The 144,179-nt window shown below is 42.6% G+C and overlaps 1 protein-coding gene and 3 long non-coding RNA genes across 11 annotated transcripts; 1 reads left to right on the top strand and 3 right to left on the bottom strand.

Moving 5' to 3' along the window:
* Nucleotides 1-13,735: 13,735 nt before the first annotated feature.
* Nucleotides 13,736-75,291, bottom strand: GRHL2 (grainyhead like transcription factor 2). Of its 7 annotated transcripts, none has more exons than XM_068183744.1 (17): nt 74,989-75,289; nt 64,444-64,569; nt 62,083-62,272; nt 59,129-59,196; nt 57,154-57,538; nt 54,606-54,658; nt 51,215-51,371; nt 48,819-48,930; nt 43,714-43,808; nt 34,967-35,125; nt 29,324-29,411; nt 29,098-29,237; nt 27,067-27,098; nt 25,871-25,965; nt 20,896-20,981; nt 15,595-15,659; nt 13,736-14,393 (listed from the first exon to the last, which is right to left on the bottom strand). In XM_068183744.1, exons 3-17 carry the CDS (start codon nt 62,146-62,148, stop codon nt 14,279-14,281), a joined length of 1,716 nt encoding a protein of 571 aa, XP_068039845.1. In that variant the 5' UTR covers nt 62,149-62,272; nt 64,444-64,569; nt 74,989-75,289; the 3' UTR covers nt 13,736-14,278. The 7 variants fall into 7 exon arrangements, with proteins under 7 accessions (XP_068039845.1, XP_068039841.1, XP_068039831.1 ...); XM_068183740.1 differs by lacking the exons at nt 64,444-64,569; nt 74,989-75,289 and adding exons at nt 72,753-72,903; nt 73,782-73,888; XM_068183730.1 differs by lacking the exon at nt 74,989-75,289 and adding an exon at nt 72,753-72,950.
* Nucleotides 75,292-75,851: 560 nt separating this feature from the next.
* On the top strand, nt 75,852-79,106 carry LOC137470427 (uncharacterized). The gene is made up of 2 exons (XR_010997058.1): nt 75,852-75,958; nt 76,047-79,106. It is a non-coding gene; the product is annotated as an uncharacterized lncRNA (long non-coding RNA).
* Nucleotides 79,107-97,628: 18,522 nt separating this feature from the next.
* LOC137470434 (uncharacterized) lies at nt 97,629-98,752 on the bottom strand. The gene is made up of 2 exons (XR_010997061.1): nt 97,916-98,752; nt 97,629-97,823 (listed from the first exon to the last, which is right to left on the bottom strand). It is a non-coding gene; the product is annotated as an uncharacterized lncRNA (long non-coding RNA).
* A 32,963-nt stretch (nt 98,753-131,715) lies between these two features.
* On the bottom strand, nt 131,716-133,409 carry LOC137470437 (uncharacterized). 2 transcript variants are annotated; one of them, XR_010997062.1, is made up of 3 exons: nt 132,863-133,409; nt 132,667-132,759; nt 131,716-132,142 (listed from the first exon to the last, which is right to left on the bottom strand). It is a non-coding gene; the product is annotated as an uncharacterized lncRNA (long non-coding RNA). The 2 variants fall into 2 exon arrangements; XR_010997063.1 differs by having other exon boundaries at nt 131,716-132,100; nt 132,863-133,406.
* Between the last annotated feature and the right edge of the window lie 10,770 nt (nt 133,410-144,179).

Genomic DNA, 144,179 nt, shown 5'->3' on the forward strand with positions numbered 1-144,179 from the left:
CACCTCTTCCATTTTACAAGACGCTTCTGGCTCAGAACCTAATCTCTCAGTTTGTTTTTGCTCAGTAGTTTTGGGGTGTTGGGGCCAGGCTCACCTCCTGTGTTAACTCCCATACAACACGTGTTTGAAAGCACAACCTGTGCTGTGACCCCAGCAGAGACGTAATTCTTCCCTCAGTTCACCACGTTTGGAATAATAAGAATTAGCTTACAGCTGCAGAGGACATAGCTGCAGATAAGGCTATTGTATAAACATTTACAGAGTGAGCTAGGGTTATTCTTTTACCTGACTGCCGCTGATGATTGGTATTATTTTAAATTATTAACTATCCCTTTCTTTCTCTGCCTCTGCATGTACTTAAAGCTGAAGTTGTGATAGGAACATCTGCAGATCTCAAATCAGCAGGACAGCAGTGGTGTGCTGTGCCTCAGGTTGAAATTTTCTGCTTTGCTGCCATTAGCATTTGTAATAATAATTGCCTTCATAAAGCTTTTGAAGGCGAAGTGGCGTATCCTGTATAAAATAGTAAGTAGCACAGTAAGTCAGACTTCTGAGTGATTTATTAGCAGTATTTCCACACAGGAAGGATGGAGACAGCACATACTATTTCATATCACTTCTCAGTTTTGTAGATGCATTCTCTAGTTTTACTTGCATGTGCAAGAGGCAGCCTTCACTCCTCAAATGAAGTTTAAAATCTAAGAGGATTTTCTCAGGTGGGTTTGCTAATCACCATCATCCTGTGATGATCACCCATCATCATCAACACTCCTGTGTTGTCCAAGGAATTAATGAGTATATCTCATGGAAAATGCCAGTCCCATTTATCTGGCATTCTCAGTCGGCTTGTCAAACTCTGGGCCAGAAGGTGTGAAGTGAGGACTATGACTTGTGAGTTTTGCAATGCTCTCTTTGTTTTAGGATGCTTTGGGAAGGGAGAAGGGAACACAACCCTCTTAAAACCAGCACAAGTGTTCTTGTGAGCACTTAGAGTTTGAGAGGGACTGAAGAATATTTATGTTTCAACATTATTTGAAGCTATGTCAGTTCACAGTTCAATGATGTTTCTGAGGTACCTAGAGCTATGCTGTTGCCTTGCAGTTCTTAGGAGCTTGTAGGATTTTTATCTTCTTCCTGGGGCATTCTTCGTTGTTCTGTGTTACAAGGCATGACCTCCACATTTTCTGCTGCTTAAAACAGTAAGTCAGAAGTGTGTAAATTTCATAGCTGGATGAGGTCTGTGTGCAGAAATATTGCACACCAGCCCAGGAAGTAGTCACACATGTCACACAAAGTCCCTGTGGTTTGAACACTGCACCCGGGGGATGAGCCCCAGGACTTCACTGATGTGCAGTAATGTGGCTTAGCTTGATTTTCTTTCACTGCAGATCAGGTTAAGTCGCATTACCTTGCATTTGCTGTAGGCAGAACCTTGTCTCAGCTGACTCATGGAAACTTGGTGAACTGTGGTAACTTGGTGTTGAGCCCTAATCTGCAGACTAAGCTAAGATGAGAAGATGGCCTTGGCCACATGTCTCAGTACATGTGAACCAGAGAACACGGTGACAACTGGCAGGTCACTGGGGACATGTGGCAGTGAGAAGGGAATCTCCTGCCTCAGAACACATGCTGTGAGCTGAGCTGCCTCCTTCTTTTAAAACTCTCCCCTTTTTCAGCACCACTGGTGTATGATGCAACATGATAGCAATACAGCAGGTCAGGATTGAAGAGGCGTCCTACAAGAGTTTCCTTTTAGAGTTTAGCCTGCAAGTGCCAAGTGAAACAATCAGACTAGTCTGACTGTTGGCTGGACAAGTCTTCCTGAACACTCAGTACACCAGCACCTCCTTTCATCTTTCTCATGGTGCTCCCTCTGTTTCCAGGCATGGCAGTCCTTGGGCTCAGCAGCTAGATGTCAGGTACCTGGTGCAAGACTGGTGGAGAAGAATATTCCACCTGCCCTTTGCAGAAATATTTGGATGCATTCTTTGCTCTGTGTCTTACGAAGCGGGTTGTCATGTAGGAGTCGGAAGGTGGGGAAAGTTGGTTTTCTTGGTATCACAAGCAGAACTTGTGCTTAGAAATGCAGAGAAACTTGTCATGTGCCAGAGAGCTGAGCAGTGCTCAGAGCTGCATGCAGAGTTTTCCACTGATTGTTCAGTAGGCAGATAAGATAAACAGCAGTGATAGGTCAGGCACATGTTGTGATGTGTTTTGAGATAGGGCTTGACTAGGAATGGCACCTTCTGTGTGAGCAGCTCTGTCTGCTGCATATTCTGTCAGAGGTGCTGACAAAATACACTCTAAGCAGCAGAGCTGTTCACCATACCCTGGCAGGTATTGAACAAACAGCTCCCAGGATGAGCATAAGGTTTTCCCTAAGTGCAGCTGAGGCCAAAGCATTGCCTATGGGAGTTAATTTCCAGTTGTGGTAGAAAAAAAGAAGGGAAAGCTCCATTGATTCTCAAAGCCCAGGTGTCATTTTGCAGGCTAGGGATAGTGGAATGAACATCTGTGTTTTAAGCACATAGAAAAGACAGCAGGGATTGGAAACTGGCATGGAAATCAGTGACATTAGAGAACAGGACCACTGCTGAGGGCCTGCAGAAGCCATTAGGTGCCTCTGGCCTTCAGAGAAGTAGAACCATTAATTGGATGCACAGTCAATCTCCTTGCCCCTTGCAGAAACTATCCCTGTATACTATGGGTATCTAAACATCATCCCTTAGTCCATCCTGGCTTTTGCTGCTGTTGTTTCCAAATTATCCATACTGAGAAGCTGTTTCTGAGGTGAGGATTTTCTCAGGACAAGGTATAAAGCTTTCCAGATGTACTGTCCATATCTTAACAAGCTGGAAAGGCCAGATGCAAGGGGTTTCTCATTGTTTCACACAGGTTGTGTTATTTCAATGTGTAGCTGGGATTAAGCTAACACCTGTAAAATGCTGACTAATAAGTAAAGCAAAAAAAGAGCTTGAGTTGCAGTGAACAATGTGAAAAGACTAGAGAAATGAAAAACTGTAAGGACATCCCTGCCTGTAGCCCAGGGTCTGAATTTGCACAGTGAAACCCCCATAGTAGAAGCCAGCACAGAACATCTCCTCTACTCCAGCCCAGTCAATGGTACCTCCTGGGCTGCTTCAGCCCTGTGTGGTGAGGCTGGGGACTCTGGGTCCTGCCACAGACATAGTCATCTGAAGTTATTAGGCATGCTGAGGGCTTCCTGGATCTTGAGGCACACAACAGCCATCAGCTCTGCTTAGTATTCACTTACTGTGCACCTGAGATATTTTAGATCTTCCCCTCTTGCCCTGACCTTACACCAAAGATATTCTCACCTTCCCAGGGCATGTGCTCAGGGAGTCCAGCTCTCCAAGTCTTTGCAGCCACCTCCCAGTTGCCATCCCCAGCCTCTGTGTGAGCAAATAACAAACACCAGCCCTTGACATGTGAAGGAGCCAAGCTTGATGCACTTAAATGGAACAGCTTCTAATTTGGTTTCCCATCTTTGGCCCACCTGTGAGTACCACACTATTTATTTCTTAATAATAAGTAATGGCAGTATCAAATATTTTAAGGGCACACTGAACCTCTGAAACAACTTGGTTTTCATTATCATGTATGTGCTTGTTGAGGCACTGCAGACTGAATGTGCCTGGTGCTCGCTCTCCGCTGCCCTGTTTACTCCACAGAGAGCTGGTTTCTTCCAGGCTGCTTCCAGCAGCACCTTCCTATGCATCCCCGTGCAGAGTGCAGGTGCCCCAGGCCTGCAGGAGCACCCAGGTGCTGTGGACCAGGAGATAATTTTGGCATAGTTATATCAGGCAGAAACTGTTCCTGCTCTCTGTCAAAAACAAGTGCTGGGGGTGTGACCTCTGGTTTTCTCCTCCCTGGGGACAGGGGTTTCAGCGGTGTTCAGGGCTGGCCTCACGTTTCCCCACCAAATGGGACGGCAGGATGAGGGTGATTAGCAAACCCACCTGAGAAAATCCCCTTAGATTTTAAACTTCATTTGTGCTGCTCATTGGCTGCAGAGGGAAGATTAATGGGTCCAGTGTGGTAGTTCGGGGGAGAACCTGCAGTTTCTTGCCACCACCACCTTTTTATTTCCTGTCATTATTCCCATTTCCAGGGCAACCAAATAGTTTTTTATTAGTATCTGGAAGAAAAAGAAAAATCAAATCCAGGGTTTCAATCCAATAAGGATCTAAAGAAGGTTAGATGTGGACATCTAACCTTCAACTAACCATCCATATGACTAACATGCTCGATGTTAGTCATATGAATGTTTCACAAAATGATGTTTCTTTGGTATTTTGTGTTTAATTTTCTTATTCATGTTTCAGGCATGTTTGTGATTTATTTCATTATTTTGGATCCTCTTAGTTTCAGCCCTGCTGGTCCTTCAGTTCTTATGCACAAGTCCCAAAGACCCTGAGAGCAGAAGTGACTGAGCAATTATTAGCAAGGTGGGCACACGGTGCCTGGTAAAAATGAAGAGCTTAATTACCTTAGGGATTTTTTTTTTCTGCACACTTGCTTCAAGGAGACAAATTGAGCTGCATTTCAATATGTTTAGCTCTTCAATTTGCTCACTTCAGTTCCAAGCAGTCTTGTAGTTAATATTTGTATATTCAGCATTATTTTGCTCTTGAACCTGAAGTGACCAATATTGTCTTCTTCTGATAGGAATACTTAATACCTTTTGATTTTTAAATATTGCTGAGTGAGTGAGGTGATGGATGCAAAAGTTGTTACAAATTTGTGTGCTGGCTTTGGCTGTGATAGAGTTAATTTTCCTCACAGTAGCTAGAATGAGGGTCAGTTTTGGATTTGTGCTGGAAATAGTGTTGATAACAGAGGGATGTTTTCATTACTGCTGAGCAGTGCTCACATGGTGTCAAGGAATTTTCTGCTTCCCACCCCATCAGCAAGGGAGCTTAGGGTGCCCAAGGGAGATGGGGTGGGACACAGCCAGGACAGCTGATGCCAACTGACCCCAGGGATACCCCAGACCATGGCATCATGCTCAGCATATAAAGAGGTAGGGGAAAGAAGGAGGAAGAGGGTGACAAGTTCAGAGTGATGTCATTTGTCTTCCCAAGTCACCATTACCTGTGATGGAACCCTATTTTTCTGGGGATGACTGAACACCTGCCTGCCCCTGGGAATTGGTGAATGAATGCTTTGTTTTGCTTGTGCATGGGACTTTTGCATGCCCTATTAAATTGTCTTTATCTCAACCCATGGGTTTTCTCACTTTTTCCCATCCAGTTCTCTTCTCCATCCTACTAGAAGGGAGCAAATGAGTGGCTTTGTGGGACTTAGTTGCTGGTTGGGATTAAATCACAACAATTTGTTTAAATTTGGGCAGATATTTTTGAGGCTGTAGAAACTAATAAATTGAGATGAAACATGGCCAAGAGCTGAATGGATCAAAGCGTCCAGTTCCTATTTAAGTCCATGACCATTCCACAGGGAGAGCTTCCTCTGTTCCCTCAGGCTGTTGCCTCATTGCAGCACAGAGTAGACATAACAAATCAAACTTAAAATTATCTACTACAAGCAGACTCACTGCAGCAGCATGGAGTTCAGTATATCCTGTGTCTTGGCAAAATTAGATACCTCTATAGATGAATGCTTTGTAAGCAAACCTACATATCCTAAGGAAGACTTTTACTATTCAGAAAGGAGAGAGACAATTATGAATTAAATTAATTTGGTCCACATATTTTTCTTACAGCTGTCTAGAATTGCAAGTGTCCTGTGTGTTGTTGCCTATAGCTGTTGTGATGTGTTAATTTCCCCCCTGGTTCTGTTGTAAGCTCATCCGGTGGTATCCTGAGTCTCCAGCTGGTTCTCTGCCCGGCAAAGCCCATGAGAAGGACATGTAGAGACGAGTGGCTTTCAGGCATACCAGGGACAGCTTTTGGGGATGTGGCCCTGTGCTGTTCTGTGCTTTGGGAGTCTGTACCCACAGAGCAACATGTTAAACCTACTGGATAAAATGAAAGTAGATGATCAGGCCACCAAAGGAGATGGAGAACTTGGCGGAGGGTTGTGTATGTTTTGTGCCCCCCAGCACGTGCACTGTTTCCCCAGCTATTAACTTCCAGTTAGGACTTTCCTGAGCTCTTAGTGTTAGAATAGAGTTTTCTTCTGCTGATAATGTCTTTGTATTATGCAATGTACTCAGAAAACAGAAGATTATCTCTCTATGACTGTCCTCTCCTCTCGAGAAGCTCTTCTCCTCTGTACATATGATATGCAGAATGTATGGGAGTCTTACCAGCGTTGGTTTGCATTTTTAAGACTGTACTAATTAATGTGTGATACTATTGTGTTTTTGTAGTGGCATCTTTGATGTAAGATGTAAAAACTATTTAAAAATTTTTTTGTTATTGTTCAGCTTTTAGAGATAGCACCGAGGACTGCATGTTCACTAGAATCAGCCTTTTTCAGGGGCTGTCATAGCTGCACGCAGGCACTGGTGTTTCACCCGGCACGTAGCACCTGCGTTCCACTTTTAATAGGGGTCAGTTTTGAGTGGAAACGAATTCTTCCTGAAAAGTCTACTTTTGTCTTTCCCTCTCTTATGCTCCCCCCTCCCATGCTGTGTGCCAGCCCTGGCCCCAGGAGGAGACCTGGGAGGAATGTCTTCTGACCCGGGGCACCCCCTTGGCATCAGGCACCCTCACCCCGTAGCTCACCCAATGTATGCTCCTTGGAATTTGGTTTTCCTTGGAACTGCTGGCTGTGCCAGCACAACAACGGTGGGCTCACATTGCAAGACAATTTGTGCAAGTGACTTTAAAATGAATTAACTAAAATGGAGGGGAATTAAGGAAAAGAAGAGCCTGAGCAGCAATTTTAGGGTCAGAATCTTATTGGGGTGCTTAATATAGCAAGAACTTGGGGTCAGTTCCTAAAAGACAGGACCATTTGAATGGCTTAGGTCTACATTTTCTGTCAGGTTTGGAGAGTGAAGTGGGGCTCAGATCCAGCCTTTCAGGCAGGGTTGACTTACTAGATATACTGAGTCTGAGATGCTTCTCCAGATTGTGTCATGGGCCAAAAGACAAGACATGCTGCAGCTTAGGAGTTACTTTTCTTTCAGCTTTCTTTTGTTTGTTTGTTTTTTTTTAATGGAGAAAGCAGTTCAAACTGCACCTGGCAAAATGACTGACTTCAAAAGCATGTATTTCCTTGTTATATAGACACTCACAAAACAGCATTGTGTGGCTAAAAAGGCACATATGTGACAGTTTCTTTCTGAGTGCCAAAATATATAAGCAGTATTGTTTGAAGGGAAATAATTTTTTTTTACTGTATTGTTATTACTGTTGAACAAATATATTGTTTTTAAATGTTAGATTTTTGAAGACTTTTGTATTGTAAATTGTTTTGTGACATGGTGCTTTTTCATACTGGAATTACTGATTGCACCTAAATATTAATTATTGCTTTCTTATATAAATATGTGACCTTGAACAATCTTGATGAAAACCAATGTGTGGTGGACACCAACAGTTCAAAAATATTCACCTACTGAAATCCCCTAAATGTTCTTTCCTACTAATAAACATTCTGCTGCAGCTAGTGATGGTGTGCATGCGCTTTACTCCCTTCACAGTGGAGCCTTAAAGCCTCACATAGCTCCATGGTCTGGGGAGAAAACCCCAGAGAAGCCTTTGCCTGCTGCCTTCACAGCTCCTGTCCCGCTCACTGCTGTGGGCACAGTCAGCAGCTGTGAAAGCCAATTTGGAGGGCTCAGCCAGGGCTTAAGCTGTGCACGGGTGCTGGGCTGGCACATCGCAGCCAGCTGGGACTCCACTGCTAACACAGTTTTTACTCCAGCAGCTAAAGCCAGCAGCTGGGCAAGGAGGAGGATATCATGAAGTGGGTTATAAAAGCAAAGGAAGGACAGCACAAGGCTGAGAGCCCTGGTCCTCTGAAGCTGGAAAGAGCAGCTTAGCTGACTGACAGCAACTTTCCCTGTGATAGATAAATCCCTCTGCAGGTTTAGGGGACTTTTTGACCTCCTAATGACTATCACACCATCAAGGGAGCAGGATGTGGCAAGGGAGCATGGGCAGGGTGGTAGCTGTGGTTAGTTGCTCTGAGACGTGGCTGATGAGGCAGCAGCAGAGCTTGTCACAGTAGGGACTCCTGCCAGCCTAGACAGGCTCTGGAGAGGGCTGGCTGATGCTTCTGTGCATGCTCCTTAAGCTCCTCCAATTTCTACCTAGGTTAAATTTGGAGCTGGGATTAGCTGAGTGCAAAAAGTAGTTTAAAGCACACTGTAGGTAACAGAAACCAGTGCCTATTTCCTTTTGAGATTAAATAAAAATGCCTATTTGTGGAACTGCACATTAATCTGAGCTTGAGACAGGTTGGAGCCGGAATGAAGCATCAGTTGCAGTATTCAGGTATGTCCTGTGCTCAGTGCAAACAAGATTTATTACACAAGCTTCCAGTGTGCCAGACTCCTTGTGATGTACATTCTCCTCACCCTCCCCTTAGGGCCATCATACGATTTAGCATAAAGAGACTGCGTGTAAGGAGATGTTTATTTGTATAGGGGTGCTAAAATCCTCCACTTACTACTCTTGCTGTCCCTCCTCTCCCTGTGCAAAGGCATCTGCATGTTGCAGGCAGTGGAGCATGTTGCACTCCCTCACTCCCGGAGTGGACCTCCCACCACCTCAGAGAGGAGGGAACCTGTGATCCTGTAGCTCGTGGCCCCATCTGGGGAGTAGCGTGCTCCAGAATCTATATCAGTGTGTTCTGCAGCACAAATTGAGCCAAGAGATTGGGAAGGTGCCAAAAACAACAGATTTGCTGCTCCAGTAAGTCCCCTAAAGTTTTGGTCAGGAGCTAGAGGTGGAGTGTTTTGCCCCCTGCTCCTAAAAAAGGGTCAGTTCTTCTTAATGACCTTGAATCAAGGTGACCCGAGTCACCTTGCTAAAGCCTGGCTCAGCCATGCCAGACACAGTCCAAGCCTTGAGCACGCAGTGGGTGCAGTGGTTCCCATCAGCCACCACACTTCTCCTCACCCCTCCATGGCCTCGCAGATGGAGCACTGCCAGCCACGCAGCTTTAAAGCATTTGCATTTTAAGAGCCACTCAGTAAAACCACTTCCCATAAAACATAATTAAACATCTATCACAGGCAGTGCCCAGGAAATGTGATTACCTTAATGGGCTCCATGGGAGCTGATCCTGGCTCATCCTGCACTGCTCATCCAGAGCACTGAACTCCTCCACCCTACTGTACGACAGGGCTGTCCTGCTACTGCTTGGGGAATCAACCTTTGCTGAGGCAGATGCTTTCCCAAGCAATTTCCCACCTACTAAGATGTCCTCACCTCCTGAATCTTGTGTGAAAAGTCAGACTCAACTGGTGGAGAATAAAATGTTTGGTGAAAATGTTTTACTGCAAGGTAAGTGGCCAGGTATGCTTCAGTGCTTTTGGAGTAGATGTGGGTAAGGATCTCAACTCAGGTGCCCAGGAGTCACAAAGATGTTAGTGTCAGTGCTTCCAGCCAGGTTCCCAGGACACTCCAACAAGTCACAGAATCACAGAATAGTTGGGCTTGGAAGAAATTTCTGTAGTTCATCTGGTCCAATCCCCCTGCTCAAGTAGGGCAAATGAGAGTTGGTTGTCCAGGACCGTGTCAAGGCAGCTTTTAAAAATCTACAGGGATAGAGACTCCACAGCCTCTCTGGGCAACCTACTCCAGTGCTTGGTCACACAGTAAAAAGCATTCCCTGATTTCAGAGGGAACCTCCTGTGTTTTAGTGTGTGTCCACTTGCCTCAGGTCCTGTCATAGGCACCATTTACAAGAGCCTGACTCCATCCTCTCTGCACCCTCTTCAAGTACTGGTACATACTGATACTGTCTCTCCTGGAGAGATGTAGTAATACACACCACAACAACAGAAATATCTCATACATAGGAATATTTATTTTTTTTTCCTTCTTAAAAATGTACAAAAAATAAAATAACTGTATTTACAGCTTATCAAACCCCTCTCCCAGTTGCAACACTATTAAGTTACATGAGCTATATTCTTAATATAAAAGCACACTATTTATACATTAAGTTTCCTTGTTTGCCAGAAAGACGGCTTGTCACAATCTTTGGCACAAACATTCTTGTTTGTATCTTGTCTCAATTAATAGGAAATGGAAGAGCATATAAACATTTAATAAGCTTTACATTTTATAAGTCATAAGATACTCCTTTCCAGTTCCACTTCAATCAATATACAGCATCTCTGACAGCTAGAGAGTTTAGATTTTACTAATTGTTTGAATTAATTTACATTTAAACAATTCATAGAATGAAAGAGAAAAATATATAAGAAAGACATTTGATCTCTGAATTCCATTGACCAAAAACTTTGTGAGAGAGGACACACATGAAAAAAAACATTCTTTTCTTTGTAGTTTACATTCAGTGTTAGAAATCCTCCAAAATGTCTTGATGGAGTTATCATCGTACATCCACAAAGCTTCACTCAAGGGATGCACTTTATTTTGGAAATATCAGCAGATGACTGTAAGAAAGAACTAGAATTTGAGAATTTGAATGGGATTTCATAATAAAACATCAAGTGGACGGATTAAGTGCCAAATCTGCAGCAGGAACCAAAATTAGAAGACTGTTCTCCTTTTGTACATCTCTATCTAGAGTCTTTCAAAACATAACATCTACAGACACAGCACTGCTATGGGAAAATGCACTGAACAGCAAGCCACTCTCAGGCTGCACTAGTCAAGATTCAAGATTGCTGTCTTGAAGAAGAGAAGGAAATGAGAATTTTGTTCCTTTAAATAAACAACCACAGCAGTGCCACAAAGAGACAAAAGGAGGCAAGGCAGATATTCCTGTCCTGTACTGAACAGTAGCCAAATCTTACTTCCATTTAACTCATAATATTTGGAAGATCGAGCATTAATCAATATTTTTTATCAAACAAAAGCAACACGCATATTTTAAACAATATGCATGTAAGCACTCCTTACACGTGTACTCCTCAGGATATCTGAGTCAAGCAGGGCACAAGGCAGCCACTGCTTCAGAAGTTTGCATTACTCATACCACTCTTGCCCCTTTCCCAGCACTCTGATGGGCTGATTTGGACAAACAAGGTGAACCCTGAGAGCTTGCAGCTGGCCACAACCAGCATCCAAGGTTCAGTGCTCCTCCAGCAGCTGATGCTATAACTACAACTGAAGGGGTGCAGCATGGATACTCAGCCTTAGTGCTTGTGATGCACCTGTATCTGGAGCAGAGAAACAAAGCCCTCAGACCCTGGCAGATAAAGTTAAGGGTGATCGTCCTTACCAAGCTCTAGCTGTTTTAAAATAATCTTACCACCAATGTAGTCACCTTCCTGATAACTTCATTGAGACTGTAAGAAGGAACTAAAGGCAGAAGTATTAGCTTTCTACTATCAGGAATTTGCACACTTTAAGATGTATTTAGAATAGCTTTCAGTTAATCTTGGAAGCAACTTTCCTTTTCTGGACAGTGGCAGACTGAAAGCTCCTCAAATGACAATGGAAAGATAACTCCTTAAGCCCTAGTATTCCTGGAGCACTGCACTTCTCACTGATCCTACACTGTTCCTCATCACAGAATGCTGCACCCAAGAGATCTCAGCTCATCTCAACCCAAATGTAAGACAAAACCATCCCATTAACCTGAGTGCTGGTGCTGCCAGGACTACCTGTCCTGCTCTGTGAACTCTAAATTCTCTCCTGGCCTTTCTTAATGCAGCACATTCCAACCCAGGCCAGCCCCAGGTATTCCCTTGGACAGCAGGTTTGTTGGGGGCAGAACTAGGGCTCAATTCCTGCATACATTTACTCCTTTGCTTCACCTGCAGCTTCTGCCCAGACATCTTGACCAGCTGAGAGATCCCAGATGATATTCTGAGGATTCCAGACACCAACAGAGAAATACAAGAACTAACAGTATTGCTCACCAGTCCTGTGTGCTGATCCCAGTTCCTAATGCCTCCTGTCCAAACTGTCCTCTTTTTTTTTCTTTAAGAAAAAAATATCTGGGATAAGTCAGCACAGACTTTTTATCTCTGTCTGAGCCAAAGAAAAACAAACTGAATCATCATAAATCTCTTATATTCCCATATTGTTTGCTCTTGAGCAGGGCAGCAAGAGCATTGTTGCTGGAGTGCATTTTTATATAAAATTAAGGAAATTACAACAGAACTCTGCATCAGACGGGGAAAGAGTGTAAGACAAAATAAAAGGGCAGGAGAAACACAGAATACACACTTTGCTTTACAGGCATATGTGAATTCTGGGTATGTTAGTGCTGATGCTACCAGCCTGAACCTTTAATAGTTTCTGGTCCCACAGAAACCTTGACATGTACTTAACATTTCTTTAAAGGAAGAGATTTTAATGGGATGCTGCTGCTAATGAAGTTAAGAAAGTGTGCACGAACTTACAGGACAATTCATGCAGGTATGGCCAAATCAGACTGATCAGTTATCCCAGCTACTTTGCTTGAATGTAAATAGCTCCACACAGCTCAAAACACTACTACCTGAACCCTGTTAAACATGGCAGTGTTTCTCTCTGCCATTAACCACCAAATAATAAAGGTTGTGTGACTAAATTAGAGAAAGTTTTAGAAGGAAAATAATTAACTCTAAAGGCTGCATGTAGGAAAGCACCCACACTTCTGTCAGTCACACAGGATCCATGTACAGTGCATAGAGAATAAAATGCAACTGAAACTCATGGAATTATATGCTAAGTGAGGAGCTCTTTACAACAGCCAGAGGAGCTGGAATGGAGAGAGAGAGATGGGGGTTTGGATATTTTAGGGACATTCAGCCCTTGAACCCTTTTCCTGGTATGATTTCAGCCTGCACGACTTTTATCTCTTCACAGAATTCGTAAGGCAGGTGTGGAATTTGATGGAATAACCATGTAGTTCAACTTGGGTTCAGATGCAGCCCTTGAGAGACCAATCTCCACTCCTCAGTTGTGGGATACTCAGTCTCCATTGGAAAAATTGTTCCAGTTTTGATTAAATATTTACATCAAGCCCAGGCTTATACATCACCCAAGTGTCCTAGGAATCACAACAGAATCATTCAATGGAAATACAAGAGCAAATACACTTAAAAGGAAGAGTTTGAAGTCCTGTTTCTTACAGTCTAGAGGAATGCTTTGATGCACAGGTTGCTGCAGAAAGAACCTTTTCACCACAGGTTTGAGAAAAGACCACTTTAGGAGCCTCTGCGTCATCAAAGGCAGACGACCAGGAAGAAGTCCCTTCTGTATCTCTTGGCAAACCAGGCAGCAGACACGTGGTGTCTCTTGGATTTTGTTACAGCTGGATGGGAGACTCGGGTACCTACAGATGGGACTTGGGCACCTAAGGTGGGCCCCCTTGTGCCAGAGCATCCAGGACCCATGAGAGAGCCTGAGCCTGCTCTAATATTTCAATGTATAATTGTGTGAGCAAGGATGGAGCATATGAGTACAGATTCAGTTATCAGCTTCTTAGTACACACTCTTGAACAGATTGCAGCAATTTAATCCTCTAGGAAAGATTCTATTAAACCCTAAACCAAATACATACAAAAACATAGTGGCAATAAACATGCCCACATACAGTAGTTAAAATATATTATTGCATATTATAAACATTATATACAAGGTTAAAATGGTTTCTTTTCCATTTACTTACAAGTCCTCATTGCTACGTGCTGAGAACTACCAGAGGTATTTGGCAAGACTATATGGTATAGAGAGATATAGATCAGTCTGAGCAAGTGAACTGTCAGCCACTTTGCCCATTTTTAGCACTGCAACAGATTTTTAGCATTGACAGAGGCAACTACTGATAAAGTGATTTATACCAGATTTCTGAAGTTAGACCAGCATAGTTACCGAAGGTGTTTTAGAATGAGCTTATCCACACTGAAGTATGGATTAAAATGCTGCATTTCACATTTGCAGTGGGTCATCTGGTTACAAATCTGGGGGCTGGTAACTGCTTGTACACTAAAGAGTGAGGAACAATAAATAAGGGACCAGGTTAATGTGAATGGCCTTGTGCTTGACAAACCCAAGTCTATCTACAGTGGGTGCACTTGTGCAGAATGGACAGTATTTTCAATGCAGTCTTGTAACAGTTTCTCTGATCAATGTCTGTCAAGTTAATGGGGAATCTGCTTTCCAAGAAGGATGAAATGCTGTGGTTCCTTACAAAAAGGCTCTGCCTGAGGCTAGATCTCTGTCAGTGTGATCTTGAAGCCTTCAACCATGCTCTCCATGTTCAGGATGAATGTGTCCTCGTTGGAGTAGTGCTCAATAATGTTGTCATCCATGTTTACCAGGATGCTGGTGACAAAGGCAGAAATCAATGTTTTTATGTACCAGGACAATGAAAGGAAAAGCTATACACTCTGCCACATGTATTTGCTTCTCTACAACACAAAACCAGACTATAGCACATGCCAGTACAGGCTCTCTAGTAGGAATTATCCTCAAGATCTGCCCCATAGTCCCTTATAGTCTTTGGATTAGAGGCTGCTCCTTGCCAGAGCAGTTAAGGGAAATGCCAGTGCTGGGATGTTAACGCACTTAGGCTACCCACAGATGAGCTGCACTTCAGATCCCAGGCTTCCCATGCCTGGTGGTGGCCCCCACAGGGCAAAATCCATGCTACTCCTCGGGCACACCGTGAGAGCTGCTGCACCTCTGTGGTGTGAGCTGCTAACATAGGGAAGCAGTGTAGTTTGTGCTTTGCACACAGCTCACAGACTTAGAACTCAGCTTGGATGTGAGACTATCAACAATGACTATCACAACTGTATATGAGTGTTCTCCTCGCTCTTTACCTCCAACTGTTTCTTCTGTCACTTAGAAAGAAGCAAAACTTGAGAAGTTTCTCCTGTCTTCTCAAAAGCTAAAGAAATCTCCGGACAACAATGCCCTAAGTTAGTTACAGCTGAAAATAAATGACTGGTTTAAAATTATATTGCTACAATATTGTGGTTAAATAGAACTTTAAAAAACAGTTGAAGTGGAGAGATTTAGTTTTATGGCAAGGAGCAGAAGCCTAACTATTCTAAAAGTCCAGTTGTGATGTTCATGACTAAATTTATTCAGCTGAAACCCCTGCAGCAAACATTGCCTGCCTGTCTTTCAGAATAAGACAGTGGCTAACTTCCTCCTAACACTGCAGGAAGACTCCACACTGCATTCACAGCAAAGGCAGCACCTCCCATGCTGGCCCTCCACGATGTTATTAAGCTCATTGTCTACAAAACAAACTTTATCCACATATCTGATCCACAAACCCTTCCTTCACACTAAGCTTATGAATACTGGTCAGACACAGTTTGGAGATCCATGTTTCCTCTTCTGCCATCCCTTACAGTCTCCATAGACATGAAGATTTCAAGCACATGGGTATATCTCCTGAAGGAGTTTGTGCTGCCCATGGGCAGCATCATGAGGCCCCATGTATAATTGAGATCTCTGAATAATTCTAAAGGATCCTGAAATAGATCCTTAGTTAGTTAGGTAACTAACTTACCCCTTTTTACTCTTCTTATAAAGTTTTGCAATCTTTTCAACTGGCAGCCCATATTTCTCAGAGATCTGAAATAATAAAAATAAAAGAAATATCACTAAAGATGAATGAGAAATATAAAAACATCTTACCTTACATAAGACATTAAAACAAATCTCTGCAGACTTTGACAGGATAGCTATACAGAAGAGTCTGTCACAACCATATCATGCTCTCATTTAAGGATGACTTGGGGAGCAAGAATCCTGAACAGCTTAAACAAAATCCACAATTGTCTCCATCCAGAAACTCAGATACTATAGTTTTTTATAGGATGTGAGTCATCAGAACTGCCCCAGCATCTCCTAGTGCTCTGTTCAAGGAGTCAATGCTCTTTCCATCTTCAGATTTTACTAGGGAATTTCAATCTGATCTTTCTGTTGTTTCTTAATCTGATTTTTTGGGCTCATGGAAGCAAAGGCTTCTCCCACCAGGCAGAAGGCAGACACATGGCAACCCAACAGGAGCCAATGGACCAGTGGAACAACAAAAACATACACATTTCTATTTCTCAAAGACATTTCAAAGTTTAGTAAACTAACAGGATTCTCCATGGTGGTACTTTTGTCTGAAGAGTATCTTCAAGGTACCTGTTTTTGTGGGAGGGCTACCAACATCAAACACACGGGACTAAGAAGCTTCTGTATTACTGGGAAGGTAAGTCAGTCTAGTTACTACAGTAGCAAAATGAAAACACTATTTGGCTCACAAAACATCATCTGAGTGCATAGATAACAAGATGAGATGTCACAGAGAAGTGTGTTATCAAGGTAAAGGACTTGTAAAATAAACTTCTTACTAAAGCAACTAAAACAATAAAGCAGAAAATACAGTAAAACTTTAGAAGGAAGAACTGCTTAGCTGACAAATTACCCATGCCAACAAGTACTTCACTGGGATGCTTTGGCATTGCTTTGCAGCCCTGTACTAGTAACTTTGCTGTTCTGCAGCAACTCTCTGGTGTGCTTATGAAGATGGTGTCCCTGGGCCCTTCATCTGAGCCAGGTTTGCTTCCCAAATTATGATTCCTCTTTGAGGGAACAGGTCTCACAGTTCACACTTCAGAAGAAGATTGTCCCAAAAGGCAAAACAGTTACAGAAAAATGGACTTTTTTTTCTCCCCAGTGATTAGTGTTCTGTGGTGTTCTACTGCCAAGCAAAGTAAGTTTCCAGCTCTTCCCAAGTGAAATGAAGTTGCAGCTAAATAGCTGACTACTTATCTTCTGCATTAGAGAACTGAAATGTATAATTAAAAATCCATTTAAAGACTGGCAAACATCAGGCACTGTAAAATCCTTTCTTTGTGTTTGCATTCAGAGTTGTGTTGCGAAAAGGTATTTTAGGGAAGTACATTAAAGCAATTTTCACAAAAGAGAAAATGGAATGGATAAACTCAGCACTGAGGACAGATTCAAAGAGCTACATGTTGAACACCAAGCATGGCTCCCATCCAGACAGCCAAGATTCTCTGAAAGAGAGAATTAATTAGCCCATACTTTTCTATATCACCTATAATAGTATAATTATCATCTTAGCCCAGATGCAATTTTGTACTTAAAAACTATCCCTAATAATGCATAAAGGTATCAGCTTGACTGGCATTCTATAGCATAACTCCAAGATTCTGAAGAACCAATAAAACTTCTCTTACACTGAAAACAGTGTCCTCTGACTATTAGCATACATCAGTGGCTAACAGAAAGGGGAATGACTGATAAGGTGCAATAGACCCATCCACTCCCTAAGTTTTTCACCTAAAAAGCTGAATTCAGGTGGTATTTGCTACTTCAGTTTTGCTTGCACCAGCATATTTCACTGTTCTTTTACTCTTTATTATCCTCTGGCTTTGCTTATCATTAACAGAATGACATCAGATAAACAATCTGGTGTTGAATTTTTGTATCTGTATTTCTGTTGTACCCCTAACTTTAAGTTTTCATGTAAAGCAATAATAAAAATGGCTCCATTTCATCAGACAATTGAAAAAATCCTTTGTAACAGGCATTGGAGAAAAATGGGCAACCCAAAACTCCAGGAAGTGTCACAAGTGTGTGTGAACATGAGGAAATGATCTCCCTCTCTGCATTGTTAATGCTGAAGCCCAGTGATACTGTAAAGATCAGCACTTGAAGACACTTTTCACTGACTCCATGCAAATAAACAAGCAGAGGAAAACATTTCTTGCCAAGGAGGCTTAATAGCAGCTAATATACAGCATTCTGCACATTCCAGCATAAATCTTCCCTAGGATATTTGGCATGCCTAACACTCATGCATTCCAAATGTTACTCAAAGCAGCCTGGGACTCTGGGACATCACTTCCTACATAAACTATGAGAGGTTGGGCTGAGAAAGCCTTTCCTGTCACACTGCCTGTGACAGGTGTAGGATTTATATAACATGCAGGGATTAGTGAGCTTTGCAAAAGACTTCCAGCTGACTGAATAAGCACATTTCTCAGGAACCCCTGGGATTCAATCAATTATACCAAACAGCAAGCTGTGGAAGCAAGGCTTAAGGTGGGGGTATGGGAGAGCCTCCCCCTCATAGTCTCCAGTACAAATGTGCTAAGTCCTGCTGCAGAATTGGAGAAAGCATAGAGCAAGCATCTGCTAGGGCATCTCACTTAACACCCTCTTCTCAGAGTGTTTACTGCCAGCACAGGGGACCGCCACTTACTGCCAACTTCTATCCAAAACGACAGGATTTCTCACCTGAACCCAAACAGGCTACAATAAATTTTAAAAAGGTGTCTTTATTAGGAGGAATATTTTCCTTATCTCCATTGTCCATTTGTCCAATCTTCTGAGCAGAGACTTCTTTCTCTTAGAATGCCTGAAGCAGTGTGACAGCCTTCCAAGTGGCACTGAAATAGTTGTCTGGGTGTCCCTTTGGGCAGCAGTCCCCTGGCATGGTAAGTTTGATTGCACAAGCTGCCAGAAATGCTCTCTGCTGGAGTCAGGAAACCAGAAAGGGCACTATCTGGGTGGGTCCAGGCATGTAGGAGAACACCTTTGCCAGCTTATTTCTATTAAATGGTCTAGTCTGCCGCCCTACACTGGCTGGAAGATCACATATATAGGCAGGTATCTAATAGTCTACCTAGCTCTGTTGAACTCAGATGTTAGCTTTGAATTATTGAAAGACTTTGGGAAATGCTTGAATTTCCCAGTTTGAACTGCCTTTTGTAATTTGAATAAATATGTAATTTGCATAATGTAAGACTGAGGTACCTACTGAGATCCACAGTTATCCTAACTTTGGATCAGGCTGAAATCAGGATGTAGAGCTGGTCAGTCACCACATATGTGTGATGTTTACTATTTTCCCTTGAACAAGACTGATTAGTGAAAACCAAACATCTGAGTCGCTTCCTGAGACATGCTGCACTTCTGAAACCCAAAACCTCTAGATATTTGCCAGAAGAAAGATATCTGAAAAGGAATCTAATTGTTAATTTGGAATGAGGGTATATGTAAGAATAAAATAAACACATGATCTGAGAAAACCATATCATTAATAACAGAAAGTTAGGGAAAAAGCCAAAGATCAGGAATAGTGACTAACAAAAAAAACCCCATTAAAATCTATGAACAGAGAAGGAGAGTATGACTGAGTATCACTGGAGCTCCCTTTCAGATCTGGGGTTCTGTAATACTCAGAGGCTCAGTTCCTAAATTCTTAATACTGAGAATAGAATGAAGCATTCAGGATACACACAATTACAAAATTACATGATTTGCTGCAATGACTGTAGAGAGAATATCTAAGAATATGCAGTTTGACAGATTTTTGGCATTGTTTTATCCACAATATCCTACCAAAGAGAATTAAAATTTTCTGAATGTGTTCCTTCCAGTGAACTGAGATATTTTACAACAGATCAGATTTCTCTGGTGCCGAAAACATGCCAGTGAGTCAGCAGCTGCACTGACTGAAGTATGCAGAAACCCTTCCTGCTTCTGCACCAGCTTTGTTTTTGTTACATGGTGGCTGGAGAACAGGCATGGAGAGGCACAGACTACTGGAGATAAAATATTCATGCTAGCTTGAACAGTTATAGAAAGATTATAACATACTTTTACCTTCCATACAAAGACAAGATGAAATCGTGTTGCAGCTAACCATGAATCAGACTGCTGCCTCTTCAAGCAAAGCCTGGTTTTTGTTATCCGTGCGCTCTGCCTGACAGCTGAGCTGCAGTCACAGCTAACAAACAGCATCGGCAGAAGCACAGTTAGGACATCCTTAGCGTGCCACTGACTCTCCTCAGAGATACCCTCATCTAAAGAGGGGCTCTAAGCAACTTCACTAACCCACAAATCTTTTTCTGCCTTCTGCTACTGGCCAAATATTGACCAAATAACTCAATCCTTACTGCATTAAAAGCATTCAGTAAATGCAACAAGATACTGTGACAGTTTTAAGAGAGTATAAATATACACACTTCTAGCACTTGGCTGAGTTCTCTAGGGGCACTTTCATCCATTTCCGTCTTCTCCCCTACACATAAACAAGGCTGGAAATCAACTCAGCATCCCACATGTCAATCTCACATTCCTCCACTGAAGCAGAAAGACACATGATTATTTCTTAACTCTTCCCTTACCAAATTTCATAAGCCATCAGCTCATAAACAGGATTAAACATGGAAATAGCAACTCTTATGATGACAGCTAATGGGTAAAAAGCAAAAACTCAAGCAGCAAAGAAGCAACTGGTAGGTAGGTCACGCTGTAAGTGAGGACTAGAGAAGGAATTTGAGACAACATATGAATGACAAGTCTGCACTGGCTCAGCACCTGCCTCCTACATGCTGAATAGCAATTGCACAAAGGCCATATGAAATTCCCACAGAAACAGAGCATCCTTGGGCCCCTTCTTGGAAACCAGGCTGGGAATGTACTGACAAGCATTACAGGAAAAGATTCAACAGGCTCTGAACTATCTGTTCAGAAAGTTTCAGAAAATAAAGATTGCACTTCTCTCCTTCCCTGACACTGGTTAACTAGTGCTATTCCTCATAGTTCAAGTCTCCAATAATTAGCTCTGAGATGCTGTTTAAACCCAGTAACTTGCTGACAAGACTGAATTAGGAAAATGCCAGCATTTCAGAGCTGTGCTCCAGAAAGCCTTTAAGAAATGCTTTAAATGCACTTGAGAATAACTTCATCTTTATATTATGGTTTATCTCAATAATACATGGAAAGCCTCAAGATTTTCTTGCCAAGAAAGACAAAAAATGTGAGGACATTGGATACTTACAGCTTCCATTAGCCCCTTTACTGTGGGTGATTTCAGCATCAAAGCATCAAACACCTCATCTGTCTCCTTCCTCACATACAAAAGCACTGAAATAGAAAAAAAAATCAAACTCAGAGCAGGTTCAGTCAATTGCAGAGATTAAATACCCCACACTGAATAGAAAAACAAATATTAATCCATGACAGATAAAATTAAGATGGTTTGCACTTAAAGATGTACCTTTAATATCATCAGTGATCTAGACATGGACAATACACCACAGCTGCATTGAAAATTCAGCAAATTTAACCTAATGTGAAGAATCTCTATCTTCCAGAATCTAAATCTCCATTTACAGAAAGAAGCTAAAAAGCAGTGGGGTCTTGTCCCTTGGTTATAGGGCAAAACACACAATCTAGATCTTCTTAAACCTCTGTCTTGGCTTGTACCTCTCTAGGTTTCATCTAAAAGGCTGGGAAAGGACATTCAAAAAAGGCAAGTCTGGGCTGCCTTTAGCTGTGCCTTTGGGAGCAAAATCAAAGAAAAGGTAAAGAAATAGCTGTCTCTGACATTACCACGCAGATGACTACAAATGGCCTGACCAGCATAAAAATAAACACTGGGAAAAATGAGTTCAAAGTAATTTGAGACTTTACAGAGAAGCCATTCAAGAGCACAGCTGGCAGGCAGGCATTTACCAGTGTGCCCACCTGCTTAGGTACCCAAATGCCATTTGTGTTCCTCTTCCTCCCTCAGATGCTAGCTGCTAGCTTTTGTTTTCTTCACACTTGTACAGGTAAAAGGAGGAACCTTGCTATAACATGGCAGAAGCACAGCAGACAGGTGCAAAGCATATAAGCATAGACACTAGAAAAGTATTTTAGGCATCATCTCACATGACTGATAAGTAGCAGATTAAATAAGATGTTCTGCAATTTATTTTGTTTCCTAAATGAACTGCCTTTTCAAATAGCCCTGTTGCACATGAGGTTCAAACACACATGCACTGTGATGTCTGTGTGACAAATTACATTGAGGAACTTTTTTTTTTTTTTTTGGTAGATAGAAAAAGGCATCTTTTGAAACTACAAATTCTCATGGTCCAAGAGACATCTTCACCATGTAACTCAACAGAGGACACTCTCTCAATTGTGGAGAATTGTAGCTTCTTTGCCCAGGTTTTGAAGTGACTGGAAAGAAATAATAGGTAGTTCCGTCCCTTCACTTGGCCTACAAACCAAACATGCAGGACAATGTTGGGTTTTTTGCATCTTCAATTCAGAAATATGAGCCACAAAACTGCTACCACAGCATGCAGAGTCACACCCTTTTCACTTATATTTTGGCAACTCTTTGGGGCCTGGCCTGAGAACATCCTTTTAATGGAGCTAAAAGCCGAGACAACTTTGGGTCACAACGTAAACTATCAAAATGTAAAAGGAAAAAAAATCCCACACCAGGAGTTAAATTTTACCACGCCTGATATGTTTAATCGCATGAACAAGCACTCACTCAATGGGCTAATTTTACCAGGACTAACACTTATATTAATTTAGTAAACATTTTCCTTGTGACTAGAGGGTTGTCCTGTAACTCCTGGCTTTACAAACATCTGGAGCTCTGCCAGCCTTAACAATCACAAATATATCTGAAAGGAGAAAAAAAATCACTTGGTTCAAGCTTAAACTTGGGTACATTACACAATCCCAGTACTGAGCTTTACATCTCTGTTGTGCCTGGTGTGCCAGGCAACATTATACACAGAGAGAGACAGGATTCGTAAGCACATGGGGGGTTATTAGGTTTTTCTTTACCCTGACAGGTGTGAAACTCCTGGCTTTGATTCAGTAGAGCACTTTTCTACAAATGACTTGTGGTGACAGTGATGCCTTAGGAAGTCCCTGTCTCATCCCTGCCCTTACACCCTCTTATTCTGGATCATCTCAACAAATTTTCCTGGATGACAAACTCTCTCAAACAGCACATGTGAGTGAAAAAACAACCCTTTTTTGAGTTATTCTTCAGACAGATCAGATCCCTGCCTCAGTGTACAATGCAGCCCCACAAGCCTTCATGATGGCAGAGCAGCAGAGAGACGGCCGCAGCACGAGGCACAGGCAGAGGGGAGGGAAAAGGGCTGCAAAGGTTCCACTGGGCTCAGCAGCAGTATTGCCACTGCATGACTGTGACCATGTAACACAACTCATGTCCTCTGATCCTACTGTCATCACATTCACAGCATCTAGATGGGATCTCTCTAACAGTACAAATTACAAGATTTGGAGGGGAACAAGGGGGAAATCTTGTACAAGGTAATGAGCTATTTTTGCCTGAAAGTTACAAGATAAATCCAAATTTGTCTCATCAACTCCCTGGTCTTAGTCCTTAACCTTCTTGTCAGCACCAAAAACTACTGCAGACCTTAATATTCATTAGATGTTAAAAAGAATTGAAAAGATGGGGGGAGATAAATTTGTCTTTAGTTATTTAAGAAATAGCCCCAACAAACCAAATTGCAGAGGGGCAAGCAGCCTTTGCTCAAGGCAAGGGATGCTGTTGCACCAGTGAGACTTTTGGAAGCCAGGCCACCAAATTGAGGATTTATGTGTGACTGCAAAAGAACAATGTTAGATGCCTCTTCTAAAATTGTTAACAACAACATACACAAGGAAAAATGAAACTAAGGACACAATGAGTCAGTAAGACTTGGGGCATTAGGAAGGTCTGAGCCTGGGCACTACCAGTGCTGTGACTGACACCCTATGAACATGACTACAGTCTCTGTTAAGTAGTCTCTGGATAAAGATGTGGTACATCTTAGTCAAGGAAAGAAGGGCTGGTAGCTGTAATTTAGCTTTCCTTTCTCACATTTGGAGTTTTTGTTATTGCCCAGGCACAAATTCCCTTGGATGGCTCTCAACCCCCTGACTGTTATGAATCCAAAATGTTTCAGAGTAGTTTAACATGACTTTCCTAAGAGACAAAAGCTACACAAAAAATTACTTTCTTGAAACTGAGAACTACAGGACTGGAAATCCACCTGATCTATAATTCAGCTGCTGGATTTATAATTAATGGGAAACTCCCTATGAAATCTGAAAGGGAAAGTGATTTGAAAACTTACTGAGAACTCAAAACAGGAAAAAGCCAAGTCTAGCCAAGTAACAGCTGTGATGCACATTTGGTACAGATTAACATACTTCACATTTCTGTGTTGGGCACTTGGACTTCCCTAAGAGGTCAAGGAGATGAAAGAATAATTCAAAAAGAGGCAGCTACCTGAGTGAGAATATGAACCATGTTTGCAAATCCCTTCAGAGCTGTTCTCTTGAAGGCTGCCCCTTAATATTTTTACTTCCATCAGACAGTGTTACAAGTAGGTCCAGAAGGCAGGGGTGAGGTCACACACTTCCACTTCAGTCCTTCAGTGGAGCTTGGACACCTCACTGGCTGCTATTTACCTGCACTTCTCTGCTAATAAGACACCTTGGGATTACATTGCTTTTAATGTATATTTTAATGTATATTTTCACATATCAGACCTGCTCCCTCTCAAACATTACACCTGCACCCCATCTACACACCTGCTCTCTAGGAGTTATTGATTCTGCTATACCAAATAAATCTTGAGAAAAGAAGCTTCTAATATGGCAATGCTGGGGAAAAAAACCAAAACATTTTAATACCCAGTGAATTCTCTGGCAAAGACAGAGTTACCAAATGGGTAGATTCAGCTGAGCTGCACACCATCAGCATGATCCCAGATGCAAGGTTCCGGATGGCAGGAAGTTCACCAGGGCAAAGGCCATGCTGGAAAAGCCTTGGCCTCCAGCCAGCATAGTCCAAGATGAGAGAAACACTGAACAGGAAGGGGATGTGAAGAGAGCATCCTCCAGCTTCTCTGGTTCTGTGCCTCTTCTGGATTTAATCATTTTACATAGTTTTGCCACCAGCTAAATTTTTTTCTTTCTAATCTTACCCTTGAAATACTTGCAAGTCCTGCAAGATATCAAAACTAACAACAGCAAAAGACAGGAATAATCAAAGCAAACCAATACCTCCTTGCAGGCAACTTCCTAGGCTTCCAGCTGGGAAACCCAGGTGAAATTGTAGGAAATGACAGCTCTTTATGTAGCCCTCATGGCTGTCATCGGCTGCTTGATAGTGCCCTGATAATGCGAATTTGGCCAAGGTCTTGAGTCAACCAAATGCAAATCCATGGTCAGTGCTAACCTCACATATTACATTTAAGATTTAACTAAAGTACTCATATGTTCACATTTATTTAAAGAAGGTATCAGTCTCCATCCTATAATCTTCTATGCTTCCCCTGGTCAAAGCAGACCACCCTAACCAAACCAACAGAGAAATTTTGCAAATATGGGCTTGTGGGAAGTCATTTCTATAAAGTTCAACTGCAACTGTAATAATATCCACCTGGGCAGTAAAAACAGTTAAGGGAAACTAACCCTTAAGGAATTCAGTTATATCTGCTGGAAGATGTCTCTCCAAGTCTTATATTTCTAATAAGGTAAGACATTTCTGATTTTATTCCACCCAATCTAAGTCTGCAGTCAGCAGGAGCTTGCCTATTAAGGGTCCCTGTATTTAACCCAATGCATCTTGCATATTTGCTTGTGATCCCAGATAGAATGGAAAAGATGAGCAAAAGTTAAAAATAGACCATCACAGATTTGCTACTAGAACTTTCATAAACTTTGTAGCTTGGCCAAGAACCAAGAAACTTCCTGAGTTTTTTCTATACACTTGTGTCCTGATCCCTTCTTGAGAAAGCACAGTCCTTTTTTTTTCTTTTAAGTAATTTTTAGTATTTGTTAAAATGCCTCCTTATGCAGATGCAAAGATCTCTTCTTCCATCTACCCATATGTGCACTAGCATCCTACAACTGACTTTGTCCAAACCACACCTGCCCTTCCCACCTTGAGGGTTTGAGTCCCACAGAATGATTTTTAACTGCCAAGAATTGATTGTTACCTCTTTTCAGACCTTCTTCTTTGATTTGTTTCAAAGGGGAAGGACCAAACTCCTCCTCCACAGGCCGGAACATCCTTTTGACCAGGACACTGCTACTAGAATACACAAAACATGGACCATGTCACAGTAAAACTGTGCTCACAGCAGAAGAGGAGACAACAGCAATAGTCATGACTCACTTTGTACTCTGGCAAAAACACTCACTAGCTACTCAAGTAGCTCCAAAAGCAGAAACTGCAAGGACTTAGCTTTTGATGCTTATCTGAATTATCCAGGCCTCTTAAATTGCCAAGACTGACTGGCTAGGACAGGTGACAGGAAAATATGTTCTGATGTTGCACACTAATATGAAAACCCCAAAGGCCCTTAACTGTTTAAATATTGAGGGAAGGGGGGTGGTTATTGCTTGATGCAATAAACCCCTTGGTTTCTCAAATTCCACTGTGAGCCTTATGAAAAGCATTCGTTTCAAAAAGAAATAAAAAGGGCCTCATATTTTCAAGTCAGTGTTGACTGCAGGTGCTTGGCCAGTCCCTACCACAGGTCACTTTTTGCAGGTTTATGGGATTGTAGTTATGTAACTCCAGAATCTCAGACTTGAGGATGTTCACTTGGGGATTCAAGCAACTTACAAAAGTATGGGGCTGACACATAATGCAGGCTGAAGTTCAGCAGCCCATATTAAAACCCTCATTTCATGGCACCTCTAACTATTAGAGGGACTTTCATAAATTCTTGCAGTCCCTCCGAAGTCAGATAGGGGGGTACTCCCATTTCCAACCTTTGTCCTTCCCAGGTTCTCTCTTCTCTTTCTGCCTTTCTCTTCTTGGCCATTCTCTCTGCAGTTCCTGTATTTGTTGCATACACGTGTGTGCACAGCTAAACAGCTTTCAGGAATGTAGTAAAATTCAGTGCTTCAACAAAAAATTCCTGGTTTTTAAATTATTTGAGAACTCTCATGCTTACAGAGATGGTACTTCATTGTCAAATATATTGTTCTCTCCCTGTGTCAAACCTTAGGGCGCTTTTACTTGGAAATGTATTAAAATAAAGACATAAAAAGCAAACAGTTTACATGGGAGAACATGAGGGAAAGGGAAGAAAAGGGTCAGTTTTATCTGATTTTGTATTTTGTATCAACTTTCTATGAGTTTAAACTGTTAACTGCAAAGCTTGTGAAACAATAAATATCTTACCCTTCTCTCTCATCATCTGTATTATAGTAAACCTAGAAGAATGGAAATAAAAATCAATTATTCCCAAAACTCAGACACTTGCTTAACAGAATAACTTCAAAAGGGAGAAAAGACAAGTGTTTTGCAGTTTGTCATATGTTAAAAATCCTTTTCCTCCTATAAAACACAAACACCTCTAGTTCTAACTGTTACCTAGAAGAAGAGTGGCTTAGAGAAACTGCTGTTGAATATCATCTACTGGAAATATATCAAAGCTTATTTGAGAGATATTACCCTCTTCCCTGCTTTACATCATTTTCCCAATTATTTTACAATCCTCTAAATCAGATTGCTACTCACCTAAATAACCCCTAATAATGTTTAAGCCACAACACTCAAAAGCTTTTGTATGTATTTAATACTGACTGAAAATCTAATTAAACTATAAAGAACAAGATTAAACTACAGGCCTAATAGAAATACAATTACTAAAGTTACAGCTGAACATTTTTTGCACAGGCTGTGGGCAGAAGCCCAAGCCCGGTTTTGTGTAAATCCACATAGCTCAGAGTCACCGGGACTGAACTTAGAACAGCAGCAAATGCAGCTGACAGTAGCAGGGGAGGTATACAATCAGTCTGTTGTGCAACACTTTACAGAACAGCCAGCCAAACTCCTCACAATGTGCCCACACTGCACGTCTGCACCAACAAGTGCACCAGCCCTGCAGCTGCTGAGCTGCAGTGCAAATGCGGGCAGAGGCACGGGGCACCGCAGCCGCTCCTGCTGGGCAGGGCAGGGCAGGGCAGGCGGGTCTCCAGCACTGAGGCTTGCAAGACACTCAGAGCACACTCAACTCTCACTGGGAGCCTTCACTTCTGAATCTGTGCAATGAAAATAGCTCAGAGGTGTGTGTGTGTAAAGCTGAGGTCTGTAACAATAAGTTACAGCAATAAAAAACATGGCTGAACATTGCCTAAGAGCTAGGAAATGGGGATATCTTCCAGTTAGTTTAGAAAATTATTTACAGGATTATATATACGAAGGAATGTTTCCACCATCTCCTGTTTTGAAACAAATCCATATTTTGGTTTGAAAGCCATGAGGACAGAAGGTACCCTACACTGATATGTGAGTGGGCGTCTTTCCAATCTGGGAGAGTAAGCCAGTGACAGATGTGATTACAATGTCTGTGCTCTTTGTGCTTTGCTCAACCACAATTCTCACTGCTTCAAAATAATTGACAATTCCAACACTCAGTTTCATTTAATCTTCATATTTTAGTATTTTTCAGCAAGATGTATATTACATTTCCTAACCAACTATTTGTCTTTATAAACATAAGCATAATGGTCTCATTCTACTCCCTGAGATGTTCATATACATGTTCATAGTAAAAAAGTTGTCAGAGCTGACCCTCCAGTTCAGGTTTTCAACTTCCCAGCAGGAGATAAAATAGAAAAGAGCCAAGTCAGGAAAGACTTCCTTATGTTTACTAGTGATAATAGCTGCCAATACTGAGTATTTACATTAGCATGACGGAGTTTTACTTAGAAGAGTGAAAATATTTTTTTCAAGGAATTTCCATATCTCTAGGTGATGCCAACAGAAAATGGGTAGTGGTGTTTAGTGACCCTACTCTTGACGTTTCTACAAGTGTAAGAGCTTGGTATTTGTTTTCAGCTGTGACAGGGAGGGGGATCTCTGCTACCACAAGGTGGCACTTAATTTCACCAAGCCAAAGAGTGCACTCAAAATCAGATTGTGTTTCAGTCACAAATCCACATTATACTTAAAAGCAAAAGAATGACAGAACTGTAACAAAACCAAACTAGTCAGTTGTCAAAGAAGTATAAACTTCTTTGCACCCAGAACTCAGAAAGGTACTTGCCTCTTGTAAGGTTTTCTGTAAGTGATGCACCAAAACTGCATTTACCGAAATGAGAGCTGAAACAAGTGGCCTCCAGGAACTGATTTATTTCCCTAAAACCTGCCCCAGAGCAGAGGCAGCCAGGTGGCAAGTGGGCACCTGCTCATCTCATTATTTCCTACCTGTCCAGTTCTTTGTAGGTTTCCAAAGTGAACATCTGGTATGAAGAGAACTGGCTGGGAATCCAGGTCAGCCATTGTTTTGAAGAAGGTGATATCACTCTTTTTCTGCAGAGGGAGTGCACTCAACTTCCCTTCAGCTGCTAGGTGGATCACAAAGCACAGAGTTGTGAAAGGAGGCATGTTAAGCCTGACTTAGCCCCAGACCAGAAAGGCCCACTTCACTCACCATTATTACACGAGGCTTGGGATGCCTGGCCTTTGCCTTTCTTCCTGTTCTGCTTTCTCTCTTCATCTCGGATTTTCCTTTCTGCTCCCTGATGCAAAAAAGACAACCCACAGATATTACCCAAAGAGGAACCACTGTGAGCATTGTACTCTACAGTGCCTGGAAATACAGCATCAGACACACAGAAATGCTTAAAAGAGAAACTGGTTATTTCTTTGAAGACAGATCTGCCCGGTCTGTTGGGAAGGTACCAGGCTTTGCATGGATCATCTGTGCCTGAGACTCAGCTGGCACATCCAGTAGCTCCCAGGACTGCAGACAGCAAGGGGAACATATCCACATGTTGGTTTGGATGAGCCAGGACAAGGCAGTGTGCAGTCTGTAGCAGGACTGATGCCAGCACAACTTGTGCAAAAGGCATCCCCCCAGCCCAGTGTCTGCAATGGACAGAGTGCTCAGTCCAAACATTTTGTGTATGTAAGGGCATAAAACACCTGCAGGATTGATATCATTTTATATAATGTCTGCGCTGAGGTCTTCCATAAACTCTCCTCCACCCACTTTGTCTGGGGGTGGCATTGCTCCACTGTAGCCAGCTGTGCAGAGCCTTTGAGAACTGATAGTCCAAAAAGGCTGTGCTGACAGCTTGCCAACATTGCAAGGGTTCTTACAGAAAAATACAAGCATTTAAAACCAGGCGAAGTTCTCCAGAAATAGGAAAGCAATGTAGCACTGCCCTATTAGGCACCAGGAACTCCTGGGAAGTTGCAGGCTTCTGTTATGTAAATACACTCTCAGCAAGTTTAAAAAATAAAACTTGATATTGGCATAAAAAGCAGCAACACCTCCTTTGAAGTTCTCCTAATTTACTTTATATATAATACCTATGACATTGCGAAGGGTAATGAACATCCATATGCTCCCAGACAGTTGGCATGCAAGATTACAGAATTTTTTTCCAAATTAAAATTAGAAGTTTCTTGAATAGAAAGGGAGAGGAGACATGTAAGGCAAGCAAAAAACACCCACTCAAGATGGCAAAATTCACACATGAGTCAATGAACCGAGTTTAGAAAGAGTGCAAGGAAAGATGTACTCCTGGCTGTGATCTATCAGTAGATTTCCAGAGGCTGAAAGAGCTGGAGGAAGAAATAGCTCTTTAGGAAAACACAAATGTGTCAAACAGAAACACTGCCTCCAGACCAGGTCCCAGTCCAGTTGTCACTCACCAACCTCAACCACAGAAGCCAAGGGATTCCGAGTTGTGCACTTATCAAAATTGTTTCTAGAGGTACTTTTGTAACCTTTAATGCCACCTGTCCTTTCTAAGAAAGGAGCAAAAACACACATCACAGCCACTGTTCAGCAAAAAGCACATCCTGAGAAACCTGTGCTGCACAAAGAGCTCTGCCAGGTGGTCACAGCCCTACCTACCACTCAGTGCTGCCACTCTGCTGCTCACAGGGAAGTGGATGAACCACCAAAGTATTTCATACACAGCAGCAAGTGTGAATTTCCTGTCAGGAAAGCAGAAACTGAGGAGAACTCAGCCTTTTATACATAATTAAAAATATATAAGTTTTACTGATCTTCTGTAATATTCTTTGTAACCATGAACTTGGTGACGCTTCACAGCTTTCTCTTCATTCATTCATTCAAAGCAACACATCCCAAGATCTCTGGGGTGCAGGTAGTCCCTGAGCTGGGCAGTCATTCCCATCCACCAGTGTTTATTTGTGCCACAGCCATGTCACAAATGTGGCAACTGCAATACCTACAAAACTACCCACCAGCCCTTTTGAGCTTGGAGCAGTCCACACAGCACATGGAAGGGGCCAGCCAAGCCTACAGGATGAATGTCACAGTCACAGGGACGAGACCACAAAATGATTTTTGCATACTAGAGCATTTCTGCTGCATTGCTTTGACAGCTGGGCCATCTGACACATACCTAATAAACCACAGTTTGCACATCTCTTCGGGACAGAAGAAATTACTCTCCTACAGGGGACTATAAACTATGCTTTGACCAGTGAAATAATGAAATGAATTCATAATTTTTCCATTGATATCTGGGCTTTGTATAAATGCAAGGAGTACTTCTGCTACTAATCATTAACAAAATGCAGCCTACAAATTTCAGCTGATTCAAAGTATTTTCTTCCTAATCCTTTAACTCCTTTAAACTGAAGTCTTGCATTCTAGCTCCAGCCTGACAAAGCCCTTGCCCTCATAAGGACCACTCCCATCACCACTCTGATGCTCATGTGTACACTTGCTTCTAGTTCCAGGCTAAAGCATTCCACATCTCATTGGGCAGGCACATAGACATCAGCCTTCTTCTCTCTAAAGCTGAAGATTAATAGGCAATTAGAGTTGCTCAATACTCTATGACAGTCCATTTTCTCTATGATGTTCCACACCAAAAACAAGGATGCAAGAACTGCACATATTCCAAAGAACATGTATTTTTTCAGGCCAAACAAAACTGGATTAATTTATTTTATTGTGGATCAATGTTATGGTATTTGTCAAGTCAAGTTCTACTTTCTTTTCAGCAAAGATAATCACATATAGACAATCAAGTAGCTCTTTAGTCCCAGTTCTTTCATACACAGTGGCTAAAGCACTGTGCAATATATAAGTATAAATAGGCCTGGCAGCAAGTTTCCCTGACAACCTACTTAAGGAATAAAAATTATATATTCTTATAATGCAGCATCAGTGATCTGCACATGATAAAAAGACTGCAAGGCAGAGAGTTAGCACTGACAAAACAAGATGTGGACTGTAAAAAATGTTTTGAAGATTGCCTACTGAAAAACAAGCATGGACAAAAGATTGGAGGACAAATAGGGAATATGATAATGTTAGATTTGTTAAGTAACACTTACAGACTTTGCAGCATTTATCTCCATACATTTATGTCACAAAGCACATACTGGACGTGACTTGGTGTTGCTCTCAAGTTCATATGTAAACTAATATTAAAATCAAGGAATTGCCAAAATAAATACTAATACATTTCTAATATGTACCACTTAGCTAAATGCAGTTTTATTTCTTCAAAGATAACTCTTTCCACAACAGCTATGCTGTGTTGTAGCTATAAGACATTAATTTGTCAGCGAATGTTCTTCAAAACTGGACACCTCCACCTGTGATTTATCTAAGTGAATATACAAATACACCCACTGGTCCTAAAGAGCCACCACCATTACAGAAAGAAACATTTTTAATAACACTTCAGGCACAGAAACATTTTTTTCTGCCATGTTTTAGAATGAGAAACATTTCATACTTAGGGAGGAGGAATTTATTGTGCAGTTCCACTAGGCCAGGTGATTGTAATAAATCAGGTATACTTTTCTCATCAGCTTCTCTTTGAGGGTGTCAGATTGGGGCATTAACAGTGCAGTTCAGACTTTCAGAATATATAAAGATCATTATATGATTGCTGGGGTTTTTTTTTATGTTCCTATAGTGCCTCTTCAATTCATCATGACAAGGAGGTGAGCAATAAATAATAGTCTCAGGTTCGTAGCCCTTCCAAGGAGGCAGCAAGCTTTGTCCGTGTCACTGGGGGGAGAGTCATAGGCTAACAAGAGAAATTGAATTATTTAGCACCACCTTAACCAGAGCTAGGTGTTCATTTTGACATCTTGGAAAGACGATACCCAGCCACACCAGCCCAGAGCCACCTTCAAGTGGAAATTCTCCAAACATTTATTTACTTACAGAAGCACCCTCTGACAAAGGGATGTTGGTAAAGATCTGGCAGCATAAGTTTTGGGAGAAGCAAGAGTTCACCTCTTACCAAGTGCCAATTAGCACAAACTGTCATGTGCATTGACCTTGATAATTTTCACTTGCTCAAGTCATTTTCATGCCTGCATTAACTTAAAAAGTTCTACATGTTTGCATAAATTTATATTAAACACATATATAGCCTATTATCAATACCCTTGGGCCCTTCGGTTCCCACTTCCAATACATTTTTGATGTGTATAACACTTTAACTACCCCTGTGATCTTTCTTTCTACTTTGAGACAGTTTTGATTAATAGACTCAACATTCATTTCCTGCATTTTTCATCTGGATATTTGAAGCTCCAATTAAGCCAATAGATGTAATGAACATGTATTATTCAAAATCTCCACCAGTTGTATCTAGGGGTCACCCTTGATGAGTTTGTGCTCTGAATTTCCTTCCTTTTTTAAAATAATTCAAATTTTTCTCATTGCTCTTCAGAAATAGGTAGATGAAAACAACTTACTTTGATATTTACTGAGCTGTTAAGATCCAGCTGTAGCTTCAAATCTCTCAATATTTGACATTCAAAGTTACAATTAAAAGCATAAAATTTTGGCTGCAAGAAGACCTCAGTGCATACATTTACATTCATTACTTCCAAAGGTTTTCCTCCACTAACACAACTGACTGATCAGCCCTCAAGATGTCGTTGTCAAAACAGCAACAAGGGAATGAACTGAAAAGGGGGAAGGAGCAGCAACACAGAGACCTGAAACAGTTGAACTCTTACCCTTTCCATTAAAAAGTTAATGTTATGTTTTGCCTGGGGCATGGCCTTTTGTCTTTCTATTCCCACCTGTAGGATGGCAAGACTAATTTGGATAAATTTCCAAGTCACTTAAATAGATGTAGGCTCCTGAATCCCTGAACCTTGACTAGAATCCAGGCATCAGCTCCCCTATGAAAGATGTTTCTCAGCATGGAGAAAGTCATCAGCTGGCAGATGCTAAACAAAACTGAAAAGTGGTCACACTCTCTTTGAAGAATCATCACCGAAATTTCTAAGCAACTGTTTCTACGTGGTGATATACACTGCTGACCATGACACTGTCTAATTCATTCAGGCACGATCTATGTCTGGGTGCTGAAACATCTTACTAGCTTCCACACAGGAGCAGTCATACCTACAGCAAAAAAAAAATTTGCTAAAGAAGGTGTAAACACACACAAAAAATAGTTACTGAATTACAAAATGGGAATGGCTGATCTATTTTTTTATTTTACTTTTGATAAGAAAATCCTAGCAACAGAACAGCTTCTAAAATAACTGTAAGCAAAGCAGGGGGGAAAGCCATCAGCTGTATCACAGGAATTTGCTGGTTTCCACTGCTTAATAAAAGGGAGCTTAGCAGACCCTCACTGAAAAGTGCATTTTTCTGTCAGAGAAACTGACATGAAGTTTACCTGCTATCTATCCTGGCTGTCAGAGTTAGAAGGGATGACATCAGCAGACTGCCGCTTATGTGAGCCCGTTATCAGCACTGACCCTCCAAATAGAGATATTTGCATTTGCACTTTCTATTACTTTTTTGATATTCCAGAATCATGACCTATAACATGCTGTGCTTAAACAGTCCAACTATTGCTCACAAGCTGAGGAATCAGGGCCAAAAAGGCTGCAAAGCAGTAAAATAATTACATCATAATCAGTTAGATTTGTGATACAGCTGGTCTAAATGCTATGATGAAATACATACAACTCTTCATACAATTCTTGAATACTATTCTTTAAGGAAAGAAACAGCATTTAATTAGGTCTAAAATACAGCAACAATAAACTGCCTAACAAGATTTCTCCTTCATCCATGGTAGCTGTGCTTTGCACTTACCTTGTCACAAAACACCTTGATCTGGCAGTAGGCTCGGTGGATAGGTTTATTGCTGCGGTTGTTGTAGCTGTAAGTATCGATCTGAATCATCAAAGGAAGCCCTTTTACTCCTTTTTGTGAGGAGAAGTCTGTGCTCAAGCAATTCACTGTGATGAAAATCTGTGTGCCAGAGAGATTACTTTTTAAAATGTGGTGCAACAACAATTAAACTTCCAGAAATACATGACAAGAAATGGGAAAATAAAATAAAAAGGTTTTAATTCAGATATGATGCACACTCTGGCAATTCACACATTTATCCTCCACTTCTGTCCAGCAAAGACACTTTCATGCAGGGAAGAAGAGCAAACTGGAAAGCCATATATTGGTGCTTCACTTTGGATCAGAAGTTCATATTTGAGGTGAATAATTTGGTTCTCCCAACTTATCATGCTTTGGTTCACACCAGAGCTCAGAATACATGAACTGGATTTTTTTGGAGGAACCAGACCACAAAGATATGTTCCAGGACCACTCAGATCCTCCAGCTGCTCAGAGTTGCTAAATTCATGGGAACTGACTAATGATAATCTGAGATAAAACCTCCTAAAACATGCCTTATGTGGATGTCAGTATGTCAGCCCTTACTTGTTCCACTCTACAACCCTGCTCTGTATGTTTGCACTATTTGTTGATACAGATCATCTTGCTGCACCCTTTCCAGCTGCCTTAGGTATGGCTTGTTCATCTGACAGCTCATTCAAATTCAGTGGGACAAAGATAAACTCTACTCCTTTTTTTATTTTAAAAATGTTCTTCACACTCTCATCGACACTAGTGCTCTCTCCATCCCATCAATAGATACTCCTGTGTTTCCCTTTAAGGGTCCTTCACAGTCTTTCCTCAGTTTTCAAGATGCATCTCACCCTGTCTTTCAAACTGGGAAGGAATTTTTCAAATATTCATAAAACTACTCCCTACCTCTTCTCAGAAGTTCTCTTTGTTACACAGCATCCACATAACTTGACACTGCATTCAAAGAGTCACAGAATTGTCTGAGCTGGAAGGGACGCATCGGGCCCAGCTCCTAATGGCCCATCCAGAGATGGAACTCACAACCTTGGCATTAACCAACGGAGCTAGCAAGTCCCCTGCTTGCCTGCTTCAGAAATCCATGTCTTGCTCTCCTTCTACAACAAAAGCCTACAACTTGATATCCACTAATCATCTCCCTCTCCTTAACTCAGTTGGCACCATGGGACAAGGTGTGTGTCTTCTGTACAGAACCTGGGAGAAGGGTTTCTCACCACCAAAGTCTTCCAAGGACTATTCTGATGTAAAGCAAACATTATGAACTGAAATATCACCAATAGCTTTCAGTCAGGATGGCATGCATAAAACTCAAGAGAAGAAACTAGAGGAAAAATCTAATTTTCAACTCAGTGAGGAATACGTGCATCACATAATAATTTGGGGAAATTGTGTATTAATCTGATTCTACTTTTCACTTGCCCTTAGTTTAAAAAGCAACAACAAAACACCAAACAAAACAAAACCCCAAAAGTGTGAACCAAGGAAAAGAACTGAGAAAACGAGCAGTACATACTCCCGAACCAGGAGGATGTGAAATCTGCTCCAGAAGAATAAGGACACTCAGGAAAGAAGAGATCTCAAACTGGTCTCTCAAACACACCTGGATGCACACCTCACCAAGCAGAGCAGGGGGCAGCAGGCCCCTGGGATCTGGGAGGATTCCTGAAGGAAGAGCATGAAGAACATCCCCCCTCCATTCCACAAACGGGGAAAATAAACCAACAGCCTGAGTGACCAGAATGCAACATCCCAAAGAAGGGCTCCAGCAGGGCTGGTGGGGGATACTTGACCCTCCTGGCAGAAGTTAACATTATAGTTAGGGTCTTTATGATGGAGCCAGAGCAGCTTGTTTGCCTGACTGAGCTAATGGCCCCTCCTCTCTGCTTCTGATTGTATCACAGAGCTGCATTTACAAATGAAATAGTTGAACTTTAACTGCGGAGAGAGGAGGGAGGCAGGGAAAGGCCCTAGGTGAAACTCTGATTTTGAAGCTGATAGCGTTATTTCTGTTTCAAATTACAAGTTGATCTCCTCCAGCTCCTAAAGATAAGCGTAGACACAGGGAATACACCTTTTAAATATGACAGCCTGAATTTTCATTTGCCTTCAGAATCATTTATAGTGTCAGGGCAATGGTTTAAAGTGTGTGTGAACACACAGCAGTGGAGCGAAGTCCAGCATAAAACAGAATCTGGTCTCCCTATATTTTAGCTCATACTTCTGCACAGGGATTTTCCAAAACGTACCTTCAAATGTGAGAAGGCATGCAGGCTTTGCATCTACCTAGCAGTTTGTACTTCTTCCACCCTTGCTGCACACTCAGCTGAGAAGCAAAAAAGACCTTGTCCCACCTTAATCAACTACATACACTATCATCTTTCACTGCCTCCACAATCACAGAGCAGAGTAGGAACGGCTGGAGAACACAGACTTTATGGTTTCAAGAGTCCCCATACAGCAATAACAGATTATTCAGCATGAATAATAGACAGATGCTGTAAGACTCAGTATCTTGTCCTGACACTGTAATACATCAGGATCTCTCTGAGGAGCAACGACTATACATTCATGCACACGAAGTGTACTACGCTTTCTGTCATATCATCATTTGCACCTCACAGATAGACAGATGGATTCGAATTAACACAGGTCATTGATACTGGGGAAGTTTTCTGCCACCATGTAATGTTCTATTAGCTTTCCTGTAAAGCACCACACTGACTTTGAATTTGAAAAACATGGGGGTGTATAGAGGGAAAGGGAAGAGGACATAGGTTCTGTTATTTATTTTACAGGGTTTTTTTCTTTGCATGATTAAAGATTTGCACCAGTGCAGCAGGCTGCTATGGTGAAGAGGACCTGAAGAAACATCTGGACAGTCCCCTTCTCCCTCCCCTAGTCTGACCAGAAGCTACCTCCCCAAAGCGACCTGCTCTGAGCAGCACTGATTTCAGCCATTTGTCCAAACACATCCTGCTTTACCCTTTGCAGCTCTCACCTTCCCCCTGTTCTGAGCTCCTGTCCATAATGCATGAACTCCCACTCTCGATGAGACAAGGGCCAAAATGACTCCATGGGTAGCCACGAAAAGGAGTGCTGTTGTACTTTTCTTAGAAGATACCCAGATTTAAGATCTCCTTTGCAGTGGTATTTTGCAAGTAGAATTAACATGGTTAGAAAACGTAGAGTTAAGTAGAAATGACAGAGGCGGGAAGAGAAAACACTGTCTCCCTCCCAAGCCCTGTCTACACTTGTCTTAGAACTATATTAATAAAAGTTAGTATGATTGTACCCAAATTCAGATACAACTGTTTTGTTTTTTTTTCCTGTGCAAACTGGATTTTAGCAATGTTTTGCTATCTGGAACACACTGTATAATTGTCATTATAGTGATGTCTTTTTTTTTAATGTCAGCATATCTTAGATTAGAGCAATTAATGGCAGAGTTCCACCCATCTAGTCTCCAGCTCAGGCATGCCATTGGCAATTAAATACTAATTTAGAGAAACATTTGGTGCTGAGAAAGTTTCACAAGTGGTCCAAGACAACAACAGCTCTTCTATTTGTTATAGAGCACGTCTAGAAAAAGCACTCTGTCTTTTGGGGACTACTCCACGGTGTAGCTGCTACTATGAGAATTACTGTTTGTTAAATACTGCAGCATAATTAGGGATGTACAAGATACAAACACAGTAAGCTGCTTTAAGGGAAAGCAAGGCTCAGAAGTGCATTTCCCTTTTTATCATTTAATTCAGCCAACATGAGTCTTGCTGCGGTCTCTCAGCTTATGCACTAAAGGTCTACAGCTACAAAACTTCTAATATAAGCCTTTTATTATTATTAACATTTGTGACTCCCATTGTCTCAGAAACTGCCAAGGGCAGAAGGGAGGCACAAAATAAGAAACTTAAAGCAATTTCTCTACTGAATACTGGCAATACATAGAACCCGGGTGCCGGGTCTCTTAAAAGTCTGCTTTAAAAGGTTCCTCCCTCCGGGCCGTAACAACAAAGAGTTAACTGACTCGCCTCTCAAATGACTAACATCAATCCCATCATTCCTCATATACACAGAAAGTGTGGGTTTATAGTTTCTCCTACCAGCCGTTACCTTATAAATCCCACACAAAGGTAAGACCTTTGTTTTATTTCAATACAAATGTCTCCAGCAAATGTTTACATTACTCTTTTGAAGCTTCCTCAACCCACACCACACCCCGGCAACTACATAAAAATGCCATTTGCTTTGAATCCCAGATGCATACTTACCAAGCCATTTGTATACACTGAATTTCAACATAATGTGCTACCACAGGTTAACTCTTCTCTAATATATACACGTGTGTGTGCATGTCTCGCATCTATATATACACTCATATATATATATATATATGCACACTTGCACACACAGACATGGTTTATTAAAGTAGCTGCCAAATGTAATCCTACATAATTTCTGCTACTAACTCCCCAAAATGAAGCATCTTTTCCTTCAATCTTTACATTTTTGGAGTAGAGAAGATGTTAATTACCTTCCTAATTAAATTAAATTTGATGTAACTTGAGAAGGAAATTCACGATTAAGAAAAATAAATCCTATACTAGTCAAAGCCTGTCCTAAGTATTACTAACAATGTTTAAGAAATATGGATTGCCACAATACAAATTACTGATAGAGATAGTGCTGCTCTATAAGCTTGATTTTACCATTGTACCCACTGGAATTGGCCCACAACATCCAAGAACCTAATCCTGCAAATCAGTCACTCTTTGAAAATAGCTTATTACTGTATGAGCCATGCCAAAACTCATTAAATAACTGGAAAGGTTCCCAGAGGCTTCAGCATACTTTGGATTAAAGATCTACATTTCAGTTAAATATAGCAGGGCAGTTATTGCACACAAGTATACACAACAACTGCTCAGCACACAACTCCTGCACTCACTGAAATCATCTCACCCCTCTGCCTGAATAACAGAGCCACCAACATGTCTGTTTATTGCATGTCCAACTTGCAGTGCTTAGCACAAATCTGTAATCTCTTGATATCACTGAAAACTGTTTGTCTCTTTAAGGTGACATTTTTCGTTAGCAACTGTTCATTGAAGCCATAGCTTTGATTTTAAGGCTAAAAAATACTTTCCAAAAAATATACAATTAATTGTTTCAGAAGTAATACCATCATAGTCAATTTAAATGCACCAAGTACCTACCAGAGAGAAGACATATCTCAAGAAGGTGGTATGGTTTATAACAAATATATTATCCTTTGACCAAGAGAATTCTGTCTCTTTAACCATCTTTCTTGCAAACTAACTTCTATCAGCACTAACACTGCAAGCAGACAGATGAATGTCTATCAGAAATGAAGCTGTACTCTGTTCAAGAGACTCCACTAGAACTTTGTCAACTGGCCAGATGCTGCAGCAAAATCTTCTATAAGGCAACAGCAAGTCAACTACATAGCTTCTAGCATATTATAAGGATATTTTTATAATATAGTTTAAAAGTCAGCCAGTTGTTGTTAATTGTTGTTTGTTTCCTCATCTTTTTTTTAAAGAACTCCTTTAAAAATACCAAACATAGCATTTGGGTTCAACCAAAAGGAGATAACAAATCACCTTACCCATAAACGCTACATATTTATAAACAGAATTAAATATGGGAGGGAAACAAAGATAGATTGTACAAAATTGTTCTTCTCTTCCTACCCCTGCTCCCTTACAGCAATACTTTTGTCTTAAGAAAGCACTGAGTTTGACATGGCTATTTCCCTGGATCCTGCTCTGAACCACAAGCCCCACAGTGACCTCTAGATAACAGTCCCAGCAGAAAAGGATGCTGTTCTAGGAAAGGGTAAGGACATACCAGGACTAACTCTCCTCTGCCAGAAGGCAAGGGGACTGCTGCTGTCAACCAGGCACAGCAGAGAAAACACTAGCAGAGTGGTGTTTCTGACTACTGTTTCCTTAGTTCACAGAAAGCAATAGAGTGATTATTCCACCTCTTGACATGCACTGTACAAGATTCTGTTTCCACCGACTTGTTCTGTCAAGCATGCAGCAAACATGATGAACTGGAGCCAACAGCCCAGTTCCATTGACATTACTGGAACAACACAGAGGCCTCTGCCTGTACCCTCCGGATTCCTGTTTATTCCACTAAGACCCAGCAAGAGATGCTGATTAGCAGGCTTAGTGGTAGCTGGCAGATTGGGACTGCCACACCCATTCTCTTATACCCATATCCTGAAGGGCTGCGAGGGGAAGGCCTGCTCTGGCTGTGTGTGAGAGGAAAAGTCTGACTTCAAATGAGGAGAAATATGGCTTTAAATTAGCTGCCATCCAGGTGGCGTATGAAAGTGAGAAACCCGATGCTCAAGATAGGTCTACTAAATGTGGGATTTAGTTTCCCAGGAGAGAGGTGCATTTGGTCAGGTGATTTCTACCACCTCTGTTTAATTTTCCCCATCACTTCCCAGTGCACTTCCAATGAGAAGTTTTTCTTTGCTTCTTCCAGGGCCAGTAGAGTGTTTCATCACATCCCAACTCAGAGGCCCTGAAAAGAACTGTTGTGTACCACTTTTGTCTGACTTGGAAAAAAAAAGGTTTTTGCACCTCTGAGGGGGTTAAATTTTAATCTTGAAATTGTGGTGAAATTGGAAAATAATACTGAACAGAAACAATGGAGGCAGTTGAAAGATCGTCATTCAAGAAGCTTAGGAAAAGGGAGTCTGTAATTATGCCTTGAAATTCTTGATCTCCCATGGATGAGGTAATTGCTGGAGAAAAAACAGCCTTCAGTGACATGCCTCAGAACCCACAGCTTTCCAACACCGCAGGGGCATCCTATGGGAATCCCCAGACCCAGTGCAACCAGTTATTTTATCATACTTTCCAGCAGGAGCAAGCATGTACACATACATGTGTGTGGGGAGGGAAACACTTTAGTGCAGACAAGGTGATAAGCTTTCACCTACAATCTGATTCATACTTGATAGCCAAACATTAAAGCACGTTATGAACCCTCTTTTATCAATACATTTACAGTTCAAGCTCCTAAAAGATCAGATATTTAATATGCCAAAATAAGTACGCATAAACCAATTTTCATTTTAATCACTATTTCCTGCCGAAATACAAGCAGCTTAAATTTTACTCCTAGCACTTTTTTAATCCAGAAGAAGTCTTTATTTTAAAATCTTAGCTTGTTTTGTTTCACACGATCATTGCAAAAGTTGCGTTCATAATGTTCTGGCACCCCAGGCTAGAGCCAGGTAAATGGTATGAGATTAGAAAAAACGGTCCAAGGTTAATACCTGACATTAATGGATGCGACTTCCTTGTTCCTAGATCAACATGGGTGTCTTGCTAAGTCTGCCTTGGAGCTGCAAATGCAAATGTCTTAGAGAACTGCCAGCCCTGGGACAGGACTGCCAGGTTCTAGCCCTGGTAGTGCTTCTATAAAGGTCCTCGAGGAAGACTGCTGTGTTGGAGAGCCCAAATCGGTATTTGCTTGCACAGTGATCACACACACACACCAGTCACCTGTTGCGACTGCAGAGGACAACCTACAGCTGTATTTTGAAATGGAAACACATAATAGGGAAATATCTGGGCCGGTGAAAATGTAATCACTATATGAGTAAATACAGCACCATTAGCAACTGGGCCAAGTACAACTCTGTTTATCAAGGCCTGCTTTTGAAAGAGCTGGGTGATTTTCAGAACTGTTGTCTTTTCTTTTAAGATGCACGTCAGAGATTAAAATCCCTGTTACTATAAACAGTCAGCACCTTCAGTCAGGAGTCAGGAGGCTGAGTGTTAATGCTACCACTCAGTGTTCAACACAAGTTCTCAGAGGACTCACTCTGAGGATGCAACCTCTCTAATGCTGCTGGAAATGCAGTGAGCAATTGTGCATGAAGAGGTCTTTGTATTTGAAAGATTCATAGCTCTACTTAAACACTGGACATTTTGTGTTCAACATGAAAACGGTATCGGGAGTTTGCCGAGCTCAGTGTTTGCTGTTTATTAACTCTACATCTCCAAGAGCGCTGCATTACCCCCACTCATTTTACACAGCCTATTTCCCTTGTTGTTTGCTTTCCGGGGGCCAACTTCTTCTTATAATTACCGGCAGTTTTTCATTTCTCCCACACTAGTCCATGCTGTTGAAGCACTCTGACAGCCTTTGTACAACCTTATCTGTAAGAAACTAGTTAAGGTGTTCTGATGTCTTGGTTTATAGGTCCACTTAAGAGTCACATTCCTGAATGAAAACCCCATGCCTGAGGGTACTCGACCATTTAAAAAAAAAAGTTTAAAAAAAAGCCTCAGTCCTCAAAAATACATTCATTCCAAAATGCAAAGACGGTCTGTGTAACAATATAAAAAATAATGGCACCAACACAAGGGAAGGCACAGTCTATCTTACAGAATACGGATTATTGGAGATGCTTATAGTGTAGAAAGAAAGTTGACAATTTAGAGAAAGAAAAGACTCAGCTTGTGTCTTACACCTGGCTTTGCAAATAAGAAAAAAATCTTTTACTGTTTCTCAGGCTGGGCACCTACCAACAAGCCCTCTTATTTGTCAGAAAGGAGAGAAGTGGAACAGTGTCTAATGATGGATGGTACTTATAAAGGGATGCCATCTGCACGGCTTTTCCTCACCTTTGCCTCCTCATTGACATCCCAAGTAAAGGACACAGCATTGAATGCAATTTCTTCAATATTCCCAATGGTATTAAAACTCTCCTTGTAATCAGCTGTAAGAAAAAAAACAAGAGTCATGAAAAAATTTGAACTGTTTTACAACTCATAGTGCTTCTTTGCTGCTTAAGCTGGGTTGTCTAGTGCATCAAAACCATCTCTTGTATTGTTTATGATTAATTATGAATAATCTTAATTGCAAAGAGGTAATACAATGTAACCTGAGTCTTATACATAGTATATCATTAGCCAATGTTCTTGAAAAATATTGTTGGCTCTCAAAAAGGAGTGTGACTCTACTGGCAATGAGTCGGTGCATTCATTAGCTTGACCAAGGAATGGCCAAAACTGGAAAATTAACTGAAAACTACTGAAGCATTGAAAGGGACTGTTCAAACCTTGATATTAAGAAAACACATGGTAAATCCTAAAGAAGCTTTCTAAAAGTCTAAGAGCTATGACTGGAAGAAATCATCAGTATGCATTCCAACTTTCCCAGGAATTACTGCACTGGATGCTGGATTAATATTTATATATTATCAAAAACAAAACGAAAAACCCCACAAAAATCCAAACCATCACAAATCTCCCACAAAGAACCAAACCCACAAAGATCCTTTTTCCAAAGTATGTGCGCTATTAAAATAGCAACCGAAGAAAAAAAAAATATTTTTGTCTGACTACAAAACCTGCACCTTCTTCTCACTTCTTCCCCACGTGCTGCTATTATTATCATCAATAAAGTAGCATTTCGGAAGGAATGAAAAGCAAAAGAGAGGAAGATTTCAAAGTTGACTAACCCTCCCCCAAAATAGTAAGGCTGGAAAACTATGTAAAACAGACACCTCCCAAGTCTTCTTTATGATGGAAAAGAGGAACAAGCACTGCTTTTCTCTTACTTTGCTGGACAGTTTCACACCTTTTATTCTTTTTGATGACAGATTAAGAGAGATACCAGGTAAGAGCAGCTTGATTAAAGGAACTTCCAGATCGTTCACACTAATGGAATAAAACTCTTTGGGACAAACATTTCCTAAGAATTCCTCGGGGGCTGTAATTGGACTCAGTGCCAGAGGGCTGAGATTACACTCCTGATCTAAAGTTTGCCCAAATCTGTGCTTCAGAAGCATGCTGATTCTTAGCTTTGTAATCAGTTATAGAAAGAGGATGTTTTTGTATTCTGTCAGACACACAAATGGTTCCAATATTCACTTCCTTTGCCTAAACTGTTGGTCTCTAAAATATAATTTCTAGATAATAACTGCTTTAAAATCATTTATAACAAAAACCATTGCTACAAGAAGAATTATTTCATGTTTGAGACTGGCAATCAGTATACTTTTCTCTCATTTGAAACACAAGAATGCTGGCATCTCACTGGGCAAATAAAATTGTGTTCCTGGGACACGTGAATGATTTTGGATACAGTAAAAAAAAATCAGTTTAGATTACAGGAACAGCACGAGATATTTGGTGATGCAGCAAATTAACAAAGTGCTTGAGAGGGCAAGCAAGCTTTTCATTCCCACCTCGAACTCAGATCTTTTTAACTGAAGTCATTGGCTTCACTATCTAAATTCAGTGTGGGGATGCAAATGAGAGGAATTAGGAGACACATAAGTAGTTTAATATGCATGTGCACACATCCACCCACCTCTTAAATTTATGATTCACCAGAAAGTGATTTGTGTAACTGACTGCTGCATATGGGCATGCTGTGTAGGTGCACTTTGGAAAGACATGAACAAGATGTCTCCTAAAGACACCTGTTTTCTTGTCTTAAAAGGCTGTCAGAACCTCACATCCCACCAACCCTTCCCTTCTCTCAACACATGCCTCTCCTTTAATTGCTGTACACAAATCTCATGGAGTGAAACTGTGTTAAGAAGCAGAAGTGCATCCCATTCCCCTCAATTTACAGGCAATTAAAGAAGGATGCTCAGTTGATTAAGAAACCGTTTACACCTGAGAATATATGAAAGCTGTTAGAGTGACTACAACATTTCCTCTTCTCCTGCTGTGAGTTACCAGGAGAAAATCAGCGTTGTTCAATATGCAAAAAATGGCTGCACGGGAATTATTTCCTCTTTTGTTATATTGCATATTAAACAATGACAAATTTTTAATCTTAAATGCATTACATGTCATTGCATACTTTTGTACTGTGCACATAAATAATACAAACTATCCTGAAAAAAACAAGGGCAAGTTTCTATGGAGCACAAAGCTTCCACACCCATTTTTCATATTTGAACCTGTTCTAGTATGTCAAATTATTGTATTTATTCTAAATAATCAATATCCACTGCAATTAAGTATTGTATTGTATTCTTTATTTTAAATTATTTTAAACGATAATGTCAATGATCCAGTGTCACAGCACTGTGAAAATAAAGCTGTTTTCCCCCTGCCCCCCTTATTCCTCCTACAAAAGTAAACATGCACCTTACTCCTCCTTCATAAAAATCCATTCCAGTACATAGCCTAAGTTTTGGAAAATACCTTACCTTCTTGCTTAATTAGTGTCAAGCCCTCAAGTTTATTCCTCAAGCACTAAGGACTTGAATACATGTAAGTACATGCTTGTTTTTATTAATATCACCACATCTTCAAACCTGTCACTGCACCTAATCCACTGAAGCATCCTTCCTCCCAGGAGGTGCACCAGCCAGTACACAAAACAAATTAAAGCAGTGACCCTTGTGTGTCTGGCGTGAAGGAGCAAGCCATTATTTCCTCTGATGTCCAGAATGTAACTGCAGGCCAGAAAGCAGACAGACAGATCCCTGCCACAATAGAAAGCAGCACAAGCACAGTTCCCCTGTCCATCTGAGGTCTGAATAGCTGGAAATGGAGCATCCCAAATTAATTTGATCCTCTGCCTGCTAAGGACCACATCATGCTCTGGATTGAAAGTGCATTCATAAACAATTAGAAATTATTCACAAATGTTAAACATACTACAAACATCAAATTAAAATAACAGTAACATCTATGGAACAGGTGATGTAGTTTTGAACACTTAATTTTCTTTGTTTACTACACAGGGCCTGGACATTAACTCCAAGTATTTAGAGGACTCCTTCAGGGATTTGAATTTTTAACGTAAAGAGAAATCTTCATAGAGTCATTCAAAATAATTTTGCATGGAAAGGACCCCTGGAGGTTATCTGGTTCAAGCAAAGCCAACTTCAAATTTGGATTAAGTTGCTAAGTTAGATCATTTGATGATAAAACTAGAAGATTTTGTTAAATGCAGCTTGATACTTGGGAGCCATTCTGGCCTAATAAGTCAGTTAGCCGTGCCAAAGAAAATTAAATATACTTCAGAAATACCATCCTTGTAAGAGGTAAGGCTATATTTCAGTTGTTCTCAAGAAAATACTACTGAGCAACATTTAGGTCTTCTTTTTTTTTCTGAAAACTGAGGTGAACCATGCTCTTACAGCTCTTATATCTGAAGGGCTATATCAGAAAGTCTTACTACACTGTGCTTTGCTCATGTTTGCAGTGCAAATAAAGAATACGCACCTCAGTATTCAAAAGTGCCTCAAAAGTCAGCACAGAGCTATTTCACCTCAAACTAATGGAAAATTAAAAGACATTCACTTTAACACAGGTAAAACACACAGCTCATGCACAGCACTTATTTTGCAGAGCACTATTTTTCAGAATATGTATCATAAGTGAACTTATTGGGTAAGGCAACTGAAATGTGCCAGGACACCACAAGTGCAGTGGAGTCAGAGGGTGCTGGCACTACAGTGGAGCCAGCTGCTCAGCACATACTCTTCTAAGGTATGAGCACTACTACCACAAGCTTGTAGGGACTAGCACAAAAAAAAAAAGGCAGCCTTCAGAAAGAACTGTGACGTGCCCTGTTTCTTCTTTTAATGTGTCATGATAAAAGTAATTTGTTCTGGGGTATCAAACTTTGCTGAGTTAGGTACCCCAACGGGCAAGAAGAGAAAATGGGGGGGAGGGGGAAAAGAATGAAGTTAATGAAACAGTTCAGCCAGAATAATGATAAGACAGGAGGCAGAGAGGACATTCTGGAAGAGCTGTTGGACAAAATAGACTTCACTTTAAACAACGCCAGACCCCAGTGGAAACTGCAGCATTTGAAAATCTACAGGCAGCACAGTGATTAGGACCACTTGGGGACAGATTCCCTGATCACCCAGTTCAATCGCCCCCTGAAGTGTCCGAATGTTCTCTACAAGTAACCCTGCTTTGCTTTAGCCCCCGCCTCTGCCCCCTCTCATTCCTGCCATTCAATGGTTTGGTTCCCTCAGGCGGTCAAAACAAGATCGACTTTGTCTGCTTTGGTCTTGCCGACTCCTTTGAGTGGAATCCGGGCAGATGGGTGCATGTGTAAACTGCACGTGGGAGGGGAGAAACGCTTGATGTCTAGACACTGCCATTGACTTCAACTTCAGGCTCCTTGGCAGCAAGTACGTGTTCTTCCTCTGCTAAAATCTCCCGAGCATGCAGCTAGGACAGCTGGGGCTGTCGTGGGCTTGTAAATACTTTAGATGGGATGAAAGGTAAACAGGTGTCTCAGGACAGCACACCAGTTTGCTTCTCCCTCACTGCTGACACTGATGAGACTCAAACTCTAGGGGTGTAGGAATCCTGCACACTCCTTTGCAGTCACCACAATGATGACATCTACACTCTCAGGCTGCAATTCCACATCAATTAGTTAACGTAACTGTTGCTGGATCAAAGAGTGGATCACCCTTTGAAAAAATAAAGGGAACAGATACTCTGCCACACCTGAGGAGGTGCAGACCTTGATTTCCCAGCTGCAGAAGGAGGTACACCACTAAATACACATGCAAGGGCCAGCTCTTCTGTGTAAATAACGAGAACCATTCCTTCTGCATGGTCCCTATCCAGCTCCATAGACCCCACAGTCCTAGCAGGAATGAGCCATTACTAAAAACTGTGGTACAAGCGAAGAAGCCATTGCCAATATATTCCGCCATATTCCTGTGCAAGGCGTCAGAGCTTTCCATATCTGAAATCTTCCCTGAAACATCTGGAGATGTTCTTACACTCACCAATGTCAAGGACTCTCTGTTTAGCTGTGTGCTGCCGGGAATGCCAGTACTTCCAATATTTCAGTTGTTCATCTCTGTTTTTATCCTCACTGAAAACAACCATGACCACACTCTATGAAAAACAACACCAGAGTCACATTAGTTAAATAATTAATAGTCAGGAACACAAAAATTAAAATCTCCATATGCCTCTAATTCTGATCCAGCCACCACCCTCTCCCAGTACTTTGGCTGTACAAAACTGGGTTTTAATGAGTCCAATACTACAGTGTACTTAAAGACTCAGGACAGAAGAAATGTAGTTGTAAAATAATGCAAGGCCCAGGATTATGTTCTTGATAGTCCAGATAAAAATTAATGATAGTCTTAGATTAAAAAGTCAGCTTCACTGGCAAAAGGCAAGACATTTTCAATTTAGTATACACAAATACCCCTTTCGAGTGCAGGACTCTTGCATATATGTATTTAACAGCAAATTCAGTGTAACTGTTTACTGAATTCACTTTGTTAAACTGCGATTCAAAGGAAACAGACTGAATTTTTATGCAAAATTTTACACAGGCAATTTTTGAAAAAGCCCTGCTGTAGGCAAGCAAAACAACATAAAACAATGAAAGAATGATCATACCAATTAAAATTAAGTGAAAATAAACCACAGAGAAAAAACCCTTCACTTTTCAATGTCCTGTTTTATTTTCACCCTGAGACACTAAGCACAAAAAAATCACTATCAAGCTGCTTTATAAGCGAAGGAGGTAGATTACAATTGAATCATTATCTGTGTCCCTCCACAAGCCACCACCACAACACTTCATGCACTCTGTGACCTTCTGCATTCCACCTATAAAAGTGGAATGGAAATGGTGATGGAACACCATCACCACATCTTCCATGTCTATCTAGCCTCTCCATGGGCACGAGGCAGTACACAACATGGAGGAACAAAGGGTTATGCCTGTATATACTGGGTGGGCACCAGGTGTGTGTGGCTGGCCAGCTGATGCACTAACCAGAACTGGCCGTGCAGACTAACTTTCCCACCAAGGATAGTACTAGTGTTTTTATGAACCACTTACAGGGAACTTGTAGAGGTTTAATACCTTCAAAACCTCTTGCCCCTCTGTTAGCTTTGGATGGAATTGGCAATAAATTCAACAGTCACTTGAGTACAGCCCTGGCAAACAGAACATGATTGTGAAAGTTGCACATGGTTTCACAATATTCTGTCAACTACATCCTCCAGAAAGATGCGATCTCACCACTCCTTCATAATTTCCACCCTTCTGCCTCCACAGCTTCAAAATTCGTGTGGCAGTGCACTGAACCAGGCATATGAGGACTGGTTTTCAGTCAGACCAGTGACCTCCTGACTCCTGTTTCAGCTCTACAAGTGCTAGAGCTGGAACCACAAAATGGGAAGGAATGGGTGGCAGGGAAAGAGATTGTACAGCAACAGAGAAGTCTTACATCTGATTTAGCCAACAGCTTCATGTCCTAAGGAAACCAGGCTAGAAATTAACTGCTAATTCAGATTTCCAAATCATTGCCTCTGTTTAGGAAGAGTCTCTCTAAACTTTTATGATAGAAAAATATAGGTTGTTGTGTGCTTCACTGCTCACATGCTGCTTCACTGACCAACTTTCATTGGTTCCTTTGACTAAAGTCACAACATTTTTAGAGAGCTTCATGTATTTGGATAGAAACTTTTTTGCATCCTCATACATATGCAGCCCTGCCAGCTTCAGGGTAAAATTTACAGGGCTCATTGTTCATTCCAAGGTTATTGGGTTAGGATTTATCAATTCAAAAACATTACCAAGGAAATCAGGAGGCCCATTCACCAGGTAGATGTTGCTGAATACACAAGCTACAGTTCTAGGCATAAAATCTAAGATGCAAATAATTAATTTTGTTACACTTCTGGGTGAATGTCAAGTGAAAGCTCACACTTATACAATGAAAATTATTTAAAATTTATGTCGCAAAGGATGGATTCAACTCTTCACGTTTTCTCTGAAATGCACTGGAAAGCAGCTGATGAAGTGCACCAGTGAGTAAAGATGGACTGCACAGTACATGTGGCAGATCTTGGACTTTGCTTTATTCACAACAATAAGTTCACCAGTGTTAAGTGTAGTATCTGTGTAACCAAAATTCTGCCAAATCATAAATTGAGGCTATCATTAACTCAGAACATCACACTCTGAAAAAACTGGACTGCAAAACATTTGTTACCACCATCAATAAGGTGCTCTCCCACCTTTACATTAAGCATGAGAATAAGCTTGCTCCGTCCTTCCCCCAAGAAAAAAAAAAGTAAAATTAAAAGCCAATCAACCACAACCATATCTGTCTGCAGAGCTCCATTCCCACCTAGGAAAGAAATGGGACTATACCCTGACTTTGCTGATGGGATGCCGGAAGCATTTGTTGTCACCCGTCTCACTCAGGGTGATGGCGTAGAACTGTCCTTTGTTCAAGTAGGTCATGGGTCCTTCCCCTTGCTTTTGACGCAGAGACTTGGTAGCTTCTAGTGTATACTGAAAAGTGCTGCTGAAAAGACAAGGAGAGAAACACCCACAAAATCCATATCACTTTCCCCTTTTCTCTTTTATTACATAATTATTGCATTGAATAAGGTATAAGAAGCTAATAACAAAATTCCAGGAAACTGTCACATGGCAATTTAAAATTGCAATTTTCTTTTTTTGACTTCATCAGATCCCGCAATCAAGCATAAAATTATCTGGACTGTAAGTTTCTCAGATCAAAGACTAGATCTGTACTATCTCTCAAAGGAACCATTATGAATTATGAGACTCTGTACCTCACAATGACAGTGTCAATTACCAAGAGGGAATTCAGCATGATTTGCAGGAAATTATCAACTCCACAGACATTTAAACTTAGAACTGTTGCAGAAAGAGAAATAAATAAATAAACAGGTTTCTTTTAAATCCCAACCAGAATAAAACATGTTGCAAAAGATGGACACAGAGAATGGAAAGTCCAACCGCTACTTTCAGCACAGTTCCAAGAAGGAATACAAAGAGAAGTAAGTTCAGTTGTTTATAGACAACATGCAAATCAAGGTTTTTAAAAGCTTTCTTTTCAAAATTAGTCAGACTGAATGAAGTGCCTACATAGCTTTATCTTCAATCAAGCAACCTCCCTTTAGAAAAATATCAGGGAAAAACAGTTAGCTCTTGTGTTGAAATTTTAGGTGTTAAAAAGACCCTCCTTCACAGAAGAACTTTCCAACTTCAAAGCACTTCTCAAACCATGAAAAGTTAAGGCTCCATTAACTATTGAACTTTTAGCTGGAAACAATTCTCACTGGGCCTCTTCAGCCACCACCTTGAATAATGGCCTTGAACAATAATCCAATAAAAATGATGCCTGCAGCTCCTCACATTCTCTTAAATTAAAATAACATTGATCTTAAAAAACAAACAAACAAACAAACAAAAAAAAACCTTCAAACTGCACAGGAACCTTAATGCAAAGTCCTCATGAACTGGAGATACAGTAGAAGCATTTTCACAAAGGTTCTTATTCAGCAAAGTGGTTAAGCAGTGCCAGAGCAGAACCAAGAGGAGGAATATGTTGGTTCAAAACAATAGTGTATTCTTAACTTTCTAATTCAAGCAAATACTCTAGATCATCATAGTACTGCCACAGCAACATAGAAATAAAGGGAAAGCAAAAGATATTTTAACTATTCAATGGAAAAAAAAAACCACAACAAAACACATAACTAATAATTACATTTAAATCCCCACTTGAAGAGAAGGTAGGAAAAAAACCCAACAGATCCAGTCTTCCATCCAAAAGAAGTTTCAGACAGTTTCATATCAATTTTTCATTTTAGTTGCAATCATTCAATCAAATGAAGACAACTTTTAAGTCCTTCTTAGCTTATAAATTGAAATCCAGCCATTTCTCTATGTGCTTAAAAGTTACAAATCAAAGCAGAACTGAGGTAATAAGCTTATAAACTTGTCTACACCTATCCACCCCACCGATGGCAGCATTGGTGCTTCCACACAAGGCAGCTGCTTGCCATCATGAAGGCTCTTGCACACAGTGGGAGGGCAGCACAAGGGAACCGCCGTCCCCTCCGCTGTGGCGTGTGCTGGCACAGCCCCCGTCCTGTGTGCAAGGGGAACAGAGGCACTGCCAACACTGGCAAGTGTGGACCCATCTGAGTGGATTAGAGCTATACCACCGGTGCTGCAGAACCAGCATCCATCCTGCTGCACCACTTGTCCTACAGATGGACCACCCATTAGAGGTAGGGGCACAGCCTTGATTTAGCATTACACGTAGGGACTGCAGATTTTGTGCCCAAGACCACTTCATGACACACATCAAAGCACACTGAGTGCCCTGGGAGACGTACCTCAAAACCTCACACCAGACAGAAGAACTAACAAGGATGTGTGCTGAGAAGGGCTTAGAATGATCAAAGTCAGACACACAAAATGTCTTGACAGAATGGCCTACAGTCTGCCATGGGCTCGTCTTCTGTTCCCTGGCATTCTGTATGTTGCAGTCAAAATGTAAATCCCAGGCACATTCCACTTGGCCAGTTTTGGAGCCACTGTGTAGTACCATTTGAGAGTTTTCTTCTTGTTTCCAGTTGGCAAGCAAAGCATGCCCTGTAGCAGGAGGATTACTCTCACTCTTGAAACTTATCGCAGTCACTCAATTATTATAATACTATTATGAACCTCACCATGAGTCTCAACTAAACCCCTGTGTAGCCACTAAGAGATCTTCTAGCAAACTTCCAATTACTTGCATATTCACCACTTCTTTTTTCAATCTGAAATTCTCATTTCTGAGCCTTCCACTTCCAGATAAACTAAATACATATTTCCTGGGAGTTTTCTTAATGTGCATTCAGAGGTTTCATTCTTAATGTAACCTGGGCCGTAGCATGAAAGACTTAAGTGTGTGAGAATTGTTAACAATACCAATGCTTCAGGATTCAATGTTACAAATCTTCAGTGTAGTAAGTGAGCAGCCTTTGCTAAGTATCATTTTCATATCTTCTGCCTATATAATGACTCAGTTCTGAGCTCACTGCAGTTAATGATTGTTTTAACATTCTTCAGAAAAAATATCAAGCTGTAAGGAACCTTCACCACAGTCCCAGTCATATGCCTAATCCACAAAAACTACGTAGGCACGTTCCTGATTCTAAAGTGAGAATAATCTCTCAGATATAAAAAGAATCATTCACAAGTATGAAATAAAGTATCAGTTTAAAATCTTTAGTGATTACAGGCTTTCCTAGATAAAGGGTCTCTGCAGTGTTTACCCGCACTACATACACATTCTTCTGTGCTTAGACAGAACAGCATTCTTTTCAAACTTTATTTTTTGAAGCTTTTTCTTGAAGCTTTTCAACTGTCCTGGACTTGACTTGTGCATTTTACCATCCTGAAAAGAATTTTCATGACCTGGTTATCAAAGCTATACTCTTTTACCTGAGGCACCTCTCAACTGTTTTCATCTGGCCTACCTTGGGCAGGGGGCTTCAGAGGAATTACAAGTTTAAAGCAATGCTGAGGGAAGGCAATAGATGAAGATATAAACTGGCCAGATCTGAGAGCTAACATGAGCAGGAGAATTAGGGGAGACTGATGCTTGGCAGCATTAAGGGAGGCCTGCAGGTACCCCAGGGTGAAGAAAGGAAGGGTGGGAAGTGGACAGAGGCAGCTACTCCTCAATACATTCCTGCCTGATGCCACTCAACACACTGCAAAGCTTATGCCATACCTTGTTTGTTCATAAATATATTCTTCAGCCCCCACTGACACACTCCGATACTTCTGAAAAATAAGAGCAGTTAAATACTGTTTGAGAAAATTGAAATGCAAACACCAAAATAAATGCAACTATGTTTATAGATAACTCAGATGAAGCCATCAACCATTTAAAACTCCAAATACCTAAAAACTGCAGTGGATATTAATAAGCTAGTCACATTTTATACAAAGGTTAGAGGTAAACTTTGTAAAAAACATACAATTTACTTACCTAACCTCAAAGAATTAGTTTATACTAGAAAGAGCTAACAACCTAAGCACAGCTAAACAAGAAAATGAAAGAGATGAGAACAGTATATTTATAATTGTTAAAATTGTAACGAAGAACACAGCAAGCAATTCACCAAATTGTTCACTACCACAGGGATCTATAAAAACTCAGCACTCCTTCAGAACAACACAACTATAACCCCATAAATGTTTTGAACCCATTCCTAAATATGCATTTAAATGTGTTTGACAATTAAGTAAGTATTAGAACAAATCCAAACCCAGTCATTCTCACTTAGGAAATACTTAGGAAATACTTAGGAAAATACTTTGCAAGCACTTATGAAAACTAGTAAGAACAACTGCCTTCCTACATCTAAACACTAACTTTGCCTAAGTTTCTTTTGGTATGTTTTGACATTTTACATTATGGTTTCTCCACACCTGCTCCATCCAGCTGTGCCTACACAACAGTGGCTGGTGGAGCAGTCAGAGCACAGCCAGACTAAGCACATCCTGGGGTTTGGGCAGTTGAGAAAAACAGAGACAGACTCAGTGCTGAGTGAAGCTGCAGCAGGGTGGCAAAGCTCTGACTGCTCCCATGCCACCTGCATGAGAACACTTGCAGCTAGAAGGCCACCAACAGTGGCACACATCTCCCATAACAACTATGTCTGGGGACATAAAGTTAATTGTCCAGTGTCCCTTGTAGAATTAGTAGGGGATGTGAAGATGGAGAAGAGTGAGTGCACTTAGAAAATCACTCCAGCCAGTTTTGGCAAGCGGATTTGAACAGATTCTTTCTCCAGACTGCAGAGAAATCCTAGATGACAAGTACTGCGCCCTGTTATTAACCAATCATTTTAAAAACATGTAACAATATATTACCATTGTAACAAAATTACTATAACACAGAATTATATAACACAACATATAGATAAGTTCATTTTTATGTCCAAATTTAACAAGTTTGCATGTTTGACAACTCTCCGCACAGGGCAGATTGACTGTTTGGGAACCTCTCAGCAGCATGTCCCAGAAGAAACCAACGGAATGGAGTCACTCTGCTACAGCACCCCAGGGAAAGCCAAGAGTATGGTACCATAAGAGCCATTTACCAGTAACACATAAAAATTGACCAACTAATATTATTTGATAATGCAGAGCAGTGTCTCTAATCCAAGGTTTGATCCTACTGATTTTACAATGGGAAGCTAGATTTCTTCATTATTTATTCATTTAGTTGACCTACATGTGTTCTATATCTGAAAACTGATTTCACCTCCAGATATCCTGGATCTTTGTCACTCATGGAGAGAATGTACTTTTCCATAATACACATACACAAACACACAGTAAATTTCTCATATACTAAATCAGGGCAGCTCAGCCTTAATGTAGCTTGCCTTGTAGTTTTGTTATGTTTACAATTATGTAGAGTTGGGAGGAGAAAAACCCTACAGGAGTTTTACCATCTAATATCTCTAATTACTTGCAGGGGTACTGTCAGCTTTAAATTGTCTTCACCTTTCCAGAATTTGAGCTTGTTTGCCTTATTCTGCAGCAGGCAAAAGCAGCCAGAGGGTACTCACCATACTAAAGCTGATGTAAAACTACTTTGACTGTAGCCTAACTGTGAAGTAGTTAGAAGGAGCTCTTTGCCTTTTTTCTCCTCATTCCTGTACATATACACACAGTTGTTCCTTGCCCATTGAATTCTCTGTTCTCCTCTATTAGTCTAATTCTGCTACTTTTTCTCACTTGCTTGTGTTGCAGAATAGAGCTTCATGCAACAAACAGCTTCTGAATAAATTACTTGGGTTTATCCAGCAGCAGAGGCTGTTGCTACTCATTTGCATTTTCAAAAGAACATCTAGTATTTCCATGTTACAAAGTGGCTATTTCTTACTATTCTGAAGGTAGATCTTGTTAATGGTAAATAAATCTTCTTTCAGAATAACAACTATCTTCTACTTGACACAATACCCCAAAGACAAAAAAAAAAAAAATCAGTATTTATTATTCTCTATTATTCTCAGAATTTTCAATAAACATCTTTAAAATTGTCTTCTGAAACATCTCATGATGGTCCCCTTTAATCAGAGCACAGACTGATGGGAACACAGCAAGGAGTAGAAATTAATTTGTTGAAACAAGCATCACTATTCTTCTAATGGCTCTTGTGGACAGTTTAAATCTCCTTATCTTGTTTACAAGCTCAAATATCCTTATCTTGTTTACAGCTTTTTATTGCATTCTTAGATGCTAATTTGAGGTGAAAAACTTACTTCTGTTCCTCCATCTTTGAAGGTGTCACTGTAGGTACTGTCAGGAGTACTGCGCTGATCATCTTTAAGATAATTTGTGTGGGGAGCAATGTTGGACACTTCATATGGCTCAAAGATAACACCTCGGTGCTCCTCATTTTCTCCTCTTGCATAGTGTGTTTGTGGGGTCATAAAAACAGGGGTGAATTCCTCTGCTTTAACCACAGTCACTGCTGACCCTGTGATGGGTGTTGAGCTCCCAGACACATTTGTGTTGTATTCCCTTTTGGATGACTCCAAAGGATCTTGGTTCAAGGAAAGGTTAACTGGCACTGTCTTCAGGACTTGCACACGGTTCTCTCCCCCACTTAAGTTATTCTGAGCTTCTGTGGTATTAAGACAATTTCTGTGAGACAAAACCAAAAAATGTTATGAAGTGTCCTGATAGAGGAAATCTCCTCCTTTAATAGCTTAATGGGCTTAAATGTCAGGGAAGAAGATTTTTCAATTCTGATAAGCCACTGCCATAAGAAGTAATACATTAACAAATACTAAGCAAAAGAAATTGTGAGGCAAGCAGAGAGGTCCAGAGCTCTTTAAGAAATGGGGAAAGATAATGATTTGATTTGATTGTTACAACAAATTCTGGGTATCCAAGGTTGCTCTTGCCTTAGCTTATAATTTGGATGCAAAATCAATCCAGCAGTACAACAGTCTTTAGACACAAAATAGGAATAAAGAGTAAGGGCATGGATTACTCACAGTAGATATTTTGCACATGAAATACGCAGAATATCAACAGCAAAATTCATATGCAGATGGCATGCTCTTTCAGACTGTTGACAATCCACTACTGTTTGCTTAACTCTGGTAGCAATGCTATTCTAAAAGAGCAAGCCCAGGAATTCCATTGTAGCAGAGTAGATCAGTAACTATAGTGGCTGCAAGGCAACCTCAGCAGCATTCCCACATCTACCCACAGTTGCTGCTGAAAGCAATCTGATTGCTGAGAGTAGTTACACTGACATAAAATTGTTAACTCATAGAACTTCTAGTAGGCATATCATTGCTTTGTTTTCAACCCAGGAGAAATGCTCTGACTACCCAGTGCCCAGTTCCTCTCTCTTGGCTTTCCACTGTAGGCCAGTTTCGTCAATCACACTCAATTTAGGAACTGAACATCAGGAATTTCTCCGGTTTGTACAAAAAAAAAAAAAAAAAAAAAAAACAAAAAAAAAACAAAACTGTCCAAAAATATTTCATAGCCTATTTTGAAACAGTAAATTTATACTACTACCTGTTGAAAAAAATCACCTTATGAGCAGCTAGTGGAGACCAGCTAAGGCTGTCACAAATTAGCTACATTGAAATAAACATTGTGTAGCTCATATCTGTCATAACTTTATATGGAGATACCTTCCCATATGTAAAAACTTCTTTGTTTCTACAAAAATACACACTCTTTCTTTTCACCAGGTCTTAATAGTAGGAAGCAGCTTCCTTTGACTCAAGTCACTTTTAGCCTACTGAGAAAAGCTGAAATCTGAGAGGAGTGAGCAAAACATTCTAAGCAAATTATTTTAAGAGTTACTTTATTTGCTGGGCAGATCCTAAAATATGTTAAATAAGACTCTATAAATGAGCTACTGAGGCCTAACTACTCATTTTTTGCCCTACAACAAGAAAACAAAGAAAAACAGCCAACAGCCTACTGTCAAAATAATCTGATTTTACTAATCTCAGCAGCAGCAAAACAACACCACAAAACAAAGAGTGAAACTTTCAGCTACCTCCCTAACTGCATGTTTGAGAATACTATCCATTTTTTTCTAATCAATTGAAAGTAAAAAGGAGTAAAACGTGCTTCCCAAAGCAACCTTCATTCTTTTAACTTCTGAAAGAAAGCCATAAACCCCTCAAGCTCTCACAGTTATTTCAGTTCACAACTGATCAACACTTTAAGTAGCTGGGTGTATGATTTTGAATAATACTGTACCTTTTATCTTGGTCTTCTTGATTATCACTCACTTTGTTAACAGACAACAGCCTTTTATCTCTGGGAACCTGAGAACAACACCAGGCATGGGGTCAGGTAAATGCAACTGTCAGGCATTTGCAGCTTCAGACTGCTCTACTGCAACAACTAGAAAAATGCAACTCTGTCAGTGTTGTCTAGCTCAAAGATGCCAGGAGCTCTTTTTCTTTGGGAGACTGACAGTGAACAGAAAGAAAATTTTCAAAGACAAAAAAAACAAAGGAATTGTTTTCTTTTCTAGTTCTTGGGCACACCAGTTAGGAGCAAAGCACTCTTCTTTATGTCCTATCTTTTGAATATCAAGCTAGGCCAAGCTATCTCAAAACCAAAGCTCATATTATTCCAAAAATACACACACACTTTTCACTGAAAAAAACAAGATGAAAAGGAAGATACCATGCTTTGATGAGCTCTGCACTGAGACCATTTTAGCTCAGACAAAAAAGGCTTTTCAATTAAACCATAAGCACCAGTAAGTCCTCCTGTTAGAGAGAAGCCTGGAGAGTGCCGGACTCATACCTAGAGAAAGTTGGTGGATCTTTCCCCTTTCTTAGTATGGGGACAGGTCAGGGCATGCTGGTATGTCATCAGAAACATTGACTTCTGCTTTGCTCATTGCATCGATAGCTAGGAGATGTATAAAAACCCAGTCAAATCTGGCCTCTTGAAAGACTCAGAATTGACACCAAGCAACTTTAAAGATTTATATTACAACATACCGGTGTCCTGACACCAGCACAGATATGAAATCACCAAGGATAAAGTTCCTGCTATGACCATATTTTTTTTTCTTGCTGAGCCATTAACTTGGGAGCTAAAACTTCTAATCTATTCCACAAGACATATCCACTCCATCACAGCAATTAACTCAGGATTAAAGAGCAAGATTAGGCCTAAGAATGAGATAAAGCCATATTTTTTACTTTTAAATATTTTAAAGAAACATCAGAAAAATATTCGACTTTAGAGGAAAACCAGTATTACAGTGCACTCCAGTAGTCAATGATAACATCAACAATAACTGCAAGACAGCAGCACAGTCCCAGAGTTCTATCCAGAGCTGTTCTTTCTTTTAGGGACATCCCTTTTCCCTATTAAGCATCCTGCTGGTTAAAAAACCTCTTTCATTTAGTTTTTTGAACTGGGACAAAAGCCACAGTTTACATATGTTGATTCCCCTTTTAAGATTATATATTTTTCACAGAATGAGGGTCTATGTTTAGGTAAATATCACTACAAGAAAAAAACAAACAGTTAAATTCAAATAATTCCTGTTGACTGGGAAAAGTAATTCAAAAATATTATCCAGCATGTCAGAACAAATAAGCCAGATTAAAAATAAGGACAATTCAAGAGTCTGGTGCCTTGGAAGTCCTCTACACTTCTCCATTACAGCACAGAGGTTAAGTTTTAAGTTTGTGTTTGGGAGTATCAACAAGAGTTATCATTTCTTCCCTATTTAACATAAAAATAGATATGCTTGAATGTGGGAAATGGTTATGAGATGTTAATACCACCTTATTCCATCTGAACCCAAAGTCTTAGCAACTGCCTGGAACAAAGAGCAGATGTCTTTTAGCACATGGTTTTGAGAAGGAAAAGGGCTATTTTCTGGTTTTATTACAAAAATCCATCAGATTAATGAACAGCTACATAAAAGGGTATTACTAAGACAGAAGTCAATACTCCAGAAGCTCATACACATCCTGAAATTTATGAATCCATATTAATTTCACAGGTAGGCACTGTGGTAACTACGTCAACAGAGAAAAGGACTTTTTTTCTTTCTCACTGGGAACAGTTTTCTCTACTGACAGCAACACACAAAAGCAAGGAATATAATCAGTAAAGCAATTAATATTTAACCATAAGGTTGGTATATGTCATCTTCCCTACAAGTCCTTCTGTGAACACTCAATTAATGTCACAGAGATTAAAAAGAGGAGTCCATTCATTAAAAGCATTTATACTAATAAATACTAAAAGCAAAGGTTTTTAATTCCCATTCCTGTTACTTCTTCATGAATTACAAGGAGACCTGACATTGCTGTACTGGTTTTCACAGAAGATCACCTGTCCAAGGCAGCCATAGCTGACTTCAGGGGTATGGAGATTGTTCATTTCACTGTAACTATTTCATACTCTAGTGCTTGGGAGGCAACACTGATTCTGTTTGCAGAGTACCAAGGGGTCAGCAAGGGTTTCAGAATGACATTTTTGCTTTACACAGAGATGCATTCTCTAGGACTCTCCTCCAATTCCAGCAAAAATCTTAAACATAGCTTTACTTAAACATTACAATATATATATATATTTAAAAAAAAAAGATGTTACCAAAATTGTATGTAAAGCCCTGGGTTTAGAACATGACAAACAAACTACATCAGTGCTTTTCCTGTAAATTGACTTAGATCTCTGGCTCTGTATCCAGCAAACTACCAGTGCAAGGGCTAGCCCTCACTGTATGTTTGTATACAGCCTACTGCAATCATTATACAAACAAAAATAGCATGGGAAATTGTCAGATGAGAGATACCCCAGTTAAAGAGCAAACTAAAACATGTGTGGAATGAACCTGAAAAGCAGACAAACGTACAGATGGACAAGGCCTTCCCTTTTACACTTAAGTATTTCAAGTATCATCCAATGTTCTTGCAAAGGAAGAACACTATGCTCAAAAAGAAAACATGGTATAACATTTAATATGGGAATTCTGAGATTTTTTTTTTCTCTCCAGAATATAATACATCAAAACTGTTTCAGACAGGCTTCCTATAATGGAATGGGTGCATGATGGAAACATTAGAGAGAAAACAAGATGCAGTGACTTCTGTCTTTGAAAACTGGCTCTTTTGATGCCTCTCAGAGTGGTCCCTGCTAGTGCAGCAGGGAGGGATAATGACAGAATTACCTACTTTATAATAGTCATACAATAGGCCAAGAGCAGCAGCACTGTCCTCATCACCATTTATGCTCATCATAGCCTTGGTAGCTGCTGTTAGGGGATTCTCCAAATACGACTTCCAGGCTTCATCTTCACTGGTGTAGGCTCGTCTGGTGTTGAATGAAGTGTCATTTGGCACTAAGGCCACAAGTCGCTTGTTACTGCATAGACAGGAAGAATAAAATTGTGATCCAGAAGGGATTACTTTATTCACAAGGCATGGTAAAGAACATCAAATAGCTCAATTAAAGTTATATGATTACATCAAGTAAGCATCTCTGTTTTACATTTGGTGACATAAATATTTATCAGTATTAGCTATCTTCAGTCCTTAAAAAAAATTTAATGCGTGCAGATCTTGTGATAATAATTCAAGTGTATTTTTACTAATATACAGATAGAGCTACAAAAATATTTTAAAACTATTTGGAAAAAATGAAGCAACAATATAAGAACATTTTGCCCCAGTATTCTTGCTATGTTGTACACTTGATGAGGGAAAAAATCCAACATTTAACTGACATAAGAAGACATGAATGGAAAACAAGAAAAAGCATCTAATACTAATCTAGAGTTTACCTAAACAGACTATAGTTCAGTATTTATTAAGTGGGTACACCTTAAAATTAAGCTATTCTCTGCTTTTAGAATGCAACTTGTCACTAATTTCAGAGAAGTTTTCTGTAACAGTACATGAGCAATGGGTCCAGTGGACAGAACAGAAGTAAATATATTTGGTCTCAATGCACACTTTATCACTCACCGCATCTAATTATAAGCCCATGGTAACACACACAAGACCATTAGTGAAAGGCATTTGCAGCCAAAGCAGTTTCCTCCAGCCTGAAAGTGGTACAAACTGACCAGTGCCCATGCATACTGCATAAGAAGCTGCCGCACCACAGCTACGGCTGAAATTTCCAGTATAATGGAAATATAAATGAAGATAATAGCACCTGCTTTTGCAAACTGTTCAATAAACTTATTGATAAAAGAACTGCATAAAAAAAAGTTGCAGGCCTATTACGTAAGATAGTAGGCAAACAGATGGGAAACACATGGGAAATAGTGGAGTGAGGAGTGCTGCTTCACGGGTGTTAAAAGAGCACTGTCAAGAATTGTGTCTCAACTTAGAATTATGACAATGAAACTTTCAACACACCACACCTTACAAATGCGAAAGTTGCGGAGACGGTAGCATAACTAAATATACCGACTTAACTGGTAAAACTAGTAGTTATTCCAGGGGACCTTCATAAAACACTTTTTGCCATCTTCCACATAAAAGCCAGTTTAGCAGTCAGCCTCCTCTTTCTGTTTTGCCTTACCTGTGGAGTGCCAGCTCCACAGATCTAACTCAACCAACTGCTGCTGCTGCACAGAGAGTGGCATTTAAACTGTGCAAACAAGACTTTTATTTGTTTTCCAAAACAGGATTTGATAAAAGCACAACTGAACCCACACAGTAAACGCTCTCAGATGCTGGGAGCATGCCTTGCCTGACCCCCAAGCTGCAGTGACCAGCAGAAGCTTGGGGTATCACCAGAACTCCGCTGTGGTGCAAGTCCAACCTGCAAAGTGCGTGCTCCAGTGCTTAAGGAAGAAGAGGGGGATGGCGGAGATTATAATCTCTATGGTACAGAGCACTGTTTACAAGTTTCTTTATTTAATGAAAAACAAAATAATCCACCTGGTACACAGAGCACAATTTTATGAGCTCTGTGAGGGAAGAGAGCATTTCATAGCTTCATATCAGAAAATACAGCCAATTACAGTACCAGTTCTATTTTCCTTTCATATAAAGTAACTGGATTTTTGGAAACTACCCTTTTTGCTTGGTTGGTTGGTTTTGACAACACTTCTGCCTGGCCTTTGGCTGAAGATTTTTGTCCCTCTTGTTTTCACATATACATTTGTGTTGTTACAGGTTTGCTTCAGCAAATGTAGCTGAGCGTGAATTAGGAACCTAAGGAAACACAGAGGCAACTGCTAGGTCTGCCTGCCTTTTCAATACCTTATTGTTAGAAACTCAAATCAGATTTGCAACAGCCCTGCTGTTTGTGCCAGAGGTAGCTGAGGGCCTGTTTCCACTCTGGAGTAGTCAATTCTTCCTGGCTCAGAGGCAATTATTCCAAGCAAGGATTCTCCTTTCCTCAACAAAGCTCCCCTTCAGCTAAATCTGGGCTGTTTCACCGCATGGGCAGCTGCCCATTGCAACGCACAAAATCCCACTCACCCTTCTTCCTGTAGCAATCGTCCCTTAAATCAATAACTGCCTTTTGCTCTCAGATGAGCACTACAGTCAGACAGCAAGACCCCGATAAAAACACACCTTTTATGACTTGGGCTGCGCTTGTCTGTAAAAATGCTGGAGGGGAGGAGTCAATCTCTGTTGCTCTAACTTAGCCAAGATGATCTTAAAGCAATGACCAGAGTGCAGTCTCTCAGAGGTGCATATCTTATTGTCTTGGGGAGAAGCCAAAGCAAAGGAGATAAATGCTCTAGAAACAGCAACTCAGTAAGTAAGCAGTTGGGATGGTAGGAAAGGCACAGGTGCATAGACCTAGAGCCTTCCCAACATCTCTCCAGAGCATGTTTTTTTCTAAAACTCAGGTTTTCACATTTGAAAATGAAGTATCTGTCTCCTCTGCCTTGAGAGATAGTCTGCAGCATAATCAACTGCCACACTCATTGTGTTTACTCTGCAAACAGACTGAAACAATAGCACTAAGAAAAATAAAAAACTTCCTCATCACCCCTGTCCCTGTAATCAGCTCTGTAGGAGGTTAATGGTCAGAGCTAATTATCATATCTTAACATAGTCAATAATTTCAAAGATTATAGCCAAAGTAGTCAGCCAAAACAATTGGGCCCACTTAAAGAAAACTTCTCTATTAAATAAGGCCGTTTGGATGAGAGGGAGAGTTTCTCTGAAGAAATGAGACTTGTGCATGCACACACATTCCCCTCCCTTTCTGCACAACTGCGGAACCTCCTTGGATGATTTCAGCTAAATGTGACAGAGGGGTAGCAAAGTCCTCCATAACCAGAGGAGATAAATACAGTGTATTTTAATATACACCAAGAAAACCCAACATCCTAAGTGAGTCTCCACACAGATAAACTCCCCTGTCTTGTCAGTCATATTTCCATGCCAGGGCAGCCCCAGCTGTTCCAGCTGTGCAACTGATGACAGATGGCAGCTCCTTGGGAGGAAAGTGACTCTGGTGGTACCTGGACCATGTGGAAGACAAAGGGTGACACCTACGAGCAACAGCAATCCCACTACAGAGCTGCCCTGACCATCCCAGCTGAAAGAAAAGCCAAATATGGAGCCTGCAATTCGCAGATCCATAGATCTATAAATCTTATCAAAAGCTGAAAATACATTAATGACCACATCCACCAAGAACCACACACTTAAGGAAGAAAGATAGGCCAAGATTGCAAGACTCCCACTCAACCTGACCAGCAACACCAGCAAAATACCCGCAGTGGCCCCAGTCACACCTAAGAACCTGCTAAAGAGCAGAGAACAAGAGCAACCCCTGCTGTGCCCATTCCTCCACCGGGCCAGCCCACCACCCCTCTATCTGGGAGTCAGGATGTGTGCTAACCAGAACACAGCTGTGCGGGACACACTTGTACAAGCTGAAAGCACATCCTCATGTATCATGGAGAAAGAGCTGAAGAATTAGGATACTTTGTTTCTAAAAAGTAAAAGTTTCCTTTCAAGCTACCACTTGAGCTCCTCATGAATGCAAAATGTTTCCATTGTATTATGTCAAACAGTAATAAGTGTGCAAGAATGAAAGGTATTTTCTGGGCAATGGTCTACCTAGGAGCCACACTGCTCTGACACGGGAGCATTTTCTGACACGGGAGCATTTATGTCAAAACTAAAACTTCAGACAGCCTTTATTTTGCAAAATCTTTTTATTCTCTCCACTGCTTAGTAGAGATTTTCCTGTTCATACCATCCAAAGTGATTTGTGTGTTTTCAAAAGACATATATAAATTTTCCAGATTAACAGCAGTTACAGTGATTTTTTGAACTTTTTTACAATTAAGACTATGGAATTTTATAAAACTGATACAAGTGTAGTATGTAAACACAAAGATATCCAAAACTTTGTTTCATTTCAGTTACTGCAGTGTAAATTCGAGAGGTACATTGTACTTAACATCAATAATGCTAAATGGAAAAGGCCAGCCTTTCAAGCTATTCCTCGGATTAAAGATAATGAACATACAACAGCCAGCCCTTGGGGCTACAAAATCCTACTACAGGCAAATTCTCACCCAACCTGATGCAATTTGCGAATTAGCTCACAATGAATCAGAACTGCCCATTAACACGCTCATGAACAGTGGTAAAAGGCTTGGTGATCAGAGCTTCCTTTTTATTCAGAAACAAGGTGTCCTGCCTGCCAGTCTCTCAAAACCAGTTTTGATGCTCAAGAGTTTTCTTTTGAATTTGGAAAGCTCAAGCAGCCCTCAACTTCTCAGCTACATCTCAGAAGCCACTGAACATAAAGCAGACTGTGCAGCCATGCTGCATCAAGTACATCTGCATCCTGCTGCATCATATGCTCAGCATTACATCCTGATCCAGCTGGCATTAGTGCGAAAGAAAGCCTCTTCCTACCCGCCCCACATCTTTTGCCTTGACCAGGAAATTCAACCCTGAAATCCAAAGCAGATTGTTTAAACTGCCAAGGTGGGCACCCAGCCCAAGCATTTCTATTTTTTTAACTGTGGGGTGTTGTTTGGTGGTTTGTTTGTTTTTTTTTGTTTGTTTTTTTTTTTTGTTTTTGTTTTTTGTTTTTTTTTTTGGTTTTTTTTGTTTGGATGTTTTGGGTTTTTTTGACATTGTATTTGTTCTTAAAAAATAAAAGTTACAATCAAGATGCTCCATGAATATACCTGCAGACTTCTTTACCCTGTGACAATGCAGGAGGACTTGCCCCTCCCTGCAGAGGCTAGGTGCCAGATGGGAACACACAAGCAATGTGTGTGAGGCAGGAGAACAGGAGAGGTTCCCATTCCCAGGTTTCAGCCCAGGCCTGAGCTTCCCCATTCTTATACAGGTAAGATAAAAGAGCACCAGGCACTTCTGCACACATCCTCTGCAAACTGCTCCTTCAAGAGAAGGGATACAAGGCTTTGGTCCATACAGCTATTATAAAGCATCCAGAAATTTTAGCACTAGTCAAATAACTGGAAAAGCAAAACAGATTCACGTCACCCTTGTTCCCAACCCAGCACATCAAGGTCATACAATATTTATCATAAGCTCCTTGTTAGTGGCATGGTAAGAAGGTGACCAGGGCAACTGTCTCCAATCTGCAAATGCTGGGAGCAACACAAACTCTAAAACAAGATTCTAGCCAAAGGGACCACTTCTGTTGCACACAGACATGAATCACACACCATGGTGCACTCTGGTCTTTCCTCCAGTGCAAAGTCAAAGAAATGGTAGAACACCCATGTTTCATTTGGTGTGACAAAAGGTACAGGAGCATTCTCCAGACACATCCAAGAACCAGAAAATAGAGCAGATGTTCCCACTTCAGTTTTGACACAACTAAGGAGAGCAGAGTATGATAATTTTCAAACATTTCAGTAGCTCTCAAACCCTCTGTAAGTTTATTTTCCACTTATAAAAATCTTAGTTCAGCTGTAAGACAGCTATAAAACAGATGTAGAACAGATGTTCATGCAATTTGTGTTAAAACTAATGCACATACATATGGATTCACAGGCACAAAATGAAGGACTATGGCCATTTAAAATGCAGGACAGATCCCACAGAAGCTGCATAAGTTAAACTTCAGATTCCAGATCATAAATTTCTGCCTGTGCTCATTACGCAGAGAAGTATAAATCAAAGCCAGTCCTAGCACTTGAAACCATTTGTTCAAAGATTCTAATGTTAGTTTTGGCCCAAGTTTACTACCTTCAGAATACTACTTTTCCTACTTGACATCAAGTTAAAAACAAAACCAAACCAAAAACCTAAAGCAAAAAAAAAAAAAAAAAAACCAAAAAAAAAAAAAAAACCAAACAAAATACCACCAAAAAATTCCACAACTGGTGTGGCTCATTGCAAGTTTTGATTTATTTGGTTAAAAAAAAATCAAACCAACCTGAGACTCATCAGGATTTATTGCCAAATGTATAATTAAATAGTCTGCAATACTGTAGTTTCAATTAGATAATAGGGTTCCGTTAAAACTACAAAGGAGCACAAATATTTAACAAACAGAAAAATTATGACCCATATGTCTCCGCATTTTGTCTTTCATAGCTGACAATCACATCATTCCCAGAAGCACAACATGTCTCCAAAATGTACTTAACCCAATCCAGTGACTAAATATACAAATGAATTGAGAGTGAAGGCAAAAAAAAAAAAAAATCAAAGCATTTAGATCACCAGGAAACAAAAAGGTAAGATGCCCTCTGGCCCAGAAGTCCATACCAAGGAAAAAAACTCCCATTAAAGAGGCTGAGTCATTTTGCCTTCTAATGAATGTAAGTTTGGGACTCTTGCAATTTTGGGACAATTATACTTTTTAAGCACAAGATGAATCTGAACAAGATTACACACGTGAAATGATTAAAAGAAATTATTTTACCATTACTAAACAGTCTGAGAGGAAGTAAAATAATACATTAAGAACAGCAACAATGAACGGCAAAACAGACTAGTTTAACAATTAGATGCCTAGTAGAAGTTTTATTTGTTTTTACTCCGAACCAAAATAACTTGAGCATGCAGTAGTGATCAAGAGATTAAAACAAATAGGTGATTCATTAACACTGACAAAAAATTATTATTAACTATGTCAAAGCGGAAGTAAGAAAAAGAAATCTGACACAAGGATTAAATACATCCAATAAGTGCCTACTGAGGACTAGTTCAAGTAGGCAATTACTTACCCTGGGACAGACTTTTTATACCTATGATTTCAGAGACTTTTTTTTATTTCACTTGTAATAAAATATTATTTCTACCAATCTTGTGTTACTTGTGTACTAAGCCTGTTGCTTTTATTTTTTTTAATCAAGATAAAGAGTCTCAAAAAAAAGACAGGCTTCAGTACATTTGTAAAAAAAACAAAACGAGGAAAACCTGAAGCTCACAGCATATCTGCAGGAGCTGACAGAGTTGATCAGAATTAGCAATTATTTAGCAGCTTCATGGCAGGCCATGCTGTTTTCCTAAGAGTACTTCATGTGCATAGCACCCAAGGTTGTTTTAACTGACTTGAAGCAGCTAGAAGCAGGCTGTACAATTAAGAACAGGTCATGACAAGGCTGCCCAGACCTCCTACAATTTAACCTGACCCTTGGCCCCATGGTCCTTGTTCATTCACTGCTTCCACAGAGTTAATGGAAATGGAATAGTTACTTCACTGATAGCACCGATTGCTGTTTTTTCAGGATATTAAATCTTTAATGTAGCTAGAAGGAAAACATGAATTCAACAAGCCATCCTGGGAGTCAAGATTTCCCACAAATATTTTTAAAAGCATAAAAACCCAAAAATATACTTTATAGAACTACTTAAATACATTATTATGGAATATGCCATTGCTTTCTCAAATCGGGAAAATTAACAAATCTATATATAAAATATATAGCTATAAATAAATATATATATATATAAAATAAATACACATACATAATCTTTGATGTTTGAGACATACTCTCAAGCTATAGATACATTGCAATATTTTACTTCACAGTTCAGATGTATTTAATATGGTTTCCTTGGTTAAATATTGTGTAAGCAACTATTGTCTTTTCTATTGTGTCAGCACTGTAGAAGAACAGAACAGTACCTCTGTATACCAAGCTGTCTGAAATAATTACTTTTCTTTTAACTAGCTAGTACTGTCCCAATCACTGATCAAAAAGCAAATGAAGATTGACTCCAGGATTAATTCCTAGATCAGCATTTGAAAGTGCTATTTTGTGTACGTACAAAGAATAGCAGCTTAATTAGCTGCTTCCTAATTTAAGAAATACTTAAGGTAACCACTGCACTGGATTAATACTTGTGAAAATGTTTGGCAACAAATGTCAACTGGTGTAATATAATTTCCCCTTCAGATGTCGCAGCCAAAACAGGGCCAATGATGCCCCTGCTGACCCTTCCACAGGGAAGAGTGATGTGATCATTGTAAGCAACTTAAAGTGACCTGGGAAAACCCCCTCCCTCCTCTTCAGCTTTGATCTTCAGTCCGGTCTCACACTCCAGTGCCAGAGAGACAGTAGTGTAAACAGCAAGTCCTAACCATCTGATACTCTTACTCCTCTTAGCTAAGCTTATGGTTGCAAGTTCTATGAGGTTCTGCACACTGATTTTCCACCTTCCTTGCAAAATGTGTTTGACCCTCAAAGAAAAAATTAAGAACAAAACACAGAATCACGTTGTAAATTATAAATTCCCTTTGTGTTATAGCACTAGATGCTTAAGTTAAATAATATGAAGGCAGTAAATTTACACACTGAGGAGAAAACAGTAAATCAAAATCACCCTGTGAAGAGCCCAATATCAACTTCTGCCACAGATACTAGCAAGCAGCAAGCTGGATGTGAACATGCCTCCACTGAGGCATGGGAACAGGTCTGAACCCATTCCCACCTACGGGTTCGCTCTCCACTCAGTTATTTACCTACAAGCACATGCTCTGCTGCAGACCCAGGCTGCCTCAAGCCCTCCTTTATGTGGGCAGTCTGAGCATGCCCCAGCCCCAGCTACCTGGTGTCCTGAGCAGCTCTGCACACCCTGGGCTGTTGGGAGCCTGACGGGGGGCAGGCAGGCAGCTGGCCAGCCAGCACAGAGCCAGGGCGGCCCGCAGAGAGAGAGAGAGAGACAGAGAGCCAGGGCGGCCCGCAGAGAGAGCGAGAGAGAGCCAGAGAGAGCCAGGGAGGTCCGCAGAGAGAGCGAGAGACAGAGAGAGCCAGGGCGGCCCGCAGAGAGAGAGCGAGAGACAGAGAGAGCCAGAGAGAGCCAGGGCGGCCCGCAGAGAGAGCGAGAGAGAACCAGAGAGAGCCAGGGCGGCCCGCAGAGAGAGAGCCAGAGAGAGCCTGGGCGGCCCGCAGAGAGAGCGAGAGAGAGCCTGGGCGGCCCGCCTGCTGGGGCCTGCCACTAGCCTGCGAGTGCTGTCCCAGCCCAGGTGCACGGACACAGCTGTGGCATTTACAAGACAGATCCCAAATGGTCGCACAATTGCTACTCCTCATTCACAGAAGCGCTGTCAATTTCTAAAGCCCAGTTAAGTCTCACTTAAGTAGCAAGCTCACTGATTTGCTCCACTAATGCACCAGAGACGTGACTCTGGAATTTTGAGACGATCTTTTCTTTGTATACTACAAAAGAACAACTTTAGCCTATAAATGCAAAGTGTACCCTAGAATCATCTTTTCACCCTGCAAACCGGATGCTCCCCCCTTCCCACCCTATGTCCCTCAGCCTTCAATCAATGCCCAGGTTCCCCTCAAAGGATCTGGAAACTGGATAATAAGCAGCACAGACCTAGAAAACACTCAGAGTGGGAGGGACACGCATTTCCTTCTGCAGAAATTATAGTTTGAACAGTTATTTTCTTAACCCCTGCCATATGCTTGCACCCCTGCTGCATGTGAACCTAGACCAATGAGAAACGGATGTCAAAAATAACACCAACTCTGAGCCAGTTCTCTAGCTGCACAACAGCTCTACTGACACAGCTGAGAGGTTGGAACAGAGGTAGGAATAAGTGGCCACAGCCTGCTTAAGTCGGTATTACCTCAGAAAAATGCACGTGCAATCATGCCTTATCTCTCCTGACCCCAGAGTTTGTGGAAACAAGCAGACAAGACCCAGTTTAGGCAGAAAGACTAATGGGAAAGACAGGGAGATAGTACACCTATCTTAAGGATAATCCGCCCTTCTAAGCTCCTCAGTTAGCATTACAATCAAACACCTGGTTTTTTAGCATTTTCACCTGTCCACCTTCCTCCCTTAAAGCACTACAGAACCTGTCCCCACTGCTCCCTCCAAAGACAGACACTGCAGGCAGCTCTGTGTAGTAGTGCAGAGGGTCTATCACTTCTCCAGCAAAGTGCAAGCAAGCAAGTTCCACAGAATGTATTCTTCCACACTTTCTATATCCCTACACCTGCTTAGTCCTCTACACCAGGACTTCAGTAGCACAAGCCCCACAAAGACATGTCCAGTGACTCTGATAAATTAACTGACTTCAAAATAACGAGCTCCACTTTCCAGTCTTGCCTGTAAGAAAGATCTAGTTTTAAGTAAAAGAAAGGCCATGTGTAGGAGAATAATGCACTCTCTGGATTAGATTCTAATTGGATATAATTAGAACCTAAAAAAAAAAAAAGCAAACAAACAAACAAAAAAAAAAAACCACCACCAAAAACCTTCCCATGTAAACTCCTCACACCAGTCTATTATCTCATTCCATCTGGTCATCTCTTCTGGAAACAAATGTATTTGTCTTCTCATGTTACACTTGTCTATAGAGAGCGCAGGGGATTTCTTTACTCTTCATTTCCTTTTCAAACCCTTACCTATCACGTATAAATTTTCTAAACACCTTAACCAGAAACAGATCACAGGCATACCTGCAATGGAGTAAGTGCTGTTACCTGAGGCTGTGTGCTCTGCACTGCTCTTAAGTTCCTCACAGTGGTAACAGCAGCAGCACTACACAGAGCAGGGGGTGAAGGGCAATCATCTCCAGTCTCAGTAGTTTACACATTTGCCATATTGTTGCTGTTTGATAGGATAGTCCAGTATCTTAGTAGCTAGCATCCCAGACCCAGAGGGAAACCACTTTCGCCCTAGTTTGTTACACGAATTAGGTTTCCTCTCCACTGTTTTTCTGATTCAAAGCCAACTATGGTGCGAAGTTGCTCTTCTGACCCCCTCCACCATTCCATATTCCCCTCCTACTCCCATTAACTGCCCTTGATCTGCCGCAGCCTAGTTTCTGGCTGCTAAAACTACTGGCAACTAGGCTTAGCCAGGAAGTAATTTACAGGCCCCTTTCACCTTCACGCCGTTCTAGAACTACCCATTGCTTTGGGATGCCCTCTATCACTGCTTATCAGCTCTTCCACAGTTAATTTGGCTCCCCTCTCAACTGAACAACTGCTCTTTCAGCTGCTCCTTCCCGCACCCGCACCCCTCAGGGCTCTGTCGTTATTCCCTTCCTTGCACTTTAATCATTTACTGCTCTAATCTGGCCACCTAAGGCATTAGTTCCCATCCCAACTCAGATGAATTCCTAAATGCCACTCTCAACTCCTACCCAAATCGTTTTAATTTCATGCCAGTAGCCACCTTCGTATAATCCCACTGTCAGTTGATGTTTGAAAAGGTCAGGCTTAATATTTTTGTTTACTCTTTCCTCTCTGAACCGTCCTATCCCGTCTCTTCCCTGTCGGGGGGACCCAACCCCGCTGTTTTCTTTTGTCGGGTAATCTCCTTCTTTCACTCTTTGACAGGCAGGTTGTCACCAAGCCTCCCTCCAACATCAGGCTCCTCCTCCACCTCCTTTGGCACAAAGGCTCCGGGCAGCCCAACCAGGGCAAGCACCTGAGCAACACCAAACGCAGCCGAGATCACACCCGTGTTTGGGGCACTCCTACCTGCACCAGGGCAGCAGTAAAACAAAACAGCCACCTCCCGCCCTCCATCTTCCTTACCCCGTAACTCTCGCCAGCCGCCTCCAGCAGAAACACTAATCACCCGAGCAGGGAAAATGGCCTTCCCGCCTGGCTGCCTCACGGCGGCTCTGGGCGCCACGCCGAACCACTGCCGCCATAGCGGGAGCGCGGCATCGCCTGTGCGAGTTATTTACCGGGGGTGAACAAGCCAGCCCCGGCCTGGGCCGCTCGGCACCGGGCGCTGGCAGAGCCGGGGCGGCAGGAGGGGCGCACGCCGCGGCCTCTGCGCCCACCGACGGCTCCTGGCGGCGCTCCCCGTCCCGGGGACACCGAGCCCGCCGCGGTCCTGCGGGGCCCGGGGGGGACCCAGCACCACGGCCGGCGGCCCCGGGAGACAACGGGAGTACCCCTGCACCGCCGCTGTGTCCCGGCCTCGCTACCGCCAGGCCGGGCGGGACAGGGGCTGCGGCGGGCCCGGGGCCGGCAGGAGCGGGAGGCTTCCCTCTCTTCTTCATCCTTCTCCTTCGGCCCCGCTACTGGGAAAGTTACTTTTTAACCCCGCCGGTCTCCGGGCAGCCGCGGGCCCGCCCGGGCGTCCCGCCGGGAAAACAAGGTCAGGACGGCGAGGCAGGAGGCGCCGCATGGAGCGGCCGGGGAGCGCCTGGGCCGAGGCAGGGCCTTCCTCTCGCCGCCCGGGCCCCCTGCCCCGCCGGCCCCAGCCGAGGGGAGGAAGATGGCCGTCCCCGGCCCTTTGGGGAATAAAAGCCCTTTGTTGCGCCAACACAAAAGCCAAGAAGCTCTTTACGTCCGAGGCCTTCGGCGGCCGGAGGCCGCTCCGCTCTTCCAGGGCGAGGAGCTTTCTGCCACGAAAAGAGACCCTCGAGGTGAGAGGGGGAAAAACAAAACAACACAAATAAACAAAAGAAAAAAAAACCTAAACTAAAAGGGGAATTAAATAATCGCGCAGCCCCACGGCCAGGCGGAGAGCGAGGTGCGGGGCCGCGAGCCGCAGCCTCGTCCTCGGGCTCTCCAGAGTGTCTGTGCGCCCGGTCCGGCGTCGCTGTAGGAGGAGAAGAGGGAGAAGCGCCGTCCCGGCGGGTCCGCGTCCGCCACCGGCGAAGGGGAACACGGCCAGCCCGGCGGGGCCGCCCCGCGCAGCGGGCGCAGCGGCGTGCCTGCGATCACTTACTTGTCCGTCTCTTGTGACATGTTTGATCCAATGAACTCTCTCCCCTTTTCCCGGTGCCTCCGTCTGCCTGGCGGAACTGGACTTTCAGGTCTGTGCAGGTGAAGGTGTGCGTGTGAACGCCCGGGACGGCAGAACCAGAGCTACTGGTAATTCTGCTTTCCTTCCCCCCCTCTCCCGGCTCCACAGCCAGCCGCCGAGGCAGGACAGGTAGAGCCCCCTCCCCCTGGCATGTGGGGAGCGGCGGGGCTGGGGCGCCGGCGGGGCTCGGCACGGGAGAGCGGCCGGGCCGGGCGCGCACAGGTAACTTTCCCGAGCAGCGCTGGATTCTTTCACTAAAGGAGCGGGGAGAGGGACGAGCCGCGCGCTGATTGGCGGCGCGGCCGCCAGGTGCGCTGCCATTGGCAGAGGCGCGCACAGGTGAGGAAGGAGCCGCCGCCGAGCGCCAGGTAACGAACGCACCGCGCCGGGAGGCACCGCGGGGCCGCCGCCGGCGGGAAAGGAAGGAAAAGAAAAGGGAAAAAAAAATAGAAAAGGGGAGCCGGCGCTCGGGCAGCGGGCAGTTCCACCGTCCAACAACGCCTTCCTGCCCCCGCCGCGGACGGAGGGGCCTGGCCGGCCGCGCTGAGGAGGCGAGGAGCGGCGCGGGGCCATGGGTGCCCCGTGAGGCTGAGGCGGCCCCTGCCGCGGTCCGCCTGCCTCACCTGTCGGGCTGCTCCGTGCCCGAAATCCCCGGCTTCGCTGGCCTGTGGCTGCCGTCGAGTAACTCCCAGGGAGGTGTCGCCCTTCGCAGGACAGTTTGGAAGATCGGGTTTTTTCCTTGGGTTTGGGGGTTTTTCGACTTTTTTTTTTCTTTTTTATCTTTTTTTTTTTTTTCTTTTGATCTTACTACGGTTGGGACCAGCTGAGTTTGACGTTGGTGAATGTCTTTCTGCAGAAGGCATCTTACGGCTGCAGGATGAGGTGGTGCCAGGTGATGACACCCACTGTGTAGATCTGAGAGCTGATACCTGGACTGGGGGTGTTGATGACAGGTGTTGAGGGGTCTGTTTTGCCAGCAGGGGAAAGCTGGAAGAGAATGGAAAAGCTGGAATGGAGTGTTTATTGGGGCTCTGTCATGCAGGGATGAAGTGAATGAAGAAGACGGCAGATCCATCAGTCACCCTTCAGCCCAGTACAACCTACTGTGTACTTTGCCAGAGGACCAAAGTGGGTCCTCTGGCAAAGAACCGGATCGGGCTGTGGGGGCAGCAGCTTTGAGCCTGATGGAGAAGGTGGGGAAAGGGACCTCCTTGGGTCAGTTTGAGAACAGGTAGTGGAAGGGTAGCAACGAGGCTCCCATCTGCTATCACCCTTTTTCAGTCTCCATTCCTTCATCAGAGACAGGCCAGGACTGCACTAATCCTTCCTGCTACCACCTGCCCTCCTGGAAACAGCTTTCTGTACTAGGCATCCAACTAGACTGCTGACAACCTCTCAACCTCTGCTGTACAAATCGTGCTGAATGTGTAAAGAATGTATCATTATACGGGGTAGACCATTATGTTACTTAATCATCTTTGCAAGACAATTACCTAAATTATTTCAAATCCGTCAAATTTATAATGTCTTAGGTGAAGAAAATTTTCTATTTTCTACATTTGATTTCATAAAATCATAGAATACCCTGAGTTGGAAGGGATCCTCAAGGATCATTGAGTCCAACTTCTGAAAAGGGGAATTTCCCTTGACAGGGGAATGTAGTAGGAGGGATATTAATGGAAATACATATTTGTATAACCAAATATATATGTATACACACAGACACATATACATATATACATAGATATAAAACGTTATGGTCTGGGGCCTCATCTTCATTAGCCTACTGCTGCAGTTGAAATCAAACTTGACTCTGATAAGCCTGTGGTATTATGGGATCACAGTCAGGCACAAATATTTATTATTAGGTCTCATTCCTTATCTGTGTTCATAGTAACGAATGAAATCAAAAAATTCAGTATAAATCAGTCTTAAGTCAGCTTAAACATAGTCTCATTAAAATTTGTAACTTTAAGTAAACAGAAATAGAAAAATACATTCCCTAGATCAATGACTCTTTGATTGAACACAAGATATTAGTTAGCCAGTCTCTTTGTCCATTTACCAGTCAAAGGAAAGAAACATACAATCTGTGAATCCAGTCAGAAGTTGTCAGTGTGGTCACTATTCATGGCGATGCTTGTATAAATTGTTTTGTATAGTACATTTTGAGGAAGCTATAAGGCTTCATAAAACACAAGAGAAACAGAGCCATTTATTCATAGCAAATGATGCAGTCATTTTGAATACAGAATTCTATATAATCTTAAAATATGTTGGACCTCTCAAATACATTACTGTATACTGTTTTCAAGAAATAGTGGTAGAATGCTATAATAGTTTAAATTACTGAAGCTCTCACTGTTAACTGCAGAAATTATAAGGTTTCTTTCCCAAATAGTTGTTATGCTGAAAGAAACTTTTAGATCTGAAAAGGTTACCTGTTTGAGCACCATCAATAGGATTAACGCTAGTTCAGGTATCCTCTTTCTCTTTTAATTTTTCAGTTTTAAGAAACATTTGGATGTTGTTGTGTTCATCCCCCCCCCCTCCATTTTTCCCATATGAAATGCATAGGAAGAGGAGAGGAAGATCAGTGATGAGCACACTTGAAAATGCCACCTTCCCCAAGGTAGAAATGCTGCTGATATGTGATTTTACAAGAAAGAAAACTGCATTTGATGCCATCTGTAGTCCTGGACCAAACCCAAACTGTAACTCAAACTGAAATGGAGTTTGTTGTTCTAGTACTGGGTCAAATACAAAACTGCCTTTAGCAGCCTACTCTCAGGAGAGGTCCTCTTAGAATGAGGTAGTCAGGAGACTGAATTACTGCTCACTGTCTTAGGAGTAGTTCCAAGGTCAAAGTTAGGAATATAAGTGGAAAATGCAGTAATGAAGTCTTGATCTGAGGTACTTGGAGATGACAACTGTTATTTAGTTAGGAGTTGCTTATATAGAAAAATATACCCTGAAAATTATTTTAACTAGGAAGGAAGGCATAGGGCTCACAGTTTTCTGGATGAGCCTTTTGCTTCACACTGCAGGCTGGAATCAAATTGTCAGAGTCCACCTCTAGCTGAACAGGTCAAACAAGTCCTACTTAATCCAGCTTGATGCTCATTCTTCATGATCTACAAGATTATTATAAACTAATCTGTTAGTCATTGAAATGTCAGATAATGTTATTTCTGGGCAGACCAGTCTTGCTACCTGTAGAATCAAGGCTGTGTGGAGCAAAAATAGAATAGTCATGCCATACATTATTGAAAATCTAGGACTTGTCTTTGAAGTGTACAGGAAATATTTAAGATGGTAGGGTACTGGTTTTCTTACTGTGCTTGCTTCTTTGTTTGCACAGTAGCTGATAGTTTTTTTGTGGCATTGTAAGGGTTCAGTGTAGAATTCAACTGTCTAAAGCTCTATCTCATGTTTATGCTATTCACTCCATAGCAGTGAATGTCGTTTGGACTTGCCAGCACTGGGTAAAGGAAATCAAGTGTACAAATAAGGCTTAACTAGGCTTACTAATTGCACCAAGTACTTAAAATACACTTCAGAAAACTATTAAAAGAAGTATATGAGATAAAAGATGTTGGAGAGATATTTATGTCAAAACAGTGTTGTAAAGCAGTTCAGTGAGAGAGCAGATGTTTGAAAACAACTGTTTTCTGTAGGCAGTGATTACCACATATTTTTATTTGTGTCTTTCTGTCACTGATGGCTGTTGATACAAAATGTATTCTCTCACAGTAAGTTCAAAGACAACCACCTACTTACTAGTTTTGTGATATGCAACATTTACTGTTAATCTTCCCTACAGCCCTTCCTTTGTAGTCTTCTGTATGAAAATATATTGGAATTTGTGCAGACCTTGATCCTCAACTGACTTCAATGAAGCCATCGTGTACATCAAAATAAGCTTAAAAGATTGCAGTGCAACCTTCCTATGTCCCAAAACAGGTCGTTTTTCTGCTCTAAGAATGAATTGCTGTGCACTGTTAGCTTCAAGAAAGTGATTCTAAGTAACCATGATCCTGGTAACAGTTGACTTTTAATGCCTCACAATTGATTATAAAATTCCTATTGGAATAGGAGATTTTGTGTTTAATGGCAAGTATTCATGGATTTCCATAATGTTGCCTGGAAACTGCAGTTTGTGCTCCCCAAACAGGCCTGCTGGGAGCCTTTTAGCAACCACAAGCTCTCAAGTACCTCGACATCGTGGGTGATAGCAGCAGCTCAGCCATGTGGAGGTTCATGGAATATCAAGCATTTCCTGGCCACAGAGTAAGGTGTGAAGCTGAGTGTGGCACTTTCTATATGAAATGCTGATTTACATTTCTTTTAGATTCATCAAAGCAATATGGAAATATATAAGAGGAAAAAAAGGATGATTTTGTTTTGCTAATTTTGAATGTAGACTTCATGTTTCTGAAACATGACAGAGTTATAACATGACAATCCTATATATCTGCAACACTGCAACGAGGCAGCGTGGCACACACAGTGTTGATTCATCTTAAAACAGAAGTAATTTTTGGTGATGAAAATACCTCACATTATGTCAGTCCTTTCAGGATTGACATTGAGACATTGATACAGGTGAGAAGGTGGCAAAGCCTGACAATCAATTGGAAAATTAGGTGCAAACTTGATTAGCAGACATTAAAGTACTAATCTATTTCATAAAGATTATTCATAGTTTTGGAACCAATTCAATGTAATTTAATATAAAATTATGGCTTTTCTGCAGATGCTTTGATCTGCCTGGTAGAGTTTTTTAGTGATTCATTCAACCATTTTTAAACACTGGGAAAATACAGTTAGGTCACCTAATGATGGTAATTTTGCTGTTAATGTAAAACTGTAGTGTGAAAAAAAGAGTAAGGAGACATCTCTGAAAGACGATTTCATGTGACATGGGATCCAAGACTTTGGAAATACATTAATTATGCTGACATTAAAATTGTGTCCTGTCTTTATGGGGCAGTCCTAGAGAATGTAAATAACCTGACCAATGAGAAAAATGTTAAGAGAGTATCTTCCTAAAGCTTTGTACAGCTTCTTGTGTTAATTGACAAGGTCTTTGCAACATCATAGAACAATATTGCAAATTCATAGACATGTTATGAGTCATCCTAATTCAAACTGGTTTGAGATGAAGGTAAAGTGCTGTTGGTTTGTTTAGGTTGTAAACAACTCTCAGGGAATGTAACAAGATTGTCCTAATACCTATATATATATATATATATATATATATATATATATATTTCTTTAATTACTAGATAATTTTTAACTGCCTGTGATACTTTAAAGCCAACTTTTAATCAGAATTTTTACTTTTTTTCTCCTTTTTATTATTTCCTCCTTTTCCTTTTAATCAAAATTTTTTCTCCTTTTTCTTTTTTCTCCTTTTTCTTTTTTCTCTTCCTCTTTTTCTCTTTTTCTCCCTTTACCCCTTTCTTCTTTTTCTCTTTTTTCCCCCTCTATCTTATCTTTCTCTTTTTCTCTTTATTTTATACCATTTTTTTTCCTCCACTCCTCTCATTTTCCTCTTGACAACACAGAATTCCCTCAGTTGTAGAAAATCAGCCCACGTTGTTCTTGGTACTGCAGTGGGTGTCTGGGGGAGATGGGCTGGTGTTCTCCAAGTTCCGTGGAGGCCCAGACTGAAGGCTCTGACTGCAGAGTGGGAATGGCCAGGTGTGTGTTTGCCACCAGGGATGCTGCTCCCAGCTCACATCAGTCAGTCCTTGAACCATTATGACCAACAGAGCCACATTTTAAAGGAACCTGAAATAGGGATGTGATCAGCGTGGGGCAAAACCAAGAGCTTCAAATGTCTTGCATTGGTTAGAAGTATGTTGAGAGTTTAAAAAAATAGGGAGGCTCCACAGGTCTAAAATATTGCCCTGCAACAATAAGCATTCTAAAAGCCATGATGAATGTGTCTTTTTGCTCCAGCAGTCTGTCTTAAAATAAGTATAAGTGTTCCAGAATGCAGAAGGTGAAGGATGGCATATAAACAATTGCTTGTTTACTTTTCCCACACTCAAGAACTAGAGTAAATGCAGCCCATAGAATCCACAGAAATACTTTAGTGGTAGGAGTTGGGAAACAGAGCCATGGACTTATCAACCTGTTTGCTTAAAATCAGTGTAGTTTTCCCTTAAAATAGGTCAATAATATAATCAAAGAGAAAGGTACTTAAAAATCACAGCAAGTGGGAAAAGATGCTTTCAGAATTCACAGAATAAGAAGTGGGGTTGACAGCTACTGGGCTATTGCTCATTTTTCCTTGTGGATGCCCTCAGAAACAAGCAAATGTTATTTTATTTGAAGGGCAGAGGATAAAGAGGATTGTCTGGTGGCACAAAAGGAACCAGTGTTGGAGCCAAGGCACCACTGCAGTGCCTTGTTCTGTGAAAAGGTCACCAGACCCTGTGTCTCTGTGTTTCTGTTTAAGCTTTGTCAGCTCTGCCTTTAGTACCTTTACAGACAGGTGTAGCAGTGTCACTTTCTACAACTTTTTGGTATTCTCTTTTAAAATACAGGAGTATTTCAGAAGAAAGCCTCCAACTGTTTTTATTCATAAACATAAAGGCAGTGTATAATATTACTCTATCCAGCATTTTTGAGCAATGCAGGATCACAGCTTATTGCCATAACCTTTGGCCTTTTTTACCGCCTAGGTTTGGTTCTTCAGTGCTCAGGAGCTTCAAGATCATTTAGTCCATGGCTTGGGGAAGACCCCAGTTTTAGATCCCCTGCAGCTGCTTCATCAGCCTGTCCTATCAGGTTTGCCATCTCAGTGATACCGTGTTTATACAATGCACATGCCCTGCGTGCACCTACAAGCCTGCTTTATCTCTACTCAGAGTGCTGCAAAAGTAGATTTTGCTGTTCTTCTGCAGCTGGAAGGGCTTCCCTGACACCCAGGGAGATGTAATAATTATTCTATCTCATTCTGCCCGTGTGCTGTGAGATAGCCAGACCCAGAAATCAGGCTCTCAGTGCCTCACTTTGATGGGCTGGTTCCAAGTTGCTTTACACCTCATTTTTTCTTTGCAGTAACTCTGTTACCTGTGTGCACTATTACACTGTCTAATTCACTATTGATTTTTTCATTGTCTTTTAATGCAGATTGAGGATACTATGTAATTCCAACTTCTTGGAATGTTACATGGCTGTAACCTATGCTGCTTTTACCCTACCTTTGTTTCTCTTAGTTCCTAGTTTAAGAAATTATCAGACAAAACATCCATGTTTTTTTCGATGCAGAAACTTCTTAATGTGTCATGACCTAAGACATTGTGTGTAAATAGGAATTGCACTGCAAATTTTCCCTCCATTGTTTCAGTAGAGAAACGAAATCTTTTAGAATAAACAAATTTACGCTATCTATGCTTTTCCCTTACATTTTTATTTCTATTCCTTTTTCCCAAGCAAGAGGAAATTTTAGCTATAGAAAGAATCAAGGTGAAAGCATTCTACAACGAGGAACTTTTACCTGACTCCAGGACAGAGATGTTGAGTATTTGCTTGTCTCTGTTTGACTTGAAAACAGTACCTGGAGATGGCTTTTTGTTTATGTGGAGTGTCTGGGTGTGAGGGGAAAAGCATTCACGTTTACATTTCTTCACTGCTTTTTTCTCTAGCTCCCACACGTGACCAATAGCCCTGCAGGGAAGGGTGGGGCAAGTTGTGCATGTTGCTCTTTATTTCACCATAAACTTTACTAGGACTTTTAAGGGGAAGGCAGACCCTGCTTTAACACCACTGGAATTGTGAGTTACCCCTCTGCATAATCAATACCATGGTTAATGTGCATGGGGAGAAAGGCAAGTAAAATCTGTGTAATTCCAGAATGAACTAGGTGCAGGAGGACACTTTAAAAGGTTCAGGAAACTTCTGTGAGAGGGAGCCCAAACCAACACCACAATCTCCCAGGCCCGAGACAGAGACATTTGGTATCAGGGAAAAGTTGCTTAAACTCTTTCAGCCCAGGCACCATCTGCCAGAGACAGTTCTTGAGCTTTGACACTTTCAGGGAAGGTGTGCAAGGCAGACACAGACACGGGGAGGTAGCAGCACCTCTCCATTTTATACGTGAGGGTTTTGAGCAACAGACATGCCAAAGGTGATACAGGGAGGGTGTGCAAAGCCAGGGATTTGTTACCCCTTGCCCAAATCTCAGGCTGATGCCAAATACAGCTGGGGAGTTTGCTGAATGCCTTAGCCTGACTCCTGGAAAGTACTCTTGCATTCCTGGTGAAACCAGTGAGATCCCCAGTTTAGAATGCATTTATTTTTAAACTGCACAGACAGGGAATACGTTTTGACAAACATGTTCCAGACTGTTGAGTGCTTTGTGGATTCTTAGCCCCTGAAACATCATCATGCCTAACTTCTCATTAAACCTGCTGCCTGGCAGCATCCATCAGTCCTCCTGTGAGCTCCCAGGCAGAGCCTGAGAGAGTGTGAGGTGCCTTTCTCAATCTAGCCTTGCCTTTTTTTTGGTGGTTTTTTTTTTTTTTTTGTTTGTTTGTTTGTTTTTGTTTGTTTGTTTTTGTTTAAATCACTAGCGAAGTTGAAAGTAGAGTTTACAGAGGGAGAAAAATTCCAGGTGAGTTCCACTCACAAAATTGACAAACTACATATGAAATGTGGTATTTTAAACCTCGTTTCAAATCTCATTCTATCAGGGCTAATTGGTTCATCCTCTTGGTGCAGTATAGGCTGAATTTTGAATGTTGCACTGATAACTCTAAACTGACACCAGTATCTACACAGGACAGCTGATGATGCGGTATCAAATTTCACTTCCAGTACATGTCTTACCTTGGGCAGAGTGGAGTCCTCTCTCACCAGAGTTTTATAACTCTTGATGAAATCTTTCTCAGTGTTATGTATGCATGAAGTGCAGGTGGTGGACACTGAGCTTGGTACCACAATGTGGAGCAAAGTAATCCCATAGCAGTGATTCCTGTGATATCTGTCCCTGAGGTCACAATGATGAGCAGGCAGCAACTTGAGTAAAAAAGCAAGACACAAAAATATGTCAGAAGGTCCTGTAACCTTAGTTATCCTGGGATCTTATTTGTAAGGTGAGGGGGAATAACTGCATGCTTCAACCCTCCTCCTTACAGTGAGGCTGAGTAAAGCACATCTGTTTGAGATCCCCAAGAAATCAATGTGTTAGAATCACCACTGGTTGTCTGAGCCTGGTAGAAGAGTATGTGGCTGCCCAAAGGGGCTTTTTCTCTCTCTTACCCAGGTCATGCATTTCTGCCCTCTGGTGTCTCAGCAGGAGCCTCGCTCTTTCATCTGCCTGAAGCCTCTTTTCATTTGGTTTGGGTTTTTTAATAGGGTTAGTTTTCAGGCAGGTACATAGGTTGGTTTGACCTCTTAAAATTCCATTGCCAAACTATGGGAATGCTAAACCCAACAAAAGGAAATATGCCCACCTCTTTTGGCAGCAACCCGATTGTAGCTTTGAGTTAAAGTGATTGTCAAAGTGCATGCAAAATAGTCTTTTCTGTTCAGGGTGAACTAAAGACTTCCAAGTGTAAGCACAGGGAATTAATTACAGCATTTGCACAGCCCTTTTCTCCCAGAGTCTCACACATGGCTGGACCACATGATGTTTCCTGGCATTACCAGCAGATGAGCCATCACCAGCAGCTATGGGAGCACCCATTTCTTGTATGTTTCAGCTCCTCCAGTGGCTGGAGTGGCGGTGAATTTCTGCAAATGCAAGACAGGATCAGCATCATGCAGTACCAGTGAAGCTTCTGAATTCATAGAAGTGTATGGATGTGCAGTTATCTGGTCAATAAGGTATTCCATTAGTCACAGGTGAAATTACCATCATTTCATTGAAGGATGTACATATAGAAGGTGTTTTATAGGCAGTATCATGAAGAATGCTACTCATTTAAGTTGTCCTTTGCACTACATATCCATTCTTTGCTTTGGAAGTGACTCCACTGCTGGTTAGTGCTCCCATTTTGTAAGGTTTAGACAGCAGATGCCCGAAGTTAAATTTGATGCTATGGCTCTCAAAACACCATTGCAACATGGGGGATGGGTAGCAGGGATTTCCCCTTGATCTGTGCTGCTCCCTTTGGGTTCCAGAGCTTCCATCAGGGCAGGGAGGGGGAAGGGAGACTAAGGATATCTGAAAATCTTCATTGTCAACAAGGCCAATTATATACATGCCAATTACCTCAATTAAAACAACCAATCACACTGTAATGAGGAGAACCTTTAGAGCCTGAGGAAGGTGCTTTGAAATGCCTCTGCTCAGAGATTCCCTATTAATGCAGAGAATTGCCCCAGCAGCAGTTCTTGGCTCCAATGACTGGAGTCTGGTAACAATGACAATGGAGCTGGGAGGATGGGGAGATGGATGGGACTGGTGCGACAGTACAGGAGTTGAAATTTTAGCAGCAGTCTGGCTGCGGATTTGCAGTATCAGCCAACACAAATCCTTGATGGCAGTGTGAAGGAATTGGATTTTTTTGTTACATGTATGTGTAGTCATTGTCTTTGTGTCCAGGAAATTGCTTAACCTGCACTTTACTGACCAGTCACTTTCCCAGGAATTCTGCAGCTTCCTCTAGCTTTGGGTCTTTCTAAGCCTCAAGTATAATTTTCTCCTTTGAAGCACTATACTGCTTTTTTAGAAGGCCTGATCCCGTAGCGGATGGAATCCACTGAGAATCCTTCTAATTTTGTGAGCTATTGATCAGACCCTATATGGTTGAATTCAGTCTGTTTGCAGGTGATGCTGCTACTTGCTTAGTAAGGCTCGTCACCCTGGTCTCTGGTTTTAGAGGAGGATTCTTCCCATGCCACATGACTGCTCCTCTTCTAAACTTCCCAAACATTCACTGTGTGTAGTCCCTGTTCAGTCTGGGACTGATGTGCTGGTTTTGTCCTCCTTCATTCTGCAGAGCTGCGTCATCTGTATCTAGACACATCAGTGCAATAATGGCAGACATTTCTCCTGTACATACAGAAGTGAATTCCAGTTTTAAAGCAGTACTTATGTGATGTGTCACATTCTCTGTGAAAGAATACAAGTAAGTCGCACCCAGGTAATATAAGTGTGTCTCTCAGCTGGCAGAGGACTAGGTCAGTTTAGACTAATAGCTACCAAATAATAGATACACAGATGCTCTTAAATTGGTTTAATTTATGTATGGCGGCCCTGACAATTGGAAGAAAAGATAAATATACACAAAGCCTTCAAAGCTTGGGGTGTTGTGATGCTAATTGAAAAGTCACCAAAGGAAGCCTGCATGGTGTGTGGGAATCTTAGTGCCTGAGATTAGTGGCTAATTAGTGGCTGGGAGCTGGAGGGCACTCCTCCCAGCTAGCTCACATTGAAAACAGGCAGCTTGGCCCTGGCAGGCAATTCTTGCCCTGACACTGGCAGTGAAGCAAGTGTTGTGGACAGCAGACAGTTGTGGAGATGGGAAGATACACGTAGTGTCAGCGCTGTAGCAGATTCTCCGTACGTGCACAGAAGCAGTGCCAGAGATGCTGCTGTCTCGGTGGCTTGCTGCATCCTGAGCCACAGCAAAGATACAGGCATCTGAGAACTGAGCTCTTTTTTTCTTTTTAACAAATGCACAATTCCTGTTATCTTACTTTCTGCTTCTTTTATGCTGTGTTTGCAGCAGATGACAACACACTCTGGAGGCTCCCAGCTTCAAACCTTGCTTTAAAGTCTGATGAGAATGCATACAGATGGTGACACCCCCTTCTTTGCATCGTGCTTTAGAATCATGACATTTTAAAAATAGAGGTTTCATCTGTCTGCCAGTGTCTCAGTATTTCCCTCTAAAGCTTTTCCCTGAAGTACAAATGAAGTATGAGAATCAGAGATTTAAAGAACACACTTCTGTCATATGACTCTGTGAGGGTGGCCTTTAGAAAATTGAAGGAATTGATATTGCTGATGCATCACTGACACCACTGAACTAACCAGGGCTTGCTTTGATTTGGCATGCATCTCTTTTTCTCAGTTGTTTTGCATTTATTTGTGAGAATCCCTTATTTATTTCTTAAAATAAGAAAGGTTGTTTTGTAACTCTAAAGAGTTACACTTTTTCTTCCTTTTGTTACATTTGCTTTTTCATATCTGAAATGTGTAAAGACAGTTTTAAATTATTGCACAGCCTCTCGATTAAACTAACTGGTACCAAACCTCACACAGGCATCAGGTATCAATACCAGGATGGATCACTTCTGAACACCACAGAAGCTAGAAAATTTTCTGTCACCAGCTGTGGGAATAACACTGTTTTGCTCAAGCTGGAGTCACAAATGGGATAATGTCATAAGCCTGTGGTCACCAGCAGTGGCCTGGGACCATGTGAGCTGGTTGTAGTCAGCTTTTCTGGTGATCAGTGCATAAGAACATCTAGGCCAGTTTCCTTAACCCTCAAGTCAATCAACCCTCTTCAACAGCTGTTAAAAAAAAGCTGAATCACCAGTAAGAGCTAATTACAAAGTGGACATCCTCTATATCGAAGCTATGTTGTGAAATTGATGCTATGAGGAGAGGTTTTGCTGCCAGAGCTAATACATAGTTGTGAAAAGGTAACAGGCTTTCAGACACAGAAATTCTTCTATGAGTCTGAAAGAGAAAACCAAGTTATTCTGGCCCATTCTCAAAAATTCTGCAGAAAGAACAGGCATGACAGCCCTAGATGTGGACAGTCAGCTCTGTCACAGATAACACCAGCTTGCAGGGCAGCCTGGAGAGCCCAGGTGCTCCAGGAATCTTAATAGCCTGTGTGAAGCAACAAATTCCTGAAACCTTGCTCTTCGTTCAGTAAATGTTTGTCAAACCAGGAATGAGAGGATACAGGAAAAATCAGCATTTTCTGGCGAAATTATTTGCAGCTGGTTCTAGGTGGGTATTAGTAATGCAGCTGTCAGTTTTCACATGATGGCTTTTGAACAGACACCCTTTTATCAGTCATCTTTTAAGATATCGTCCCTTTTTATCTTAAGCAAAATACCTATGGTACCTTTATTGATGGTTTCAGATCCTAGTGGACAGTAACATTAAGATGATACCCATGGAAGCTGGTCAGTGCAGTGATTGATGCTGCATGGGAATGTGGTGACAGTGCTGCAAGCTGGAAGTCATTCCATGCTGGAACCTTGCATGGAGCTGGGAGCAGATAAGGCATCTGAATAATCCCCCTGTAAGGTGAAAAGGGAGAAGAATCCCAAATCAAATATATTCAGCTGAATAGAGCTTGTGAAGGGACCACTGTTTGCTTGAATAGCTTTTGAGAGGAATCTTAAGAGGACAGACTGGCCTGGCAGGCAAGTTGCCTCTGCCAAGATGCTTGCTTCCTTTTGGGAACCACAAGAGAAAACATTTCCCCTTTTCTTCTCTCTATATACAAATAGCCCCTTCTCCTTCCCGCCTGCTCCCTGCCAGGCTTGGGATATCTCTTGCTACTGGGTGAGGAGAAGTAGGGCCAGACCAGCTATTTCTTCACAGCATCCATTTAACGTCAAGGCTTGACAATGATCGTTTGTCCATGGGTTCCTCTTTGCTTGGGAAAAGGCCCTGTCACGAGAGCATTTAGATAATGCAGGTGGGTGTCAGTGGACCACAAACAGTCCAGCCTTCTCCCCAGAGTGCAGAAGGGGCTCTGGGAGAGAGACTCATCCATGTCTTGATCTCCAGATGCTGTGTCTGAGCAGTTCCTGTATTGCTGAGGAGTTTTGTGGGGTTTTGACAGGCTATGTCTGTGAGAGAGGACAGGAGAATACTGTGAAGGAGCTATGGAGAAGGAACTGCAGAGGGGTTTCCAATTCCTGAAGGAAATGTGCATGCCCCTACGGGTCTGCAGGAGCCCAAAGCTGTGCTCAGCTCTATGAAACCTGTTAGCTCAGATGTAGATACCAGGATTTCTTCTGGTTTCTGAGTCATTTCCCCATAATTTAGAGAAGGCATTGGACTGAGCTGAAGTTCTGCAAGCATATCTGCTTGCATGTCAGCTAAAAACTCCTCAAGATCAGCACAAAGTGCTAGCCTGCTCCAAAGAAAAGCACCAGACCTCATTCTGCAGCTTTTGTTGGATTAAAACCAGAAACACCATTAAGATGTTCAGAGGGCTGAAGCACCTCCTCTATGAAGACAGACTGAGAGATCTGGGATTGTTCAGCCTGGAGAAGAGCAGGCTCTGAGGAGACCTTTTATAGTGGCCTTCCAGTACCTAAATCTACAAGAGAACTGGAGAGGGATTTTTGAAAAGGCATTTAGTGATAGGACAAAGAGGAATGGCTTTAAACTGAAAACTGATTTTGATTAGGTATTAGGAAGAAATTCTTCCCTGTGAGGTGGTGAGGCACTGGAAGAGGTTGCCCAGAGAAGCTGTGGATGGATGCCCTGTGGAAGTGGTCAAGGCCAGACTGAATGGGGCTGTAAGCCAACCTGGTTTAGTGGAAACTGCCCCAAACTAGATAGTCTTTCACCCAGCCAAAACCATTCTGTGATTATATAAAATAAAAAATTGAAATGCTTCTTCAAAGAAGGTATAGAAGCCAGTTTGCCTTGCAAAAGCTCTAACAACTGCTTTCTCCTGGTAAATTCCAAAATAAAACTCAGCTCTTCCAAAATTAAGAACAATAAATTCACCTATAAAAATGTTTAAAAAATATCCATTTCAGAATAAAATTCAGTATTTAAGATGACAGCTGAGAGATCTATGTAAGTCCGGTTTAACTGGAGCAAAGCTAAGGTGAGAGACAGGTCAAAATCAAGTTTACCATGGAGGCTATCTGCAGCCTTTGCAGAGAAAGCTTACCATCTTACTGGGCAGATCATGTTTCTGTTATTACCAATAACAATCTGGTTTCTACTGTTTACTCTCCCCTCTTTCCTAAGCTATTGCTTCTGACACAACACCTGGGGTGAAGCTCTGATGAGACTGAGTCATGTTACTGATTCAGAAGTGTCCCAGATCATATCACCCAGTGTGAGAATGTGTAGGTCCTCTCCCCAGGGTACTCATCATCCAAGCCAGAGAGATTGTAAGGAGGAAGGGCATGGAGAGTAGGGATAGCTCTGCTATTTTGAATGTTGTGATTTATAGCTGTAGTTTTTCAATGAAACCCATTTTTTATTTTATTGCATTTTGATGTTAAAGCGTATGAAATCTTACAAATATTTCAGTGGAAACAGCCTGCCTTTCTATTTATGCTATGAGGGAATGGCTTTTCTATGCAATTAGCCAGGAGGATCAAACTTGATGATGGAGCAGTTTGGACTGAGCTGCTTTCTCTTGCTGGCCTGTTCAGAAAGCCCTAAGGGGGACAAAGCCAGCCATCTTTACAGCCTCAGTGGGTGACAGGAACAGGCTGCTGCCTCTGGCTGTGTGCAGAGACCCCCCTGCTCCGCAGGAGCTGATCCTGTTATGCTCCGTGGAACAAGTCTGAACAGGGTGAAATGAAGAGGAAATGCCAGTTCCAGGCCTCCCAGATGCCTCTGAGTTACTCTGTACACTAACTTTTTCACCCTCAGGAGGTTTTGCATATTAGCTCCTCACCATCCACGCACTGCTTTTGGATCAGCACTGGAAAGCCACCCCACCCAGGGGATTCGGGGGACGTGAGCTCTGTCGTGTTTACTGGGCTGCCTCTCTGCTCTCCTGTGTAGGTAATCCTCTGCTCTCCTGCAGGTATTAACACGTACAAGAAAGCTTCATCACAATAAATAGTACCACAACTTGCCACTTTTTTCTGTCCCTCAAAGATACCATCAGACATTTAAATCAGCCCCAGTAAAAATCATCGGTGGGGCTGCAGAAGGGTCAAAGGTTTGCTGGTTTAGGATTTCGTGGGAATATACGCTTGTTTGGACTTGGCCCAAAAGCTTCGTTTACCTGTTTGACAGGTAACAATTAGCGAGTAATAGCTCTGCCGGCTGGAATGTGGCTGCGAGGGCCAGCGGGCGCTGGGTTACCTGGTGGGCAGGTGTGGGTGCAGCGCCCAGATAGGTATGTGCATGCACAGCATTCCTGGGAATCAGTTTTCCCTTAAAGATGCAGCGATGACTGCAGGGCACAAAAGGGCTGGGCTTAGCCCAGGCTCCAAGACACTGGAGCTGTTGGCAAGGTAAAGAAATAAAGTAAATAGTGGAACAGGAGAGGAGCTGAGGGAAGGGCTGCAAGAAGCAGCTGCCCTTTTATTTCCTTCCCTGAAGAGAGAAGAGTTTTGATTCTTCCCTGAGAATCCTGATAACAGATAATTTAGTGTGATCTGGTGTCATGAGAGATAGAAACATAAAGAAGGGAAAAACCAAGCTCACTTGGCAAAGGATAGATGTGAAGTGGGGAAACCACGTCTCAACTGGTTTAGAAACGGTTAAACGGCTTATGTGCCGTTACCTCAACTCTGCCATCAGCGAGAATCCAAGCCTTATCGGTTTATTGAATAAAACCACTTTATCTGTGGCAAATGGCCCCATTTCCATCTCCTGCAGCAGTCAGGGAAGATTCCTGCATCAGCCCCTCCCTCCAGGGAACCTGGTATAAATTATGTAGACAGGGACTTTGCAGGCGGGTTGAAAATGTTAGTTTTATTTTTTTTTTCTAACCACTGCAGGTGACCCTCCTCTTTTAGGAACAGAAAGGTTTGCTCATTCTTTTCATATTTTATTCCCATCTGTGAACAGGTTTCTGTGTTTGTGTGTTTCCACTTTGGTGTTTCATATTTGACAATTGAGCTATTGTGTGACTTTGGAGAAGCCACATCCTCTTTCCTGGTCTCTGTATTTTCACCTGCAGAGTTGGAGTAGCGACTCCTATGTTATTAACCACAAAAAATGCAGATTACAAGTACTGCTAGTTATTAACATGTATGGTATTACAGATACATATCATACAATAATTCCTATTTTTAATAAAAAACACATTTTTTTTAACTTATAAAGAGCTTCTCTGGCTGAAAGAACTTTGTCCTTGGGGTACCAGTTGATGTCGTTTGAGGAAGAAGAAATCCAAGTATAATTTGAGACCATTTTTCTTGATCTTAAAGGACCCAGCGTAATTTTGAGTAATTATGCATTATTTGTACACTGTTATTTAGTAGGACCTTCATTAAGAGGGAGTCTCTTTGCTCAGCAGTGTGTGGGCCAGTAAATGGTCATTAAGCCTGACTACTGGCTGACACAATAGCAAGGTTTGTATTTATTCTCGTGAACTCCACAGGAGCCACAAGAAAGCACAACAGAAGCACAGAGACATCTCTGCACTGGGGATCAAACCAAAGCAAAACATAACCCTTTCTCAGAAAGTGCTGAGAAATACATGATGAGTCCTGTCCCTCTGTCCACAACCACTGCATGAGAAGGTGCAATTACCTATCCTGGGTTGGACCAGAGACTCATACACTGCATTACACACCTCTGAGAGCCCCTGCCCTTTGAGAAGAAGTGAGCAGCATTCTTCCCCTTCTAAGCATCCTTCATTCTGAGTCTCAGACTTCCTCAACTGGAGTTTGGATCTGCATCTCTGCATTTCACATCTCTTAAGTAAACACGCTGTTTTGTGCATTGGTCTGACTGCCATTGGAACCCCTGTGTCGCTTTTACCTCCATAATGTTATGCAGCTATGATCCCCACAAGCTGTGAGATACTTCAAATAATAATTTTGTTTATTATAGGCCACATTTTTGACTGCAGCATTTGGCATTGATGGTACTGTGTGGAGCAGCAGGCAAAATAATCTTTCTGGGAGTCCTGGTAGCATCCCTTGTTAAGAACAAGAGGAACTGCACAGAGAATCTGAGCCATGATTAGTGCTGAGTGACGTGCTCTTCTGGTGCTCTTAGGAATAGGAAATTTCATGCTCACAGAATTGTTAACATAGAAATGAAATAAGGTGGCAGCCAGTGACAGCCTGGTAGTTTCACTGGTTTCACCAGTGGCAGCCTGGTGGAAATGTTTTACCTCACCTTTCACTGTGATAAATTCTTTCTGTGAAAACAAGTAATTCAGCCTTTCAGTTTGGTGCTGCTTTTTGCTGTATCAGCACTTCAGCCAGAACACTTGGAAGCATTTAAAGAGTGGCATTAATTAAAGGTGACTCAGAAGCAAATGGGATATGAAGAACTTGGAAAGGATGGAAGAGTAACTATTGTACAAAATGCTTTTCTAAATGAACACCTGGAGGGATGAAGCTATGGAGAGCATGGTTTGGGAAGCAGCCTTCCCACTGCAGCAGTGCAGTCGTGGTGATTAAACACACCTTTTGGAAGCACACACCGTTTGGAAGGGGCTTTCAACCATCACCAGGCAAAGCTTACAATGAGTGACTTGTTGCATGTTAAGAGGCAGGATGACTCCGCTTGCTGTTTGGGTTCTGTACAAAAGGTTGGCAGTACTTCAGGCTGAACAAGGGGACTTTCAAGAGTATAGCAAGGACTCTGTTGTTCACTGGTAGCTACCAATAAAAAGTCCACTAGATAAAGTGGGTTATAAATGGCATCTGAAGTAGTCTTTCCCCCTAGCAGAAGATATTCCAGCAGAGACACGCAGGAAAAGGATCAACTCAAAGGAATTCACCACCACAGGTTATTCCCAGGCAGCATCACTGCCTAAGGAGGAGCAGAAAACACGTGGCCTTATTCTCTGTGAAGCGTTTGTGGAATTTTGGTCACCATAGCACCGAGTCACCAAATACAGAAAGGTCCCTCCCATGATTCATAACTGAACCCACAGTGGCCACTGCTGTTTCTAACCAACCTTCTGTCTCTGCCAGAAGTGTGTAATAGCTGAATGGAGCTTTGCTGGACACCTACGGGCTGCTCCATCCTCCCAGCATGCTGCAAACAGATTACTACACCCAGCAAATCTTTATGAGCTTTTTCTGGGCAGATGAAAAGAGCAGGTAGTTCTGTGGATTATTTTACACAACCATAGGTCTGAGAGAGATCACCTGCTATTACTTGCTAGGTTAAGGATTCAGAAACATTACATTATGAGACCTTGGGTTCCGATCCCCATGTCCAGATCTATTTGAAAGGAAGTTTTCTGAAATAGTTATCAGTTTGAGGCTGATAACGTAATATTAAGAAATTTTAGCCAAATGGTTCTGCTGCAAGTGGCAGTAAGAATAGAGAAAAAGGCACTATTTTGTCCAGTTTTGTTGTTTTCACACATATGAACAGTTCTGCCATTCCCAAGTTTCAGAGAATGATGCTGAAAGTTAGCATGGCATCAGGAGAGGCTGACAGAAAAGAAATACTGCTTCAGGAATCTGCTTCAGAAAATTCCTTTGAAATTCACATTTGCTCAGCAGTAGTTGTTAATGTCAGCAGCTAAATACATCTGGGCTTCCATCCACACAGCGCACGCCAGGTTATGTGTGGCCTAAGAGCAGACACCTCTGCCTCTCCAGAGCTCTCCTGCTGGGATGACTACCCTGGAGACAGACGTCCCCTGTCAAGACAAGCTGCCCAGCAAGGCTTTCTGGAGTTGGGACAGAGGAGCAGATCACAAGGAGCACAAGGGGAAAGAAGGGGGCTGAGAGCTGAGAATGTGAGCAGATAGACTGCAACTGGGAACCAGAGCATGGGAAGCACTGGACTGCTTGGGCGAGGCTGGAGCAAGAGGTGGCTACCTCTGGGCACAGCAGAAACAGAAGGGCTGACTGAAGACAGATGTGGGCATGGGAGGGACTAGGACTTTTTGAACTGGAGAGAACAGAGGTAGAAGGAAAAGTGGTGGGGTTGGTCTGTGAGGAACAAGGGTTACTGATGGCTTTTTGTTGGGGACCCAGTCTAAACAAGACCAATGACTGTGAGCAGCCTCCTGCTTCAGCCACCATGTTTTCTGCTTCTCCCTGGTACTGGATTGCCCAGAGATCTCAACATTACTGACACTAATTACACTACCAGGAGTTTCATCACTGCAGGAAAGTCACTTCTCATAGGCAAACTGGAACACAGATGGCTGCTGGTTTTAATGGTAGAATCACAGAATTCTAGAACAGCCCAGATTGGAAGGAACCTTGAAAGATCATCTGGTCAAACCTTTCACACAGAAGGGAGCCTAGATGAGCTTGTCTAGCACCCCATCCAGTCGCATATTGAACACCGCTGGTGATGGGGTCTCTACCGTGTCCCTGGGAGGCTGTAGAATGAAACACTGTGGGTAGGACAACCAGAAACTGGAGAACTGGATTAACAGTAAGTGGATGTCTTAGTGCTGTACTGATGCAAGACATGGGAGGTTGTCAGTCAGAGAGGCCAGGAAGCTTTCCTTGACAGCAGCATAACAACAGCAACCACGGTTGTACTGCTGCAGGACGGCATCTCCAGCCAGCGACTGCAGTGCTGAGGCCACTGTGGAAGGGAGAGGTGAGACCCCAGGGCATGACCTGCCTCATTTTGCCCTAGGATGGTGTCCCAGACTCGTTCTGCACAGAAAAAGACTGCAAGGAGGTACTAATACATCAAGGAAGTAACTACCACGGAAACAAGGAAGGAAACAAACACAATTTAAGTTAAAGGGCAGTGTTGTCACAAGGACAATAGGGTACAAATGGACTTTGACATATTCCAGGTGGTAAAGAAAGGGTGGCATCTAACCAGGTGAGAAGTGAGTTACTAGAAGAGATCTCACAGGAGGAGCAGTGAGAACAAGGGGCTCAGGGATACAGTTGGGTTGGGACACGCTACCAGAATCATTCAGAGCCAGGACTTGGTGGGAAATGTGAGCCCTTCCAGACCACTTGCTTGAGCAACTTCCATTATGGCATTTCCTAACTTTTGAGCTGTCTTGGATCTTCCAGGCCTTTTGCAGAGCATCATTTTCTGTCTTCTGCAGCTTTAATTAGAATAAAATCTCATCTAGACTTAACTATGTACTATTAGTGGGAAAAAAAAAAAAGAAAAAGAAACAGAAAAGCAAACTATCTGTACTTAACAACTGAGTTCTGACACAAAGAACTTGTCTTACCCAAGGCTGGTTGGGACAAAGCAAACAATGTGCATTTGACTGTAGCCCAGCTAACGCCGGAGCCTTTGTGGAAAATAAACTGCAGCTATCACAGCTCAAGGGATTCTTTCTCTGCCAGAGATAGGAGAAGTTATGAAGGATAAAGAAGAAACATCTCTTGGACAGTTCAGTGTAGTATATAGTCTCTCCTTCAGACTGGGGAAAGATGAAGAGGTAGTGCCTTTCCAATGAATGCCTTATGTTGCAAGAATTTAGATTGTAAAGGATTTGTTCCTTAAGTGATACATAATTTATTAAATCTTTTCATATCTGTGAAATAAAGAGCAAACAAATCCTCACACTCAAGCAGAAATACAAATAGGTTCTTATGCAACTCCACCCTCTGGAGCTACTCTTGCCAGTTTCGTCAATGGCTTAATTTAAACAAAATCCCAGGACATATGCACTCCAGAACGCTTCAGCGTGACCTCAGCCTGAGCTTCCTTTTAAGGTGGCAGGTCCTAGGGTTTCCTTCAAAAGCATATGTGCTTATTGGCACCCTGTGTTGTCTAGGGAAAGGTCATGAGATCCATCTTATTTTCAGATTAGTGTACACTATGATAATAGCTGTGCAGCTTGGACTGCTGTTGATGTTTCTTTCTTTGTAAGAAAAAAGGAAAAGTATGTGGAATTAGCATGTCATCACACCCACTTCTTCCCTCCTCTCCCCACTGCAAGGCTTATACAAAGGACACAGCCAAACACAACCTGTGCATCACACAAAAATAATATTCAGTCCAATATTTTGCAAGTAACTGATTGATAACTGATAATTTTTATTATATCATCATTAAACATAATAATAATGCTTTCATTCTATAAGCAGTGTATGTGACACTGTATGAGATTTTAAGCCTAGATAACTAATAGCACAGATTAATGCCTGCACCTTCCACATCATCCAAATGGACAGGTAAACTCAGATGTACTTCTAGTTCCAAGAACTGCCACAGTATGTTTTGCCTTTCCTTCCTATCACCTCTCCAAGGTCTTCCAAGCCTTTTTTGCTGTGGCTTTTCTAGTGGGTGTCATGATGCTTCTTAATCAACAAGTGCAGAAGTCCATGGGAGTCTTTCAATATTTATCAGCAAGATTTGGAGTCCTGCCTCTAAGAATGGTGGGAAGACTGCTCTTGGTTAAGGGCCATGCTGCTGAATGGATGCCATAGGAGAAATGCTTCCCCCAATACGAGACTTGGTGGTTTTCATAAAACAACAGGTAGCATAATTTTCCTCCTTTTGCTTCAGCTTTTGACTATAGAGAGGACGTTTGCATAATCATTTAATGTGTAAAAAGGCATGCAGGAAAATTTAACAGAGTTTTGTCTTTGAATGCAAATACCAGATGCTGCAGAGCCTCAGCCATACAGATTTTTTAGTGAAAAGACTCCCTCTTTCCTTGTAATAAATGAAAAATAAATTATGTGTGCATTTTTAAAAATTCTCACCACTCTACACTTGGAATGTCATATTAAAATGCAACTTGAAATTACATTTCAAATGTTAAGCTCAAAATATTAACCTAAAAAGATGTAAAGGTGGAGGTGGCCCAAGAAATCTGTCTCTGTCCCATCCTGTCCCACCCCATTCCATCCTTAATCCTGGGAGATGAGCAATGGAGCAGCTTGGTCTGCAGGAAGGCATTTGGAACACAAAGGAGGATTTTTTTGGTGCACGATTAGCAGCAGCACAGTGTTTCTGTCTGGAAGGGGGGTTGCTGTTGGAGGCAGCAGAAAAAAATAATCACCAGGCGCTGTGGGTAATATTCAGGGCTTCTGTCAACACCACCCAAATTACCAGAGCACTTACCATAGAGGCAAACCTTGGGAAATCACGTCAAGTGTTTAGCAACCGGTGACTTCATAGTTTTTCTTATTTGAGCAGTGCAGGATGAAAGCCTCCTACAATGCCCGAGCAGACAACTGACATGTCCCAGCCTGTTTCCTTCAATGGTTAAAAGAAGTTATGGCAGCCATTTAAATAAAATCTCCCTTTGTCTGTGCAATTATCTCTGAAAACAGCACAGGGTGTTATGGGCAGCCTTCACAGGTAAGAGATATATCTGAGGTCCTATGCGAGCACTTTGGGCTTGGGAAGCAGTTTAATCTGGTCTTGGAATGTCTCATCATACTGACTTGAAGGAGACAACTCACCCTGGATGTCAACCTTTTGAGGGAGGACAGGTGGTTTTGCACAGATTAGCCCATGCAGCAGATGACAGAAACTTTCAGGAGGAAAATCTCAGTGTGTTTCTTTACAGAACCTTGCCCTCCAAGCCTTTTTAAGCCTCCTTTTCTGCCAGCCAACAAGCCCCAATGGCTATGCCAAGGCAGGGGTTGCAAAGAACAGTTATGTGACAAGACTTATGAGGAAATAAACCAGGAGCACCTGATGACACCAGGCACCCCACAAAACACACAATACAGGATTATCAGGTTCAATCTCCACTCCAAAGCCAATGGTAATGAAAGGCTGGTGACTATCTCCACTGTCCACTCCTCCCCTTTCTCAGATGCTGATGTGTAAATCTAGCCTTAGGACCTATGAACTAGAGAACATTTCAGTTCTATTTATCCCTATTGTCTTGTGAAAACTCTCATGGTCTTTACAAATGCACTCTGTGAGAAGCTGAAAGAGGCATGGAGTCAAGAGATTTGCCACAGAGATTCACCTTTCTACCCCCGAAAATGGTTCTGCTAAGAACTGAAATAAGCTACGAAGGTTATTTTAAGAATTTTTTTCCCACAAATTCAGAGATTGGATGGGTTTTTTTTAAAGAATGTCTTGATTTAAGTATGAGAAATGTCTCATTAGATTTTACTCCATATTCTAGTGATTCAAAAATCCTTAGTGAAATGTCATGTATTTTCAGACAGGTTTTGCAAATAAATTGGAAATAAATATTTTAAAGCCTTCTTTCTCTCTCCCCAGGAGCACAGCCAGCACTGTGAGATGCCCTGGAATAAAGGACTGCTGTGCAATAAGTTACACCTTTATGACTGTGTAAAAATAAAAAAACAACTCAAATAATTATTGTTACACCTGACTCTTGTGTATGAGTGCACAGAAGCAATTTGACACCTGTAAAACCCCTTGCCAACCTCGTTTAAGCTCACCCTGTGGAAGAAATGGAGGTTAGTCACTTTTACTACTTGCAGTGCAGAGACTGAGTATTGTAGAACCTGTTAAATAAGTTGGGTCAGACCCACAGATGATGTAAAACAACCTCCTGTAGTTACTCTGACATAACTGTGGTCACAGAGGGCTCTCTGCAGTCATTGCTCAACTGGTGATGCCCCAGGGAGCTCTTACATCAGGTACAACCTCCATAAGCTGCAGACACGGCAGTCTCCTGCCTCCAAAACTGCAGCTTCCCACCCTGTGCAGGAAGAAGGGGCCCAGGTGCTGAGAGCTCTCTTGGCCAGCCAGGCTGGCATCTCAGCCCTGCCTGGCCCTGGGGCCCAGCTCCATCATGCTCTCCTCAGGTCTCTTTTGGAGCCCTTTGGTCCAACACCATCCATCCCTGTTCCCTCGCTGCTGTAGTGCTGCATTCATGAAAACAGCATTTTTGAATAGATCCAGCCATGGTGGAGAAATCAGCATTTTTAGGGGAATGTAAGGACCAGTGGCTGTAATGTGTTTCTCCCCCCTGGGAAAAGGGAGGAGGAGCTGCCTGCTGGCAGCGGGTTGTATTAGCACAACACTTTAGGATGACTAAATCGCTCAAGGTAAAAGGGTGGTGAAATTTGATTTGAGCTGCTGTCAACTGTGAAAATGCACTTACCACAGACTTCTCCCACTGTCATGGAAAGGGACTGCATCCAAGCTTCTAGCAGCAGCCCCTTACAGCTCTCGCTCTGTCCCGCTCTCAAACTCCATGAGATGGGAGTGACAAGGATACGATGTCCCAGCCACCCTCTCTCCTGGCTGAGCTCAAACCAGAGGCAACTGGATGCCGTCTGCAGCTGGATTCTTAACTTCCATGGAGCAATACAAATTATGAAATCCACCACGAGACATTATGAAAAGCAACTCTCAGCTCTTTCCCACAACCTCTAAGGTTTTATTCTCTTATCATGGATAACTCTGCCCACATATCCTCACCCTCGAAAGTGGTGCCTGTCAGTGTCATATTTCCATCTGAGCAGTTCCCAACCCAGCTGAGCTCTCCTAAAGATGCCACAAGGAATGTTTGGTGTGAAAGTGGAATTCCCCCAGCACGTTAATGGAAAGGCCACTTCTTGCAGCCAAAAGAGAAGACCTGGAGGGTCTGCTTCTGCAAATCTGTAAATCCCAGTGACTGGAACTTCAGCCTGCAGCAAGTTGAGCAGGCTTGCTTTTAGTTTTCTCTTGAACAGCAGCATCAGAGGTTAACAGCTCTTGTGGTGCTGTTGCCATCTAGTCATAAATTTAAATCAGAGTTTGACTCTGCATCTTCCTTCATGGATTTTATGTCTCAGGTCACTCTTTCCCAGAAGCTGAGAAATGAGCAGTTACATGTCTGAACTTGCAGTCATAATTCTGTGGCCAGTTATCAGACATGATACATCAAGTAGCTGCATCTGATTAAAAATTACTGTGTACACATGCCTCCTCTTCAGCAGCAGTATTCCTCAGTCATGCTGAATGTGTGAACTCATAAATGATGCTCATGTGAATAATCATCTAAAAAAACTAGAGGTTTTTCCAGCTGGCTCGCCCAGATCTGCCTCTACCTTTGTTTGAGAAGGCTCTTTTCCCCTTGTTCCCGGTGTTTGCTCTTTCACTTAGCTGTGCCTGTATTTTGGCTATATGCTGTAAGTGTCACTGCTTTCTCCAGTGCCACTGGCACTTATCTCAGAATCTTCAGCTCTGGTGTGGCTTTCAAATGTCCTCTTTCCCTTGTTTTCATACACTCCTACCTGGTCTTGATGGTCTGGAGCATGCTGAGTTTCTAGGTTTCATTGAGTTTGAAAAACACTAACACAGTTCTGGCCTTTGATCCCCATCCATGTGTCCAGGGCACTGGAGGCTCCTGCACACACCAGCCTCTTCCACATCTGTTTTTCAAATAATACATCAGTTGTTAGCAGCATCCTGGGAGAGCTGGATGTGTGTTTGCAAAGCTTCTCTTGGCAAGGGGATAGGGCATTGCAGTTGCAGCCAAATAGCACAGGCTTCCCAATAATAAAAATATGTTACTTTTTTCACCTCTAGACTGTGACAGAGTTGAGGAGGATGACTGTGGGTGCAGAACACTGCAAGAAATTGGATGAGCATCAACCACCCAACAGCTGTGGGGTTCCTCCCCACCCCTTCTCCTGTGAGCACAGCCTGACAGGCCATGGACCATGGCATGTTTTGTGTCAGATTAATAACTGGTATTTGCATATGGAGATGCACAAAGCCTGCCACGATTTTAATTCTCCAGACATATTTTTCACACCACTACTGAAAACACTCCTAGTAGCAAAGTGTGAGACCTCTCCAGGTTGCTGTAAGGTCACAGTGATCTCTGGGAGAAGGCTGGCAGCTGCGGCTTCTCTGTGTCCCAGGCATGCTGGCCACCTCACTCTGCACAGCCCAGCACAGCCCAGTGCAGCACAGCACAGCCCAGCCCAGCACAGTGCAGCACAGCCCAGCACAGCGCAGCACGGCCCAGCACAGTGCAGCACAGCACAGTGCAGCACAGCACAGCACAGCAAAGCACAGCACAGCACAGCGCAGCACAGCACAGTGCAGTGCAGCACAGTGCAGCACAGCAAAGGACAGCGCAGCACAGCACAGCACAGCACAGCACAGTGCAGTGCAGCACAGCACAGCAAAGCACAGCACAGCACAGCACAGCACAGCACAGCACAGTGCAGTGCAGCACAGCACAGCAAAGCACAGCACAGCACAGCACAGCACAGCACAGTGCAGTGCAGCACAGTGCAGCACAGCAAAGGACAGCGCAGCACAGCCCAGTGCAGCACAGCACAGCACAGCACAGCACAGCAAAGGACAGCAAAGCACAGTGCAGTGCAGTGCAGCACAGTGCAGCACAGCAAAGGACAGCCCAGCACAGCACAGCACAGCACAGCACAGCACAGCACAGCCCAGCACAGCACAGCACAGCACAGCGCAGCCCAGCACAGCACAGCACAGTGCAGTGCAGCACAGTGCAGCACAGCACAGTGCAGTGCAGCACAGTGCAGCACAGCAAAGGACAGCGCAGCACAGCACAGCGCAGCACAGCAAAGGACAGCAAAGCACAGTGCAGTGCAGTGCAGCACAGTGCAGCACAGCAAAGGACAGCACAGCCCAGCGCAGCACAGCACAGCACAGCACTGCACAGCACAGGACAGTGCAGTGCAGCAGGCAGCCCGTGCTCAGACGGTGACTGCTTTCCTAGGAAGCACCTGAGCAGCACGCAGTGTGTTAGGGCTTCTTGAGAAATATTTTTGCATTGCTTCATGCCTCAAATAATTGCTTAAGCCCCCTTCCCCCCACTGCTCACATGCATTTCAAATCCTGCCCCATCCCACTTTGCCAATTTTCCTCAGGCTCATGGTGCAGAGCAGGAGGTTGCATGCTGCAGCATGGCATCCACTCCCTCCCACTCCCAGGAAGACCTCTCCCCTTTCCCATCTCACCCCATAAGCAGTGGCCCTGGCATTTGGGCCATCACGCCCCTGAGGGAGAAGCTGACCCTGCAGGGGTCAGCGGAGAACCTCACTGTATGGACAGGAGCTGTGCTTAACCACCCACCCCAATCCAGAGAGCAGGCACGGCCTATTTCTCGTACAAGTAGAGACAGAGGCATCCCCAGCTTCCCATCCAATGCCTGTCCCTGCGTCCAGAGAGCTCTGTCCCTTCACAGTGCCAAGCTTCCCACAAGGCCCTGCTCTCAGCGCTTGTTGCAGCACTGGCTAATGCTCAGGGCATCTGATCCTGCCCAGTGGTACCCACTCTGCTCCTGATAACCACTGCCAAACTTCAACTATTTTAAGATTAAATTGTCCTCGGGGTATTACCTCTAGCCTGCATTTGAGACAGCCAGGATTGGTGGAATGGGCTAGCCATTTGCAGGAGGAGCCTTGGGCCAGGCACTGGAGTGCTCACCCTGGGAAGAGCAGATGGTTTTATCACCTTTCTCTTGAGATGTCCTGACATTGCTGCTGCAGCCTGGCATTGGGCATGTGTCTTCCTGTGCCTGTGAAAAGCCACCAAATCCCAATCAGGTTACAAGCTGTTTAAAAGCATCCCCATATGCATATAACAGACCTGAGTTCCTGTGGGGTTTTCTGTTATTAACAGCTGATCTGGCTTCCAGGAACCAGTAACTGCCAACTGGAGGCTTTTTTGCAGCAGGAAGATTTTGAAAACCACTATCCCATACATATCTTCTGGTGAGTGACAAGTTGCAAGCTCTTGTGGCCAATTTTTCTACAGTTTGGTGGGTTTTTTTCTCTCTTTCCTCTCTCTACTCCTTTTTTTTTTTTTTTTTGTGAAAAAAATAGGTAGTTAATTATATGTCTGACATCCAGTTGAGTCAGCCAGTGGCTTGACAGCTCAGCAGGGGATGACAGGCAGATAAACAGCCAGACACACAGACACACACGCCCACACACGTATGCGCACACACACACACACACGCACACGCACACGCAACTGCATCAGCTGTTTCTCTTAGAAACCTGGATCTACAGCAATGATGGAACTACAGTGGTTTTGGCCAGCTGTGGACATTTGTCAAAGACAGTGACCCTTGGCTGGGATGGAGAGATGTCACTCGAGGGAAATGGGGCTGGCTTTTCTTTTGCGCTTAAAAAACCCCAACAATTTGAAAACTGTTTTTCAAAGACTGATTGGATGACATGCCCATGCCACTGGACCCCTGCTCAGGCCACCCCCAGGCCCTGCATGGGCCCCAGCTGGAGGAGTGCTTTTGGCTTGACCCAAGATTTTATTAACTCTTATTGCATGTTGGTGCTGAGGCCCCCATCCTGACACTGCCCAGCTGACGTGTTCTTGTGCCTGCTTTGAAAGCCCTAGCAATACTGCTTTGCCACCAGCAGTTATGAGAATTATTTCACTGCTCTCTGTAGGGCAAATGTGTACTCGGGTCTGGAGCACCACTGTGACCCCAGAGGAAAGGCAAGCTAAAGCATGGTTTAGGGATCATAAATTGAGCATGTAGCAACACAGTGGGAATAGATGGGTTATCAATGGCAGTATTCAGGCATACTCCACATTTTCACTGGACTGGGGTACTGTGCAAAATGGATACACAGGCATCACTGAAAAGGGACCTCTAGTCCATGCAAGTGCAAGAAGCAGGGGAACCCAGCCTTTGCAGCCACCTAAATTTTGGGATGTGACACACAAATAAGGAAAATTAATTCTACTACCATGCTGATAATCTCATGCATAGGAGAAAAGAGTCTGCTGCCTGCAGAGATTGTGCTACCAAACAGACTGCTTGCTGCTGTGGCATCTAGTCCTCATGTAAAAGACAGCTTGAATCTGTCTGGGAAAAGCAAAGCCACACATTTAACAGCCACAGGTTATTCAAGGCACAATGTGACATTTACAAGATTCAGGTTTATTCTGGTTGTTGCACTCCTGTAGGACTGATTGCAGGGTTTGGCATTCAGGAGAGTGCATGGATAGTGACGGAACCTACAGTTTGTAGATACAAGAGGAGGTGACTTGCTCCTGAGCAGCAGCTTGGGTTTGTGGCTGTGCACAAAGCCCTGCAGACTCCCAAGTTTCTTAGACCAGAGAAATGAAACAGGGGGGGAGGGCAAGGAAGAAAGTGAAGAATGGAAAGCATTTTCAAGAAGTTCTTGATTGGTCTTACAAGCATCATGCAGAAAAGACTCAGCCAGTTTCACATGCACTGTCTGGAGACCTGTTGTGGTTTAAATCCAGCCAGCAACTAAGCCCCACACACCCACTCACTCCCCCTCCATGGGATAAGAGAGAGGTTTGGAAGGGTAAAAATGAGGAAACTCATGGACTGAGAAAACTACATGCAAAGCAAAAGCACGTGTTCCTTCCTTTCTTCCTTCTTTCCTCCCTGTTGTAAATGCTGAACACGATGCCATATGGTGTGGGATATCCCTGTGGTCAGCTGGGGTCAGGTCCAGTGTCATCTGCCACAGCAATGACAACTGTCCAAAGGTGTCTGTACTGGGCTCGACTAGGAGCTGATCTCAACAAGGTCTGTTGAGAAACAAGTTCAAAGACTTTACGAATTGCTCTCTGTCAGTCTCTAATTGCTGACTCTAGTAATCATCACCTGATGAGATCTAAAATTCAGATCAAGGAACAGCTTAAGCAAGTGAATATTGCAACAACAAAAATAGAGAATTCTCATATGAACATTATTTTTCTCAAGAATGAATCTAAGCTCTTACTCTGCCAGTACCATGCAACAGCAATAGTTATTTTCAGAAGTGGGGTTGGAGATGATTGTACTCCATGGTGGGCCTTGCTACAACATACCAAGGTGCAATGGATTAAATTTTAGTCTGAGCCAAGATGGCCTACAGAGCCAGGTCATTGTGCCTGGTTTTGCCACTGCTGACTTCATTCATGGGTATGTGCACAGGGAAGTTGTGCAAGCTTGGTAATGTGTTTGCACATTTAGAAGGAAGTGGTGCAAAACCTCACTTGAGTCACAGCTGAACACACTTGATGGAGGAGACATTGACACATTTCACTATATTTAGATCAGCCTAGATCTTCTGAAAAAGCAAAAAGAGCAAAAAGGAAGGACAGAGAAGGCATTTTCTTTCATAAGGCTATTAAAGAGTAATGAAATGAAAAGGGCAAAGAAAATATTAACACTTACTTTCACTCTGGCTGCATTCATGTGTGTCCCCTTTATTTAAAATTGGAAATGTCCTAAACTTGGCAAAGTAATGGAAGACTTCACAGAATGCCTGTAGTTCCAGCCTGGCCTGTATCTGTTGGAAGAACTTGTTGTTGAAATAATGTCTCAGGGTCTAGCCCGAGGACATTCTGGGGCAGGAGAGGTTATAGCCTTATTGCTTGCTAGGTAAAAAGGGAGTGATTTAAGGCCTGGACTAGAACAGGCTCTTTTATAGAGAAACATAACTGTCAATCCCAATTTTGAAGTTCACCCCCAAAGGGGTCTGGAAATAAATTTTTGAAAGAAGCAAAGCGATGTTTTATGGGCATCTTCCACCTTCAAGGATGCCGAATACTTCTCATAACTTTAATAAAATGTAAACTGTGAGAGTAAAGAAGGGAGATTTACTCAGCCAAGCAAGCAGAGGCCAGGGTTGCAATGCAGCACCTCGAGTGTCACTCTCCACTGGGGCTACAATGGCATGTGCAGAGTGCTCAGAGCAGGACAAACCCGCAGGGTATCCCTCACATCCTCCGAGCTGCTCCTCTGATGAACCCCTTTCTCTCTCCACCCTGCCACCCAGCTCCATCCTCCAGAAGTAGAGTCTGCTTCCAAAATCCCTACAAGAAAGCCCAACAAACAAGGCTGCCATTCCTGCTTTTAACTCAAGTTGCCAACGGTGCCTAGGCATTGAGGAAGGAGTGCTTTCAGCTAGATCCTCAGCTGGCTGGGGCTTCATTTAGCAAAATCACGACCTGGAACTGCAAACAGCAATTCTCAGACACATTGTGGGGCCTTCAGCTTCAGAAGCAGTACAAGACATAAGTGTTAATTTGTGGTTAAGGCATATTTATCTGGAACGGCACTGAAGGGTGTCTTGGGCTTTCCTGTAGCACAGCACTGAGCTGCCAAAATAAAGAGGCATTAAAAGTTAATAAAAAGGTCTGAAACACATTCATTAAAATACTTGGAAAACTTCACAGTTTGGCTTCATACCATAAAGTGAGTATGTGAGAACTTGACTGGGCTTGCCTGCCTCCCTAGCAGACTGTCTTGACTTAATACTTATAAAAAAATCACCTGGCGCCTGATGCCGTGTTAAAAAGCCCCTACCACGTCAGGTACTGTTGTAATTTGCCCTGGAGATGTATCTGAAGCAAAGGAATGCATGAGCACAACTTCAGAGCTCAAACAGGGAAAATACTGTTTGTTATATAAATCAGTGGATACAGATGGCATTTTGTTTATTTTAACCACCAGCCCAAAGTTTCAGGGGCTGGTAACTTTGTCACCCCACTCTGGTTCATCCTGCCTCTGGATGGATGGATGTTGCAGCTAGTGTTCCCAGAGCAGGCTCTGTGGATACCACATTTTCAGGTGTCCTGGCCATATCTGGAACCATTTCAAGGAAAATCTAGCCCTGTATTTGACCTCATTGTTCTATTTACTCACCACACTGATTAGGCTGGGCAGAGGGAAGGCCAACAAGACAGGCAGGATGGACTATTTGCATAGCTGCAAGCGGCTTCTATCTGATGGAGTGGAGTGGATTGAACTATAGGTGGATTGTGGGTCAAGAGGTTGTTTGAGTTTCACATTCAGGGATGCCCTCTCCACAGCCAGTGCTTTTGTCAGCCATTCCACAGCACTCTGTGTTGCTGCTCAGTCAGGAGCTGGGGGCTGGATTCAAGCTCCTGGGGATCAGGATCGCTGTGGCTCTGTGTCCATGCGGCACCCTGGGGACAAACCCTACAGTGCTTCACTGGAAACGCCCATTGTCCATCTCCACCTACGGCCTGCCTGAAAGCCTGAGACTTGGCAAAAATTTGTCAAAATTTGCCATCTTTGATCTAGTATTTACTTTCAGGGTAAAAATGAAAATATATATGAAGCACAAGCTTGGGATTCTTTGCCTAGTCCTTGATCCTCTTACCCCACCCATTTCTCTGGGATGCCAAGCCTCTGGCTAACATTCCACTACCACATTTGGGATTATCCTGTTTCATAATGTTTGTCCTGCCTCCTTCAAAATGCAATGACTACCTTGGGACAAAGACACAGTATTGAATTTTTCCACCTATCATAGTATCTATTAGTCCAAGGTGTTGGAGTTGGTGGCCTTTGGCCTTTTCCCTAGATGAGCTCTCAGAGTTTTCAGGTATAACAAAAGCAGCCTTATGGGTTTTTTGAAGGTAGGACATATTTTACAAAGGAAGGAAACTAGTTGCCACTTTTCCTTTTGCCTAGGCGAAAGTGTATAATTATGCAGCACTTCTTCAGCAGTGGATTGCTGTTCCCAGACATGCTTCCCTTTGGAGCCTACTGTAGATTTCAGCTGCATGTCTCCCATCCTGCAAAATCCCAAGGCAGGGCTATGTGGAGACACAGGACAAGTTCAGAACAGGCAGACTGTGTGTGGAGGTCTCTGGGACCCATGTAGCACCATGTGTAAGGAAAACAGGGAGAAAGGATTTTCAGCCTTCCTACCCACATTCTCTGCCCAAAATTACTTCTGCTTGAAGAGCATCACACAGCCAGCACCCTGTTTAGTTTGGGTGACTGAACCCAAAATCTCAGTGGAGGAATCACCCATTAGCATCCCTGCATGGTAACCACAGCTCTTGAGACAGTCCTACCTGTAAACACCATCACAGTCCACTGCATCCTGGAGCACAGAGTATCAAGTACAACCAGTTCACAAGAACCTCAATTCCTACCAAGAGCAGCACCCAGCTTCTCCAGATCCATTCACCTGTCTCCTTCCTTCACAGGAAGCTGACTGAAAGACTTCCTGATAGGGAAAGATCACTGCTGAAGGGATGGAAAGGAGCCCACACAGTGGAAGGCATGCACAACTCTTCCTTGTACAACTTCTCTATTATCAGTAAAGAACAAAGAAAGAGCAGATGTATATCTGATGTCTTTATATGAAAGCTGCAGCATTTACTGATGCTTTTAAGGTCATATTTTACTTCAGTCAAGCATAAAAAAATGTAGAGAATATCTTGCTGTTAGTTAGCTAAACATCTTTTCCTGCCTTTCTATTGGGTAAGACAGATACAATAAACTTTATCTGGGAGACAATTCAAGGAATTGGTAAGAGACCCTAAGCTCAAGGTCATTCATTCACTCAAGGAGTCCAGGCTGACTGAGGAATGGCCATAAATGATCACATTTGACACTGATTCAGTGGCTTGTGTAAAACGTGAGTGAGTCTGTACACATGCTCCTGTGGGAGGAGCATCATCTCACACTGACAAGCTACAGAGGCTTCTGTGAAGAGGCCCAGACTCCTCTGGGCACAGAGAGATAATTTTCCACCTAACCCCCTGGAGTTCTAATCAAAGCATGTATATACACAGGAGTGTGGACAAATCTGTCACCTAAGCCCATTCTGAGCTATAAATTCAGGAAACTGCAGTCTGGAAACACAGCCAGAACACACCTGGCTGCTCCTGCCATCAAATCAAGTCCTGGCAGGGGACATTACCTCTTGTCCTAGTAGCTTTCTGGGAGCTATGTGGGCACTGTCACTATGGTATCCCAATATGTCCCAGTGACCAGCAAGACAGGGAATATTACAATTAAAGACAGCTAAAGTGAATGGTCTGTTTTCTTGATGATCCATGGTTCAGATAAAAAATCTTGGATCTCTTGAATGGAAATTCAATGTTTTATGCACCAAAAACACCCTTCCTAGCAAATTTACTCTCAGGCTTAGTAATTAAAGCTCCCCATCCACTTTCTGGGGCATCAAGAAATCACATGGAGGGCAAAGTTGCTCCCAGTCAGCTCTGAGGTCTATGGCCCTGGTCAGTGCAAGAGACAGCATACTAACCAAACGGTCCAATTCTGATCCGATAGCTGTCCAGTTATGGTGCTACTTGAAGCTTGCTCGGAAAAATTAGGAGAAAAAGCAGAGAGCTCCCTTCCATCCTTTAGAATGGAAAGTCTGAAGCCATTTTGCACTGTTGCATCCCTGTTATCATTCTACACTGTCCACCATATATAAAATTGGATGTAATGTGAGCTAGAGCAAAGCCTGATGGGAGGTACTAACACAAAAATAGAAACCTCCTACACTAAATGAAACCAATGCTGTGCATGTGCTAAGACCTGCGTGAGAGAGACTGCTTGTAAATATTCTTTGCAGTCTGTGTAGGAGTCGTGTGGAGGCAGCCTGAAGACCTCCAGCAGCAGAAAACTGAGATAAATGGGCATTTATTTGGCTGAGGGTCTGGGAGAAGGGTTTTAATATATGCTAGAAGAAAGTGGAGATTGCAGTTATCAAGCTGTGTCATGATGGACTTAAATAATAAAGGCCTGAGCTGCCTGGTACAGCTCCCATCTCATGGAGGAGGGTTTCAGAAAGGTGAGAAACAGTCTCTCACTGTCTCTTTTCTCTCTTCGCTTGGCAGCTTTCTGTATTTCTTAGTTAAAATCTCATGGAAAGCTGTCATAAATTTACTGTGCACAGCAAACTTCCATTACATGGAAATACCCTTCCCAGCTGAAAGACTCACACTGGAAAAATAATTTAGCTGTGTGAACCATAATGTTGTGTTGTGCCAATGTGGGGTGCTCCCAGAGCAAGGGCACGCGTGCCACGGCCGCGCCTTCTCACCAGCGGCTGCTCCGCGCCTCGTCCTACACTGCTCTGCTCTGCTGCCGCGCTGCCAGCCGCTGCCTCTTCCCAAGGAAATTCTTCCATGCTGCCTCAGGCAGTTTCAGTCAATTTTCTACTTATCTGGAGCTTACTCTTCCAGCCAGAAAGCTGAAGTGTTATCAAGCAAGAAAAAGAGTAGGAAAAAAGTTATTTGCCTTCATTTTTCCAAAATTAAATAAATGTGAGCAATTTTAATTTTTTTATGGAAAGATGGCTTCTTCCCTTTCTTCATTTTCCTTCCCACCAATATATCAGACCCTGTGGTTTCCAATACCATCCCAGAGCCAGAAAACATGTGCTTTTCTAGATATTTTTTTAAAGACTAAAGTCACTGTTCAAGAATCCAATTAAACCATTTTCTTTTTTAAAATCATACAAAATCCAACACATAGAATAAAACATTTCAAATTAAAAGATGCATATTTCACAAGTGATAGCGAACCAAAAATAGAACTATTAAGGAGAAATTTCAGATATCTCTATACCTTTTTCACAAAACTATAGACCAATAGAAGACCCATCTATATTAGAATAAGGATTGAGTATAAGCTATTTAAATCTATTACATTAGTTTATTTTGCTAATTGTAGAACCTGCATAGCTCCAGAAATCTGACAGCTTGTGAGCATTAAATATGAGTTCATCTCATGGAGACAAGTGTCTGGTTACATTTTATCTTTGTTTCAGCACAGCATAAAGGGGGCTGGGTGCTCACAGAAGTGTGCCTGGCAGCTGGACCAGAGCAACGGGAATATTCCCATTTATGTGGAAAGAACTGGGAAAACTGATGTCAGCTCTGGAAAAAAAAAAAAACACCTCTACTTTGTGCATACTACAAGTTGTCAATTTACAGCTGTAGCCAGTTATGCTGACACGATTAAATTGCCAAGTATGGGTGCAGCCTAAGAAGGCTCCTTATGTAAAACAATGGAGCATTTTTTGTTGCTGGTTTAATCACATGTCTCAGGACTCTTGAATTTGACAAGCTGACTTGAAAGCTAGGTCTTACTAATACCTGCAAGAACATAGTCATGCAGGACTTCCCTTACAATGACAGCCCCTCCTACGCTGGGCATTGGCCACTAATTTCCATCACACTTCTGGATGTGATAGGTCATGGGCTGACAAATGACATTGCAAAGGAAATACAGGAATGTCCTCCTGGGCATCATTGCATTAATGCCTATAATTTAACTTCAACAGTACCTTCCCTGTGGTCTCTCCAGAAGGGGAAGTGTCATCATCTTTGAAATTATAATGTCCTATAATCTAAAATTAGTACATTTGCATTTGAACCTTGACACCTAGGTGGTCCAGGACAGGCTAGATGGGGGTTTGCACAAGCTGATCTAGTGAAAAATGACCCTGCCTATGGCACAGGAGTTTGAATAGATGAACTTTAGAGGTGCCTTCCAATCCAAACCATCTCTTACAATCCATGTGATTCTATGATCCTATGATTCCATGATCTCTTCTCCACTTCTGAACTCATTTTAGATATCTATACATATAAATCCATGTGCATGCACACATATGTGCACAAAGATATGTGCATTCGCTGGCCAAATGAGACTTCAGAAGCACTGGCATGAGCATGTGCAAGTATTGGTATAAAAAAAAATATACAGCATGTTCCTTTTCTTATTTCTTCAAGGCAGTATTACTGCTGGTCTGGCATCCCAGCATCTACTGGGATGCCAGTAGATTCTCAGCCTTGCACACAAACACATACATATGGGGATATGTGCTCAGGAAACATCACTGGCTGAAGACTGGATAGGATTTATAAATCAGTCAGGAATTGCATCACTTCCTCCTTGCTGTTGTGATACTCCCTGGAACTTGGGTGTTTCAGTAAGGAAGGAATATTTCTCAAATTTATGCAAGGACAGCTGCAAGCTTTTATTGATTGATTGATTGCTTGAAATCTCACCTAATCTGAAATAACATCAACTCACAAAGAACTGGAAGAATTATGGCATGTTGGTACCTCTGCCCTTTGTAAGTTATCCATTGTAAATTATCATAGGTAAATATGTAATGCAAACATAAATGAATCTATTTAAAACATGTTAGGCTGCTTACCCCACACTCTTAGAAAGCAAGCCTATGGAGCACCACATCTGCTAATCTCGAGTCTGGAATCGTCCGTGGACAGCTCTGTCTTTTACCTTTGTTCTTATCTCACCTCTGTCCAGGCTATGAAATGCCCAGACCCCTAGCTGGGCAGCAGTCACGTCCCTCTTCACCTCATCCTGCCAGCTGAAACAAATCTGACACTTAACTCTCCTCTCATAACATAGGCTTTTCCAACCCCTGCTCATTTGTGATGTTCTTCTCTGCACCTTCAAAAAATCCCTTGGGAATACAGTCAAACACAGCTTTCCAGCTGACGTTCAAGAGAGCCCTGAACCAAGGCATTAAACCAGCCCTGCTTTGCTGGTCAGCCGTACATGTTACACACGCTGGAACGCTGCTTCCCATGTATCCATGGCTCACAGTCATGCTGTGACTGACTAATGCAGCATGATAGCTCATGCACCAGCTCCAGTGGGAGACACTCCCATCCAGCCAGTCTGACTATCACAAAAAAGAGTAGAACCTTTTAGCACTTTTGATACTGTATAATCTATAAAACCCTTTACTTAGAGAGCAAACTTAAAACATATTGAGAAGAGAGCATTTTCCTTCCTGCTGTGAAATTAATGTACTAGCTCCCTCATGGCCAAGTGGTAGAGAAATATAAAAGTGATATTGCCTAAATACTGATTTCTCTGTTGTACTTTGTTAAGTAGAGCTGATACATCACTCCTGGTGCTCTCTTTGGATAATGTCAAACAATAATGAGGCAGAAAATGCAGACTTCAAATAAGGCAGGAAAATAATACTATAATAAAATAATTGTCTCTGAGTTTCTTTAACAACATTTATTGTTAAACAACTGCACTGAAATCCACCTCAGCTTACCAGCTTTTAAATGAAACAATGAACAGTCCCAAAACTGTTGACATTTTGACTATGACTTTTAAAATACATTAATCTCTATAAAGGTTAACCTAAAATATCTTGAGAGCTCTCTCACTTTCTTTAAATTTATTCAAGTCCCTCAGCAACCAGGACATAGTTGCTCCATATAAACTATGCCTCCTAAGTGCTAGATTTGAAGAAAATCTTGCCTCAGAAGACACTGCATATGGTGGCAAGGGACAGCTCTTGTTTTTCTTGACATTTTTGCAGCTTGGCATTTCAGAGGAAAAAGAGCTTGTTAAACAGCTAGTTAATATGCTGGGAATGACCTTGCAAAGAGAAAACAGCATGAGAATAAAGTTCTCATGAAACTCATACTTCAGTATGTCAGCTTGGATAGACTGAAAAAGGATGAAAAATGCTGAGGAATGTCCAAAGTTCCAATCCACCTCCCTCTGACTTTGCCCAAGCAAGCTGTCAAGCTGCCTCCCTGTGTAAGAAAGAGTTTTATGGCCAGATCTTACATATCTCATTACAGATATCTTACATATCTTCTTGCTTTGCAAGAAGGCCCCATGATGGCCACCCTGGAGGCTAGGCTTCAACTATGGCCTTCATTCCAGTTGGTGATCCCCAGCCCATGCTGACCCCAGCAATAGGAGTTTCTCCCAATACAGAGTTTGTTGGCAAGGAATATATCATGTTTTAATTAAAAAAAAAATCAGAAATGGAATCCAGCACATGGAGAAAAAGTCTTTGGAGAAGATATGTCTGTCTTGCTTCCACTGTTCAAGTGGAGAACGTGCCCTTAACCAGAATATATCCTCTCCCTTAGGACTTAATACAGATGAAAATTTCAGGGATCAGATTCTCAGATGGTATAAATTGGCATAATTTCATTAACTGAACCAGCTAGACCCTAATTTCTAGTTGTTGCAAGCTGCATTTGGGATGCTTCTTTTCCTACACTTTTCTGGATGACTTATCATCCGTCTGACCATCACTACATTATGGTAACCACAGAACAGTGTTACAGTGTTTTTTTCCCCTAGACAGAATCTGACCACAAAACAAAGAGTTGTCAGAAGCCTCAGGAAATCAGCTGGTCCATCATCTACTCTGCAGCAGGATTAGCTGTAGTTGCACTGTAGACTTGTTCTGTATCTTCAGATACCATAGCCTACGGATACTCCCAGGAGTTTTGGTTTTAATGGCTGGGCAATTTTATTCATAGCAAGACAAAAAGCAGAGGGAATCTGAACCTTTACAGGTGCAGAGCAGATTTAGAGGCAGCTGCTCACCAAGATCCCACCTGAATACTGGAGTGGGATTGAGCTGGGTAATAGGAAGGAGCTCAAACTGCACACTGGGATCCACCAGAAGCACTTTTTTGTGTTTGTATAGGCAAGTGTAGCAAATTGGCTCTGGCTGCTGCTGTCAGTGATATTCTGAAAGTTTGGAAGAAGTGGAAGATACTCTGTGTGGTTGGACCAAGGGATTATTTGGGTTCAACTGACGTGCATGGACTAAGGACTCAACAGTACTCTGAAGCTGTGGGAAATTAATGATCATTCTCCTTCTGCATGCTGTAAGTTGATTGTTACTTCAGCTGTCACACACACTGTGACACAACTGTGTATTAACTCTCTCCAGACCAATTGTTTTTTATCTGTGGCACTGTGTGCCTGATGGATTCATGCAATGATTTATCAAGCACAAAACTAGCCACAAGAAACAGACTGAGATCTATGAAAATCATTTCTTCATGTAAAACCCATGAAACTGAATTACTGAATGCAAAGAGTCCTTCAGGGAGAGTGTTTCTGTGCAGAAGAAAATAATTGCCATTTTTCATTTGTTCTACCAACATTTTATCTTATGCTCAGTTGTAGTTTGAAAAACTAAACCAACAGCAAGACACCAGACCAAGTGTCCTGACTTTACAGTAACACCCCCACAGCTGAAAAACAGAATCATGTGCTGACTGCATTAATGACACAGACAAAAAAGAGAAGTCCTTCTTGCCAGTAGAACTGCTATCATATGATTATTAATTTACTTTAAGTTCAGCAAATCATCCTCCAGTAATTACTAGCCTAATCTAATCTCGCTTGCATTTTAACATCCAATTAAAAAGACATATGCCACAATAAGCATAAAATATCAACCAACCTGCAGCAGCACCAAACACAAAAACACGTCCACAAACCTGAATGGGGAATAACACCTGACAGAAGTTCTCAAGAAGATGATGTTATCTGTCATTTCTCTTGGAGCTTCCCTTTTACTTAAATCAGAGTAGACCATGCATGGACTTTTTCCAACACATACAAAAGCATAAGTCATAACCAAAAAATTTCAGTCAAATTTTTCTGGAGGATCCACATGGAGATGGTATCATGCGTTTTTAACTGCTTTAAAGTTAAGTAAAGTACTGAGGCTTGCTGAGGTCCAGGATAAGTTAAGTAAAGCTAGTAAAGTACTGAGGCTTGCTGAGGTCCAGGATCTGGGCATTTGTAGAAGCATGCCCACAATTGTGTGTGAAAGGGGAAGGCAAATAAAGCCATAAAACAATACAATGTGTAAAGACACCAACTATTTTTTCCAGCAATTACACTAAGTCTACACCTTTAATTAAAATTAAATTATAATAGCTCTGGACTTCTGACCCATGTCAGGAAAGACAGTCATCAGCTTCCTGATGGGGCAATCTCAGACAGGGGGTTTCTGTTCCCCAGCGGGTCAGTCGTAAGCTGAAGATCTCAGCTGAACCACCACTGTGTGTTATTTGGAAAGCAGCATCCTACTTGCATGGTGATGTGGAAATGCAACAAGAATTACCATAACAGCTCATAGAAAAGACCAGGACACAACTAGAGGGCCAGGTTCCTGTTCCTGTAATGGGCACAATGCAGTGATCCCATGCACTGAGACCACAGCCTGAGATCCTGATCCTCTCGTCTTTCCTGCACTTCTTTGCCTTCTTGAAGTTCACAGTCTTCTTCCTAAGGAGATACTTGGCTGGGCTGAGCACTACTGTTCCCCAAAGGAAACCAAAGGAGAAGTGACCGGCACCCCGTTACACGATAATTTAGTGACTGGCAAGCACTTGCCCACAAAGTGGAAGGCCGCTTCTCAGTTCCCCCTCCTCAACATGATCACAATTCAGGCTTTCCTCTGCCCACTTTTATATAACCTCAGGCTTTTTCTCTCTTCCTGCTCCAGATCTGCCTTCCTGTCTGGGCCCAGCTCTGCTTTTGCCAGCCCCAGTGCTGGTGGTTAGAGAATACAAATTGTGATGAAAACCATGGGTTTGAATGCCTTCAGGATGGATGAGTATTGGATCCAGGTGCTTCCCAACACGAACCAAGAATGTCAGCCATTATGTTTGAGTGGCAAGAAGAAGTGCCACCAATAAGGGCCAAATCCTAATGGTGGCAGTAACAAGTGCTTTATGGTGATCCCAGAGATGTGCATAGGGGCAAAAACAGGCTGTAAAATGGTGGACTTCAGGTTTCTTCATGCTAAAAGTCTAGATGCTGAGGGAGTTTATGTGTGCCTACTTTCTCAGTGCAATCCCTTAGTTTCCTGCATGTTTAGGGAATACAGGTACTTTACAGAATCACAGAATATACTGAGTTGGAAGGGACCCAAAAAATCATCAAGTCCAATTCATAAGTGAATGGCCCATACAGGGATCAAATCCACAGCCTTTGTGTTATTAGCACCAGGAGCTAATAGAGTTAGGCTGTGCTGAAGAGAATGCCTTTTGGATTGCTTTCTGGAGGTAAGGCATCTATATTTCACCAAAATCCAAGTTCAAGCACTCTGGCTTTCACTGAAAGTTACTATTAGAAGAGATATCCAAGAGTTTTATGTCATAATAGCAACAGACAGTCTTGGTTTATTGGGATAGGAATTAGAAATGACATTAGGTGTAATTTTAAATGATCTCAAGCTAAATATGAGACGACAAATATTATCATTCTGCCAGGGTGCTTCAAATCATGTGTTATATGCCTGGTTTTAAGCATTGGACCTTAGGTATTAAAGACAAAGGTATATACTGCCTCAGGAGAGTTCAGCAAATCCCTTTTTCTAAAAGATGTAACAACCAAATTTAGCCCTGATGTAATTCTTCTGCTTTCAATCCCAAGAGTTCATTTTGTTTGCTGTGTGTTTCCAAGTTAGGAAAAGACTCAAGAAACAATATGAAAAATGCCCTTCTGTGTCACAGCACCTCTTATGCTAAAGCCTAGACACACACACAAGATCTGTGACATATTTGGTGTACCATGGACCAGAGAACTGTATCTTTTAAGGGATCACCTAAGATTAAGCCTCAAAACATTCTGCGTGACCTTGGGAAAAGCACTTCATTTTTCTCTGGCTAGGTCTATTGTATAAATTCAACCCTGCCAGGAGGATGTTCCAGGGCATTGGAATTCAATCCTGTATAAACTGTTGACATAATCCTTGGCATCAGTTTTGCTGAAGCCAACTGGCAGTGTCCCAGACAATTCCCCACACAGCTCAAGAGTCAGCACAACCCAAGGCCATCCCTGGCAGATGTGAAGAAAGCCAGCCCCTACACTTTGGAGGGAAACTCAGGGAGCACAGCCTGCTCCGTGCCAGCCTCTGCGCTCAACAGCGAGCCTGGGCATGTTTTGTTGATGAGTACAAACACATCTGATCCACCTAAAATGGGGATAATGTATTGTTTCCTTTATAAAGACCTGTGTGATTTAAGCATGCAACTACCATTATAGTTATTGCATACATATAGCTGGACTCCCCATTAGATTATTTGAAAGCACTTGTAAATGAACTGTCTTTCTCCTCTCTGAGTACCAGGGAACAGCTGCCAGAAAATACATCCTATAGGAAATTCATGCTCACACCTACAGGTAATGCCTGCCAGAAAAAAAAAAAAAAAAAAAAAAAACAAAAAAACAAGGGAGCAGCACAGTGGCCCAGAGGGCAAGATTTCTAATTTCCTGCTTTGTAGGTGCAGGAGAAAAGATGTTTATGCATTGTTCTCCTCATTGTGAGAGAGCAGGGTGGCCATGTCCATCTCCAGAGGTCCTTTGCCTTAGCTGATGCTCTCTTTCCCACCTGGCAATCTTGCCATGGCCATAGGAGCCATCTGTGCTTGTGTGATGGATGCACTTTCATCACTGCAACAGCTTTGAGCCAACCATCCCCTCTTCCAAAAAAGAGATCAATTGAAGAGCAGTTGGTTATGCTGCAGAACTGCTCTATAGGCCAGTAAGCAATAACCTGCAATTAATGCAGAGGAATGGAAAGGAGGGAGAAGCAGAGAGAAAGCCCCCACCTTCTTCTAGAGTCACTGCTTGCCTTCATCCTTGCCAAGTGTTCTGGAGCTCTTCACCCTGTTTGAGCCTATCACTTGAAAACATTTTACTTACAGATCCTACCAGATGCACAAACAATTGCTATCTCCTCCAAGCACTTTGGACTTCAGTGGGTTAGAAGCTGGGTTCAAAATTCAAGTCATATTTCATCCACCATATTCCAGCCCTCAGTTAAAGGCAGTCACTTATGGGATGGGACACTGGAGCTTTTTAACAGCTCCTTCTGGCATTAATTCCCAGCCACCACAGTCAAGGGCTACCTTTTTGGCCAAATGGACACACAAATGGTTGCCAACACTAAGCCTCTTCTGTTTGCTCATCCTGAAACAGCAGGCTCTGTCACTCTCCCACACTCTCCTGCCAAACAGAACTGAACTAGCTACTCCTAATTTAAATTTATGCATCTTTATATATAAGTAGTCTTTCTGATCAAAATCTTTCTAATCAAAACCACATACATATATTTGATTACTAATACAGGATAATATGGTGTGCAATACCATACTGCTACTTTCAAACAATCCTGTTTTGGAAATGCACCATTCTGAGGCTTTTGTTCCCAGCAGCATACACACAATTTCCATCAGAGTTGTCAGCCTTCACCTCTATACAGACTCTGTGTGCAGGTGCATTATAACCCAGAGCCAGAACTGTTTTTATTAAATACTTTCTGTGTAAAAAACAATAAAAATAGAACTGATGATAATTAATATGGCAGTTCTTTCTCTAAGATTATGGAAGAAACCAATCTCTGATAAAGGAAGACACTCAGATATGTATTAAGCCACTAAACAATTGTCTAAATGTTCACTAGCCCATTTTACAGAGGGGTTGTGTTTGCAAGAGGCTTTCATCCTAAAATCATGCCCTCTGCATAGATGATCCTGTAGCCTTCATCATCTGCTGCTCTCTTGTCTCAGTTCTGAATGAAGGAATAAAATTATTCTTGCACACTTCGAAGGAACAACTTCCAAAGAAATCTTACAGCTGCACAGAAGACAGAATGGTTCAGCCAGTGGAGAATTGATGGGACTGGTTGTAACAGGACTTATTCCATCACCACACTTCTCTCTCTTCTGATGGCAATATAAAAGTAAATAATGAGCCTACAAAAGCTGCATTGGCACTAGTTCTGTATGAAAAATGAGGATGCTTCATTGCTCTCAGAAATTTTTAAATTAGATGGAATATCAGCTACTAGGCTACATTTTTAAGTGTTCTGTTGGCGAAGTGGCCCTGTAGACTGTAATGAATTGTCAAAAATCTTCTTCTACCCACTATTCCAAAAGCTGAAACTTTCTACAGCGTTTGCAAACAGCTGCACTTTTCAGAAAGGCAGAAATACGCTCAAATTTAGCTACATGTTTGGCAACCTCTATACCAGACATTCACAGGACTCCAGCCATTGCTTCTCCCACGTCACAAAAGGAATTGCTTTTGACTGACAAAGCTTGAATTTTGACTCAGTCAAACCACAGTACAGGTACATAAAACCCATGGCCAGTTGCCACTAGCTCAGTCCTGGAGTTGATGGTACCTGCCCTTCAGATTTTCCAAAGGAGAGTAACCCTTGCGTCACACCACTCAATGCCTCTTTTGTTCTGGTTTTAATCCTGTGTCCAGCCATGGGTTTATGTGACTCCTGAATTGCTGTCAGCAGGAAAGATGCCACTCAGTGCCATTTCCAAGAGATTCAGCACCTGCAGGCTCAAGCTATGAGTCAAAAAGCACAATTATGGGAAAGTAAGTCATGCACAGAGCAGCAAAAGCAAGCATATTGGAGTAATGCCTATTATGCAGAGAAAAACCAGTGAGATGAAGGAGCTGTGTTGTTAAGAGAGAGAGAGAATGAGAGAGAATGTAGGGTATAGGCTGAAACCAACTCCATTTTTACATTTTAAAAAATTATGTGAAACAAAAACGTATTTGCGTTATTATAGAAAAGGAGATGCTCGGTCCAAGTCATATTGTTTTCATGAGGCAAGAAGATTAGGTGGCATCACTTGTTTTAAGTGAACCAGCTGTGGAAGAGGACGGTCCGGGGTGGCTGGATCGGCCCCGGCTGGGCGCTCAGGAGCTCCCGCGCAGCCAGGCGCAGCCATTTCCCATTCCTGGCCAAGGCTCGGCTCCCGGCCCCGCGGCGCCCCGCGGAGCTCCGTGAGGCCGAGCGAGCGGCCCGTGCTCGGCGGCGCAACGCCGCCATCTCGCGGCGGCGGGCGCGGCGAAATGGCCACCGCAGGGAGCGGGGTGTGAGGGGCTGCGGGCCACGGACAGCGGGTCGGGGACAGCGAGGCCTCCGCAGGCAGCGGGAGCGGAGCGGCTGGGAACAACGGAGGAACAAAACCCACAGGATCGGGGCGCCAGAGTGCCTCATGAGTAAGGGCCGCGCTGCGGGCCGTCTGCATCCCTCCATGAGGAGCGCACCTCTCGCCTGAGGCGAGCAGGGCAGCTTTTACTTTACAAAGAAATTGACATCTTGCCGGAAAATTTAGTAAGGGAAATGGAAAAAAAAAAAAAAAAAAAAAGGAGGGTGGGAGGGAAATTTAAAAACCATAAAGGCAGATCTACATCTGATAGGAAGGAAGGACTATCTCGCTCTCTGCTGGCTCTGTAACAACCAGATGCACTCTGGTGTAATTTCACAGAATCACACGGTCAATTCGACTGGAAAAGGCCTTGAGATCATCGAGTCCAACCTATGAGCAAACCACCACCATGTCAACTAGACCATGCACTGAGTACCATGTCCAGTCTTTCCATAAACACCTCCAGGGACAGGGACCCCACCACCTCCCTGGGCAGCCCATTTCAGTGCTTGATCATCCCTTCTGTGAAGAAATTCCTCCTAATGTCCAACCTGAACCCCCTCAGGCAGCTTCAGGTGATGTTCTTTTGTCGTGTTGCTGGTTGCCTGGGAGAAGAGGCCAATCCCCATCTGGCTACAACCTCCGCTCAAGGAGTTCTAGAGCATGATGAGGTCCCCCCTGAGCCTCCTCAGAGCTCACAGATACCACGTAGACAGAGGGCTGCTCCATCCCTTTTTGCTGCCAAACTGCATTGCTTTGAAATTTCTCCTACCATTTGCTTGCCTCTGGCTGAAATTTTCAGCTTGAAAAAATAGTTGTGCCAGGACCAGAACCGGTTAGGGGTGAAACACTTCTTCTTGCCCATGCTGAAATCACGTACAGTCATTTTGTACCATCAAACACCACAAATTTGTGCAAACTTGAGTGAGTCCCGATTTTGAGGCATGAATTTGATAAGCAGCCAAAGGAATGTAACTTTAGCCCAAACGATGAAAATGTTATAAGATGTTGAAAATGTTCTTCTCAGTAGGAAATTTTTAGACTTTGGCAGCTAAATTCTTTGGAGATGTATTAAATTCTAGCATAGGACCACCATGTACAAAGGCGACTTTCCCTTCCAGTGCTGCCTTTGGGTGCTGCAGGCTGCAGCTGTATGGTTGGGTGCCTTGAATTCCTCCATTTGGTGGTTTGTGTGCTTAACTACCCCTAGTGATGGTTCACAGAAAGTGGCAGCTCAGTGCCTCAGCTCAGGGACTGTCACACCCTCTGCTCAAGCAGAGGTGGGTGTCATACCATAGATGTTTCAGCTGTGACCCATGTCACCCATGTACCATGACCCATACAGGTGTGGATATGAGGTCATGTGGTGGATTTGTTTTCCAATTTGGTCTCTAAAAACCTGGGCAGTTAAACATTCACAGAAGTTAACATAAAGGTCACAAAACCACATAAACCACTCCAAAACAGAGGCTGGCTGTGCAGCCATCATTCCAGCCCTTGTGCATCAGCAGTAAAAGGTGTCAGAACCTCACACTTCTGGCTTTGGCTGGATGGGGTTCTGTAGCAGCAGCTCTCTGGCCACAGAGAGCAGTCACAGACTTTCCCAGGCATTTTCCCAAGGAAGGATGTAAGAAGATCAGAGAAAGAATGAGACATAATTCTTATCTCCACTTGTTACACCTGCTGTTGTGTGCTTGTTGAATATATCATAGAGATTTGTTTACCAAAAGGTAATTTCGTAATTAGACACTGGGTGGTGTTTAAATAGATTGACCAATTAGGTCAAAACTGTATCAGACTAGCCGTAAGAGTTACTGAGTTTCTCAATAAGTATAGTATAATATAGTGTAAGATCATATAATAAAGCAATTAATCAGCCTTCTACAATCATAGAGTCAATGCTAATTATTACCCAGCTGGAAACCTGCAACAATAGGGTCGAGTCTCTGGTCCCCTCTATGTCACAGTGATGGAAGCCCTGGGCATGTAAAGATCAGTGCTGTAGCAAGTTCATGTGAAGCTGAAGAGACCAAGCCAGGGAGTCGTGCAGCTTAGTATTGTTCAGTGTCTGAGCATGAGGAGCTCAGGTGCAGCCAGACCGCAGTCCTGCCTTCCCATAGCTCCCATGCCACACTTCTCATGGGCTTGGCAGGCTCATACTCTTCATGGACATGAGCAGGACAAGTAGTTTTGTGGTCTCTGAGAGGTCAGATGTTTCTGAACCTAAGGTGGACATTAGGAACCCAGCATTTCTGCTGTTAAAAGAAGTGCATCTCCAAAATACGAGCGATCATTAGTTAATACAAACATGCCTTTTCAGTTTGCAATAAGCTCTGCTACTGAGAGCTCCGTGACTTGGAGGAGGACAAGGACGTTCAGCTTCTATCGGGGAAAGCAGCTTTCACCCCCCCACAAGCATACAGCAGTACAATCTCGGAAACGCGGGCCATCGCACGCCCTTCTCTCCCCCTGAGGAGTAAGTCGGGCAGCAGCGGGGATTCCCCTCTCCCGGAGCCGCCGCAGCTCCTTCCTGCGCGGTCAGAGCCCACCCCCTGCTGGGGGCTCGGCTCCGGCTGCCGGCGCGGCCGCATTCCTGCCCTCCAGCCCCGCGCTCCGCAGCTCATGCCATTTGTATCCGCATCACACAGTTTCCGTCTGGCTGCACAGCAGGCAGTTCTCTGGAGCACAAATACCCGGCTTGTAGTTGACAGCACGCTGCTTTCCTACACACAGCCGTGCTCTGCTGTCTCCAGCAAAAACTGGCAAGACGTTCAGGCCATTAATTTTGAGGATTTGTGAAAAAATTTATATCAGAATAATCCTTCCCTTCTACATTTTGTTATATGGAGATAATGATGAGTTTGGTTGGTTTGTTTGGGGTTTTTTTAATATATATTTTTGCTGTAGTTTTGGAGTTCACTCAAGATGTATGAATATCAGACATCATTGCTATAGCTCCAGTAGGGAAGTGGCTTATTTGGAGGGTCAGGAAAAACCCAACCTCTGGTTGCCCTGATTTCTTTCAGTGAGGAGGGAATGCTGAGGCAATGAAAATTACCGGCTCTTTGTCACTGGAAATCTCACACGTTTGGGAAGTGACTAAGCTGTGGTTTTGGGGAGACTGCCTTTTATAAATGAATAAGAAGAAAAGAATGCTCAGTTTGTGTGAAGTTAGAGATCAAAAATCTGAAAATGGTAGCAGAGCTCAGGAAAACCTCTGGAGTGTGTTGTTTGTAAGGGCCAATAGGGTGGAGAGAAGGTACAGCAAATAGCAGAAACATTGCTTGTGTAGGTTTGACTTCTTGGGTTGATTTTTCCCATGAACACAGACACAATTTCAAACACTGAAATCCAAGTGTTTAGTACACTGCAGGTCTTCCTTTATGTATGCAGTTTTGATGCATATGAGAATATTGCCTGTATTCCACCAGATTAAGTTGACTGTGGGAAGGCAGTCCAAATATGCTTCACAGGGCATGTAATGAAGATCTTGATAGTCCTATATCTAGAACAAACCAGAAAATGCTGTCAATTGACCAGTTTCCTTTCAGACAAATTCAGTAACAGGCTGCAGAGAGACCTCCTGTGAGTTTCCATCTTGCCTATTCAATAGCACTAGAAATTCCTCTGGAAGCATCTGGTGGGAAGACCATTTCCACTGTAGCGTGAGATTACCTAGACTACAAGGCTTCCACAAGAAACTGCTGCTCCAGGAGGTCCCACAGATCAGCTGTCTTAGCAGAGTGAGTCTTCCTGCTTTGCTTCTGTTTGTGTTGATTTTCAAGAGTACTCAATGTTTCTGCCAAGGCTCAGTGGAAGGAACGCCTGTAGGACTTTAACCATCAGTTTGAACTGAATTTGTGCTGACTCTTGGACCCACAGGATATAATTTCTGGTAAGCTGTAGCCTTTCCTGCATGCTGGCACATTAAGTGGTGGCTTTCAGCCTTTTGGAGAAGTGTAGGTTATAATTTCTAGTAAAATCAACCATTTTTTTCTATTTTTCTACTATTCTTCTGCTTTACCAAATGAATCAATAAATGATTGGAGCTCCAATGTGAAGCATTGCTGCACCTTACCTAGAAGCCTGAACTGGCAGCAGCGAGGGACTTCCACCTGCAGGACTCACCTCACCTTGTACTTCTGTCAATTGATCAGTTTCATTTCAGACATTTCTGTTCTCACCTTTGGCTTGTCCAAATGTAGTACCCCTGGGGCAGGAGCTGACTTCTGCCTTGTGTTTGTCCCACACCCAAATGATCCTGCTCCTTAAACAACAGGGCTTCTGTTTCTTTAATACATTGTCGTAATCCTATGGGAACCTTCAAGTCCTACTGGGGTAAGAGGTGCCAAATAGCCTGCAGGCTATGTGGTGGCTAATTTATTGGCACAAAATTACAGGGTGACCCAGGCTGATCTGAGCCATAGCCCGCTACTGCATATCCATCCAGGAGGTATGGGGTGTTCTTTCCAAAATTTTGATTTCCTGGTTTGGCAGGATTCAGGTTTTTTGATAAAGTTACAAAGTCCATTGACAGGCTAAATGAAAATAAGGTCAAAGTATACAGAAATTATTACTGGAAATAAAGGTTGGCAACTCTGAAACAAATACCAATTTTGACCTCTGATTTTTTAATAAAAGCAAGACATTTAATTTTACCTCACTTTCCACCAGGGCATCTAGAAAGAACCAGAACAGCACATAACTCTGACTAGTCATGCACATGCATAGGAAGGAGCCAGATACTAAGCAATGTTCATAGCCCAGTGGGATGGAAGCAGCCTTCAGCTGGAGCTTCAGGGTACTGCTACCATGTAAATTAGAAGCAGGTCCATTCTGTCTCCACCATAAGTGATAAACAAGTCGTGAAAGATGTAAGGTTGAATTATGTCATTCTTGAGCACAGTAAGCTCCTTTTAGTTGGCTGAAATTTGTTCTACTAGCTTTGCAAGTTAGCATGCAGGTATCTCATGCTTTTGGCTAACTATGCATTTGCTGACTTCTCAGATGTCATGTGAAGGGCCTGCTCTCTGTCTTCTCTGTCTGTAACAGCCATATAGGCTATGCCAAAAATACAGCCAAGACAAGCACTTTGCTCCAGATGTAAGCTGCCTTGATTGTAACTCCTGCACACTGTTAACAGGCTTCAGTAAATTTGAAAACCAGCATAAACCACAGATTTCTCTGAACTTAAAACTTTGCTGGTTTTACAGTGTGTTGTGTTTCTGGGCAGGAAATCTTGATTAGATGCCAAGTTGGTAGGATATTCAATACCCCCCCATAAAATGTTTACAGTTGGGCATGTATATCTAAGTGGACCTTTCTGTTGCTAAGTGAACATGATTTGAAGAATCCCCCATCTGAGAATCAGTCAGGCAGCTGCAGAGTGCAGAGAAATTCCTTCCAATAAACAGTATAAGCATGAGAGAGCCATTCCTGTCAGAGCCTCAGATCCAGAGTTCCTCCCAGTATCTTCAGCATTTCCTGGTGTATAGACCTGAGCTTTAATTTAGTTCATGGTTTTAAATGATGGGACTGTGGTTAGAGCTATGCACATCATTTGCTTTCACAAGTATAAACCAGAAGCTTGATCCTACCCTAACAAAGGCAGATCCTTAGTGGTTCTAGTATCACAACCACAGCAGTAACTAAATGGCAGATGTCAGATTTTTTTCATAAATACGTGCTTTTTCAATTTTTCAGAAGTATAAAATTTGCATGTACATTTATAACTTATGTATGTGGCTCAGCCGCACAAAACAATGTGTCTTCTTACACTAGGCAATATATTTACATGACACTATTATAACTATAGGGTTGTAGAAGGTCAGCTTTACAAATACCCCATCCTCATTCATATCTTATAAAGATGTGCTAAAACATCTCCATTGTGTAGTTTGCAAACATGCCAAACTAGTGTATAAAATATACTCCATGGTTAAATGATCTTACTATTCCATGAGCAGGAACTATGTGATCATCCTCACATTAAAATTAGCCTCTTTATACCACTTTTACATTAAAAAATATTTGCTCATCTATAGAAGCTGAAATAAGTTTTAGAGAGGCTTTTCAAAAGTATCCTTGGTTTCCATTTGCCACCCATTATTGCAGAAAGCCTTTCTATAAGCTGAGTATGTTAGTAAGGAGACATGGCAGAGCAGGCACACAGATGTGCCAAGTGAGCTCCTCCCAAAGCTGCGATGTCCTGTGGGACAGACCGAACCTCCACCAGCCATTGTGAGCACCCAGCTCTGGGTGTTTTTCAGTCTGGGTGCCTTCAGGAGTCCCACCTGTTGTTCAGTGTCTCAGGCCTTGCAGAAGCATGTCTGACTGAGGAGCAGATCCACAATGGCTGTAACCCCTGGCTGCACAGTGGCTGTGTCACTGCCATCCTGCAGCCTTTGTGCTGCTTACAAGAGGTCATCGGTGACAGTGCATTTGGCCCTGTCACAGTCTCTTTATAAGTGTCTCAAACCCCCCGTAGAGCATGGCACATTAAGCAATCAGCTAAGCAAATTGGACCCAGGAGTGCAGTGGAGCATACTGCAGAGAAAGGCAGCAAGCTGGTAGGAAAGCTGCATGTGTGACCTTACGCGGCACTTGTCCTTTTGTGACTGGCTGAGGCCAGCAATGCTCTCAGGAGGACAGCTGCATACTCACTTCTGGGGCGCTGGTGCCAAGCCACTGGAATTCTGGCACTGTAACTAATGAACTCCCTTAGGAACCTCTGAGTTAGGTTTAACATTTTGCAAAATGCTTTTATTCCCAAATGCACTGGTAAGGATGTCCAGCTGCTCTGGATGCACAAGAGTTCACAGGACACACACTACACAGCCAAAGGTTAATAAAGCTAAGATACAAACTTAAAACCACATTTCTCCTTTGAATAGTTCCCCAGATAATGTGATTTTCCACCAAATTAGCAGCAGGTGAATTATCAGGGTTTTGCTGGCTTGTCTGACACGAAACCTGTTCTGCTTGAGGAAAGGAAGAACTTTCACACAAGGGTGCTAGAGAATGTGCAGTTGGGGAGCACTGTTACCTTGCTGTTAGTCAGACAGAAGAATGCCCCTCTTCAGCACAAACTCCAGTTCAGCTAGAACACTCATCCTAACAGTGTCTGCCAGGTTCCCTAAATACTGTCTGTAAGAACAATGAGTAAGAAGAGAACTGGGTGCATTTAGTCTGTTGTGTGCTTTTAGAAAGCTCTTACACTGCAATTAGTACCTGGACAAGGTAAGTTGTGACAATCCATTTCCTTGGTACCCAACAGGCATTAATGCCCATGCAAAAGAACATGTAGGTAGCTCTGTTCAGCTCCAAGCAAGCAAAAAACACTCTGCAAGCATAGGATGATGATAAAACCAAAGAGAGATTTGATGTTGATTTTGACCAGCACAAAAGCACACCCTTTTCATTAGAGACTCCGTGGTGAAATTAAATTGTCCTCCTGGCATTCCTGCTGTCCCTTCTGGGTAAAATCATGCGTGTTTTAGCCTTTGCCTAAGCCTAAGGCTTTAACTACAGTTTGCCTTTATTCTCTGATATAACTCCTGCCCTTAGGTACTTTGCCACTAGCTTCCTTAGAGTTTAATGTACCATCTTCAGCCTCACATTGGCAGGACTCCTCAGCTCTCTCTCAAAGTTCATCAATAGAGAGGATTATATATTTGTAAAACATTACAGTGCTTTAAAAAGTTAAAAAGTTAATGGCAGAAAGCAGTTTTGTATGTACTGCTATCTCTGTACGATCATTGTTTATCTTTTCAGAGGGAACCTGCAGCATCTGTTGCAAATTCACACAACAAAGGAATACTTCCTTTCCTGCTCTGGTTACACCTAAAAATAAAGGGTGTGTTGCTGGAAAAAAGGTAGAGCTACAGGAATAACCATAAGTGAAATGGTCAAGAAGCTAACAGCATTAGTGTGTGCAGACTGAGAGAAGAAACAAAATTATTCGCATCAAGGGTTTTGAAGAATTGATGTATAAAATATAGATTTTAAAATTTAGGAGTGTTGCAACCTGACAGCAGAACAGTAAGCACCATACCCATGCTTACTAGAAACACAGGGATTATCTTAGCAGAGAATTATCAGTTTTTCTACAATCATGAGCAAGCTGTAGAACAATTTTTGAAGGAAAGAATAATTAAGACCGAAAGGTAAGTAAAAAATTATGTAGATAAAATGATTAGGGCAAACTCAGCTGGTATCTCCCAGGCATAATTTTTTTACCTGGATACTAAACTGTCAAGCTAACTTGCTAAGCCAGGCTGATTTGATCAATTACAATGAGTCTGGTCTTGGACTGGACAAATACCTTTAGAACTTAGTTATTCACTTATTAAAGTGAATAAGGTTCACTTATTAAAGTGAATAAGTTATTCACTTATTAAAGTGAATAAGGAGCCAGCACAAGACAACGTGGGCAAGGAGTTTCTTAGTGGGAAGGAGAATAATACTGGCATTCCTCAAGGTGTTGTGCCTTGATGATAATCTTAAAGATTTTCATTTATTACTATGGCACAGGTGAGAAAGTTATGAAGTCTTGTCAGCAGGAAGGAGGGATGGAATATTAAAAGCACTGCATACCACTGGTGCCTAAACCAGTGCAAATTAGGTGGCATTCTTTGGGCAGAATACAAGGCATATATGAAAGTAGGAGCTATTTGGAGGTTAGATGTCAAAAGCAAGCAGTTAATTAGGCTTCTTTGTTAGTGATACAGAAAGAAAAGCACCTCTGGAAGTTCAGTCTTACTACTTCAGAAAATTTGTCTGATATTAATCTCCTGTGGGAGGTGTCTCAAGCACTGAAAAGGTAGATATGAAACCTACTGTTCAGTCAGCTAAAGCTGTGTCAGATTAGTCTGACCCTCAGAAGAGTGTCTGCTCCAAAAAGGCCACCCATAGCTCTGAGAGGGCTGCAGCAAGGAAGGAATGAGAGTAGTGGTCATATCATGACACTAATGGGATGGTTGTGAAAAAGGTAAACAGATAGTTTATGTATCCAAAAAGGTTTTTCTAAAGCAGGGTACTGACTTATTCCCAGGCATATATAACCAGAACTCAGCACAGTTCAAGACACCTGTACTCAAGGAGGAACAACTCAAGACTGCACCGTGGGCAGAGAAAGCTGCAACCATCAATGGGAGAATGAAAAATAATTTATCAACACTGCCTAAATGAACTGGGCTTGTTTCGTCTCACAGAGTGAAGGTTGAGGGGGGCCTCTTTCACCTTTTTAAATATATCAAAGAAAAGGAAGAGCTTTTAAAATTCCCAATATTGTGCTGGTGAAGGATCATAGTCTGGTTAAGAATAAATCTGAACTCAAAATACAAAGTTCTGAAACTATCAGAGCTTTTGGTATTGTCCAATGACCATTTTCAAAATGTTTGTAATCAGGTTTTTTTTTTTTTTTGTTTGTTTTGGTTTTTTTTTTTTTTTTTTGATTTTTCCCTGAGATAAAAATTATAGCAAAGGGTCCTACAGAAACAAGAATGTTTCACTGTTATTAAGACCCTTATAATGGGATCTTGCTATCTCCTCTTTATTTCTGGTTCAGGCTTCATTATTGCATCTTCTCAAGCACATTCTCAGTATCAGTCTATTAAAGAAGTTTTAGCTGTAAAGGTTATTTTCTAATAATGGATGAGTTTTGCTGAGCTGCTAGTCTTGCCTGAGAAATACTTACCAACAGCTTACTCCCAGAAACTCCTGTGCCCAAGAGGCAGGATGTCAGGGGAGTTCTGATGCTCAGTATACATAAATAGCAGGGTGACATCAGACATTAGGAATCCTTGGTAGGCAGTAAACTGGTACTTGTCTGTGACAAGTTACCCTAGCAGCCAAGAGTTGCTTTACAAGTCAGCCTGTGTTGGAAGCTGAATGAGTGAATGCTGCTTCTGAACTGTTTGCAAACATGCTGACTTGTGGCAATCATTAAGAATGGGCCCCACTAGTCTGGGTTCAGTGTGTAAGAGGTGCTTACACACTTCCTTTTGTGCTGGCATTTCTACAGCATCCTCAAGGAGAAATTTGCAAGTGCAAATAAAGTGGAGGGAAGAACAGGAGCATATTAAAGTTTTACTTTGAAGAATTGCAACCCAATTCTTTTCATGAGCTTTTAAAGATCTTCATTTCAGTGATACAGATGTTACCTAATTTTTGATTAAAATCTAACATACAGACAGATTAGAGCTGTGAACTCAAAGTGGTTGCCACAGGTCAGACTGTGTTCTCCAGAAATACAGGTCAATTGGTCCTCTCTCCTAGTACAGGGTAAGTCAAGGATTTGCAAAGATAAAATAGATGAAGGCAGACTCTTCTTGAGAACCCTTTCTCTGAAAGGGAGAACTGGATGAGATACAGCAGAACAAATCACTCAGTTCACCGTTGTTTTCCCATCACCCTGCCCTACTGGTGGCAAGACACACTTGGCAAGTGACCTGGGCAAGTGTGTCTTGCCACCGGTAGGATGAATGTCTGCGGGTTGGGTCCTGAAAGAAGGATGCCAGAATGCTATTTACATTGCAATTTTTGGTCTGACTCTATGCAAAGGAGAAGATCTAATAGAGTTCTGGACAATGAGGCCATATAATGGCTGGGCTCTCAAGCTTTCCAGTGGTATTCTTGATGGGTCTGTTGTTGATGCAAACATCTTTGGGTATGTATTGGTGGCAGGCTCAGCTCTTACTCACACAAGGACAAATGAAAATTGTTGTTTGTCATCTTTCGATTTCTCTTTGTATGGCTTAATGAGTGCCGTGGTAGTGCAGGTTGCTCAGAATTGCTGTTGGGGGCATTGTGAGAACGCAGTGAACTTTTGCAGTTTTCCTAGAAAGTAGGACAGGAGCAAAGAGGCAGCAAGAAGCAGCTCTGCAAGGCAGTAAAGAGGTGTGAGACTCCTCTGCGGGGGCTCTTCCTCACTGACTCATATGAGAGCTGTACTCCCACTTGTCATTTGAAAATGAACCTCTACCCCTCCCTCGACTGTAGTTGTCCCTAACAGTGTTGGCGTCCCCTTTACACCTCTCTCTCTCACAAGCACGTGTGGGTGGCGCTGGCTTTGCAAATGAAACACTGGCTAGCGCTCAGCCTTGCTCTTTTGTTCCGGTAGTGGTCACCACTGGATACACTTTATTTTATATTGTCAAAAATGTTTCCATCGTGACAAACGTAGGGATGGAGACTGCTGTGAGGTGAGGTGCTTCTCCTAGCACACAGTGGGTAACACCAGCCAGCAGGGACATGGGAGAAGGTCTCTGCTCTGGAGTTCCAACCCCTGCCTTGCTTTTTAAACACCCGAGAGACAGTCTTGCATTACATGTGAAATGATTCAATCAAAAATGCTGACAGGGGAACATGGATCAAACTGCCAGATGGAGGAAAGGCATACTTACAAGACTCCTTGCTAATATTACCAAATGTTTCAGATGGCAGCACGGTGACTCACAGAAGGGAGCTGCTCTTCTTCTGTCCTCCATGCAGGTGCACTGATGGTGACAGCATATTGCCATCCCATGTGGGTGGTGGCTCTTTGAAACATGAAAGGAAGGAGTAAAAAGACCTGGAAATTTGAATTCTAGAATTACTTACCCTTAGGTTAATTCAGTCCTTCAAGCTTCCCATTGTCTTCCTCAGGAGTAAAACAAACATTCTGAGTCTACAGCTGAATGTGATGGACAAGTCACAACTTGTCAAGTCTGGCACAACCCAGAGTCAATGGCCTAAATCCTAAATGCTGACTGCAGGCACATCCCTTGCAGGGAATGGCCTTTCAGGGATGTGACAGATGTGACCTCCTAGTCACCTTCAAGCCATGGGCTCCTGCTGCCCATGAGATCCACATAAAGCATCAACTTGTACAGAAAATCACACTATGAAAAGCCAGTGTCCATAAAGGAGACAGAGGAGTCCCGAAATTTTCTTTGAATAAAGGGAGAGAGTCTAGTGGGGCATATGCCCACAGGGTTTTTTCTCTTGAGGTTTTGGAGGGCACAGCCTCCTTTTATCCTAAACTTCCAGCTGCATGTTGCCCTCTTCCTTTCCCCATTGGCTGAGGTACTAGAAAGGTACAGCCTTCCCAAACCACCTACCACATATTGCCCCCTTGAACCTGCCATTTCCCCCCAAAGTTCAGAAACTCAGGCCCATTTGTCTATTTCAGGAATCAAACTGTCTGAGTTCTGTAACAAACCTGTGGCTTGAAGATGGTAGAGATACTAAGACCCATTTCAAAGACGTTAACACCTTTGCCCTCACCAAACTTGGAATTGTTTGTAAGGACATTAGCACACATCTTTCCTGTCAAACTCATGTAAACCTGCAATCTCTTGGAAAGTTCCTGAATGGTACCTAGCCTTTATGGATCGAATCCTTTACAAAGATTAGAAGCAGTGAGTCCAGGCATCTCTAAAATCACAAAATCCTTCCTCTTAACCCAAGGCCATTTCCTGTTAGAATGGGCACACAGGGAGCAGGAAACAAAACTCAGCCCATTACTCCTGCACAAATAGGATGCAGCACCAACACACCCAGAAAGGTTTAACAACATCTCACCTGAAAAATGAGTCAACAGATCAGTATTTTGAGGAGTGAGTAGAAATTTTCACTTCCCAGGACAACAGCACTAAGCAAGGCTGAAAAGTAATGTTTTCTATTATTGTGGAAATGCAGTCTAGTCTGCAACATCCAGGATGGAGTCAGAGTGATTTCAGCATTACAGTCAGAGCTGACTTAATCAATGATAGTTTAATATCCTGCTCAGTTGCTGTTGTCACAGTTGCCGCTTTATCTTAGCAAGAATGTTACAGCCTAGTCCATCTTAGGCCAGTATGGTTTCCTCAAGGATGAGTCCCTTTCAGACATACCCACTGCAAAAAGTGGTGTCCCATGTAAAGACCAAGATGAGGGTTGCAATATCCAGCATGAAAAAATACACAGGAATTCAGTGGTAATTGGAGAGCTATTTCTATCCACAAATGTTTCATGGGTGGTTTTTTCCTAAACTGTAAAAATAGAAGGCATCATGCTGAAGAAAGACATGCTTCTTTTAGGCACTGGAGAAACTGTGCAGCAAAAATTAGACTTTGTGCAAAGATTAATCCTTAAGTAGGGAGGTATGGGTCTCTTTTAACACTGCTTGACTTTTCCACAGGAGGTTTTGTATTTATAAGTGATTGTTCCTGCTCACACAGAAAACTTCTGTCTCTTCATCTGCTTCCCTGGAGATTTCTGAACTTGTCATCAACCTGATATCCAGTCAGAGGAACCCTTCCCCACTGTGCAATGAAAATTTGTCAGCTTGTCCTTCAGCATGTCTCAACAACTCAGAGATTATTAACTCATCTTTCAAGTGATTAATACTTCTGGGTGTTTGAGAGGCATAACTCTGGTACTTGTGAGGTGCTGAGAGGCCACAGAAAAGAAGACAGAAAGGGAATGCAAAGTGTGACAGTTTGGCTTGAGGGGCAGACTAATCCTGCTCTAGTTCAAGTCCTGTACCCACTCCACCTGGGTCCTGTTTTAATTGGCCTCTGTAGCCCCTGCACCACAAACAGCCAACAGCCCCTTTTAATCTCCTTCCTTTGTATGACAATTCAGATCTTTGGATTCTCAAGGAAGTACATCTAAGAAGAAGTCATTTCACTTAGAGCTGCCTAATTATAGCTACGTTGACAGCCACAGTTGTAACTCCTCTGCTAAGAGATTTTTAGTATTCATCAGAAGGCACCTCATTGGTTGCTGCAGAGTACCTGTCAGTCATGATAATTACTAATTTGTTTTAACTTGCCTCAGAAGCATTCCTAGAATTTATGGCTGTGCTCTGAGTTGATACAGGCCTTGTTATTCCAGCTTTGCCTTCTACTGTGACAGAAGTATGGCAGAAATGCAACATACACAGCTATCATGGCCGGTCTATAAGTGATGCCCTAAGAAAATGCATGACCCCGATGTGTACACATTTCAGCCATGTACAACACTCAGCAGCACCTTACTAGGAAATCACTCCTAGGATTGCTTTTGTGGCTCTGCCTGCATTTTGAACATACACACTGATAGGTGTATGTATATGATTTTCCAGAAAAGCTGGTCTGTCTGTCCTTGCACATATGACTGAGGCAGCTAATAGAGCTGCTGCATTCAAATAGAGTCAGGTCAAGCAAAGAAGAGCAAGGCAGGACAAAGGATAAAGGCTATTTCACAGCCAGGCAGGCATGGGTCCAGTGCTTTTGTCCAAAAGCTCTCATATCTTACTCCTAAGCTGACTCTGACAGCCTTGCAGAGAGCAAAGTTGCTTCAGAAGATTGTCATGCCCCCTGTTACAGGGGAGATGTCCACAACACTGCTTTACTGGAATGCAGTGGTACTAGTAAAGAGCACTCAGGTCATGTAAAACACATGGCAAGAGTAGCATAAATACAGAAATCTGTGCTATAATAAAAGGCTAATGTTCTAACCATAAAATTGGAAATCAATCAGAATTTCCCTTCCCCCCTACCACATACTGCATGGCAAGCCTAGACCTGCTTCACCCCATCTGCACACCAGGACTTCTCCACAGCATGTCCCTGCCATTGGACAACAAGCCACCCCAGCAACTGATGCCTGTGAACTGCTCCCCCGCAAGCCTCCCTCTCCACTTCCCACCCAGCTTTCTGCTTCCCACAGATATTGAGTGGCTTTCTAAGCCATGATGAGCATGAAAGAAGCTTTCCAGCCTGGCCCAGTAGAGCTCCTTCCCCATTTTGTCTCTAATATCTGCACCCCTGTATTGGTGAGCCATGGCTGTCAGCCTGGAAAATGCAGTCTCTGTGAATTTCCCTGAATTCCCTATGCATAGCAGAAGAAGGAGATTTACATGCAACACCTCAGCTCTGCTGAGCTCCTTGTCTCAGGAGAGTTCCCCAGGCATGTATCATAAATGTTCTAAGTGTGCCAGAGTTGTGATTTTTCCAGCTTGGGTGCCTGTTACCCCTGTGCCCCTCCTGACCAGAGGCAGTTTCCTTGCACATCCTGCTCCAAGTCCTGAACTTTTGGAAGTGCCCTGGCCATCTCTGTTTAGTTGTAGAAATTCCAACAAGAACAGCATGACATTTTTCTCAAAGCTGGGCAGGGAGGGGTCCCTGGCAGGGAGAGCAGGCTTACTTAGCATGTGGGCTATCCCAGCACAGTCATTCCGCCCAGATGAAGATTTCCCTCTGCCAGCACTAGCCCTTTGCAGGAACACCTGGGCCATAATCCCCAGTCCCAAAGTCTGAAGCATGGTAGCCATTAAGAATTTCAGAGTTTAGAAGAGGTTCACTCGCTGTGTCATATTACTGATAATATTGATTAATTATTTTGAGTGGGTATTGAAGCAGTAAGACTCTGTGTGTTCCCTGCAGTACAAGGCTGCTCCAGCAGCACCACCCTGGCTTTTCATGCTATTTTAACTCAAAGACCCATCATACAATCAGTTCTGCTACTGGTCCTTGAATCCAAAATCTTCCCTTCCATTAAACAGAAAGTTTAATTTGATGAACAGACAGACATTTCAAAATGTGACCTTTCCCAAGGTGAAGTACTCAGTGGATGTATTATTTATTGGTTTTCAATTTTTTTTCACAGGCAGACATGTCTATTCTGTCAGGAAGGTTAAACAAGAAGATGTTTAAAAATTCATTTAAGTGCAAATGCAGTCCTTACTAGTGTAGTAATTCTTTCTCTTAACTACACATTTAAAAGCAAGATGTGCTTATACAGGAGGATAAATGATAGCTTGTCTGAGGCAGTCCTGACAGCTTGTAGATATCCACTGCTGGATGCAGGTGCAGTTTAAATTGTCTCCAGCCCTTTCCTTGGGCTCGCTTGCCATCCATCTGCTCTCTGAAATTGGGCCGTCCTTTAAGTGTGGAGTACCTCAGTTTGTCTCAGCATCCAAGCTCAGGTTCTTTGGAGGGGCCAGCACTGAGGTGCTCAGAGCAGCTCCAGCCACACCAGCTGACCTTGCAGGGCTCTCATTAGGTGGGCCAGGGCCTTGTGCAGGGATGCAAGTGAAGGAAAGGCTCTTCATTTTGGAAACATTGCTCTTCTCTCCCTCTGGGGTAGGAGCAAGAGGTCACCTTGGAGGTCACATGCAGGCTAGTCTCTTCCAGCTCCTAAGCATCTTCATAACTGAGTGTGACTAATTCACAAGATTCTCTTTTCTTCCAGACCAGTGGAGCTTAAATTTTTCCCAATTGGTTAAATAATATTTCCAACAGATGCAAGCAAAAACCCCACTAGTGGATTCTGGCAAAGTAGAACAATTTGCAGAGAAATTAGTTCATTTGATTGGAAGTAGTACATTATATGCGGTAGTGAATCCTTTAGAACTAGGAAAATATGCATGAATAATTTAAATAAGAGCAGCATTTTGTACTCATCTTTCTGGGAAAATAAGTCATGACAGTTTGTTGGATTTGCCTCTTCTGGCTATTTGAGATTGTGACTTAGAAACTCTTCCTGATTGAGTGTTCAGTCAAATAAAAAGGAAGAATAAAACCAGCGTAGGCTCTTATATGTTCTGTTATAAAACCTGACAGTGCCTGGCCCTTACACAATGTGTTATTCTCGTGCCAAACTGGGGATGGGCCCTTACACAGACTTTGTTGCCGAGCTGTGGCTGCTGACACCATCCTCCAATTGACACTGTATAACACAGAATCATTAACATACGTTGAGCAAGTTTAAATTCCTTCATAATCAGGAGTAATCAGTAACACAGGATAAAAATAGTAAGTAAAAACTGCAGCCCAAGTGATAAAAATAGCCTGACTGAAGCAGTGAAGGTGGAAAAGAGCAGAGCTTGTGGCTGCAAGGCCAGGACCTCAGAGTCCTCCTCTCCCTCTGCCTCCCATGTGCGCATTTATAGTCTCAGCGCAAGGTGCAATTAATACCCCATGGACCATGAAATGGGGCTTTCTGCACCAAGGAAAGGAGTTTTCTGTAAGCTCTCTAGACCCTAGAAGAAAGGGCAGGTTTGATAGTATTTGCATAGCAGGCATCACAGCCCAACTCCCCATCTCACTTTTGTCCCCTAGTGGAGTCACTGCATGAGCAGCCAGACTCTGAGTCTGACCAGTCCAGCACATCTTTTTCACACCTACACCACCTCCTTATCCCTTGGCAAGAGCCATCCTGGTGCACACTGGCAGGCAAGCTCCCAGGTGCTGCGCTGGGGAGCAGTGAGCCCCTCCAGGTGCCTGCAGCACAGGACCCAGCACGACAGAGGCAGCACTCGCAGTCCTGGTGCAGCACTCCTCTCCTTCAAAACCCTCTCAGAAGAACCAGAAGCACTCTGAGCATGAAGCACTGTCCCCTGTCACTCCCAGAGCCCACTGCAAAGTCCTCACCTTGCTGCTGGAGAAATCTGATGGCACTGTCACATCCTGCTCTTTGGGCACATGAGTCTTTGGAGCTGCATGGGCTGCAGAGGGCAGATCCCCTGGGGCACAGGAAGGAGTGCCTGTCTCTGTGTCTGCACTGCAAGTGGAACATGGTTACCAGGGTGTGGAAGATATAGGGACTTCCAGTCTTTTCCAGTTCTTTCCCACATTCTTAGCATGGGTGTGTAGAAAACGAAGAAATTAAGCAGCTTGCTCTGCTATTTTTCCTCTCCTGTGACCCAGGCAACAGTGAGTAAGTGTAGTGCCCATGATATACTCTTATTACCATAGTAACTCAGCCAGGAGCTGATGATTGCACAAGTAGATGCCAAAAGGGAGACTGTCTAAGGAATAAATCAGCTCTCTGCTAAATGGGTGCATCGTCCCTATCTGCACTTGATAGGCCTTAGAAGGCAGTGGGATTCCTCTGGCACAAGTGAGAGCAAATTACACCTTAGGTCTAAGTCTGTGCTTGCAAAGTAATCTTCCTGAAGGATCTAACATTTCACATCTAAATGAAAAACTACCCACCCCTTATTAGAATGATTTTCAGCAAGGGTCTGCACTGCCCTCTGCATTTCTCCTATTTCCTTTGAAGAAAGGATGTGGGGTGCAGCTCCAGCTGTGCCACCTGTGAGAGCACAGGCCTGTCTGCAGTTCTCCATAAAAGCAGCTGCTCCATGAAAAGAGGAGGCCAGCATTAATGTTTCTGCTTAGTGAGAGCGGCTGGAGCCTCCAGATACAGGACACCCTTGGCAGCCCAGTGTCTGAACTTTGGAATCTCTGCTCTAGCTCTGGTGCTCTGGGATGAGAAGGCCTTAGAAAGGACTGTGGTGATGACACAGCCCCTTGCTCCAGGCTATACCATCTACCTGAAAACTTCACCACAGCAGCTGCTGTTTCATGCTCTTGCCATCACCGTGCTCCATGGGGTCTGAAGTCACTGTCGCACCCAGGTGAGTAAGGACTGAAACACAAAGATGTCAGCCAGGTACCAAGGCATCAAAGGGACACGTAGCAGGGCAAGGATTTGAAAGCTCATGTCTCAGGTGAATATAGTATGAGTCCATAGGTGATCTCAGGGTCATGCATCCTTTCCTAAAACAATTAAGATCAAAAAGGAATACTTCAAGTACATGGAGTTTTCTTCTTAGTTTTGCATTGGGTAGTAATCTTTATACCAACTTTAAAACTGCTGGTGTAATATTCACCACTGTTATTCAGGGCCGTAACATTTCTGCTTAGTATGCAAGGAGTGAGAGGGACACAGAGGAGCAGGATTAGACCATTTTGGCAGTCATGGACACCATAACTCAGTGAAGGCAACATCAGATAGTGACCACCCTTCAAAATCCATCCTTTCCAACAGCTCAGGACACCTCCTTTGATAAGACAGGAAGAAACATGTCCATCACTGACATTAAGTTATGGTGGATAGTAGCAAAGTCCTGCCACGCAATGCTGCCCATATGGATAAAAATATTTCACAAATATTTTCATAACTTTTCCATCAAGTACTGTTAACTGGTACAAGGGCAAGGCTCAATTATGCAAGATTTCCACTTAAAGTTTCTGGCCAGCAATAGCTCAAGCTCTTCTCTACCCCTACCTAGAAACCTGCAAAAGGAGAACCTTCTCTTGATCCTGAAGCTGCACCAAAACCAAAAATATATATATTGTGGAGGAGAGGAGAACTGATGCTTTCATTTAGGAACACACAGAACATATCTCATGTAGATGAGCTATATATATATTTATTTATTTATTTATATGTGTGTGTGTGTGTGTGTGTGTGTGTGTGTGTGTGTATGCCAATTGGTGCTTAAATCCTGAGAGATTTCTTCCCTGCTGCTGTGGATAATAAACCTCTGTCCTCTTGGGGCATGAGGTGGCAAGGCTACCTAGGCTCCTGTCCCCATCGCACACTTTTCTCTGTTTTTAGCCCATAAAGGCACCTGCTGACATTAACAACAAATTTGAGCAGAATATCCAAAATGCTTCACTAGGAGGCCAGAAGCAAGTATAAAAGAATCCTGTCACTGGGTCTTCCTGAGCTTTACCAGCAGAGAGCAACAGGTGATCATGCTGCTGGCCCATTGCTGGAGGGCCAATACTGGAGCCAGGGACATGCCACAGGACCAGGCTGGGTCTCAGCACACACAGACTTCTTGGATGGCCTCTCCTGCTTCCTGTGCTAGCCACTCATGAAAACCAGAGCCCAAAGGCATTGCAATCACTGGGGCTCTGGAGAGCTCTGCCAGGACAGAGGCTTGTTTCAGCAGGGCTGCTTGAGGGAACCCACAAAGCATCCCCCAAAGCACGGACAATGGCTGCAGAAGGCACATGACTGATAGTCACACCGAGAAGGAAGATGTGCTTGGCCAGAGCCAAGACTGCCATCCCAGTGCTGCCACTGCAATCAGACAGTGTAGCACATATGCTGAAAAATAAGAGTAAACTGGAAGATGGGCCTTTCATTTCCCTGCACCTGAGCTGCAAGGAGGACATTTCTACTTGAAAGAGAAGTAAATGAATGAATGAGCTGCTGCTTCTGTTACAGGAAAAATTAATAGTGTTGTCATAAATGTCTCCACAAATCTCAGGGACAGTTGCAGGGGACTATTAGCATTTGATCTTCCTTGTCTCACACCTGTGTTTCTGGGTAGCATACATCACTTGTATGCCAAAGCCTGACAGAGTGCCTGCCACCCAAAACGTACCAAGCAGAGTATGTAAGCTCCAGGTTAATTGAACTCAGATGAACAAAGACACAGAACTTTTGACTGAGTGCACACATCCCGGAAATAGAGAGAAAAAGCATCAGTCTGGTCTGTGCTTAAGTCAGAGGAGCTCCTAAGGAAGACCCCTGTTTCATTTACCTCCCTCTTTAACAGATACAACCCTCTTGCCTTTCTTCTGGAGTTAAGCTTTTTTTTTTTTTTACATTTCCTGAATCTTGAAGGAATTCACTTCCGCTACACAGCAAGGAGGGTTTGTTTCATACAGATCACCAACAAAATCTGAGCCTGCACAACTTACACAGTTCCTACCTGGATGAAAAACACTGTCTCTGAGTCCTTATTGCTCATGCATGAAACGCAGTGGTGAGCCATTGAGCAGTCAGGAGGTGTTGGTAGGGGAGAGCAGACATTTCTGATAGCCACTGCTGCTTTCATAGCAAAATCTGAGGAGCAAATAGGCAAGTAAGTAAAATACAGTAAATGTGGCAGTGAAAAGGACCCTTGTCCTCTGGCAATACAGCTCCTATGAAGGGACATCCAGTCAAAACCAGACTTGGACAACTTACTTTGAAAGCTAATGCATTGTCTTACCTACTCTTCTCCTAAGATACCTCATGCAAAAGTGCTTGGGGGAATGCCTTTAATTATAAGGCTTATGTATAAAAGTCTTGTTGCAAGGAAGAACCTTGTTGCAAGGCTGCCTGGCCAGCTCATACCTCCATTCCCACTGGGGTCAGACACCAACAGGCGTTGAGTTTGTCCAAACCCTCAGAGCACCTGCCCCTTTCTCTTCACTAAAATCTCTTTACAACAGGACAAACCAAAAGGTGACACGGGCCAGTCCCAAACTTGTTTCTAAAATACTAATGGAAACAGAAAACGGGGTCAGACACAATGTCAGAGCTTTGTATGTGACAGCCTGCACTTAAGGAATCATACTGGAAAGAGTTCGGGGCAGAGGAAAGATGAAAAGGAGAAGAAAGTGGAGATAAAAGTCAGTGGAGCAGCTGGAGTGTGTGTTACAGCTGGGGAAGACTCTGCAGCTAATGATGAGATGACAGTGTGCAAAGAGATTTGAAAGTGGAAGCCAAACTGGGAAGTCAGATGAGAAGCTGGAAAAGGCAGGTGCTGAATTGTGTGTGATCATGGAAAATAGTGTGGAGAGAGAATGAAAGTGGGAACAGCAGAACAGAAAGGTTTTCTGAAAGGAGAAGAGACATCTGTCATCTGCTCTACTAGACTCAAAGGAAAGCAAAAGAAGTCAGTGGCACCTCAGCCCTCTCTGCAGCAGGTGGCTTGCAGGCTCCCTCCCCACCAAAGCTCTGGGGAGTCACAATTAAATGTAATGAAGTGGAATAAGATAGGCTGGAGCATTGTATGGTGGCAGTGTGTGAAGTCTGGAAGGTAGTTTGTAAATTCACCTGGAATTTGTTTCTCTGATCTGCAAGGAAAATTGTGTTCACAGACCTGCTAAGAGCCAAAAAATAAAAAAGTTCACGCTTACTATATGGTGGCAAAACACCGACTGCTGTAGCAGCAGGGGAAGGAGCTGTGGGTGGCCAAAGCCCTGGGACAGCTTGAGTGTTAATCCTCCAGCCCTGGACTTTGCACCCTGGGAGCTCTAGGGATTCCAGGAGCACTTCTGTCAGGGTAGTGTTCTTAGGAATCATCTTCCTTCTCAAGTGTGAGGACTTTGTGATCTCTCCACAGCTGTCTGCAGGCTGTTTTCTGAGGAACAGAGGGCACTGAGGCATTGTGTGTCCTTTGTTTTCAGCAAGGCCATCTTAGTCTCAGGTGTGCGGAACTGGATATTTAAGCACCCACACTGTCCTTGCACTGATTGACAGCCCAGTTGGTTATGCTCTGCTTGCTGCTCCAGCCCCACAGGAGACAGAAACCCAGCCCCGGAGGTTTCCCCTTGCACAGGGGTAACAAAGATGCCTTCCTCCAGCCCATGCACTGGGATCTGCTAAGGGCCTGCTTCCAATAAACCAACAGCAACCTGCCTTTGGGACAGACTCTGAGCTTCCTTATTCCCATCTCAAATGATTATGGGAGCAACAGAGGTGTGAGCCAAACACATCTGGGGAGCCAAACACATCTGGGGAGCCAAATGCTTGCATCCCCAGCTCTTCTTTCATGCTCTATAGCTCTGCAAGCCTGGGTCACTGTGGTGGGTTAACCCTGGCTGCACACCAGGTGCCCACCAAAGCTACTCTATCACTCCTGTCTTCAGAGGGACAGAGGAGAGCAAATATAATGAAAAGTTTGTCGGTTGAGGTAAGGACAGGGAGAGATCATTCAGCAGTTATTGTCATGCACAAACAGACTCAACTTGGAAAAATTAACTGAATTTATTACCAATCATATCAGAGTAGTATGAGAATTAAACCCAAATCTTAAAAACACATTCCCCCCACCCCTCCCATCTTCCTAGGCTTTACTTTATTCTTGACTCTCTACCTTCTGCCAGCAGCCCCGGGGGACAGTGCAGGGGAGCAGGGAATGGGGGTTGTGGTCAACTCATCACATGCTGTTTCTACCACTGCCCCCTCCTCAGAGAAGGGACTTATTTCCCTGCTCCAGTATGGAGTCTTTTCCATGAGAAACAGTATTCCATGAACTTCTCCAATGTGAGTCCTTCCCATGGGCTATGGTTCTTCACAAACTGCTCCAGTGGGAGCCCCTCCCACAGGGTGCCATTCTTCAGGCACAGCCTGCTCCAGTGCAAGTCCCCCATGGGGGTCTCAAGTTCTGCCAGCA

The sequence above is a fragment of the Anomalospiza imberbis genome, chromosome 1 (genome assembly GCF_031753505.1).
Source record: "Anomalospiza imberbis isolate Cuckoo-Finch-1a 21T00152 chromosome 1, ASM3175350v1, whole genome shotgun sequence".
Lineage (NCBI taxonomy): Eukaryota > Metazoa > Chordata > Aves > Passeriformes > Viduidae > Anomalospiza > Anomalospiza imberbis.

Bases quoted from the DNA above. Each gene is read 5' to 3' on its own strand.
- GRHL2 (XM_068183699.1), bottom strand. From the start codon at position 75,008: ATGTCACAAGAGACGGACAA. The intron at 51,372-54,605 runs GTATGGCATAAG...TTGTCTTTTCAG, and splicing joins TATATTTATGAACAAACAAG to CAGCACTTTTCAGTATACAC. The intron at 14,394-15,594 runs GTAAGTTAGTTA...CTTTGTCACCAG, and splicing joins TATAAGAAGAGTAAAAAGGG to CATCCTGGTAAACATGGATG.